The following is a 144,179-nucleotide window of genomic DNA, read 5'->3' on the forward strand; positions in this document are numbered from 1 at the left end:
TTGATCATTCTTATAGCTGTCGCCGTGATACTCAAACTCTGACCTAGCTAACCCGCATGTTGCTGGGACAAGCTGACGTGCTCCATATTGTCTAAGTGCTAATAGCGGAGCATACCCGACTGCTCCCCAAAGTCCAAGTAAGGTCACAGTGTCGGAGTCACCACATCGAAAAAGAACATCACTGAGGAATAACCAAGGGGCTCTCCAAACAATATCTCGGTCTTGAAGATGCGTAAAGACCTTCATCCATTTTTCTTTCGAGGCGCCTTCATGCCATTTTAAGGTAATAAATTCACCTAGAGGTGAATAGGTGGTGCTGAAACGGCGGTAGGCAACCCCGTCAGTCTTCCAGAAGTGGCTGTGAATCCAGACTTGAAGGAGCTGAATGCACCCGGTGAATCTTCCTCCGCCAGTTCTTCGGCAATGATTGAGAGATCGAAAGGTCTCAGCCAAGATGGCTGGTGCTGGATTGACTCTTCTCGAGAGTTGTTCGAATAGCTCCACTACGGTGGCATCGATGTATCCCAAGGTCTTTGGGAATAAAATTAGACCATACAGACCTAATGCAAACAGGTCTATTGTCTTCCACTCGTCAGGGTGGTGTTTCATTAGTTGTTTGATATGAAGCCAAGCGATTCCTTCCACTACCCTTACATCGAGCTCGGTCAGTTACCCATTTTTCATCAACTCTGGCAACCTTAGCTAGTGCATTTTTGAAAAGTTGACTTTTAATGTGCTTAAGGTAGGCACGCTCGAGTTTGATGTTTTCACAATGCAGCAGTGTAGTGTATTCTTCTATGGTAGGCACCATGTCTTCCCGGTTAAAGGTGAAGCAACTGTATCCCGGGTTCCAGAATTGAACCAAGGCTCTAATTAAGGGCTCATCAATCTTAACATGAAGCAGAAGTGCAACATCACCGTATCGTTGGCTGATCTTCTGTTTCACCTCATTCTTCCAACTGTCCCAGATGTCCCGGAGCTCTTGTATGTCATTATGCTTTAGGCTGATCGAGGCGTAGCTAACCAGCTCTGACACATAGCTGTCTTGAAGACTGTCTCCCTTTTCCTTCTGAGTCTTCTCGGACCATAGTCGTACCTCAGGGTTTTTAATCTCTTGTATTACAACACCTTTATCCATTAATTCAGATTATTTTGTGCATAATGAACGTCTTTTTAGGGATCAATGGCCTCTTGTTATGATGCAAATGCTAAAAACAAACACAAAGGCAAATGGTTAGTAAAATAAAAATAAATGGAAATAAATAAAATAACAAGAAATAAATGGCAATAAAAACATAAGAAAAAACAAATGGTTAGGAAAAAATTGTCCTAAGTTTTGGAATGTGGTTTTGGGGTAGGCTCTATTTCTTCGAAGTCTCCTGGTTTAGGTTCTAAAAACGGTACCCGAGTTCTCCTTGCTGGTGCCCCCTTGGGCTTACCAGACCCTTAGTCCTAAACCCATCACAGGCTTGTGTGGACTAAGTTAAACTCGAGGGGACACATTCCCTTATGTCTATGCGGAGAATAAATTCACACGAAGACATAAGGTATATGAATCCCGAAGGCTACTTGCTAGGCATATGCGGTGAATAAATTCACACGAATGCGTCGCTTTCACCCCCACTTAAAGGGTTCGGAGCTCGGGTATAGAGCCTTTGGATGAAAAAGTTTGGAAGACTGAAATCATTAGAAAACGGTTAGTCCAACTATTTACACGAAAAAATATAACCAAAAGTAAGTAATAAGGATCGAAATGTTACCTTAACGTTCAAACTTACCCTTTTCATTAGAAAGACAACTGGAAATTACCTTAGCCTGACTCACATACCTGTGTCCCCAGCGGAGTCGCCAAGCTGTCGCAACCGTCTTTCCGGTTGGGCCCCGGAATTGGGCTTCGACTTGAAAAATGTGGATTGGAGTCGCCACCGATCATTTATTTAAAAATAAATGGGTTGATCGGATACCCTATTTCTTACCTGATCTGCGTCTTACCAGAGATGTGTCGGATTCGGGAGTCGGTTACAGTCAAGGAAGGGCTAGCACCCTTGAACTGCCCTTTCGGTACTGTGTAATTTCCAGTCTTTAATTAAGAAAATTGAAAGTTAAATTAAAAGGTAAAATATTGATCCAAATTGCTTACCACTGATTCGATTTAAAAGTATACCCTTAAAAAGTCTGAGAAGCGTTAACAAATGGTGGTGAAAATAAATCAAAAATAAAGATAGTGCAATAAAGAACAAAATAGACAAAAATAAATAATAAACATAATTAACATAAAGGTAGAGAACATGAATGAAACAAAAATAAGGACAAGCATAAAAACGTAAGGTAAAATAGAGAAGGAAAAAAAATATGGCATATAAATAAGACATTAGAAAAATAATAATAAAAATTACATAAAGTATACATAATATATATACATATATAAATATATAAAATATTAGAGGAAATACAATAAAAATAAAATAGAAGATAAGTAAACAAATGATAAATAAGAATAACGGTGATAATGATAAAGATATAAATAATGGGAAAAATAAAAAGATATATATAATAGTAATAAATAAATAAAAACTAAAAAAACTAAAATAAATAAATAACTATAATCAAATATGTACGTATAAAATAAAAAGGAATAATGAAAATAAACTAAAAAATATAAAGTAGAATAAAATGAAAATGATAATGATGTTAAAAAACACGAAAACTATATAAATAAACAAATATATTAAATAAAACAAATGAATAGAAATAAATATACAGATAATAATAAAAGGAAAAAAAATATGTGTTTATATACGCTATCAATGATACTTAAAATAATAAAAATAACGATGATTATATGTATATATATGTATAATAAAATAAAATAAAAATATACAATAATATATATATATATATAAATAAAGGAATAAAATATAATAATGAAAATATAGTATATAATAATAGTAGGGACTAAATTGAAAACGAAATAAACTCGAGGGTCAATTTACAAGGATTTCGTGTTCAATAATCGATTCAGAGGACCAAATTAAATGTTTTTGAAACTGGAGAACCAAAACGCAAATCTCTCGCTTCTTGAAAAAACACGCGGGTTCGAGGTTCATCGGGTCGGGCATAAGCTGGAACGGGTTAATATATGACTCAAACATATTTTTTCTGTTTCATTTCTCTCCTCACAATCAAAAGCTCCCCTCCCCTCTCTGAAGTTTCTCTCGTTTATTCAACCGTGTTCTTCATTTGAAGAACACGGCCACCGCTGAAATCCAGAAATCGACCAAGGGCCACCCCGCGCCGCCTCGCCGGCCGCCGTTAAACGGTGTCGGCTGTCGTTCATCGGCGGTAAACCCTAAAATTTTATTTTTTCGAAAGCCCTTCACCTCCTCGTTTCAAAAAAACCAAAATCGTTTCTTTAAAAAGTAAGCCTCGGGGCCAGATCTGGGTTCGAAAATCCCGACCTATACCCCTGTTCATCGGCTTTATTAGCGTATTTGAGGTTTGGAACGAGCACAAAACGGAAACAAAACACGAACAACTCCCACATGCAAGCGTATCAAACAAAAAAAAAGTAAGGTTTTTACCTCTGTAGCCTTCGAAGTTTTCAATAAAACTACTTGGATTGCTTTGAATATTGGTATAACTTTGCTCGAAATTTCGTATCAAAAAAAAAATCCCCCTAATACTGTTGATTACATGCCTATTTATACAAAAATGCATGCCTATTTTTTGGTCTAGCTTGAGTCCTAATCAAACTCAACTACTCTTATTTGTTTGACATCCACGATCGTTGCTTGTGGCCGAGAGAACCGGGCTATGTTGAGCAGTTGGTGTCCTACACATTCACGTAAGTTGGAGGCCGAGAAAAGTGGGTTCGTTGCGTGACAAGCGGCGTGCCAAGTGGGGACTGTGGCGCTTGTGGGAGAGACGTGAGGGAGAGCTGGATGCACATGCGGCGCTGATGGAGTGAAGGCTTGCTAGGGTTTCTGGAAATCCTACGCGTTGGGCGCGTGACTTGGGTTTGGCATGTTGAACCACATGTGGATTTGTGGGCACCAATTGGGCCTGTAACCTGTAAATCAAGTGTAATTATAAAAAAAAATAATATGATATGTATACACATAAACCATATATTATAAATAATAACACAAATGCAAATGTAAATGCCATAGAGACGAAAAATATGTGTCGACAAGTTCCACAAAGGTGATAGCCGATGCAGCAACACGGGTGATGACCAGATGGAATAAACCCCCCGAAGGTTGGTTAAAGCTCAATACTGATGGCTCCAGGAAAACACACGATGGTAACGCAAATTGCGGGGGAGTGATACGCAATGAGGAAGGACGATGGATGCTCGGATTTTTAAAACACATTGGTTGATGCTCGATTCTAGAAGCGGGGCTATGGGGAGTATATGAAGGCTTACATAGGGCTTGGAATATGGGCGCTCAGAAGGTAATCCTTGAAACTGATAGCTTGGAGGTAAGGAACCTATTCCAACAAGATAACGATAGAAATAGAACTACCACTTTGCATCATCACATAGAAAGCCTATTAAAGAGAGATTGTGAGGTCAAATTCGAACACATTTATCGAGAAGGAAACAGGATAACCGATTGTATGGCAAGACTGGCCAGAGATGGAGATGGAGGAATAAAACCGTTCGTCACACCACTGGAGGCAGTCCTTGATCTGCTCCAGGAGGAAGGAGGCGTTTAGTCGTATTGTTTGATTTCTTAATTTACCAAAAAAAAAAGAATAAAAATAATTTAAATTGTATTTCAGAAAACTAGTAAATAAGTAAGTAATCTCAAATTATTCATATCATAGTTTAATTATTAATTTTTATACTTTAGACTAAATGTTTTCTTTTACATAAATTATAATTTTACTAATAAAAAATTATGTAAAATCTCAAGCCGTGTAAAGAACATATTAAAGAACAATAGCCTTTCATTTGTTTTTTTCTTTTTACATATGAATACAAGCAGTTAACTATCAAACATTTCAACTCAATCGTTCCTTTTTTCCAATTCATAGCGCTTCAATTGAGAAGTCACCGAAGTTCAAACCCGACATTCATTACCTCGGACCGGAAAGCTCCATGGCTTCCACCACGAACGAAGATTCATCCAGGAAATCGGAGTATCTTTGTAGAGGAGGGTTATCGCACGATCGGGACCTAGGTGTCTCGATCGTTTGCGAGGCCTCCCATTTGTCGACCAGACGGTCACCTTCTAGCATCCTTAATACTTCAGACATCCTCGGACGGTGCAGAGGGTTGAATTGAGTGCATAGAAGAGCAATTTGAATCGTTTCTTCTAACTCAATTCTGTCAAAGTTGCCTTTTAGATCCTTATCCACCAGCAGGCTTAGTTTACCTTCATGATGTAGCTTCTTACCTGCAAGAAAAGTTAACCAAATATGAGACTTTTGTGATGGTTACTTAAAGTGTACGTTAAAATGGAGAGAAAGAGAGAGTACCCAATCAAGCATTACGTGCTTCTCGTTCAACTCTCGTCCGAAATCCAGGGCCTTCTTACCTGTGATTAGCTCAAGGAGCAGGATCCCAAACCCAAATACGTCTGTCTTCTCAGATGACTGACCTGTTGATAATATTCGGGAGCGATGTGACCAACAGTACCACGAACCGTTGTAGTAACATGAGAATCTTGGTGATCTAAAAGCTTTGCCAATCCAAATCTCCAACAACCGCCTCGAAGTCTTCATCCAACAAAATGTTGGCAGCTTTGACATCGCGATGAATGATTTTTGGGTCACACTGTTCATGCAAATATACAAGCCCCCTAGCCGTACCTAAGGCTATCCTCTTCCGCCTTGCCCAGTCTAAAGCTGGCCTACCATGAATATGATCTAAACAAACCGCGAACTTGAAAAGTTATCCATAAGGTGTAGATGCGAAATTCGAATAAGATTTATCGCTTCAAATAGTAATTAAAGACAACTAGGATGATCATGTTGTTATATAGGAATTAAAGACCATTGAACTTCAGTAAACTAACCTTTTAATCTAGACATTACACTGCCATTCGGCATAGGGGTAGACCAGAAGCCTTTCGTTCTCGGTCGTGCAGAATCCGGAAAGCCTGAGAAGATTACGATGGACAGCTAAACTTATCGTCTCTACTTGGTCTGAAATTGGATTTCACCACCAGCTATGTTATAGTCCTTCAGCCTTTAACAGCCACCACAGTCCCATCATTCAAGCAACCTTGTACACTATTCCAAATCCACCTCTGCCAAGAACATTCTTCGAGTTGAAATGGTCGGTCGCCACCCTCAGTTCCTTAAAAGTATAACTTTTCAAATGTCCCAAGCATACTTCCGGGTCGTATTGTTCTGCCATGCAACATGTATGTGCCAGTAATTAGAGGGTACTAGGGAAAGAAAAGAAAGGAAACAAATTATGTTCCCTTTAACGTCGTCTATCGAAAACCATAGCATCATCTAGAGCTCCTAAAAACAGATGCCGTATCGATAGCGTAGCAGCAATGACAGTTTCCAGGCAGCAGTACTACATGTGAATTAGGAGCGCCCTTGCTCATAATGAGTTTTGAAATATTATAGATTCATAAAGATTTATACAATTATACTGAATCACGGATAGTACAACAAGATCAGGGAATTTTAAGAAGCTGACCATGTACATCAAAGAAAATCTGCTGGTTGTGTCTATATCGCCACCAAACAAGAAACCCGATAAACAGTACGATGAAAAAAGAGCACCAAAGCTAGCACCAAAAGCAACAGCTACAAGATGGCCTTTTGATCCAGAGTCTGATTGAGCTAAGAAATCAAGGATCCAGATATTCAGACATGAATTAAACTGTAATGCAGAAGAGACATCTCATGTGATTGACAAGAAACTGCATCTATAGCACAGTGATAGTCACCTTTTGGACCATCTGGTGGGAGAAGAAGAGGCTCCGGAAAGACGGCAGAACAGTTGTTGCCCGTTTTAGGCCCACAAATTAAAGGGTTACCTATAACTCTGAAAGGAAAAGGAAGGAAACTATGATTAATAAACCACTGTTACATACATTAACCATTTAACAGAATAAGGGAAAGAAATAGCTCACTTGAAAGTCCTTGCTGATATTTTTGGTAGGGAACCACTCAGATTATTATAAGACAGGTCCCTATAAAAACGTTTTTTCATAGGCGATGGGCGAGTGAATAACATACAGACAGAATAGTAACAAGGTAAATCTAAGGCATTAAAATTGCAAGACATCAAAATGAAACGAGTCCAGATACATACACAAGAGTAAGACCTCCAATTTTGACAAAGAATCCGGGCAGGGTCCGGTAAGACTATATTTTAACCATCTGATACGTCCAGCAAGAACAAGGAAAGGTACATGTAAGCAGATGAAGATGATGCAAAAGCAGAAAAAAATGGACACTTACAAATAGTTGAGGTTTTTCAAGTCTCCAAAGGAAGTCGGTATTTCGCCGCTGAAAGTATTGTTGGAGAAATCAAGAGTCTGCAGCTTCTCTAACTTCCCAATGGTAGGCGGAATCGGACCTGAAATATCATTATTCTGAAGCAACCTATGCATGAAAAAGGAACAAACAAGTAATCACTTATAAAAAATGTAAGGATAAATTTATATGCAACTTAGTCAACAAAGGCAATTAACTTACACTGATTGCAGCTCACTAAGATTCCCAATCAATGGGGATAAAGTCCCAGACAAGTTTTGACTAGGAAGTCCCCTGGTCAAGGTAGAAAAGCAAAGAGTTTACACAAATACTGGGTTTATTTTCCTATACCAATGTCTATTATAAATAGGCCAGATATGGAGAGGAAGAAGAGAAGTTACAAAGCAGAAACATAGCCATCTGGAGAGCAAGTAACCATCCTCCAACTACATGGATCAACAGAATTTGAATCCCAATTCTCCAGAACATTATATGGGTCGTTTAGATATGATTTAATGGTCATTAAAGCAACCACTGCTCAAAATTTCATCATACATGCACAAGGAAAATAAATGAATTAACATTCCATTCTTGAAGAAAAGACTTGGAAAAAAAAGGGCAAATATGTGTGTCACTACGTAATTATGATGGTAACTGTTCAGACAGACAGAGCATTTATCTTGAAAAAAACAAATAGAATCTATGAAGTTGGAAAGTGGAAACAATAAATACTACGAGAAGAACATACAGTGATTAACGAATTCAAAACTCTGCTGGATAAACAACAAAAACAAGCCCGAAGTTTCAAAGTTTATAAGCTTATAACTTTTGGTAGTGAATTGGATGCAGAAAGGAAAAATTTTGAGACAAAAAACTAACCTTCATAGTTTATACCAGCTGGAGAAAGAGTAGCAGAAGAAATCTCCATCATTGCCAAAAACAGTGAGCTCAGTTTAAACAACATCAAATTCTTCATTTCCACACTGCTAAAAACCAGAGTCACTCAGCTCATTCAAACTTACTTCTTTTGATCAACAAAACCACGACCAGCCATCATTCATTCATTCACATGAAGCTGAAGTGTCTATCTTTGCTTTATCCAAGCACAAGCTGTTATGTCACTTTCGTAATCAGAACCACAGAAGCTGAACCCACCATTACCCTTCAAAGCAACTTTCTTTTTTCCAACCTTTTCACTTCAAATGAAAGTTTCCCAAAACTGGTTCTTGATTAACACCCAGATTGCTAGCACTTTTCTCTGGGGAATGAGTTAAGTCCGGGAGAATACGAATCAAAGGGTAAGTAGTAGAATTAGCACCAAATGAGGTAAGACAAAGAGCTAGTGAAAAAGAGAGAATTTTCTCGAGAAACAAGCAACCATCGTTTTCCTGAATTTCTCAGATCCTAGAGATCTGAGAATACTGGTATTTGATTACTGAATATTTTGAATGATCCCCACAAATTCCATGTGGTTTTGCTCTTGGTTTCTAGTTCTCCCTTGCTCTTTACAAATGATTCCACCACCATTATCTTTCAGCAAACCCTTTTTCTATTGCTTTCACCTTTTTAATTTCTCATTAAAACTTAAAACAAAAAGTAAAATCAAAGAAAGAAAGAACCAAACAAACAGAGACCAAAACAAAAAAGGCCAAAGTTGACACATAAACAGATGCAGCAGACACCGTAGTAGAAAACACTGTCTTTTCAAGTTTCTTATTTTCCTTTCTCTTTTCTTTTCGGAACAGTAAAAATGAAAAAGTTTATTTGAACTGCAAAAAAGGTGTATGAATCTTGGTTTTCAGTAGTATTTGACAGTCGATCTAGAAAATATTAAGTTGAGTTTTATATTTTTAATTTGAATTTAATTATAATTATTTATGATATTAGAGTAAGAATTCATTGCAATTTAAATAAATATAAGATATACATATATAATTTTTATATTTTTTATAAGTTAGATTAATTTTTTTAATAAATTAAATATTATTTAAAACTATAAAATATATGTATAATATTATTTTTAAAAAATATATTTCAATGACAGCATGAAAAATATAAAAGAATCATAGAATTAACAATAAGAAATAATTTCAAAAAATTATAATCAATAATTACATTGAATAAAATATAAAAATTAAACATTTTTTAAATTTAAAGTAAAAAAGAAATTGAAGATTAGAAAATTAAGATTAAATAAAATAATTAAATTATTTATTTAAGATCAAAATAAAATAATTTCACAATTGAATATATCAATTTTTAAATATTTTATATTAATAAAATTTAAACTCAACTCAAATTTTGAAAAAAATATATCTTAATATACGGTTAAAAAAATGTTACCAATTTTATTATTGTTTAAATAATAAAATTGGTAAAAAAATGACTAGAAACATTATATGTGTTAAAATGATCGAAAATATTATTATGCTCTAAAAATTGATCGAAAATATTTAAAAAAATTATATATTAGGTAAAAATAATAATTTTATAAATAATTTTTTTATTAATTTTATTATTTAAACAATAATAAAATCGATAGCGTCTATTTTAGCGGGTTGCACCATATAACTCTCAACTGTGGTAAGAAAGCGAACCATATAACATCTATGGGCAGAAAATATATTTTATTTGCAGACAATTTTCTTGACAGGTCACGTGCTTGCCTTGTCATCCCCTTTGTTGGTTTTCGGCTTAAATTTTCAAAATTAAAATGAGGTATTTAAACCTAACTTTTTAAAAATATTCTACAAATGAATTTAATAGGTGGTTTTAATAATAAATAAGAATGCTATTTTTTAAAAGTTTTTAAGTTCGAAACAATTGTCTACGTAAAATATGTATATATTATTAATAAATTAATAGTCTATTAATTTGATGCATAAAATTTAAACTAAATGTTAGTTATGATTTTGAAAAAAATAAAGATTAAGTACTAAAATGGAACAAAAGTAAAGTTGGTATTAAATTGTAGTTTACCCTAATACTGATAATGATAATAATAGTAAGGGTTAACTATATAGATTGTCACTTATGTTTATGTTTTGTCCACTTTTGGTCACTGATTTCAAAAAACATAAGATATGATCACTCGTTTTTATTTAATTAAGATATGATCACCCCGAGTTAATTGTCGTTAACAACAGTTAAATATTTTGATATAATCACATGTTTAGTCCCTATTATTTACATATTCTCTCAATTTAATCATACTTTTAATAAATTAAAATAAATTTAATTCTTCAATCGAATGATGACACATGTCATTCACATAGGGGTGTTCAAAAATACTCGATCCGATTGACCCGACCTGTTAACCCACTGTCAATTTAAAAAATATTGGGTATTTATAATAAAAATACCCTATTTTTCGGGTCGGGTACCTGACCTGCTATTTTTTTAAGTTTTTAGGTTGGGCCTGGGTCACAAAATATTGGTTAACCGGGTAATCGTTGACCCGATACCCGATTTAATTTATATATATATATATATATATATTAAATTTTTTATCCATAATTCTCAAATTATTTCACTATAACATTCTAAAATCCTAATTTTTTAAATTTTGACACCATAATGTTCTAAATTCTTAATTTATTAAATTATTTCACAATAATGTTCTAAATTGTTTTTTAAAATATTTATTTTAACTTCAAAACATTTAAAATTTAATTATATTTATTTATTTTAATTTTTAATAAATTTTATTTCAATTATGTAGTTTGAATTTTTAAAATTTATGTGTAGATTATATGTATTATAGACTTTTAAATTTTAAATTTTTATATATAATTTTGTTAAAAACAATAATTTAAAGAAAAAATAAAAAAAATTATGAACTAGGTACCCGTGACCTGGATTATATATAATATAATTTTATATATATTAAATTAAAAATATTTATATTAAATTATTAAATATATTTTATTATGAACTTAATTAAAAACATTTTATTTTTATTTTCATCTAAAAATATATAATTTATTTTAATTTATTAAAATTATGACTAAATTGAGAGAATATATAAATACCAGGGACCAAATGTATAATTATATCAAAAATATTTAATTGTTGTTAACAACAGTTAACTCGGGTGATCAAATCTTACTTAAATAAAAATGAAATTGATCATATCTTAATTAAATAAAAATGAAAGTGACAATATCTTATATTTTTTAAATCAGTGATCAAAAGTAAACAAAATACAAACATAAGTGATCATCTATGTAGTTAACGCTAGTAGTAATGTTAACTGTTAAGAATGTGTAGATAGAGTAGGGGTGTATAACCCAGAACCCGAAAGCATTTTTGTTGTATTGGAGAATGGGCACTGAAAATAGCGAATATACTCCCAATAATTTGGCGTTTTTAAACACACCAAAGAAAAAAATCATTTATTAGACAAATAGCTCTCAAACATTATTAATTAAAAAATACTCCTTAAATTACACATGTAATATGTCAATTTAATCCGAATCCGACCCAATTCGATTTAATAGAATCGGATTTTTATATAAAAAAAAGTTTAGAATTCGTGTCTTATTGAGTCGGGTCAAGTCAGATTTTTAAGGGGGCAAGGTCGAGTCAGGTCAGGTCGAGTAGAGGGTGAAAAAACTTCGACCCGAACCGATGATATAATGTAATTTCCTTGAAAAATTATTTTTTTATTAAATCATTATTTTATATCGGGCCGAATTGGATTTATACTCTAAAAATTCAGATAGTATCGGAGTCACGTAGAGGATATACATATTTTTTTGGTTGGGTTCGAGTAGAGAATACATATTTTTAGGTCGGGTGGGTTGACCAAAAACCCGACCCGTTACCATCCTTACATGTAAGATTACCTCGTGTCCTACAATAGCATGTAAAGATTTCGCGTTCTATAGGGTGCAAGCCTCCTCCAACGTGAAAACACTTTTAAGAGAATTCAAAGTATGACTAGGTTAAACGATATCACGTCTTATAAAATATGAGGTTCACGAGAAATTGAATCGTTGTACCAATTTATCGCGTTTAAAATTTGAAATTAGATTCCGAAATCTCGCATCCTATAGAGCGCGAGATTAGAACGTGTCTTTTCAACCGACCTCGCACCTTGCATCATACGATGTCCTATTAATCTCACTTAGTAACGGGTGCGATGACTCCTAAATTGGCTCTACCCAAAATACTCACACCCAATTCTATTTGTTTATTCCTCTTAAGAAATTTATTTATTACTTTAAAAATATGATTATTTTGTTTTATGGTGGGATTACTGAGACTTGATTAAAGGTATGTGTTCGATTATTGACACAAAAATTCAGAAGTAATTTTTTATTCAATTAATTAATTTTTAAAATTTTTATTTAAATGGGTATGAATGTTCGTTGACTTGTTATATCAACCGTTTCACATCACCTCAGGATGATTTTATTCCGTATTTGCACGAACTCAATTTTGTTTACGTTAGCAGTATAATTAGTGGTACCAAGTTGCAACATTACTGATAAATGCATTTCTAGAAAGGTGGAGACATGGGACACACACGTTTTATTTTCCTTATGGGGATGCGACTATTAACCTTTAAGATATTGCATTCCATCTTGGGTTGCATGTTGACAGAACAACTATTATCGGGACTACTGATACGACTTGTGTGAAGAACTACTCAGAATTCCTCCGAACGATAGCTATTTGGATGAAGGGAAGACCAAGATTAAATTTTTTGACGACAATTTTATGCAGCTACCCCAATGTTGCTCCAGTAATTAAGGAGATAATTTTTGAAATTTATGATTAATTATTTTTATTTTTTATTTATAATTTTGAACTTTTATTTTATGTTATTATAAATTTTTACGATAATTTTTTAGTTTATGATTTTTTATTTTGCGGTGATTTGCTCATACTCATATTTTACGAGTTATTAAGGGGATCTTGATGCTGGATAAATCCCGAAACAAAGTGTATCCAATGCAGTTGTATCATCTATGCATTTTGCAGGACTCTAAAAATAAGAGTTGAAGATCGATAGTGTTGCCATTTCTATTCCGGGATCTTTGTAAAGTCATCAATCCGGACAAACAAGTTATTAGAGGGTGTCTAATGTTGTTGCAATCATGGGCTTGGTTCCGAATTTTGTTTTTATGCCCGGTTTATAAAGAATCGACCCCATTTCAATTTCAACTAATTCGGAGGTAATTTAAAATAAACTAGGTATATATATTTAGATTATTATACGTTTTTAAAGTTTTACAAAAATAATTATATTTCGTTAAATGAATAATATTTAAACTGTACACTAATTCACACTCATATACCAAAAAATATATGTGATTTTAGATCGTTGATAGATAAGATGATAGACGAAGTAATAATTGTAATTGATTTTATTTTTAATTAAATAATCATTTTTAATTCAAGATTATCTAAATTAGTTTTTAAAAAAATTATAGTTCTTGTGAATATCGTGTACAATGATGATGCTATTAAATCGTGTATTCCAGCTAAAACATGTCTTAGTTCGAACCTTTAAATGTTGACGGTCTCATTGATACTTTATGAGATAGTCGAGTGATATTTTATTGATCACATGCTACGACAATTTAACTGTGTCCAAACGATTCTGCAACCACCACCAAACTTCGATGAATTACATAATGTAATGTGATAGGGTAAGACGAATGTTAATCAGAAGATTTATCATTCGAGATGAGTGTTGTAATGGATGATAAGATTTGATAGGCAACCTGTTTGTCAACCCATGTTCGATTATAACGTTTCATATGATTAAATGATGTGGTGCAAACAATATAGGAAGCTGCATATACTGACCAAAGAGGAACGAACAAAAGAAATTTATATGCCCCCCAAATCACTCGCTGATGCAATGTCTGCCAATGCAACATGGTGCTAGAGGTGGAGGGAATCAAGCTAGACAAGAAAAAACATATTCCATGCTCGTCATCGGGAATGACACCAGTGCCGACACAATCAAAAGTAGAGCATCAGACACCGGTGTCTTCACCTATACTCATCTACTCGACTCAGTCAATATTTAAGCGTATATCGATGTAACGTGGTGCTAGAGGTGGAGGGAATCAAGACAGATAAGAAGAAACACACTTCAAGCTCGTCATCGGGAATAACACTGTCGTCTGCACAGTCAACTGTAGAGCATCAGACACCAGTGCCACTACCTGCATTTACTCACTTGACTCAGTCAACATTTTAGCATATGTTGTCTACGGAGGAAGGTTTTTTCACTGTCACATTTTGTCCCTATACATCAATTGACCCTTCATATTATCTTCTTGTCCCAATTCAAGCACATTATTCGATATTGTCGTCTACATCTGTTCCACCATTGGTATTTCAAATTTCCACTATTGGAAATAGACTTTGCATCCGATAATGTTAAGCAAACACTGCCACATAGCATATTCTACACCGTTCTCGGTCCCAATGCTAGTGGTGGTACTGCACATGCAGATTGCGATGATGACGATGATGAAGGTGATGACAATGGTGGTGATAATGATGGTGATGGTGATGGTGATAATGATGAAAAAGATTGATTCGTAGGAATAAGTGTCAGGCTCGTTGTCCATCATGGTGTGGTACAAGTGAACATAGGTATCATTAGTTACTTTTTTTAATCCGAAAAATTATGTAATGTTTTAAAAATTTATTGTAATATTTTTTTGAGTTAATCAAACTCCAGCTCCATATTTAGTTAATCAAACTTTAAAAAATATATTTAGTTAATTTGTCATGTCATAGATTTTTTAAGCGTCGTTGAAATCAAATCATATAACTCATTTTTATTGATCTTGACATTGAAAGAAGTGTAGAAATAAGTTTTGGATGGAACACCGCTACAAAAAATCTTACCATGAAATATTTTTTAAGAAGTTATCCATTCACATGGTTATCGTTTGTATTTATATATAATTTTTTTCGAATCTTGTACCTTACAGAAATTGAGGCCTCTTGATATGTCTAATCAAATACGTAAGCTGAGGGTTTTTCCATGTTAAGAATCTCTACAGATCTCACGTTATGTAAAACGTGAGGTCCCTGCCAAGTCAAGAATCTCAATGGAAGTCGTGTTTGCAAACTTTGTGGTTTATGCCTATATAAGCATTGTCTTCTGGTAAATTGAACCATTGTCATCTCAATTTTCAACACGAGGTCTCTACTTATAAGGGACTCCTCTTTTGGTGGCACAACATGACATGAAACTTAGAGAACCTTATGTCAATATCAGTGCTATAAGTTATGCCACCAAAAGTGGATGTCTTTTATAAGGACATCGTATGAAGAATGTCTCTTGCAAGGTCATGGGAAAACCTTATTCAATATGAATGATATGGCATTGTCGAGAAATTTCTCGTTTCTAAAAATACATCCTCTTCTGGTGGCATTAATAATGGTTACTAATTCGAACAAAAATGTTATTAGAGGTTGTTTATGGTTGTTGCAGTCGTGGGCGTAGTTCCAAATTATGTTTTTATAAAAAAATCAAACTCGCCTTTTGTATGAACCTTCTTCAACATGAGTAACTTGACATTCTCAATAAACTTATCGTTTCTAAAAAGGCATCCTCTTCGCATCGCTCGTGACGCTGATATGACAAATGACATACCTCCCTTCGTAACTTAGGGTTTTTTTCGATCGATTAAGATGTGTTTTTTCGTTGTACTACTTTTTTCATTTTTTTTGTTTTGAACCATTTTTAACGCGGTTTTTACACTGTTTAGAATGTCTTGTATGTGTCGATACTAGCTTCAATTGAAACATAAGTATTAATACTAAGCCTCTAATCTTATAAATTACAAAAAAACCATATTAACTTCCCGAAATTACTCCCCAAACATGTCTATCAAGTCATGCTAGTTTCTTCTTCATGCACAAAACCATGGTTTGGCATTTTGAAAGTGATTTTTTGTAATGCCCTGAATCCCAGGTTAGAAGTATTGGGCTAACCTGAGATGGAACTTGGTTTAATTCCTTAGCTTGTAGGAAGTCTTGATCCAATTTGAAGAGGATTTGGGCTTCAAGTAAGCCCAATAGTGAATAAAATGGTGTTTTGAATCTGTAGTCAAAATTAGAGGGACCAAGGAAGCAATTTTACCCTTGTTCAAATTAAAACTAAAAATTATTAAAATTGGGGGATATCACCGTCTGATAAAAGCTTCATCTTTTTCTTCACTTCCTTGTCTTCTTCATATCTTATTCTTCTCATTTTTCTCCTCCCTTGCAAGGTAAAGGTGTGAACTTTATCATTTTTCAGTCCCTAACCTGTGTTCTAAAGGTAAAATCATAACACATGCATTTCAAGCTTTGGTTTAATCTCTCAAACCACCCATGTCACCATAGTTTTCAAGAATGGGTTTTAGAAGGGTTTAAGAAACTAGATGGTTTCAACCCATTTTTCATATATTTCTAGTCTTAGGAAGTGTTTTAAAACCCTCCCCAATCCCTAGCAACAGTAATAACCCTTGCATTGGTTTTGTTTAGTGCAAGAGGTTGGAGAAGGCTCTAAAGCTAAGGGGAAAGAAAAATCTACTTTAGGCTGAGTCTTTGACGTTTCCAACAGTATAACATCAAAGGTAACTCTTTCTTGACTCAACTATACCTTATGTAAGTCATTCAGATGAAATGTTACAGTTAAGCTTGAAGCATTTCCATGGTATATTTCATGTTTTAGAGTTACAAACATGTTTAAGGCCCTATTTATGCTCATTAGTATCTTCATAAAACATTAATAATGTTTGAAAACCTCACTAAGGTCTTTGGGATATTAGAATAAGAGTTTTTGCACTTATTTTATACTATCTGCATGTTGAGTTTCGATACTAGAGGGAAAATATTGAAACTTGTTCTTCTTATTAGGCAAACTCGTGAGTTTCTGGGAAAGAGTATCGATACTCTTTCAAGAGTATAGATACTTTGAGTCATAGTTTTGAAACTCCCAGAAAATTTCGTAACTAGCCAGAACAGAATGTTTAAAAGTATCAGTACTTATATAAAGTATCGGAACTTTTGCAGGAGTATCGATAATCTTGGGATAATATTGATACTTTCATTTTGTTTTAGACAAAATGCTAGTTTTAAAGGGAATTAGACTCGATGTACCCCAAAACTTTAATATATCATCAAATAAGACTTCAAGCGAGAAAAATATTTAATATAAGAACAATAGAAACATAAATAGCTAGGGTTACATAAAATTAGCCTTGGTTGACGCTCGAAAAATAATCAGGACACCCTAGTTTCCTTTTAGAAAAAATATGATAGTCAGTGGATCCAAGTTAGTGCCACAACACTACAACAACCGACTGGGTGCAGATGCCCTAAGACTCGACAGAGTAAGTCGGTGGGTGTCAGTTCTGATGCAGAATTTCAGATCTCACCCAAGAGTACCCGATGGTGCTTCGACAGTACTAGAGGGGTACGTGAACTCTGAGATACAGAATTCCTCAGCCGCACCATGATGCCATCAACATATTAACAATTTAGTAGTTGTATACTCAGACCTGTGCCACTTTCCATTTCATTTAGTGAAGACATATAGTATAGTACAAATTTTAGTGAGACACCAAGCTCGTAAGCTTAACGTTCGAAATGTGTTTCTGTGCACAGGTTCTTAAGGGCAGATTGTGGGGAGCTATCTTTATCAGATATTCCAGTGCAGCAGAGTAAATTTTCGGAGATGACTTAAGTCATCTTTAGAGGACATATACTGTTATGGACCTTGTTATGTAATCAGTCGTAACCCTTTTGAAACTCAGTATTCTGTATTATTTTACCGATGTATTTTGGGAGCTCCTCATTATTTGTAAACCCAATTTATTATCATGTTTTTATAATACATTATGAATGTCTAAATTTTAGATATTTACAAGCAATTTTAAAAGAAAATTTTGGTCACCATTTCAGTAGTCCTGTATAACATTATAATCCATGAATATTCGTGTCTAACTGGATTAGGGTGTTACATTTTGACCATACTTACAATGTCTCATATGTGTAGATATTATCTCGAATTGAAAGATAAGTTACAATACAATGTTCATAATCTTATAAATTACGAAAATTTTCGTATTAGCTATCTGAAAAAAACCCCTCGAATATGCCTATAAAATCATTTTAGTTTTTTTCTTCATGCACAAAACAAGCTTTGGAACCTTTTTCAATGTGATTTTTAACTCGCTTACAATATCTTTTATGTGTTGATATAGATCTCAACTGAAAGATAAATTTCAATAATACGCCTCTAATCTTATGAATTACGAAATTTTTTAAATTAACTACTCGAAAATACCCCTCAAGCACGCATATAAACACTTGCAATACGAGTTGGAAAAATATATCTCGTCTTCTGTATAACGCGAGGTTTGTAAAACTACCCGTGATAGTTTTTTTTGTAGAATACGATAATTGGTGCAACAATTTAGTTTTTCATTGGCATCGCTTTTATATATCGCAAGGTGTTAAATCTAATATTAATTTATATTCTCCGAAAAATGTTTTCACGTTGGAGGAGATTCATGTCCTATATAATGTGAGATCTTTACACGAGTGTTGTAAGATGGGATAGTCCTAAGTGTGCAGTTTGATATTTTTTCAATTAATATTGTTTGAAATTATTTGTCTAATAAATGATTTTTTGGTTTTTCTTTTTTTATTATAATTTGGTTTTAGTAAATTAGGAAGAGAAAGGGATTCCCACTTACTATTCTCGAGACGCCAAACCCAACTACTTATTGTATTTATAAGACTTTATTATAAAGTAAGTGCTATAATTATATCATATTTCACTTTAAGTACCTAACTTTTATTTCTTAAGATAAATATTTAACGTTTTGTTCTATAATTATTTTCAGATTATTCATTAATTTTCTCTCTCTAATAAATATGTTACATGTGGCCTTCGTTTATATTTTCATTTCTTTCAATTGATTTGATAAGGAAACAAACAAAAAATCAAAAGGTAAATTTGAAAATTGGTTCATTTTGGAGAAATTAAATAATTCCATATCTCAATAGAGTTGTACACATCAGAAAGCCGTCTAATATTTAACATCTCAATGGATTGCATGTAATAATCGATTAGTTAAATGACTAGTTTATAAGTTTTTTAAAAGTAAACGACTCATTAAAAATTTATTAATAATGAATGATCTGTAATGTATTTTACCCGTAGTTATTTTGCTCATTTAAAGCAAACCAGAGATGTGATTGAAGAGAAAAGAAGAAGACATAAAGTGGCATGGGCCCGAACCGAACACCAAACCCCATGACTCATGAAGATTAGGGTTCATTTGACGTTGATGAATAAAAGAAATAGGAAAAAGAAAAGTGTAATGTACTCCATTGTCAATTTCATAAGATGTTTGCCCTACCTATTGCCATCCTTCTTTCCTACCTTTATCTTTTTTCTTATTTAAAAATGATAGAAAAAAAAAAACAATTCGATTTCAAAGCCGGCAAGGGTAAGTGGTAGGATGGTTAGAAATTTTAAAATTATTTTATAATTTTTTTGTAATAAATATTGAGTAAAATTTTATGTTAAATGATGAAATTATATTTCTCATCATTAGAGATATGTAAATTATATGAAAATGTAAAATTTTTAGAATTGTCGATATCAATCCATCTCGATTCTTCCTTTTTTTTTATGGTGTTCAGTAATTTTTTTATAAAAATAAAAAAGAAATTTATAAATAACATGTAATACAAAGAAAAAAATGATAAGATTTAGTTTAACATTTTTTAGATATGCATTTTTTAACCGTCTAATGTGAATATGAAGTAATATTTGTTTATAATCTTTCTTAATCATTAACATTGTGTACACAAGATAGATGCAAAATTTTATATTAAAGATGAATAACTTATAAAATTTTAAATGAAATTTGGGGAAGGTAAAAACATATTTTCAATAAAAACACAAAAAAAAATCTAAACATATATAGAAATTTAAAATTTCTAGGGGACCCATATCCGGCCCTGCCCTAGGTTGATACCTAGGTGGACATTCTGTAAAAATAATACGCCAATCCAAAATTTATAAAAAAATAATATTTATTTTATCATTGACATTACTGAATAAGTTATGCTGTTTGATTTTTGAAGTTTTTTTTTTTTTTGAATAAAAAGAGAAGACAAAAATACTACATGGCAGCAGTTAAAGTATCATCATGGAAGGCAGCGTTGCACTCCTCTGGAGGACCGTGGAATACAACATACTCATGTGGAAGAGTCCACGCCAGGTGAGCCAAGGTATCCACTACTCTGTTGCACTCCCTGGGGACATGACGAAGCGAAATAGACCAATCGCGTTGCAGAAATTCATGGACGCGCGGGATTAACGACGAAACACCCCTTGAAGCTTCTCTCTTGATAAGCAAAGTTATCGTATCTTTGCTGTCCGATTCCACTAAAATCCTCCGCAAACCTTTATCCCAAGCTAGACGCAGCCCCTCGTAAAGACCCAGAGTTCCGCGTCGAGAACCCCACCAACCATGAACCGGCTGAATCTCTTATAATCCTGCCACAGGAAGTGAACCCCGAGCACCATCCGTATTCAGCTTGTAAACACCATCAGGAGGCAGTTCCCAAGTCATATTCTTGTCAACACGAACACAAGATATGGGCCTTTGAATCATACAACCACACACAACTAGACATATAATCATCCTATTTGAAATTTTGTGGTCTAATAGTATTTATGGCTTTTGAAATTGTAAAAAAAAATATTTTAGTTTTTTAAACTTTAAATGTTTGCTAAATTGAACTAAATGATAAAATATAATTTTTTATTAAATTAATATCATTTAGTTTATTATTTTGTTAATATTGATATCAATTAGTTTATCTTTTATTTAAAACTAAAAATTTAAAAATATATTTAAAATGATAAAAATATTAAAATGTATACGTATATGAAATGGTTATGTGAAAAATAAGAAAAGAAAATATGTTTATAAAATGATGAATATTTTAGGAATCATTAAAATTTTTAGAACCGCCACTGAAACTTAACGTTTATATAATTTTGTATACAAATTATAAGTTTTGATGTTTGTGACGGGACAACATCGTTGTAAGAGTGATAGTGAAACTATTCAAATACAATAAATGATTACTTAAGCGACCGTATAAAATTTAAAATTTATCCGATTCAACTTTATAAATGTTTATTCGTATATTTGATTTAAAAAATAAATAAGCTATAGTTTTTTTTTATAGAAATTGTTTTAAATTGAGATATCTTTGTTTATATTATTTTAAATTTTTGAATTATTTTGATAATCGATTTTTGTGATCGAATGTGGCCTTTGCAAATCTAGATCAGACTGAGGAGAACAACCGAAGCGAGGATGCGGATTGGAAACAAAACATTTGATACCACGTTAAAACTACGGTGGCCGGAGAACTGAAATCACGGAAGAAGATGAACGGAATAGCAAGAGAATAAAGAGAAATGTGCCACCTGATGAAAATCTCATTAACAAACAAATTGGATTCAATAGTTGTTTGGCACCAGGCCCAGTACAATGTTTCATATCCCAAATACTGATAACTAACCAACAAAACCAAAACAACCCACCAACAAATTGTAACTAACCACTAACAGATTCCTAACAAGAACCCAACGGCTTCACAAATCTCAGCCTTCTATTTACTCTTAACATATGTGAGTCCTGAGAGCGGACAATGAGCCAGGGTTTAAGGATATGTATCTTGTGTATTTACCATGTCGACAATGGTTTCTATACAAACTCGATTATGTTTTCGGTATAAATTGTTACCGGCTTCGTGATAATGGACGGCGTCCCCGGGTTTCGACCACCGATCCCTCTTTTCACGTCCTTTTCCGAAACGATTCGGGGGATGTCCACCACATAGCAAAATCCTTGAGTTTAATCATCAAAGCAAAGATGCCATAGCATGGGATGTGCATCAGTCCTACTCCCATATACCTGTTTCAATCGTACATAGCAACGGATATGGTAGCACGTTAGCGGGACGTACGAACGAGTTAAATGCAGTACCAAGATGATCGAATGCGTACCATAAAGGAGCATATGACGACGATAAGTCAAGGAATGGATATGGCCACCTGCAAAGAGATGGGTGCCACAATGTGAGAACAGAGCCTTTCACAAAAGAGAGCTAAACGGTGAGATGGTAATATGAGATTACCAGAGGTTAATACAAGCATGGATGATCCATTGGAAGACGACGAATGTGCCTGTCCATAAAACAAAGTATCCGATTCGGAAGAACGGGAACGGCTGCAAGTAAACGCTGAAATCAGCTTTGTAAATGATCAGAAGATACTGTAAATGAGATGCTACGTAGATGATCAGCAAAAGGAAACTTTACCATGCAATTCAATATTGTGTCACCAACAAGAAAAACGACATTGACCGAGTGCATACAGACGAGCAGCTGCAGTTGACATTGTGTACATAAATCCCAGATACAAGGATGTCATACAAATAAAGGAAGAAACATCTCAGGGAAACTAGAGTTCGCAGTCTCGTACTTACGAAATTCAGACTGTAATCTTTGGCCGTCAGGAGCGGAAAAAGAATGAGCCAAAACACCGAATCAGTGAGTATTACAGCACCTGCAGAAGTCTATCGGTTGACACCGAAATGACGAAAAATCAGGAGAAAGTCACAGAAGAGCATTATTCAAGGTAAAACAATAATCATACAGTCAATCCACCCAGAATTTCAAAAACTCTGCTTGACCAGGGCATCATATTCATTAGGCCAATCACAATGACTTCATCTATGTATCTAAACTATATAATAATTACTACAGAAGCAATTCTAGGAGGACATACCTGATACATGATTTGAAAGGCATAAGTCCATGCACCTGCTCTGGGAGGATAATAAGGTGATCGGTACGTATCAAAATGTTTGGACCGGTTGGACGCAATTGCGGTTTCTCCAACAATGGGAGGCGTGTAGGTGCCTTCAAAATCTGAACTTATATGATCAGTCCTATCACCACCGACATTTCCTAAGTGCTTTTGACATCCATAAATGGAAATTGCAGATCCAAACTACAATTGTAGCGCATACATCAACAAGTTATTAAAGGACATTCTTGCAACTTGAAATCGAGGGAGCATCATACTTCGAAACGATCAATAGAGATGATGAAAACGGAACAAGAGACATACCCCAAAGTATATTGTGACCAAAGTAAATGTCCACCTGTTCAGGAACAAAAACACATCTGTTATACTGAAAAAGAATCGGCAACAACAATGATCAACGAGAAAGCTCATGATAAGGTGTAGAGATTCATTACTCACTGAGTATAAAAGTAAAATATGCCGGTTCCATCGACGGCGACATTGGCTAGAAGCAAGGCCAAGAGCATGAAGAAAGCAAACAGTCTAAAACAAAGTAGCCAAGCAGGGTTAATGCTTCTGAGACATGTATTCCAAGCTTCATCTTCATATAAAATCCCAGGAGCTTCTTTATTATTATCTCCATCTTCTGATCTTTTCCTACCTTCAAATTTCCAGATTATAACAGCTGACACAACCATAGTGGTGAAGATGAACAATGCACAAAGTGTGAACCTCCAATTCAACCAGTAACTCACGGTGGCCGTATCGGCCGCCATGACCGGCTGCCAAGTATGTGTCGATGATCCTGATAAGAAACTCAAGAGATTAATCTTACTCGCTCCATTGGTTATCATAGTTTCTTTATGAACAAATGAAAATCAACTTAACTAAACACAACATGAAAGCTCAAAAAAGGGTAATCCTAAAAAATCAAATAACAATATCTTCAAGAACGAAAAAGCAAAGAAAATTCAGGAAAATGTGAAAGGAAAACTGTAGGCAGAGGCAGAGGAAGGAATACTAAAACTAAAAACAACATGAAAAATGAAAGAAAATAAAGGAAAACAGAGAAGAGATTCCTTACTTTAGAGGGGTTACTGCCATAAAGCTTTGATGAGATTAAAAATGGGAGAAAGAAGGTCGATATCAATGAAAAAGAAAGATGGGGTATTAAGTCGCTTACAATTTACGAATAAGAATGGTGAGGAATGAATTTATCGGACAAGTAAGTACACGTTCATATATGGGAATATGCTTTGCTTCTTCTTTGTATCGTACAGTAAGAGAGACAAAGCAAAAGTAAAGCAAAGCAAAGCACATTAGAATTTACCTTGGTGAGGAGGGACTTGCTAGTTAATGAAGATGGCAGGTAGTTGGTTGCTTGTATTTTCCTTTCTTTCTTTTTCCTGGAAAAATATTCAAATCCAAATAGATTTTTTCCCCATTTAAGAATCTTTTGATATCCTTTTATACGTTTTTAAGATTAAATTATATTTTTAATTTACTTTAATTTTTTTAACTTTTCGATCGGTGACTGATGCAAGTATTGTCTAGGATAGGTACGTGTCTATTATGAAATTCGAATTTCTTCATGTTTGTTGTCCATTTTACTAATAGTGTTCATCCTACAATTTTATTTATATCAATCTCGTACAAACAATTTATGTTATTAATATATGTGTTCAACTCTAAAAAGAATGTATATTTTTATATCTCATACAAAAAATTCATAAAACAATATAAAAACGTATCACCTTATGTATAATTATATTAAATTTAAAAAATTTATAAATTTTTTAAAAATACATATTTGATAATATGCATCGTAATTGAAAATTCAAAGATCAAATTAAATAGAAAACTCTCCAAACACCAAATTAAAAACAAGATATAATTTTGGAGACTAAAATGTCATTTATTTATTTTTATTTTGTTTAGGATTTATTTTAATTCATTTTAGTTTTATTTTCAAGGTCTTAATTAAGTCATTGTAATTTGATATTTTGTTATTCATACACCCATAACATACACCAAAATTTAGCCTCTTTGTTATTATAATTTTTTTTATATTCTATTTAACACTGATAATCTATTTTATCAAATGAAAAAACACTGATACTTTATTTTTCTTCAATAAACATGATAAAAATTTACTTATATAAAGTTATTTTACATTTTCATTATTAATTTAGGGTAAAGTATAGTAATGGTCATTGAACTTTTCTAAAGCTTTCATTTAGGTCCCCCAACTTTTAAAACTTACAATACAGTCCTCCAACATTTAGTCTATTTGCATATGGTCCCCGATGTAACCGACCGTTTGACGCCGTTACACTGCCGTTAGTACCTTTGCGATATGACCTGTATCTAACATTACACCTTGAATCTTTGATGGTCCCGATAGTCTCTTGGTCGAGTCTTCTCTCAATGGACCCTTATTCAAGTTAACACCTCCATATAATTCAAAGTTAGATTAGAATTTCCCATGTATCCCGACTGAAAAGTTACGCTAGAAATGAGAAGAGAGAAGCAAAAAAGGAAATTTGAGATCGAAAAAGAATTTGGGGTTTAAAATGAAATTGATGATTGTGTTGTAAGTTTTAAAAGTTGGGGGACCTAAATGCAAGCGCCTGAAAAGTTCAATGATCATATTGCAAACGTACTAACGACAGTGTAACGGCGTCAAACGACCGGTCATGTCGGGGACCATATTACAAACGGACTAAATGTTAGAGGACTATATTGCAAGTTTTAAAAGTTGAGGGACCTAAATGAAAGCTTTAGAAAAGTTCAATGACCATTAATATATTTTACCCTTGAATTTATTGTTCATTTAAAATATATACATTTTTTCTTCTTCTTTGGAGTATGAAATAATATAGTAATAAATAGAACAATAAACATTAGCGTTTATCATACTTTGCTTCAGAAAAAGGAAACAAAAGGCCAAAAGCGGTGATTTAATAGAACCATAAATGGCATGAATGTGTACTTTCCCCGATGTGGGAAAACAAGTAAAAATTAAGTTTTACATATTTGATGCAATTCAGACAATAAATTCTGGACATAAGTCTACAGGCTGTGCAATACTGGGAGTTTGAGAATTGAAACCAAATGAAGAGGATGACAAATACATGTCCAATTTCCCCATTCTCATTTTCAGACATCTCTTATTCTTCCCAGCCTGTAAATTGTGGTGAAAAAATAAATAAATTTTCAATTGCAGCTCAGCTGATAGAGTTAAGGTGCCTTGTCTCGTAATGGCCAGGAGAAATTTCCTTGGATTTGATTGAAATAATACAGCTGGAAATGATTATGAAAATTTTCATGGTAATCTTTGGATTCATCTTAGGCGTTCTTGTAGATTTTCTTATCAGATTTGCATCTAATTTTCTTGACAAAATTGCAGATTTGCATGAATAGAATGTATTTCATTGATTTAGTTTCATGAAACTCTGATTGCCTTCAGGATTTTGTTTCATATTGGCATAGCCGAGGCAAGAACATACATGTCTCGCCCATCGATTTCTCCGGCGAATAACACCGAAGAACCTCGGGTTTCATAGCAAAAGATTCGAAGAATCCTAACCCTGGGGTGTTTTATTTTCGATACATGTTGTACAAATTGAATCCTGGTGTTTGATAAAACTGACTATCTGGGATTCTATACACTTTCATGATAATTAGTACACAACCGAAATGAAGACACCGAGTTCTTGTACTCTTCCTGCTAGCCGTCGGTGTTAATCCGGAATTTCTATGCGGGAAATCTCCTCCTTTTTATGTGACTTTCCGGTAGGACTCAGGAAACAACCTTGACAGTGACGATTCCTTGAATTTAACAAGTAAAGCAAAGGCGCAATAGCACGGTAAGTGCATCGTTCCGACTGCAAGGTACCTGTTCGGTCCGACATAGCAATGGATACGGTTAGCAACATACACAGAGAATGTCGTGCGTATGTGTAGCATAATGAAGATTAAAACGTGTACCAAAACGGAGCATAAAACGGTGTCAAGTCGAGGAACGGATATGGCCACCTGCAAAGAGACGGATGCCACAGTATGAGAGTAAAGACTTTAACCAAATAGAAACAGTAAAATCCGTAAAACAGACGTGGAACTATACCAAAGGTTATAATAAGAATGCACAAGCCACTGGAATATAACGAAGATGCTGGTCCATAAGAAAAAATATGCAATTCGAAAAAAGGGGAACCGCTGCAGGGGAAAATAAGGTACAATTAGCTTCGTGATTTCGTCGAAAGAGGCTCGAAATGAGATGTAACCATGAGTACTAAACAGAAGCAAAACTCACAAAGCAATTCAAAACTGTGTCACAGAGTAGGAAAACAGCATTGACAGAGTGCATGCAGACAATAAGAATCTGCAGTTAAAATTGTTTCAATCATATGCACAGCAACACAAGTTCCGAATAAAATTCTAGTTTGCGGTGTTGGCTTACTTACCAAATCCACACCGTATGGTATGGACCTCAGATACGGAAAAAGAATGATCCAAAATACTAAATCAGTGAGCATTGACGCACCCACAGAAGCCTATTCAAAGACAGCAAATAATTAAAAACCAGGTGAAAAAGGCAGGCAAGACAATGTGCAGGTATTTTACACAACATTTTGGAAACTGATTAGAAGAAAACATACTTGATACATAATTTGGAAGGCATAAATCCATCCACCAGCTATTTTGCTGTCTTTCGAATGGCCGGACTCATTGGTGCCTTGCTCAGTATCTAAACTTTCACCATCGACGCTATCACGACAAGCTTGTGCCCAGTGTTTTTGACATCCGTATATGGAGATTACACATCCAAGCTACAATCAAAACAGAGAATATCAGCAATCGAAAAACGACGAAGTACCGTTGTTCGAAAGGAACATATGGAGATGATAAAAATGGTACAAGAGACATACCATAAAGTATGTTGTGACCAAAGTAAATGTCCACCTGTTCAGGAACATAAGAGAATAAATCATCAGCTAAGTCCACAATGATAGAACAAGAATCAATGCAGTTGCAGAATATATAAGCTGTATATATATATATCACTCACTGAGTATAAAAGAAGAATATGCTCATTCCGTCGATGAAGACATTGATCACGAGCAATGTTAACAGCGTAATGAAAGCGAACATTCGAAAACCGAGCAGCCAAGCAGGATGAATGCTTCTAAGACATGTATTCCAAGCTTCCTCCTCGTATACCACACCTGGAGCTACCTTACGATTATTTCGACCCCGAGGATTCGATTTTCGACCGCCTTCGAATTTCGAAATTAAAATTGCGGCCACGACCAAGTAGAACAAGATGAAAAGTGCACAAACAAAGAACCTCCAATTCAACCAGTAACTTGAGGTGGCTGTAATTTCGGACCCGGCCGTCATGATTGGCTGCCAAATATGAGTCGAAGATCCTGTCGAGAAAACTCATTAAATTTGTCCTACTTGTCATAACTTTGTCAAAGAAATTAGATAAAAAAAAATCAAACAAAACATCTTTGTCACATGTATAATATCAAACTCTAGACAAATGTTGTAGAATTTTGCAAGGAAACTGTGAAGGGATAGCAGAAAAAAGAAAAGAAAAGACCTGACAAAACGCTTATAATTTACCTTTGTCTGGAGGGAATTACTTTATCAAGTCGGCTGGGGCAGAGGGGAGGCCGCTGCAGGGCACACGATCGGTGTGCCAACGAAGGGAAGCGCCAGTAACGGCCGTCCTTGGAACTTTCAGAATTCCTTCAAATTCCGCAGAATGGCAACGATAATGATAATGAACAATGTGTCAATAACAACGATAATGGCAATAAAAATAACAATGGTAACGAACAATGACAATGATAACAGCAATGATAATAGCAATAGAAATGACAATGGTTATATATTTTGCTTTTTAATTACTATTATTTTATTTATTGTTGAATTTCAGAAGAAGGTTTTATTGTTGAGGAGCAAAGATTTTATCCGAAAAAAGCGAAGAATTGCCAACCACGAGATAAAGATGTCATCGAGAATTATCGTCTTCACTTATGATTGAATTATATATACTTTTTTGAGAAAATTACTAAAAAAAATAAACAAAATCTATAACAATCTTTTTATCATTGAAAGAAGTTTCACCATCCTTGTACAAAAAACAAACTCGCTATTATCTGATTGATTTGTTAAAATAAGACTTATATGCAAAACCATACAGAATTAGTTTAGTGTACACTGATCTCGTAATTTTGTATACATATAAGAGACCAATTATATAATTGTCGCGGTCGTCTTTCGGTTAGGCTTGAAATTGGGTTTCGACTTTAATTATTGGGTTAGAGTCGCCACCGATCATTTTAAAACGATACTTAGGTAGATCAGGCACCATCTTACATGATCTGCGTTTTACCATAAATTTGTCGGGCTCGGGAGTCGGTTACGGTCAAGGAAAGATTAGCACCCTTGAACCGCCATTTTGGTACCAATTAATTTTCCAATTGTCTTAGTTGTGAAAATTTAAAATTTAAATTTAAATTTAAAAACCCGATTCGAATTAATTACCTTTGATCGATTGGAATTACTACTGAAAAAATATGTTAGAAAAAAATAAATATGAAAAAGAAGAAAGGAAAAATGTTAATATAACAATAAAAAAATAGATAAATAAAGATAATAAAAAAGAAAAGATAAATAATAAAAATAAAACAAATAAAGAAAAAATAAAATAAAATAAAAAATAGTAAATAAAAAACGAAAAAAATGAAAAAAATAATAATAACAAAAGTTAAATTCTAAAAAAATGAAAAAAAATGTTAAAGAATCACCATGTAATTAAACACAATATCAAATGCACAAAATTAGTGATTAAAATGTAATTATTATGAAATTAAGAGACCAAAAATAAATAAAACAAAATATATTTCACTAGTGACCAAAATAAAGCATGCATAAAATTAGAAATCAAAATTGAAAATAATGAAAACAAACTGTAGTGACCAAAATATAAAGGATACAACTTACAGAGACCGAGAATGAGATTTACCAAGAATAGTTGAAGGACCATTTGAAGAATTTACTCAAGCCCAACTTCACTTGGGCTTTTCTCAAAACAAAATGAATCATGCTAAAACATGGGTCCCTTTTTACTTTTCTATTTCTCCATTCCTTCTGTCTGGTAAAGTTATTAGCCCGAGAAAGCTCCATAAAATAATCAGATAGCTTAAAAGCCTTGAGAGCCAGGACACCTTGATTAGACCTTGAAGGATCGTAGATAGTGCACACACCCCTCCTTATATTCTCCTGATAATTCATAAAGGTCTCGATGAGCTCGACTGTCTGATATGAACCCAAAATCGTTGATTGGTACCATCCAACAGTGTTGTTATCAACATTAACCTCCTTCGGGCATCGCATCATCTCGAGCTGATAATTAGCTCCATCAACTTCAATCTCCTTGTCCTCCCTGCGGACTGGGAAAAGGAAGCAGTTAGTAACTTCAAGGACACTGCCAACATCTAAACCAAGAAGCTGGTCGGTAACCAGAGCCGGTGAAAACTCCTTGCAGTGCTTGATTATTTTTAAGATAACCAGCCCTTCGATCTGAATAACTCGGAGAGGCGAAACGACCTCTTCCATGGCTGCATCTTGAAGGAAAGACCTCGTCGTCGAACCCGCTGCCATTGTTGAATATTAGCAAAAATAAACTGAGGGAAAACGACGACCTCATCAATATCAGAGAAGAGAAACCCTCCTTTTGCTTTTGTTATCCGTTTGTGCAGGTCCCCCTGGCCACACGAGCAACCATGCATCAATAGCTTTGAACCCATGCTCTAGCAAACCCCCACGCTAGAAAGTGAAAGTGGCCCCGATTGTTTCACAACGGTGGGGTTTCTTTAATCTCTCTACATGGCCGCTTGAAACCCACTCGTCGGACGGATGAATGGAGCAATATTTAGAAGTCTCGATCGCGACATATTTAGAGATATGAAGAGACTGAGAGTCTTGGGGGTTGTTGGATTCGATTCAAGGCCATCAGACCACCATGGGGAGTGGTCGAAGTGGAAGATGACCACCATGGCATGGTGGCCAACAAGCGGCCTCTTTGAGTTTGATGAAGGTGATCGCGTGGGAGAGGTTTGTAGTCTCTGTTTCTCCCTCCCTTTTTAAATTAAAAAAATGCTAAAAGTGATTTGAAAGTGGAGAGCACACTGCGAGAGTTTGAGGAGGAAGTGGTCGGCACGATGGGAGTGGGTAGTTGTTCGTGAGAAAATGTAAATGGGATAGTGGGTTGTTTGATGGAAATGAGAGACCTGCAAAAAAATGATTATAATATATAAATTAATAAATTAATAATAATAAAATAATAATAATAATATAATATAATGTCTTTGTAGACCTGGACAAAAATGGGTGTCTACAGTTGTTCCTCTTTGCACATTTTTATGTTAACAAGAATATGGCAAAGATGAAAAAGACAACAATTTTTTGTCCGGTTCTCTTTAATTTGAGACTTGATAGTGTTTGCTGTGACACTAAGTCGATCTATTGAGCACGATATCATTCATCGTGAAGTTGAAATCGTGTGTGACTTCTTCGTTGTGACTTGTGAAGTTGAGTTGAACTGTAAAATTCTGAGCATGATATCCTTCGTCGTGAAGTTGAAATCGAACTCAGAGCTTTTGGCAAGTGACTCCAGGATTGTCTTTTAGCTCAAGATACTTCATCGTGAAGGTGAAACTTGTCCAGAAGATTTCGGTGTTGCTGTGTTACAGATGATTCATTCGTCGTGAAGTTGGGTCAATCTATTGGGGTACAATACCTTTCGTTTGGAATCATATATGGCCCCTTCGTCATGAAGTTGAACCTTGGAATTGGATATCATTCGCCGTAAAGTTGAAATCCAATGTAAGTTGTTGTTTAGAGGCCAATATACTTCGCTGTGAAGTTGAAATTGACTCTGAAACTGGAAAGTGTGTTAACAGACACTCCTTATTTGAGTTGGATATCCTTCGTCGTGAAGTTGAAATCCAATCTAGAGATGGATTTTGCTTGTGTGCACGATATCCTTCGTCGTGAAGTTGAAATCGTGGATGACCCATTCGTTGTGAATTTGAGCCTTGAATTGGATATCCTTCGTCGTGAAGTTGAAATCCAATCTAAAGATGAATGTTGCTAGTGAGCACGATTCCCTTCGTCGTGAAGTTGAAACCGTGGATGGCCCATTCGTTGTGAAGTTGAGACTTGAATTAGATATCTTTCGTCGTAAAGTTGAAATCCAATCTAAAGATGAATTTTGCTTCGAGTCCAATATCCTTCGCCGTGAAGTTGAAATTGGCTCTGAATGAAACTGGGAAGCCCCTTCGCCGTGAAGTTGAGCTTTGAATTTGATATCCTTCGTCGTGAAGTTGAAATCAAATCTAGAGTTGGAACGATATCCTTCGTCGTGAAGTTGAAATCGTGGGTTTGTGAGCACGATATCCTCCGTCGTGGAGTTGAAATCTTGGATGACCCCTTCGTCGTGAAGTTGAGCCTTGACTTGAATATCCTTCGTCATGAAGTTTAAATCCAAATATTGTATGTTGCTTTGAGTTGGATATGCTTCGTCATGAAGTTGAAATCCAGTCTCAAGAAAATTGGTTTTGAGTTGGATATCATCCGTCGTGGAGTTGAAATCTTATTTCAAACAAATTGTGTCACTTCGAGTTCAATATCCTTCGCTGTGAAGTTGAAATTGACTCTGAACGAGACTCGGAATGTTATTTTGTCGTCAGACAGTCGCCCCTTCGCTGTGAGGTTGAGCAATCACCATCAACTTTTGAATGTGCTTTTGAATCGAGTATATTTCGTTTTGAAGTTGAAACTTGACTCAAAAAGCTGCAAAAAATTATGTATGCTAAAATGATCAATGTGATGCTCTTAAATATGTCTAAGATCTATGCAACATGAATTAATCTTGGACGGAGTCTTGTGCTTAGCCTGCCGACCTTGATCCTTGGAACCGATCATGCCCCATTTTCTTTTCAGGATGTTGACGATGTAACAAGTTCTATCTGGTCTCTCGAACTGATTGTTTTCAAGAGCATTGTTTGTTCTTTCTTTAATAGAGGCGAAATGAGCCTCAAAGCTTCCAAGACTTTTCACATTTGAGACTGTTCTGTTTGAAAAAGTTTTTTCCTTTCTCTTATTTAGGAAGGAAAAAAGGATATGAAAATAGAAGAAGTAAAACATTGCCCCTTAATTCAGGATCACAATCAAATCGAATCAAATCATAAACATGAGTTCAAAGAATATCAAAGGAATCAATAGCTCTTTTAATGCTTTCAGAATTATAACTCTTTGACAAATATTCAAGTGGATGAGTTGGCTTTAGGTTGACCTAAGGTTTCAGCCATAAAAAATGTCATTTTTTACGATTGTTGCAACATGTTTTTTATTTGACTTGATATTTTAATTGGATGCGGACAAAATGACGCAACTAACATTATCAATTACTAGACCTTCTATTTCGGTTCTCTAAAATCTTTCATTTGTTCAAGTTTTGTAAGCTCCTCTAACAAAGGTAGTGCAGAAATATCGGTCTAAAAATGACATTCTTGAGTGCTCGTGTGAATTTGACTATAACAGGTGTTCCTTAACTCCTTTAGTCCATTTTTACCCAAACTCCTTATTTAAATAAATTTAATTCGCCATTGTCTGGCTAGCTGAATCCATAAAGACGGGGCGTTTAACCAATTACTCTAGAGGGATAACTCAATATGTAAACACCTTTATCAGGTTAGTTGAATCTTATCCATAAAGCTGGGGCGTTTAACCAATTGCCTTAGAGGGACAACTCAAGCTTTATCGTATAGTATAATCACCTTTATCAGGCTAGCTGAATATTATCCATAAAGCCGGGGCGTTTAACCAATTGCTCTAAAGGGACAACTCAAGCTTTATTGTATATATATAATTATAATTTAGGTATACGGATTCAACTTCTTAAGTTTGTCAAGAAGAACCTGTTATAGTCTAGGTGTTTTTGAAAGTCAAGGAATCTCATGTTTAGAGTTCAATTTCCAAGCAACTGACCTAAACTAGATTCACCTACTCGACTATTCCATCTGTGAAGATTATTATCATCACTAAACGTCCTAAACAAAAAGTATAGTAATGTCATATGCAAAAGATGCCCCATGTTGTCCGCACCTATGCATACCTAAATGCCAAGCCTCTTATTTATACCCTGATGAGATGAGAAGGCTATATCGGTTCTTGTAAGAGAAGTATATGGTGTTCGAGTGTATATTCTGGGTAAGGTCAAAGTCCTTTGGTTTATTGGCTTTTAATTGTGTTACTTTGTCAAAGATATGTAACTATAAATCATTTACAGAGTTTTTTAATTCAGTTGATATTCAAAGAATTTCAAGTTGTAAATTCGAATCAATTCTCAGTGTAAATTCATTGAAATATCCTCATAAAAAGAAATATGTCAAAGTTCAAAAATAGGTTTCAAAAAGAAATATGAGAAAGTTCAGAAAAACAAGTCCAAACAGGATGTTGCAAAATGGAATAAAACCTCATTAGGATGCCCCAGAATGTCGAGGATCAGGGCCTTCATCTACACTTGCTCCCCATTTTTCAACCGTTTCACTTGTCGGGGCTCCTTTTGATGTACTCTAAGATGAACAGATTTCTACTTCGGAAGTGTCATTGCTTTCATCGTAGAATTCTTGCTCATTTCTATTTGAACGAGTGTTTTGTGGATGTGGTGTGTCCAACTCTTGTTAGCTAATGTAAATGTAAAGAAATGAAAATAACAAAATGACATATATGTTTAAATGCATAATGCATGCAATGTTCGAGGCATTGATCCAAAAAATGTGTCTGTTATTATAAATAATTCTTATTGGGGACAAAAGTGTTATGTCTGAAGAGACAAAAAACATTTTGATGGTATAGATCTCGAACAACCTCTGAAAAGTTTATTCGTCTTCCATATTTTCTGTCACCTGTTGAATACCCTATCGAGTTGTTTCAGCTCCTTTGGCTAAGCTGCGCAAGTGACGAGCTGCTTGCCCCAAAAAGTCTCGAATGACAGCATCTTCAGTTTTTACTCTATGTTGACCCTGTTCCTAACATAAGCACCATTGGAGCCCTCCATCGATAGGAACTATCTAAAGCTTGCTCCTTGAATTTGTCAAAAATGACATGTTGTCTTTGAAGGGAGCTCTCCAGGTCAATAACATTTTCTCGTCTTGCCCCTGCAACCTTTGCCAGCTCAAAAAGTCGACTTTTGGTGTGCATAGTGTAAATCTCGGACCCTTTTGAACGGGACTTATGCATTTTTCACCCCTTGTATTATAACCTCTTTGTCTATTAATACAGATTATTTACGTTTAACGAACACGTTTTTGGTGGATCAACACCTCTTTTGAATAAGTGATGCAAAAAATGAAAAATAAAATAAAAGAGAACAAAAATGAAAAACGTTAGTGAGGTAAAGATAAAAAACAATCATGAAAATAAAAATCATACCCTACATGCTTTAATTCCTACCCAGACATGATCTCTATCCCACAAGTTGATTTTGAACAAGTCCTAACCGCATAAATTTCTAGTTCACATGCTTTGAACATGAAATAAAGCAGAAAATAATCTCAAAGCAGCCTAATGTTTGAAATGAGGTTTTGGGGTAGGCTCTAATTCTCCATAGTCTCCCGGTTCAGGTTCTAAAAAGGGTACCCAAGTTCTCCTTGCTGGTGCCCCCTTGGGCTTGCCAAACCCTTAGTCCTAAGCCCATTACAAGCTTGTGTGAACTAAGTTAAACTCGTGAGAAAACATTCCCTTATGCCCATACGGAGAATAAATTCCCACGAAAGCATAAGGTATATGAATCTCGAAGGTTACTTGCTAGGCCCATACGGAGAATAAATTCTTACGAGAGCATCGTTTTCACCCCCACTTAAAACGAGTTTGGAGCTCGGGTACAGAGCCAAAGATATAAACTTTTAAAAATTTGAAATCATTGAGAAAAAATGTCAGTACAACTATTTATTTGAAAAATAATCAAAGGTAAATAATTAGAATCGAATAAATAAATAAATTAAAATTTACTATTTTCGCATAAAAAGACAACCAAAAAATAATTCTGGCCTGACTTACTTATTTGTCCCCAGTGGAGTCGCCAAGCTGTCGCGACCGTCTTTCGGTTGGGCCCGGAATTGGGTTTTGACTTGAATTATTGGGTTAGAGTCGCCACCGATCATTTTAAAACGATACTTAGGTAGATCAGACACAATCTTACCTGATCTGCGTTTTACCAGAAATGTGTCGGGCTCGGGAGTCGGTTACGGTCAAGGAAGAATTAACACCCTTGAACCGCCCTTTCGGTACCAATTAATTTTCTGGTTGTCTTAGTTGCGAAAATTTAAATTTAAAAATCCGATTCGAATTAATTACCTTTGATTGATTAAAATTACTACTGAAAAATATGTTAGAAAAAAATAAATATGAAAAAAGAAGAAAGGAAAAATGTTAATATAACAATAAAAAATAGATACATAAATATAATAAAAAAGAAAAGAAAATTAATAAAAATAAAACAAATAAAGAAAAACAAAATAAAATAAAAAATAGTAAATAAAAAATGAAAAAAATGAAAAGAAAAAAAATAATAACAAAAGTTAAATTCTAAAAAAATGAAAAAAATATTAAAGAACCACCTGGTAATTAAACACAATATCAAATGCACAAAATTAATGATTAAAATGTAATTATTATGAAATTAAGAGACTGAAAATAAATAAAACAAAATAAATTTCACTAGTGACCAAAATAAAACATGCATAAAATTGAAAATCAAAATTGAAAATAATGAAAACAAACTGAAGTGACCAAAATATAAAGTGTACAACTTACAGAGACCAAGGAGGAGATTTAACCAGAATAGTTGAAGGACCATTTAAAGAATTTACGCAAGACCAACTTCACGTGGGCTTTTCTCAAAACAAAATGAATCATGCTAAAACATGGGTCCCTTTTTTACTTTTATATTTCTCCATTCCTTCTGTCTGGTAAAGTTATTAGCCCGAGAAAGCTCCATAAAAGAATCAGATAGCTTAAAAGCCTTGAGAGCCAGGACACCTTGATTAGACCTTGAAGGATCGTAGATAGTGCACACACCCCTCCTTATATTCTCCTGATAATTCATAAAGGTCTCGATGAGCTCGACTGTCTGATATGAACCCAAAATCGTTGATTGGTACCATCCAACAGTGTTGTTATCAACATTAACCTCCTTCAGGCATCGCATCATCTCGAGCTGATAATTAGCTCCATCAACTTCAATCTCCTTGTCCTCCCTGCGGACTGGGAAAAGGAAGCAGTTAGTAACTTCAAGGACACTGCCAACATCTAAACCAAGAAGCTGGTCGGTAACCAGAGCCGGTGAAAACTCCTTGCAGTGCTTGATTATTTTTAAGATAACCAGCCCTTCGATCTGAATAACTCGGAGAGGCGAAACGACCTCTTCCATGGCTGCATCTTGAAGGAAAGACCTCGTCGTCGAACCCGCTGCCATTGTTGAATATTAGCAAAAATAAACTGAGGGAAAACGACGACCTCAGCAATATCAGAGAAGAGAAACCCTCCTTTTGCTTTTGTTATCCGTTTGTGCAGGTCCCCCTGGCCACACGAGCAACCATGCATCAATAGCTTTGAACCCATGCTCCAGTAAACCCCCACGCTAGAAAGTGAAGGTGGTCCCGATTGTTTCACAACGGTGGGGTTTCTTTAATCTTTCTCCATGGCCGCTTGAAACCCACTCGTCGGACGGATGAATGGAGCAATATTTAGAAGTCTCGATCGCGACATATTTAGAGATATGAAGAGACTGAGAGTCTTGGGGGTTGTTGGATTCGATTCAAGGCTATAGGACCGCCATGGGGAGTGGTCGAAGTAGAAGATGACCACCATGGCATGATGGCCAAAAAGCGGGCTCTTTGAGTTTGGTGAAGGTGATCGCGTAGGAGAGAGGTTTGGAGTCTCTGTTTCTCTCTCCCTTTTTAAATTAAAAAAATGCTAAAAGTGATTTGAAAGTGGAGAGCACACTGCGTGAGTTTGAGGGGAAGTGGGTGGCACGATGGGAGTGGATAGTTGTTCGTGAGAAAATGTAAATGGGATAGTGGGTTGTTTGATGAAAACGAGAGATCTGCAAAAAAAATGATTATAATATATAGATTAATAAATTAATAATAATAATATAATGTTTTTATAGATCCGGATAAAAACGGATGTCAACAATAATATAAAGAAGATTAGTTTCAAAAATATTATTAGCATTTATCTAAGATATATATTTTCATTATGGATTTTATATGAATATTATTTTTTAAATTTTTAGAATATTTTTTTTAAATATACATAGTATCATTCAGTACATTATCGACAATACAATCAGCTCAGGGGCTTAAAATTGAATACTGAGGACTATTTGCATATTTTGCCCTTTTTATAGGGTTTATTTTGGAATCAAGTCTTCTTCCATCTAGAAAAGCTCTGTGGACTTTTATTCGCAGCGGCACTTGTCGGATCTACATCTTCCTTATTGCGTGTAGAACGGGTAGATCACGGTTCAGTTCGGTTTTAAGCAACTATGGCGGTAAGTTCCTCTACCACTCGCTCCCAATTTTCTAGTGTAGAGAAAAATAGAAGATAGGAGTAATAATATATATTCTTTACCTTTTCTTGAAGGATTCTTCGGGGACGACGCTCATGGATCTAATATCGGCAGATCCGTCGCCAGTTCCGGCGACAGCATCCTCATCGTCGTCATCGACGGCAGCGGCGACGGAGTCTCCATCCGCCGCTCAACAGCCACATCATGTGTCGACCAAGACCACGTTGGGGGAGAAGAAGTCCAAGAGAGCGGCGCTGATGCAGATCCAAAACGACACCATTTCCGTCGCTAAGGCAGCTTTCAACCCCGTCCGTGCGAACATTATTTCTCACCAGAAGCAGAAGAAGAAGAAGCCTGTATCATACGTACAACTGGCGAGAAGTATTCACGAGCTATCCGCTATGTCTGATCAAAAGAGTTCTCAGAGGCAACTGTTGCATCACGTTTTTCCCAAACTTGCTGTTTACAATTCCGTTGATCCTTCTTTGGCACCATCTCTTCTCATGCTGGATCAACAATGTGAGGATCGGATGGTCCTGCGTTATGTCTATTATTACTTGGCGAGAATTTTAGCAGATACCGGTTCCCAGGGTCTAAATCCAGGTGGTGGGATCCCTACACCCAATTGGGATGCTTTGGCTGACATTGATGCAGGTGGAGGAGTAACGAGGGCCGATGTTGTGCCGCTGATTGTTAATCAGCTTACAAAAGAGGCCACAAACACTGATGTTGAATTCCATGCCAGAAAATTACAAGCTTTGAAGGCACTTACTTTTGCCCCACCAAGCAACAATGAGATTTTGTCCAGATTGTATGAAATTGTGTTTGACATTCTTGCTAAGGTTGGTGATGCCCCACAAAAGCGGAAGAAAGGCATTTTTGGTGCTAAAGGCGGCGATAAAGAGGCTATCATCCGAAGTAATCTGCAATATGCTGCTCTAAGTGCTTTGAGGAGACTTCCTTTAGATCCTGGAAATCCAGCATTTTTGCATCATGCTGCACAGGGGATTTTGTTTGCCGATCCTGTTGCTGTTCGGCACTCTTTGGAAATCATCTCTGAATTAGCCGGAAGAGACCCTTATGCAGTTGCAATGGCTTTAGGAAAGCTTGTTGCTCCAGGAGGGGCATTGCATGATGTACTCCATTTGCATGATGTGCTTGCTAGAGTTTCTCTGGCCAAGTTGTGCCATACGATATCAACGGCTCGATCGTTAGATGAGAGGCCTGACATTAAATCTCAGTTCAACTCTGTGCTCTATCAACTCCTGCTCGACCCTAGTGAAAGAGTCTGTTTCGAGGCAATTCTATGTATATTGGGTAAACATGATAGCACCGAAAGGACAGAAGAGCGAGCTGCAGGGTGGTACCGTTTAACCAGGGAGATCCTAAAGTTACCAGAAGCACCATCAAATTCCAAGGACAAATCTCAAAAGACAAGGCGCCCACAAGCTCTCATTGAACTTGTAATGAGAAGGTTGGAGAGTTCTTTCCGTAGTTTCTCTAGACCAGTACTCCATGCTGCTGCTAGAGTTGTCCTGGAGATGGGCAAAAGCAGAGCTGCGGCACATGCTTTAGGCTTACAAGATCTTGATGAAGGAGCTTATAGGAATAAATATGAGACTGTGGATTCATTTGATTCAGATATGAATGACAGCTCTCATCCTGAAGGTATCCGAAGAGCCACTGGTGTATCCAATGCAGCTGGTGGCAATGGTACAATTGCAGGTATGCTAGCTTCGCTAATGGAAGTAGTTAGAACAACTGTGGCATGTGAGTGTGTTTATGTTCGGGCAATGGTGATCAAGGGATTGATTTGGATGCAAAGTCCACATGAATCATTTGATGAACTAAAATCCATTATTGCATCTGAGCTTTCTGACCCAGCTTGGCCAGCAACGCTTTTGAATGATGTTTTGCTGACATTGCATGCCCGTTTTAAGGCGACGCCAGATATGGCCGTTACTCTTCTTGAACTTGCAAGGATTTTTGCTACTAAAGCTCCAGGGAAAATCGATGCTGATGTTTTACAACTTCTTTGGAAAACTTGTCTTGTTGGAGCTGGTCCTAATGGGAAACACACCGCCTTGGAAGCAGTCACTATTGTTCTAGACCTCCCACCCCCACAGCCTGGATCAATGTCCGGATTTACATCAGTAGACAGGGTATCTGCATCCGATCCGAAGTCGGCTATAGCATTACAGAGATTGGTCCAAGCAGCTGTGTGGTTCCTTGGGGAAAATGCTAACTATGCTGCTTCAGAATATGCTTGGGAGTCTGCAACACCTCCTGGCACTGCATTGATGATGTTAGATGCAGATAAAATGGTTGCTGCTGCCGGCTCCCGTAATCCCACACTAGCAGGTGCATTGACTCGACTCCAGAGGTGTGCTTTCAACGGTAGCTGGGAGGTTCGCATTATTGCTGCTCAAGCTCTTACAACTGTAGCCATTCGGTCAGGTGAGCCATTTAGGATACAGATCTATGAATTTTTACATGCCTTGGCACAGGGTGGTGTGCAATCTCAGTTATCTGAAATGCATCTTAGTAATGGAGAAGATCAAGGAGCCAGTGGTACAGGACTGGGAGTTCTAATAACTACTATGATTAAAGTTCTCGATGAAATGTATAGTGCACAAGATGACCTTATCAAGGAAATTCGCAATCACGATAATGCAAATAAAGAATGGAAAGATGAAGAGCTTAAGAAATTGTATGAAACCCATGAGCGGTTGCTGGATCTTGTTTCACTGTTTTGTTACGTGCCACGAGCAAAGTATCTCCCCTTGGGGCCAATAAGTTCGAAACTCATCGATATATATCGCACACGACATAATATTAGTGCATCAGCCGGTTTGAATGACCCAGCTGTTGCCACTGGGATTTCTGATCTTGTTTATGAATCGAAACCGGCTGCTACCGAATCCGATACACTCGATGATGAGCTAGTAAATGCCTGGGCAGTCAACCTTGGTGATGTCCCAGCAGTGAACAGGGTCAATGAATTTCTCGCTGGTGCCGGAACCGACGCACCAGATGTCGATGAGAACATCGTCTCTAGACATTCTGTTAGTTACGACGACATGTGGGCCAAGACACTTTTGGAGACTACAGAAATGGATGAAGATGATGCGAGGTCATCAGGGTCGTCTTCTCCGGAGTCAACAGGATCGGTTGAAACTTCCATATCATCTCACTTTGGTGGAATGAACTATCCTTCATTGTTCAGTTCTCGACCAACTACTTATAGTAGTACAACGATTAGAGAAGAACCTCCACCATATACATCACCTGAACGACATGATTCATTCGAAAACCCCTTAGCTGGCCGCAGTTTTGATTCCCAGGATGATGATCACATGTCTTCAGGAAATCCACAATTTGGGACCGCATTGTATGATTTTAGTGCAGGTGGAGATGATGAGCTGAGCTTAACAACTGGAGAAGAGGTTGAGATCCAGTATGAAGTTGATGGATGGTTTTACGTGAAGAAAAAGCGTCCAGGGAGGGATGGTAAAATGGCTGGGTTGGTCCCTGTTCTTTATGTCAGCCAAAGCTAGGAAACCTCTTAATGGAAGCTTCCGTCTTTCAGCTCGTCTCGGGACAGCTCGGGTAACTCAAATTCCCTCCATTTGTTAAAATCGATTATGTTTACCAAAACATTTCCCAGCATATATGATACTGGATAGGATGAACATGACAGAATAATCTGCTGTTATATTGATGCTTTGCTGATGTATATGCTTCTGTTTTTTTTTTTCTGGTTTTATTGAACTGTGGAACCACCTAGTTGCCACTTTTGGTGTGCTTGTTCTGGTTTTGTAGAGAGGTAGAGGATAAATATGTCTGCACATTTGAGTTTGAATTTGAGAACATGCAGGGAGTCTGGAATTGAATTTCAATAAATAAATCGATGAATTTGCCTCGATATTTTTCGAGCGATTACTAAAAATCATTTTACATAGGTATACCAGTCTGTAACTAAAAGAGAAAAGTAAAAATACATATAATTTTTCAATGATTACACAAACGTCTTTCAATGTAAAAAGCCTAACATAACATGTTGAGACTTAAGAGTACAGCTCCGTTAGCCTTCATACGCAAATGCATGGGTAAGAACATTTTCTTCTCCTGAAAATTTACAAAATAGTTACTATTGAAAAAACAAAACGAGATATTAACACTCATGAGAATAAATAATACCAAATAAGTTAACAAAGAAAGAATCAAGTAAATTATTAAATTGACCACTTTTCTTTTATGCTTGATGAATTACAAATAGGAATGCCTAGTTAAGATACATTGTCTAACATAGAGGGCAATTAGACACTGATATGTATGTGTAATCACATATCTGTAGTTAGGTATCCTGATTGCTTTTGATCTTTAGTGCATTAAATTCTCATTTTAGACTCATCTAACCATCATAGATCATTTCCAATCTCCTTTGATCGATTTAGACACCGAATTAGACTTTAATAACATTAGGTATCAATACCAAAGAAATGTATTAATACTCATCCTTAGGGTATCGGCACTCTTGGACGGTACCAAAACAAAACATGTTGGAATCTAACTTTTGATCTCGACAACGATATTTCAAGTCTAGTATCGATATCGAAAAGTCAATATTGATGTCTTTTTTATAGGTATTGATGCTTCTTGAATGGGAAACCATACTAATTGAACACTTTACCTAGATTTTTACTCTAATTTTATACGATATTGATACCATATGAAAAATATCGATACTAAAACCCAAAAATAACTATTTCAAGCTCGAAAATCTCTTCCAGTGCCCATATAAACATTCAGTCTAAGGTCTTTGTATATTATTAAGACTTATAGGGGTAGCATAAGGACACATAACGTCATTTTTATGCATGTTTTTCAATACATTCATCAATTTGATCATAGAACCTGTTTGACGCTCAAAACACTCGATAAACATCATACCAACAAACAAAGCATCATATTTATGAAGTTCAAAAAACATTTCAAAGATAAGGATGATGATAATGGAAAAAGCATTCCAAAAAGCATTTCATATGTATGTATATCTCCAAGCCCGAAAGGAATGTGAGAGAGGGTGAAAAGCTGTCATATTTTCCCCTTGATTCCAACGTTGGATGAGAGAAAATTATGGAAAAATCTAACTTGATTTTCCTCAATGGCCAAATAAGACCAATTTCTTCTAACGAGTTAAGCTATACTCTCAAATAGAACTACATACATCTCAGGTCCACTCTCATAATTTAGAAGAAAAAAACCCTTCAAAATTTGAAACCAAAGTACATTTTATAGTAGGACTACTCAACGCATTTTCTCATGGCTGCAATTTGATACTATCCATTGAGTATCTATACTCATGAGCCAATATCGATACCTGATCATATAATTGTGGTTCTTCAAGCCAAATTAGAGAATTTCATACTTATGAAGTCAAAAGTCAGCTTCAATCATCACCAAATGACTTAATCATATGCTTCAGTCACATCTCAAGAACGTTTCATATATTAAAACACAACTGCATATAGAATTTTACATACAAAAAACACACTGAATACATTGAAATATCAAAATTTTACTCCAGTAAGTCACTAAATGACTTAATCATGTCACAATTCTTGCTTGCATAAATGCCTAAACTCAACAATCATGACATATCATATAGCATTTGTGTACATTGATTATCAAAATAACATCCATTAGGGCAAAAATTTTAAAATCTTAGTGAGAGAAGCTCACTAAAAAAAAGGTGTTTTCTCCACCGTCTGTTGCCCGTGTCTGCTGCCGCCGTCCGCCGTATGCCGCCGCCGTCAGCCGTTCCCGCCATACTTACAAAACTTGAATTCTGGTCGGTTACTTGTTATGCTATTATTTCAGATGATATGTTCTTGAATCTGATATACAATTATCGAGTTACACAAACAGAAAATGAATAGACTTAAAATCTTAAAAACTATTCACTAAGAGGAGGTATAAGAACCGAGCTGAGGAGGGCAAAGAACAAGTTTGCGCTATGTAATTATCATTAACATGATCAAAGGCACTTTTCAGCCCACATGAACCAAGGTAAACCTCAGCCTGCTTTGACAAATCATATCGTTTATATACCTATTTAGAAAACTCAGAACACCTTTTTAACTTTAGCCAACAGGTTACAGGTAAAGTCAGATAAATTAATTAGGAAAGCCCGCAAAAAGTAACAGTAAGAACAATAAAATCTAACATTCGAATGCAATGTCGTGTTTGGTTATTTCATCAAGGTAAAGAAACCTCAAAAAAGAGAGAAAAAACACCACTAAAAAATATAAACATCTCAAAAGCCCACCATTCAAGTCCGTTATTCGTTTCCGGACAAAAACATGAAAATGAAGAGTGATGAATGAACCCAAGGAAAAGCCAAAATAAGTAATGACCATTGCACATACTTACATTTGCATTTGCATTTGCATTTGCATGTCTAAATACGCATACGTATATTCGTGTTAAATTGAAGGGAAGAATTAGTTACCAAAATATTACTGTACGAGGAATTCTAAAGTGAAACAACTCTTTGACATTGTTGAAAACATATTATGGGGTGAGAATAAGGGTGTAAACGAGCCGAGTCGAGCTCGAATATTGCTGAGTTCGACTCGACTCGAAAATTCGCGAGCTTAAAATTTTTAAGCTCGACTCGAACTCGAAATCCTGAATTAAAGCTCGTGAGCATCTCGAAAAGGCTCGAAATGAAGAAAAAAAATCTTAAACTTAACTAGATTGAAGCCTCAAACTCAAACTCGAACCTGAATCTTAAATACATAAAAGTCTTACTCTATTTTTTAAAAAAATCAACACATAAATGTTAATATTATTAATAATTTATTTAAAAAAAATAAAATCTTAGGATGCGTTTGGTTCACGGAATGTAAGATTACCAGTGGGAATAAAAGATTACCAGGGAATAGATTACTGGGAATGTTGTATTTTGTGTTTGGTTGGTTTAGCAAGAATGTAAGATTACCGTATTTGGTTAAAGGAATAAAAGATTATTGGAATGTATATTTGACCAATTTATCCTTATTATATATTTGTATAATATTACAAATTGTAAAATATTTATATATTTTCTTTAAAAAATTAAATTCATAATATTTATATAATTTTTTTACAAAATTAAAAATATAAAAAAGGTTTAATGAAAGGGTAAAAAAAAATTTAACCCCTGAATTTCAAATAAAATTTTAATTATAGATTTTTTTTTGTAAATTTAAAATAATTTAAGGATAAATTTGTAATTTAACCTTCGTAGAATTTTTATTATTCAATGACAGAAGAATGATATTTTTGAAAAAAATAAAAATTTAAGGGCATTTTAGTCCAAAACGCCGGTAATGTTACAATACCTAAGAGAAGAGAGGTAATGACATTCCCGGTAATATACCCAAAAAATCTACTATTGGTAATAAAACATTACCGGGAATGAGATTCCCGGCCAACCAAACATGGGGATGTGGGATTCCCATCCCATGGGAATCCCACAATACTTGAACCAAACATCCCCTTAATATATTATATTTTCGAGCTGCTCACGAGCTTTTCGAGTTGAGTATTAAGTAGCTCCTTTCGGCTCGTTAAGAATTCGAGTCGAATTCATTCGATCCGAGTATTTATCGAGCTTTGACCTAGTCGATTTCGAGTAGCTCATGATCTGTCTCGTCTCATTTACAACCCTAGGTGGGAATATTGGTTAAAAGAAGAAGTAAACCCGGAAAGATTTTTTAAATGAAAAGAAATAAAAAGAGAAATTGACTAACAAAACCAAACAAATTCATGAATATATTGAAAGACAAATCATCATCAAAGAGAAAAAATTCATGAATATTCATGAAAATTATGCTTGATTTTTTTATATTCTTTAAGTTTCAAAAAAGAACCTCTTCAACTATTTGTCGCTGTAGTCTCATTGGTGAAGCATCCCAGTTGGTTGCGTCTCTTCCGAGAAAAGTTGATTCCAGAAACTAAATTTACATTTTTAATGAGGATTCTCCAGTTATGGCACAAGTTATGCCAGTTAGGTAAAAATAACATAACATTTCAATGATTTATACAAGTACTTAACATAGAAGATACATACATGATTATTTCACTTGCAAATATTTTTTACTAAAACTCTGCAATTATACAATCACATTCAAGAATTACATTGGAGTCCACCTATTCATATGACCAAATAACATCTTCAACACTAGCACAAATACGACACTGGTCATAGCAAATGAAACAAATTCTTCAGGGGGTAAGGAACAAAATTTTCACGAGTTAATATCATCAACATCAAAGGCACTTTTGGAATAGGCAGCACATTTCGACCCACATGAACCCAGGAAAACCTCAACCTGCTTGATAAACAAAATCCTTTATGTTAAGACAAATTAGAAAACCTTTTAGAGTACTACAAGCACCCGTATGTGGATCTTTAGTCAACAGTTAAAGTCAAACAAACTAGCAAAACCGGCAAAAAGATAACAGGAACCAAGAACTATTAAGAACAATAAATTCTAACATTTGAATGGAACGAAGAATCGATTATTTCATCAAAGTATAGTGAACCAAAATTTGAAAAACGGGTCATAAAAGAAAAAAAATACCCACTTTGCATTTGCCTTAAAACGACAAAATTCCTGATAATAATATAGAAATCTCAAATGACCACCGTTCAAGTGTTTCTAAGCAAAAATGAATATGATAGGAAAAGCCAAAATCAGTAATGACCATTAATACACATACATACATGTTGGGTGCGAGTGTGTATTCATGTTACCAAAGCCAAAATTTAACTTTTTTCCAACAACATAATTCGGTACCAAACTTTGGGCGTAATAGGGTGTTGCAACATTCTTTCCTCGTAATTCACTATCAAATTCAATTATAATTTTAGTGTTGAGACATATTAATTATAATGATTTTTAATCGTACTCAATTTAAAACGATCAATAACGACTTTAAATTTGACAAAGGTCCAATAACGATCGAACCACCTAAAAATGATTTTGACAATAGCCAAATAACAATGTGAACACCAACATTAAGGGTAGGACCCAAGGTATTATCATAAACTTCAAAGGTACTAATGAAATAGCAGCACTTTTTAGCCAACGTAAACCAAGGTAAACCTCAGCCTGCTTTGACAAACCTTGTACATTATATACCTGTTAAAAATAATACATTTTTAAAAATATTCTAAACCTATATTTTTTGATTAACTAGGATAAGTACAAGATATATCTATTCAAAGATAACTCTCAATCATTTGACATTGAACGCTCACACCCCTGACATTTTGGTATTTGAACTGAAACCTTAAAAAATAACAACAATCCCTTTACACCGAAATCGCTTGATTCGTGCCAAGTCCCATTATTTGTGTCTGATATTGACTATGCACATAGTTTTAGAAGATATATTTGACCAAATTATCCTTACAAGGTGATTGATAGATTTGACAGATTTGTTTTGATATATATAACATAGTGAGATATAAGGGTAAAAAGAAAATACTCCCTTCGTCCCATAATTTGTGTCTGATATTGACTAAGCACATAGTTTTAGCGTTATATTTGACCAAGGAAATGACAAAATTATCCTAAAAGGTGATTAATAGATTTGACAGATTTGTTTTGGTAAGAGTAAAAGAGTGTGACATATAAGGGAAAAAAAGAAATATAAATGTTGTTGTTTGTTGACTTTCTATGAATGAGTCAATTTTAAAAACCAAAAGAAGCACATTTAGTGGGACGGAAAGAGTATAAATGTTATTGTTTGTTGACTTTTATAATAGGACACTTTGAATGAAATATTCTAAAAATCAAAAGAGATATTTTAATAGGACGGAGGGAGTATAACTTTTAAATGCAATGAAATATTGAATATTTCATCAAAGGTAAAACAAACCCATAATTGAAAAATGAATAAAAAAATATAATTTATCATTTTATAGTCTGTGATGCAATTTTAAATTTTTGTAAGTAGTTTTTTTAATATTTCTAAAGTAAAATAATGAAGGTCGACTGGTATGTGAAGTCCTCAAACATTTTTTTTTTGGAAAAAAAATTAATATGACTTTTAAATTCTTTTGCACTCAATATAATTTTTAAATTGTGAAAAAAATAATTTGATCATTTGACCAATGAAATCGTACGTTTATTATTATGATGTTAATGTGACAGTTTATAGTATTATATGATGGTCCACGACGTTGATGTAGTGATCCATGATGAATGATAATGTGACAAAAAGACTAAATTGGCTTTTTTGGTTGAATTTGAGAGACAAATTCAATTTTTAAAATATGAGTGTTTATTTATTTTTTAAAAATAAATTCAAAATATAAACATAATAAAGTATTAAAAATTAAATATTAAAAATATTGTAAATAAAAATTAAATTACAAAAAAATGCTAAAAATACTATTAGATTTTTAAAAATAAAAATATACCACAAGCTATAAATTAAAAAATTATAAATTATTAAAAAATTAAAATGTTTAAAAATATATATTATACATAAAATACACATATAACTTAATCATATTCATATTGTCTAGTTAACAAAGTTAATATGCATTTATTTTGATATACATATTAATCATCACTATAGATTCATACACTTTTATATTATACATATACACAAACTCAACAAGATTTCATTATCATAAAGTTATATCATCAGCATTTATACAAATTATTTTTATTAAATTAGTTGAAGCTTACAAATTTGTATCAAAATATAATTAAGAAACATCGAAAACTACTCACATTAATAAACAAATCTAATCATATTTTGAATAATTCTGAGAACTACTCGCAAAATCTTATATATTATATACTGAATTAATTTCGAGTTGACTCATAACATCAATTCAATACAAAATTTAAGTTAATATAGATTATAGTGTTTAGTAGGTTAATGTTATTGAAGTTGAGGGCTACTGCCATACCGTTGGATTTCTTTAATGTTTAGTGCGATAACAATTAATTCATACTGTATCTATTAGAGATATTATAAAAGAATAAAATTAAATTATATCAAATTAAATAATCAGTTTTCAAATTTCATTATAATTGAGTGACTAAACCAAAATTAGACCTATGTTAAAAAGCAAAAGAAAACATAACATGTACGTATAAACTTGATTCTAATATAATGGGCCGATGGACCTAATGTGTGGCCCATCTGGCTACAAAATGGGTTCAACCTTTAATTGAACCAGCATTTGACTGCCACGTGGAACCCAACGACACGTCGGTGGCTTATGAAACACGGAATTGGAAAAAGAATAGAATCGTCGACTGATGAGTTGACGGACCATACAGAGAAAAAACTGTTCTCTGTTGCGTCTATATCTACCTCTGACTTCAACACTAATCTTTGAATTAGGAAAAACGAAAGCTCGTGGAAATCGCCAGCTTGATCATCTGTTCCAGGTAAATTTTTACGTTCGATTTTTTTTGTTTATCTTTTGATAGTTATCCATAGAACTTTTGATAATCTGTTCTGGGTTTTTTTTGTGTCATGCAAGATTTTGTATCTGATTGTGATGGTTTATTCTTGTGTTAGGAATTCCGATAGCGTTTACTGAAAATCGGGAAGGCAAGGAGATGGGATCTGAACAACGAAAGGCTGTGACTATTAATGTAACCGGATTTAAGAAATTTCAAGGGGTTGACGAAAATCCGACGGAAACTATAGTTACTAATCTGAGGAGCTTCGTTCAAAGCAAAGGGTTGTTGCCTGCCGGTGTTACTTTAGGGAGTTGCACGTTCTCGAACGGCTGGTGATGGTGCTCTTCCCGTGCTTTACAAGGTCCTGGAATCAGGCACCACAAAAATGAACGTGTTGTTTGGGTCAGTTTTATATTGTTCAGCTTTTATGTCTTGCTCCTTTAGCTGTTTAGATGTGGAATTTGTCTGAAATTCACGTTTTAGAATTGTTTAGTGGTGTTGATACAACCGGCAGCTTGACAATTTTCGGTTTAACCTTTCGAACTTAAATTCGACTTGGGGCGATGGGTAAAACTGTAACAGGATATGTTCGGTTGTCTCCAGTTATCCTTTTTCCATCTTATTTTGCTCTGAGTGCCCTCTGCAGTTAATCAAGATGGTTTATCATCCATACCCAATAACTCTTGGTCACAGAGGAGATATGCCGAGTACATGCTATTGTTCTTTGAAACAACATCTGATGATCTAACAGACCTTAATTATATTGTTTCTTTAGCTTCACTTGGGGGTTGACGGTGGAGCGGAGAAATTCGCCCTTGAACGGCAGGCTGTAAACGAGGCTACTTTCTTTTGTCCCGATGAACTAGGATGGCAACCTATGGTGAATGCACTTCTTTTAATCTTAGCAAGCTTTTCTCTACTATTCCATTAGTGTATAAATACATGTGTTTATTCTTTCTGATCGGTGTTTCCAGCAACAACCCATTGTTGCCGAAGATGGAGAAATTCCCCGGAAACGAGAGGTACTTTGCTATCTTCCTCTACGTATCAAAGAATTTAATCGTTTGGTTTTGATTGCAGCCGAATGTTTAGCACCATTGATGCATATCCGGAAGTAGTCATGCATCCCTACATATCATTTAGTTTGCTGCATTTCTTTCTTTTTCATGTGTTAGATATCGGCTATCCCCTTTCCCTTTCAGAAACTGTGATTAACATATTTGAGTCTTTTGGTTCTTGAAGACGACTTGTTCGATTGAAGCAATTCTCAAGTTCTTAAAGGACAAGGGCTATGATGCGAGGATATCGAACGATGCGGGCCTTTTCGTATGCAATTATGTGTACTATCACTCCCTCCGGTTCGCGGAACAGAAGGGTCACAAGTCATTATTTGTTCATGTTCCCCTCTTCTCGACAATCAATGAAGAGAAAGAGATGCAATTTGTAGCTTCTCTTTTGGAGGCCATTGCATCAACCTGCTAGTATAAAAACCAGTTATGGTGTACGCCTACCCTGATTTTCGACGAGGCGAAATAATATGATTATGCTTATATCTTAAAGTAAACAAATTATAAGACTTTGGAAACATTGCTTCACCTTTGAATTTTCTTTCTTGAATTGTATCTGATATGTGGGGTTTTGTGCAACGAAAATAGTAACATTTGAACTTCAAAGATTGGAAAAGTATACGATGTTATAATCGGCAAGTAGGCATTTTCATCTTGACATTTTGTTATTTTGGTCGGTCGATTGATGTTAATGTTTTTAGACCTTAATTAGTCAAAGAGCGAAAGTCGATTAAGTATCAAATAATAATCTTATCTATAGAAATATAGTGAAAATAATTTAGAAGAATTTCCCCCTTCTATTTAAGGGTCTGACTGTAGTGACTTGTTTGTAGGATGGTATATATTATGGTTTAAGGTTTAGAGTTTAGAAACGGTTTATGGTTTAAGATTTAAGTTTAGAAACGGCCTATGGTTTAAGGTTCAGGTTCAGAGTTTAAGAACGGGCAAAAATGGAGGATCTTAGATCAGTATATATATTGATTGGATCGAGTTCCGAAGTTAAATGGGTTGCCACAATTCATATATTCTGATTCTTATTTTGTTGGTAGTTGTTAAAGTGCAATAGTAATCTTTTAGAAAAGGTCTGCCTAGTAACTTTTAACTTTTGTTACACGAGAATCCTAACGAATTTAGTGGTTAAGAGATTATTTTTATTTCTTGAGGTTTTGAATTCGAGCACGCATCTGTAGAGGTGTATAAACGTTCATTGTCAAATGATTGAGAATCTTTCGAATAGATATTATCTTGTATTCACCCAAACTAATAAAAAAATTAATTATTATACGAGTATATTTTCTTTATGAATTTCTCCTGCTATTGTTTTCTTCCAGAGTTTCAACACTTTCGCCATTTTCAGGTTTGTCATCTCCTTAGTCCTTGCTAAGGGTATACAATACCATGTTATGCCTGTCTGAATGTGGGAAAATACACCAGAAAACAAGATGTGGCTGTGAAGAGATCGGTTTTAGTGCTTGAAATAGATGAAAATGCAAGGACCACTGACACAGATTCATTAATGGTTCATATATAAAATATTAACTCGGAATCATAACCCAAAATTCCAAATATGTATAATATATTAATATTATTTTATTTCAAATCGAATTAAATGCAGACATTAACAAAAAGGGAAGAAGAAAATGGAAAGTTGGTTTGCTTGAAGAACCACAAACTTGTAAGAAAAAGTTTGGGTTTCAGCTGCCCTGTTCGGCTATGTGACAAAGTACGTGACCTGTGGTTTAATAATATAAAAATAAAAACAAATGTCATCCATTCATTTAACTCCATGGGATCAGCCATGTTTGCGTGGTGGTTTTTATCACAACATGTCGATGCTTACAAGACAAAATAAAAACAGATCATATGAACTGGTTTTATGAATCTGTCATCATTCGAATATTTATCGAAATCGAATAACATTACCGAGATTCGAATTTCCTACCTATTGATCGAGTTGAATTCCCAAATGAATTCCGAGATCAGTTATCCATTAAATGATGTTATATTTTTGGATTGAGGGTATGAATAAATCATAAATGCAGAAAAAGAGTTTGGATTCTGCATCTGACATTTTAATATTCTCAGAATTTATGAGCTCAGAGATTAAAAGCATTCCACAGGGTTCTGGTTAGTCACGAGAGGGCTGCTCTACGAACACATTATAATGATAATATGATCCCCACACTTTCCTTCTCCTTTCACCCTTAAACTTAAGGTCACGCATGGAAGCGTGATGTGATGACTTATTTTAAGCTCACATTTACAGATCATGGTGATTCATGTGCATTTTCAGCTCTTAAAATATCTTGGTTCAATTTTTTTAGGTACAAAGGATACTACAATATAAGAACAAATGATTGTACAAGTTAATAATGTATCTTTCGGATTATTATTATTATTATTATTATTATTATTATTATTATTATTATTATTATTATTACATGTGAAAGTAGAGCTTAAAATTGGATAAAATGATAAGAAATTTGATGTTCTTTAAATAAATTTCAATTTTGATGATAGAGAAAATCAGTGTTGAGAGAATTTTCTCCTATTTGATGTTTGTCTTAAGCCAACTCTGAAACAATAGAACTTAAAGTGACTTTTTGATACCGAGAGACTTTAAATTCAATATAAGAGGGATGGAGGGTGCTGGTAAAAATGGTAGCAAGTCAAGTTGAGTCGGATATTTGGTCAACTCGATTAGAGAAATATGTACATTCCATTTGAACTTGACCCAAGAAACATATTCCCTTTAGCTAAACTCACCCAACCCAAATTTTGAGATAAAAAATTGCATCCAACATAACCTGATCCGATATAAATATATAAAAAAATTATGTTTTTTTAGTGAAATAAGAACTTAATTAAAAAGTTATCTGAGTGGAGTATTATAACAATTATCCCTACATTTTTAGAAGAGAATTATATTATACTCCATGTAAGAATTTTTTTTACTCTAAACTTAAATCTGACCCAACTCGATCTCACCCTTTATAAAAAAAAATCCGACCTTATCAAATTAAATCAGGTTAAAATTCTTCAAAATCAACTTGAACTAAACTATCTTAGTTGTTAAAAGGATTGTTATCCCTAGAAGTCTCATGTTTGGGCACATGAATGCTACATTATAATTTCACCTCAGTCTAATAAAAGAGTTATTCAAATTCAGATTAAATTATCATCCTTAGGTGTATGGTCCAAATGTGGACAATAGAGAACATTGAACTTGCAAAACCTAATTTACACGTGTACTCACAGTGTAAAGACATAATAACATAATTTGTGGTACTCTCACTTGTATTAGATACATATCAGACTTGGGAGAATCATGTGGGATTGCTTCAACTCTTCATTTTCTTTAAATTACTGGTTCCTAACATCTATAGCTCCAACACGAGTATAAAACGTCATTTAGGGAATGGAAGATATTGTAGGACCGTGACATGGTTGGGCATGAATTTAGGGGTTTTGTAATACCAACAAAGGGTGAAGACAAAATTGGCTTTTGTCTTTCTAAATGTAAGAATCACCCCCATCTCCCATGTACAACAACATTATTGATTTTTTTTAATTTATTTAGATTCTCGACAATTTAATTTTAATAATCTAATGTGATTACAAGATAATATATGTTCATAATCTTTCTTAGTCATTAACAGCGCAAACACAGTCTACAGACACAACGATTGTTCAAACCCGAAACCTCTAAATAGAACAACTCTCATTCCCACCATTGAGATCATTCAATGGACTTAGATTCTTCACAAATTAACATACAAAAACTCAACTTAAAACAATATTAAATTTATATGATGCTTTGTATGTTTTTATAACTTTCTAATTAGCTTATGATTGTTTTTGCGTGGTTAATATCATTAGGATCGATGTCGTGAAATTCTAGAATGATCTACTCGTGATTCTTATGTGAATATCACTTTTGTACTTGGTAATAAAGTACTTTCTGATTGGCACTTGGACAATCGGAGGGGCTTCACGAATTGATAGAGCTCCAAATGACGAGAAACTCATAAAATGTTTAATTTTTGATTTTTTTTTTCAATTTTCTTATTTATTCATTTAATTTTGAATTAAATTGAATCGTATTTTCTCTTTTTTAAACCTTACTCTTCAATTTATCAAATATTCTTTAATTTTTAGTCTTCTTCATTTTCAATCTAACAATAAAATAATATTCAATTCTTTTTATTTATTTATTATTCAAAATCAAGCTATGTATCATACGTGCATTCAATTTTTTTTATATTTATTATCTTTTAGTTGTATTTAAGGTTGTTTCTTAATAAAATAATAAAAATAATATATTTTCACAAAATTTAATCATTTTCTATGATTTATTTATGTAATATTAAATTAATTGTTGAAAGTAATGAAAATTTATATTCTATTTTATAAAGGCATATTTTTTAATTTTCGCTCATGGTTCCTATAAATATCTGGGACGACACTGCGGCTGATTAAAGATTCACGAGTGGAACAAAGTTCACGAGCACTACAATTAATTAGGTTAATGACATGCATACACTAAACGACGGGTTGGAAGGCCAAAGTTCTTCCTTCCCTAACTCATTATTTGCTGTTGCCTTGTCTTACGCCACTTCATTATGATGTTAAATCAAACTCGTCTCTTTTTTTTTTAATGAAACCAAGTGGTCTATTTGGACTATACGTAATTATTTAATCATTCATTTATTTATAACTAAAAGGCTGGATTATATATGTGTGTCCCTTAGCTATTATGCCTTCAATGGGTACGATAACCTAATATACGGTTAAAGAAATACGCAACTGGAAATGTTAATATATTTTTTAACATTCACAGTAAATTACTATCTAAAAAATTATTTTCCTGTAGAAAAATCGGTAGAAAAAAATAACATTTTAGGTAGCGCCCAATATTAGCATTTCCGGTAAAAAAATAATGTTTTAGGTAGCGTTTTATCAGAAATATTAAAAAAACATTAACATTTCCGGTAGCGTATTTCCTTAACCGTATATTAATTCTGTCGTACCTTAGACATCCTGCCCTCAATTCCAAGACGTTACACCATTCACTCAGAAAGAAAATATAGATAATAAAAATATATATTTATCATATTATTTATGGCTTAAGATCCAATTTATATATCCAAATTATTTTCAATTTTTTTACTTAGGTATCTAATTTTGTTATTCACTTTAACATTAAGATTTAAAATCTCTTAAATATTATAATAAAAATAATAATTGAACTAATACCCAAACTTCTAAAAAAAAATGAAAAGCGATTGAATGGTGGTATGTATGGCGTAAGACCAAAGGAAGGGGCAAATGAAACGACAAAGCCTCAATAAAGGCATTATAGTTATCATTGCAATTATTATTGGTAGATGAAAATGAGGTCTGGTTGGTTCCAAGCACCCTTACCTAAGCTTACTTTAAAATTTATTTAAATATAAAATAATGCATATGATTATTAAGTTAAATTTAAACACTATATATTCACATTCTATCCCCACTCCGAATTTTCTTTTATAATTTCACCAATTTAATAAGTCGTTGAACTCTTGCTTCATGTCTGGTTTTGAAGTATTCTTTTAAAGAGTATAAAAGATCTGTGAAGATCATTAATAAAAGTAAAATATCACACTCCAACAATTCTTCCATTGTTGATCATTTTAATGTCATTTCTTTCCTTCAAATAATTAAACATGTGACTCTGTATAAAGCTTTCTTTATTTTATAAAATTATGTATTATATATAAATATATATTTTCCAAGATTGATGGTATATGTCTAGGCAAAACAATGGGCGCATGGGGTTTCTTTTAATAATTTTTGTCAAGTTCTAGTTCAACTTGGATTTAGGGTTTATTGAAAAAATATAATAATTTATATATATTAAAAATTCAAATAAAACAAAACAAAACTCGTCAGGTGAGACCATCAGACAGTTAGATGCAGTTGAGAGAAAATATATTTATGTTTTTAACCTGTTCATTGTCACACTTGGTGACACCTTTTTTTCTTTAAAATAATATTATTTTATTTAAACCTAAACGTACATATTAAATACGATTATTTCAATTTTCTAAAAAAAACATACAATTAAATAAAAAAAATATTAATGTTCACGTTTATCAAATATATTTTAATAAATTGGAATTTAATTACCGTATCATAAAAATTTTAATAGTAAAAAAAACAAAATAAAAGACGGAAATATAAAATTAAAGAATTTCTATTTTTTTAAAAGAAAAGAAAGAGGAATGAGAAAAGTGAAGCCCGTGAACGTTGCATGTGATAATGAAGAGCTGTCAAAATCAGTCCTCACATACAAATAGACCCGCTCACGTGTCCCCTTTTGGCCTTCTTTTACATTAAAAAAATATTCTTACGTACATATTAAATTATTAAGTTCTTTTAATTAAGTTCTTTTACATTAAAAAATTCGCAATTCGATCTCAAATTCGTAATGCGAACTCTAATTTCGCAACTCAGTTTCTAATTTCGCAATGCGAATCTGTAAATCGTAACGCGAATTTGTAAATCGTAACACATAAGTCAAATTCGCAACGCGGCATTTCAAATTCGCAACTGAATTTCAAATTCGCAACTAGATTTTCGAATTCGCAACAGGTTTTAATTTCGCAACACAAATATTTTAGGTATATAACAACGCAGCAGCAACAACTCATACCTAAATCCCTAAATCGCAACTCATTCCATCTCCATCTATCACTCTCTCCGGCGACATCCGTTCCTATATCCAACTATCAACTTAATAAAGGTATGTTTTCTCTAAGTTAGTGATGATATCTAGTTTATAGCTCGTTTGTTTAGTAAATTAATTTATAATTTGTAGAATGAAATCATCTAATGTTGATCATGTTTGGATAGATTTGTGTTTTGGAGGGTCATGGGAGAATGTTCATGGTGTTTTACAATATGTCCCTTTACCCATGAATCTTCAACTAAAATTTTCATTAAAAAAGTTAACTTATGAAACTCTAATGTTATGTGTTGCAAAAAAATTGAATTTAGAGCCTCTAAGTGGATTTTGGCTATCTTAGCAGAGAAAATGTAAAGTTTATTTGTTAACCGATAATGAAGATGTTGAACGATTCATTGCTTACATTAGTGTTTCGCAAGAAGATGATGTTACATTGTATGTTGTTGAACCTAGAAGTAGTGAAGTTGGGTCAGTAGCGAGTAGTAATCAACTAAGTTCTTCAACCCCAGTTTATGGTGCTCACAATGTACAACATTGTTATCAACCTCAAAATTTAATGGTTCCACCACAATTTAATCACCAAGAAATTTTTTTTCACCACATTTCCAATACCAAACACAATATTAAACACAATATCAAAACCCACAACCTTTTCCTAATCCAAATCCCAATCAACTTTCAGCACCAAATTCCGGTTTTCGTATTGACCAGTTAGACGATTATGAGCCAGTAGAAAAAATTGTGAGTACTAGTCAGTATTCGAAATTTGATCTTGGTCAATACTCAAATTTTGATGATGTGATGGAAGAAGAAACAGACCCTGCATGTAATGATTTTGATATTGGTCAATACCCAAATTTTGATTATGAAACAGCCGCTGCCGAGAAAGATGTTGTTGATGATAATGATGAGGAAGTTACGACTGTGAATGAACATGTTGAACATCAATTTTGTAATTCATATAACCCTGAAGAAGAAAAAGAAGAAGAAGAATTCATCGAAGAAAAGAAAAAGAAGAAAATGACACGGGAGTATAACTGGAATATGCCAGAATTACTTCAGATACCAGAAGAAGAGTTGGTAAAGATAGCATTTGATTGTTACACAAAAGTTATTCGTATCAAGAAAGATGATTGTTTTGATACAAAGGAAGACTTGAAGATAGCTTTGTATACGAAATGTGTGGAAGATGACTATCAACTAAAAGTTAACAAATCAAGCAAAGATCGTTTCGAAACAAAGTATATGATTGACAAAAACTATACGTGGCGTATGATTGCAAAGAGGATAAAAGATTGTGAAATGTTTCAAGTTAGGACTTTTTGATAAACATACATGTTCAAGAACCCAAGTTTTTCCTCACCATAGACAGGCAAACAAAAAGGTGTTGGGTGGTTTTCTGGCTGAGTTAATGTTTTTGAATGGAATGGTATATCGGGGACATGAAATTATGACTAACATGAATGCTCGGTTCAAGATTAGTATCTCATATTCTCAAACTTGGAGAGCCAAATGTTATGCCTTGGAATTGTTGAGGGGGTCGCCAGAAGCATCATTTGCCCAACTGCCGGCTTATTGTCACAATTTAAAGTTGAAAAATCCTGGGTCGGTAACTCATATCAAAACATATATAGATGGACACTTTGAGTTGCTGTTTATCGCCATTGGTTCTGCGGTTAGTAAATAATTATAGAACTGTTGACTCATTTTTGTTAGTTGCATGCATTTCACATTTAAATGATTATATTTCTTGTGTATATGATTTTGTAGATTCGTTCGTTTATTACTTGCATGCGCCCAGTTATTATAGTTGACGGAGCACATTTGAAAGGTCGATACCTTGGAGTAAACTTATTAGCAGTAGCCATGGATGCTAACAATGGGATACTGCCAATAGCTTACGGGGTTGGCAAATATGAAACCTCTGATTCATGGACATGGTTTATAGGGCATCTTAGGGATTACATAGGTCCTATTAGCAATCTGATAATCATATCCGATAGGGCAAACTCAATTGACAACGCTGTTAGAAGGTGTTTTCCAGATGCTTTTCATGGACTTTGTAGTGTTCATTTGTACAGAAATCTAAAATCAATGTCTGCTGGTATAAAAAATCACAAATGGACATACTGGAATGCTGTAAAAGCTTATCAGGAAGTGGATTTTAATAAGCATATAAATTGTTTAAAACGTGTTTTGCCTCAATGTGCTCAAACACTAGAAGATGTCGGGTTTGAAAGATGGTCAAGAGTACATTAACTTGGAGCAATATATGGTTTCATGACGTCTAATAGTGCAGAATCAATCAAAGCTCTAAGTCGTCATTCCCGGAAATTACCCATTACTATGTTAATGGAGTTTTTCGAGCCTCTATTCAACCGTAGTACTACAAGAAAAGAAACCATGCAGGTATTATTTCTTTAAATTCGTAACTTATCATATATTTTACTAAGTATTATTTATTTAAATTTACAGGAACATTGGAACGTCGTGTTACACCATGGACTGAAAAAAAGATAACGAAACGTGTTGTGAAGTTAACGTCATGGAGAGTTGAACCATGTTCAAACACTTTGTTTGAAGTATTGGATAATAACTTAAATGGGCTTGTCGATCTAAATGCAAAGACGTGTAGTTGTAAGAAATGGAAAACATCTGGTTATCCGTGTGACCATGTTATAAAAGTTGCTCTTCATTTAAACCAAGATGATTCAACGTATACGCTATGGATTGCTACACTACAGAAGTACATCGACAGAATTATGCCGAGATTGTCTACCCATGTCCACATCCTTCTGAGTGAGACATACCAGATGACTTACAAACAGTTTTGCCACCAGTCATGGACAGCAGGCTACCTGGCCGACAAAAAAATCACGATCGTATACCGTCTGAGGGTGAAGAGAAGAGGATATCGACATGTAGTCGGTGTAAGGAATAATACAAGGTTGACCTGTGGATCACCGGGGCCATCATAATCATCTTTTCCTCTACCAAAAAATGGATCCTCATCAAAATTCAAAGCTCATATGGTGCCAAGCAAAAGGAAATCAAAATCACAATCAAAATCAAAATCCCAATCACAACCGGCTTTACCTTTTAGGACTTATTAACTTAGGAGATTTTTAAATGCAAACGTTGTATTATGTGTATTTTATGTGTGAATGCATACATTTTCTGTTAGACATTCATTAGTAACTCGAGTTTGAACATTGCTATGATCTGTTCAGTTGTTATCATGTTGGGATGTTCTCTTGTGTTTGATTGCTTGGATATTTGTTCTCTTGCTTCTTCAAGTGTCCTTAGCTTGTATTTATAGCTTGGAATGTGTTTGATGTTGTATATAACTTGATGTTGTATGTTGCGATTAACGCGAAAGTCAAATTCGCAACGCGAAATCACAAACCGAAAATCGTAACGCGAATTTGACTTTCGTGTTACGAATTTGACTATCGTAACGCTTATTTCGCGTTGCGAATTTGTACCTTCAACAGGTCTTTTTTGCCTTCAACATAATGCAGATTAAATTTAAAACAACAAATCAACTTTTACAAATTAATTAAACAAGCAAAAAAATAATTCTTATTTACACATCAAATTAAACAAATCAACTTTTACAAATCAATTAAACAAAAAAAATAATTCTTATTTCCTCATCAGTTAAATAAATCAACTTTCAATGTAAAATTCAATTAAACAAGCAAAAAAAGTGTACCACAGACTGTTGTTTATGCACAAATACATCAATTTCACGCAGCTCACGTCAGGAATAACCTGCAGAAACCAAACATTTGCTCAAACAAAACTTTCCACACATCTAAAACCAACAAACAACAAATTATTGAATTCTAGGTACTTAACCAAACATTTTCAAACCAACAAAGAGTATATATGTTAACAACACTTGCTCAAACTTACCAATTGTTTATGTAAACTTTTAGCACGCGGATACAGATAGGCAACATCTTGTATATCGCTCGAGCCATAAAATGCCGAAACCATAAGACTACTGCACCTCTATCTCTATCTGTGGGAGGTAGAAGGTGTTTACTTTCTGTCGTCAAACGCTCCAAGCACATGCATACAAGAGGACCACAATCCCCTCTGGCTCCCTCCGTTTGTTGTGGCGCAGTATCATCTCTGATCATTGTAACTTTGAACTTTTTTGGCTTCTTGTTTCCAGAATTAGTCCAATAATCAATCGCGTCCAAGTATTTCGCCAAATGAGCGCTCCATCCCTTACAAATAATATCTCTCAAATCAGACAATGGTATGTAATTCAACATGCTGTCATATACCATTGTCTTCAGAGATGGGAGCTGAAGCTCGACGAGAAACCAATGACGACGTTCCAAAACAGGGATAAACACCTGCAATCATAAATAATTGCGCACATCAAATAAAATTTATGAAAACCTTTAAAATATTCAAAAAATAAATACTAACCTTATCGACCTCCCACCACGCAGGATAAAGTTTAGCTTTTCCATTACCCAACGTATATGAAGCATCTCTCAGATCCTTCAAGTGAGCTACGTGAAAAGACGTCGACATAATAGTCCATCGAGTATTTCTTATTTTCTTCAATTTCCTTATTATTAGAAGACGTGACACCCATGCATCAATATGCTATTTTATAAATAAAATACATATATTAGTGAATTTATTAATAATTTAAAAAAATAATCAAAATGTAATATAAGAAGAATATAAGACTTATCACCCCTTCGAGATAACCATTATCTTCAACCCCTAATAAAATACCCCACCAAGACCGATCAAGAAACAAATGAATAACATCTTCGAGTTGGCATAGGTCAGAATAACACCCCTTGCTCCGCTCATGTAGATAAAAATCAATTGCGGTCTTAGCCCAAAGGGTATTATCCGTAATTGTGTCCGGTAGTATTTCTCTCTCCTGCTGAGGAATGGTACTGACCAGTAACACATACGAAAGCCAATTCGCATCCATCATATCGGGCATGAGAGGGGGTTTATCAATATGTCGACATTGACGTCATGTGAATCGGGCTCTTGAACGGCGGACGGGACCTCTTGAACGATGACAGGGGCCTCTTGAACGGTGGAAGGGGCTTTTTCGATGATAAGAGGGGCCTCTTGAACGATAGGAGACGCCTCTTGAATGATGATAGGTGCATCGGGCTTCTTCTTACGGAGTATTGGCACGATAGGTGCATCGGGCTTCTTTTACGGAGTCTTGGCACTAGTGGGGTGAGCGGAGACGTAATGGCACGTACACGACGTCTGATACGTGAACCCTGTCGTACAAGAAAAACTCGACGTAAAGCATCTACCTTATCGGGCTGTTAAAAATAAATTAATACATAAATCAGTAAATAAATAAATAAATAATGTCGAAAAAAGGTTATTTGCATTTTTAGTATAATATTAAACAAATTTACCTCATTGCGTAGAGTATTAACCTCATTCTACAACGATGAAACAATCTCGCATAGAGCGACAACCTCATCACGTAAAGTAGATACCTCACCACGTAGCGCACCATTTTCATCGCGTAAAAAATCCACCTCATCACGTAAAGACCGAACCTCATCACGCCATGCATCATTATCTTAACGTAAAGCACCGACCTCATAACGCAAAGCACCGACCTCATCACGTAACTCCCTTAACTCAACCCGTGGAGGTGGAGAACATAGAAATAAATGTCGTAGCCTCTTTTCCGGTCGCCTATCATGAGGTGATGGTGGAGAAGATGATCGATGATGTGATGGAATAGGTGATGGTGGAGGTGGAGAAGAGGCTCGATCAGGTGGTGGCTCTGGGTGTCGAGCTGTAGAATCGGCCCGATCAGGTGATGGCTCTCGAAGTGGAGGGTGCTCATCATCCGTCCCATCAAAAAACTGCTTACTAGCTTGCCATCAATCAGTGGCAAGCTCAGCCTCTGTGGGTGTCAGCCTCTGTAATGGATAGTTAGCCTCCTAATAATATAAAAGCTCAAACAAAATTAAACTTGTACTAGTAATAAATTGTTTATATATGGTATTATTTGTGTTTTAACTTACATCATTCATCGTCGTATATGGGAGTAACTCTTCCCAATCCAACATGCGAATCCTCTTCCAGGTAATAGCCTTAGGAATATCATTTGATCTTTTTATCGCATATGTCTGCATGCTGGGGAAAGCCTCAAATATCCAAATCTACAAACAATATAATACACAAACATTAGTAATTGTTAAATAATTAATTATAATTTTGGAAACATTATATAGAAATTATTACCTTAAAGGCCCAAGTAAAGTCTGTCGAAGTGTATTTAGAACCATCGCCCCGTAAACTTTTTCAGTCCTCAAAGGCATACGACAACTTCTTCCAGGTAGCTTTCCATATATGAACCTCACGGAAACAGGTTCCATGCATTTAGGTCCTCTACCAATAATATTAGGTCCTCAGAGATAGGTTGTCTTCCCTCTTTGCCTAAAAGCCGGCATGCAAAAGTAATAAATGACATAATCGAACAACATCAAGGTCATCCATCCGAGTAAAACCATCTTTAACAAATAATCTCTTCAAGTCGTCGACGTGTAAACTCGGTTTCGACTTTTCCAGCTCAGGAAAAACTCGAGATAACCATAATGGGCGGGAGATATGACTAGTGTATCGGGTTACTTCATCGTGTCCGAAGCGTAGACCAGTGATTAAGCAAAACTCCTCCCGCCCAAAACAAGTATACGCCGGTGTCGGAGGAAAATGAAACCATATCTCTTTATCACCACGTTGTATCCTCTCGGGTAGATCGTTAGTCATGGTCTGAAGAAACAAATGTGTCAACATAGCATCTCCACCAGTATGTTGTACTTTCAGCTATGGCCCGAAGCAAGTATCCTCAAACAATTTTCTTTGTAGAGGTGTAAGCGTAGACGTAATTTTAGTGGCTAGGCTTAATTTATTCCTTAAGGTCAATGCAGCCGAAAAAAATTTCTACAAAAACAATAAACATACCAAGTTAGATATACCAAAAACTACAAATTATACACTATAAACAGACATGATATTAAACAGTGAAAACAAAGCCAAATATGTTTTAAACTAGCACGATATTCACATGCTGTCATTATTCCATCATAGTTCACAAAATACATCAAATAACATTCCAGAAGTAAGCACTTATATAAACATTTAAAAGGACAACATATAGGTTTAGTGCAGGTTCAATGACAACATAAATAGTAGTAGTTTATTCTTAAAACTTAAATTAGCAACACTGTGAAGTTAGTATTTGTCTTTGTTTTGTCTTTTTGTTGAAGTAATACAATTCATTCAAGTTTCAATTTGCAGAATAAGAGTAGTTTCTGAAACTTAAATTCGCAAAGCGAAAATGAAAATCGCAACGTGAAACTAAAATCGCGTTGCGATTTTCATTTTCGTATTGAGAATTTAAGTTTCAAAAACTATTCTTCTGCAAATTGAAACTTGAATGAATTGCATTTCTTTAACAAAAAGACAAAACAAAGACAAATACTAACTTCACAGGGTTAAAGACTAAACAGTTTAGTAATATTGGCAGCAACTGAATGAATTTACTAAGCAATCTCAGTGAAATGGTTAATCTTTATATATATTGAAATTACCAGTAAATTTATCATCAAAATAAGAAAAATCTAATAATAATACAAAAATTTCAAAATAAAAATAAGAGATTAAAAAACTAACCATCGGTGGTTGATTTTCCATTTCTGACCGTGAATGGTTGTGAGGGTTGCTCTGAGAGATGGAGCTAGACAGATTTCGCCAGAGATGGAGACAGATGTCGCCGTAGAGAGTGAGAGATGGAGATGAGATTGAGTTGTGATTTAGGGTTTTAGATTATAATTTACGATAATACTGTTTACATTTGTGTTGCGAAATTAATATTGTGTTTCGTGTTACGAATTTGACTATCGCGTTGCGAATTTGACTATCGTGTTGCGAATTTGGCTATCGCATTGCGAATTTGACTTTTGTGTTGCGATTTATAAATTCGCGTTGCGAATTTGACTTTTGTGTTACGATTTAAAAATTCGCGTTGCGATTTACATATTCGCGTTGCGAAATTAGAAACTGGGTTGCGAAATTGGAGTTCGCGTTACGAATTTGTTGGTCATTTTGGCAAATCCAAAAAAAATTGATTAAAATTATATATTATAAGGCATTTTCGGTTACTGAGATTATTTTCTCTTTCAAATTTAACAATTCTGGATGTATGGTATTATTAGTATATATGAAACTCAAAATCTATAAAATGCATAATTGATTTACCAAAATTTATATAAATAATATAACGACTATTAGAAATAACTTAAAAAAAATTGATGTAAAAATAATGAAACAATCGAATATTAACCAACCAATCACCATTTTGCAAGATATAGCAGAAAGGTTGAAACGAAATAAGAAAAAATCCAAGAGAAAGAATGGACCAAGGCATATATCTGTCACTAGTCACATCAGCAATGGTTAATTTTTTAAAGCAACATGAACTTTTCTAAATTTAATTAAACGGATAAAAATGAAACCGGGAAGTGTACACTTCTGTTAATAGTCACATCTCATAAGCTATTTTCTCAGCAACCAAAAAAGAAAATATCAAATAGGCAAAGGATAAACAATTTGTATTATATAAACTTTAATATACTTGTATTGTATTCAAGTTATTTTTAGAAGAAGGAATGAAGCATAAATATAAAGGATTACCAAAGCATTTTCTTTTGAAATTTTTATTTGTCGGGAATAGTCCTCGTTGCTTTGGAATCCTCTCCTATTTAAACACCAACCATATTTTGGCTCTCAAAGCATAAGTCTCCTATTTCTCTTTCTCTGTTTCTCACGAAAAGCGGGAAATAAAAGAAAACCATGGGTGGAATTAGCTTCAGAAGCCTCACATTCATGGTTTTAATTGCATTACTCGTATGGTTTTCTAGTATTGAAACTTGCATTGCAAGAAGAGGCAAGCATTGGAGGCAGAGCAGGTATGCTACTGCATCACTGTCTAAGAAGAAAGGATCGAGTCATGGTCACGGACATCACAATTACCACAACGGAGGATCAAAGTCTAAGCCTCCTCCTCAGTCCCACAAAGCTATCCCGACACCTCTTCCGTATCCTAAGCCTAAAGAAGAAGTCACCCCTTCAGTCCCTCCGCCTCACAAAGGTTACAGCTATGGACAGCAGTCTAGCATATTCAACGTCCTCAATTTTGGCGCTAAAGGCGATGGTGAAACTGATGATACTAAGGTCAGGATGTCAACTTCTTCTCATTTACAATGCTCAATACGAATGTTCAATGTGTGGCTTAAGACTAAGAATTTGAAATTACTTTAGGAATATGGCCAAAGAACCATTTATTCCCCAACTAAATCAAACAAAAATAAGGTCTGTGTTGATTAATGATTTAATTCACCACTTTGATATGAAGGGGAAGCCATTCCGAACTTCTCAAACTATTTATTTTCTATTCATTGTTTTGGCCATGAAAGTATGATTTAAGGCAAGTTAATATATTTCAAAATGCACCTCATGCACTTGCATATAAATAAATAAAAAAGTGTTCAAAAATAACTAGAAGTGTGTAGGCCAAAAAATAAAGCGTTTTAATTTTTTTAGAAAAAATAAAGGGGATAATACCATGGAAAGTTTTTTTTCTAAAAAGTTGGCAAAGCAGAACTGATTGGTTAAAATATGGTCATATGAAATGCACAAAAAGTTTATGTGGAAACAAAGAAAAGCAGGTAAAATATGTGGTAGAAAGAAGAGAGGAAAACTTACTCTAGTGGGGCCACACCAAAATAAAGAATGATTCTCTTTAGGTAGTTTAGCCGCTGTTGGTGTGCAATAATCACCCTAGCATACAGTTAACCAACACTCAACTGTAATTCAATGCCTTTAGTTATTATCATGTTAGCTGCCGAGCTGACTTACTATGGTGCAAAGCAGGCATTTCAAGATGCATGGGAAGCTGCATGTAAGGTGGAGGCATCAACTGTTGTCGTTCCATCTGAATCCGTGTTCCTTGTAGGACCCATTTCATTTTCTGGTCCATACTGTCAAGCAAACATTGTATTTCAGGTAAAACCATGTGAGATCTTCATTTCTCTAGCTATGTTGGACAACCGAGTCAATGATATGTAGATAGCACTTTCAAATAAAATTGGGACGATTAATAATAATAGCAGCTTGATGTCAACTGCCAAATGAAATGAAGTACCTGCTACAGCTTGTGATTGTCATAGTAGTAAACAATTGATGCTTGATCAAGCCTGATGCTGAATTTTTTTTCTCAGCTAGATGGTACAATTATTGCTCCAACTGACTCTCGACCCTGGGGCAAAGGCATTTTACAGTGGTTTGAGTTCTCAAAGCTAAAAGGTATAACGATTCAAGGAAAAGGTATAATTGATGGAAGAGGCTCTGGGTGGTGGCAAGATGCCCCATATGAAGATCCATACGATGATGAATGGAAACTCGTAATTCCATTAAACAGTACAGTTCAAGAAAGGCCACCGATGCCGGTAGTTACCTAATTCAGTTTCCACTTGCACCTGAAATTTTATGTTGATTGCTGTAGACTAATCAATTTTCTCCCATATATTGGATTACAGGTCAGAAATGAACTCAGTGGGAAAATGCCGAGCATCAAACCAACCGTAAGGAGCATTTGGAACTATGAAAAAACCAATCATATTCCATGACTATGCAGTCCTGACATTTTTCTTGCCTTCGGTTGTACAGGCACTAAGGTTTTACGGGAGTTTTAATGCAACAGTCACAGGCATAACAATTCAAAACAGTCCTCAATGCATCTCAAGTTTGATAACTGCATGGGAGTTGTGGTGCATGATATTACCGTCTCGTCTCCTGGGGACAGTCCTAACACAGATGGCATCCACCTACAAAACTCCAATGATGTGCTAATTCACAGCAGTGATCTTGCCTGCGGTAATTATTTCAATTATCTTGCTAGTATATAATTATTGTTTCCATACCACATTCAGTTAAACCACAGAGATCACAGTCACGCTCCAACCATAAGAAAAAAAAGGAGTAAGACCTGTGAGTCAACAATGAGGATTAAGACTTAAGATAAACCATTGTGAACAACTGACAGCATCATAGAAAAGGCGCTGAATTGAGGTATCTCTGATGGGATCCTGAAAGAAACATATCACAAATCTTATCTGCTCACAATTTTATTCCACACTTCTTCATCACCAATAATAATTTGGCTAGTGGATGCCAGCAATATCCAAACTTCAAGAGTTACAGTCACAGGTCGCTTGACTTGTGTCATATTCAGAAGAATGGAGTGGCGTCCACCACCCAAAATAGGATTCGGGTTGAACCAGAGACAGAATACATAATTTTTTTATTCACTCAAGTTTTCCATGTCTTGTCTTCACTAACAGCTAGAACATTTTGTTTTGATCCCCCAGCATCTGTCTACTTCTGCTTAAAAGCAGGCTCTCATTAATTAATAAGATAATAAGTGTCCCTCACAGATCTAATGCTTCAATAAATGCTTAACTGAATTAGCTCTGAAACAGAGCAAATGACAAAGAACATGAAAGGTATCTATTTGTATTTACACTAACCTGAGCTCTAAAAATCTCTTAATGTTGCAGGGGATGACTGTGTTTCCATACAAACAGGATGCTCAAATGTTATATTCACAATGTGAACTGTGGACCAGGGCATGGAATCAGCATTGGAAGCTTAGGAAAGGATAATACCAAAGCCTGTGTCTCAAACATCACTGGCGAGATATCGTCATGCATAACACAATGAATGGTGTCAGAATAAAGACATGGCAGGTAACAAATACAAACTTCACCCCTCCCCCCAAATATTAAAAACCCATCAAGTATAAATGTAGCCATCAGAACAAAATGCACCTAAACTTGTAATTTAACCATTTAACAACAAGACTGGCTTCAGAGATATATTACAACAATGTAAACTCAAATTCATGTGCGATGAAAAAGCATACATACATGCAAACATGTGCTCTTTTGCTGATATGATCTTCACTAACCCAATAATAAAAGGCGACTTATTCCTTATATTTTAAAAAAATTTCATCCAAACAATTATGCTTATTTCTGGGGGTTTTTTATACACAGTATTACTCTTTGAATTTCACTTTCATTCTCAATACATTTCAGTTTTCCAGGAAATTTAGTATACTGAATCTGAGTTTTCCTTGTACCTTTATTCTTATTCTTTTCTATGATAGGTCTGAAAAATCTATGTATTACCACTTGCTAGTGCTAAAAAGCCATTCGTGCGAGTTCTAACACTCCAAGATCTTTTTACTTTTTACAACTCTAGGTTGCAAGTAACTTTCTTACTTATAACCTCAAATCGCATCTGCAGGGTGGATCTGGTTCTGTTCAGGGGATTCTGTTCTCAAACATTCAAGTTTCTGAGGTCCAACTTCCGATTGTGATAGATCAATTCTACTGTGACAAAAGGACATGTTCAAATGAAACAGCTGCAGTCGCTCTATCAGGAATCACCTATGAAAAAATAAGAGGAACATACACAGTAAAACCATCACTTGGCCTGCAGCGATAGCCTTCCATGTGTAGGTGTAACCTAACTGCCATTGAACTAAAGCCCAGCAGGAACGTTACCACCTACGATCCATTCTGTTGGCAAACTTTTGGAGAGCTGACCACCCTACTGTCCTCCAATCGGTTGTTTACAGATCGGAAAGCCAGCAAATAATAGAGTCCAATCTGATCATGCGCGTGCTGAACTTTTAGTCTTCGATAATTCATCTGGTGTATTCACTTGTGTGGTCGGTATGGTTCTCCTGACCCCTCACACATTCGTTTTTAATTATAGTGTGTATATTTAGGCCTCCTAGTTATAGGCATTCTTCTTAGATGGGACACACTAGTTCCCAGTTCCCCCTATGAAAGATTATACAAGCATGTTATCATTCAGAGTCCAATACTGTAGTACAGACTGTCTTGTTCATTAAGGCATGTTATTGATTGTGAGATATTTACACAAATGCATTATCCAATGATGTTCAGTTCATCAATAAATCAATACAATTAATATAGAGACGTATTGCTTTTGTTCTTTGGGGCGGATTTAAGACTTAACATTCACTTGAAAGATTAGAGGGCACAATCATAACGTTAAACTAAACGGAATATGCAAAAAATCTGTATCAATAAATCATCTAATAAAGCAAACAAATGTGGTCAGGCATTGACAAAGAATCACACAGTAAGCAAGTATGAAGATCAATTAGCATATAATCTTTTAAGAAGCAGATATTTAACAAAAGCAACAAGCAATTACAAATAACTATCAATATAAACCGAAGATGGCAACCATGAAGTGTCATCATAGATGAAGAGAGGTAGCGAGCGGGGATTGGCAACCAGCTCTTTCATTATGACATGATTGGCAACCAATTCGTGTATAACTTAAGCGGGCAAGCTAACAAAATAATCAATCAACGGAATAAACAAACAAGTGTAGTAATTAGGGTGCCGATAGATGGAGATAGGAAGATCGAGCGTCGTCTCTCACCTTTTCTTTCTCTTCAATTTCCTTCGAATCCACCGATCCTTATCCATTTTTCTCGCCAGTTTCTTCAAATAAACGTATTAGTAGAAGATTTCGGACGACAGCGTGTGACATCAAAGAAGGCGACTAAAAGACTTTTCTACCAGAGGGCTTAAATCGGACAGATCAATAAGATATGGGATCACGCGCATTTAAATTTTTAAAAGAAATTATTCACATAGTTACTTGAAAAAATATAAATTTTAACTATAATTTAAGAATTTTAACTTTTTTGTAATAAAATATATGATGATTTTTCAATTATAAGATATTACTTTATTAAATTCATTAATTACTTAAAGTTTTAAAATATCTTGACTATAATTCATTGTTTTATTGAATTCATCGACTATTAAAATTACACAATAGTTATCTGACTATTTAAATATTTTAAACTCATTATTTTTCATTAAAAAAAATGTGGCTGTCAAAGTTGAACATTAATCTTCTCATTGAAATATGATAAAATCTAATGTCAAAATTGTTAAGTGTATTTATGGATGAGTGTCTACTTATATTATGTCATCAAATCAATGTTTGAAAGCAACGACTGTACCAGTAAACATGATTAAAATATGATTTTATATATCATTTAACATGTTAATGTTCAACTCAGACGACAGTAATTTTTTTTTTTTTAAAATTTAAGTTTGAGACATGAATATTGAGTGATAATTTTATAATTTTTTAATAGTCATAAGACTTAACAAAGTAACGTCCTAATCAAAGATTATTTATAACTTTCATATTTAAAAATCAACAAACAATAATATAATCGAATATTTGTTATCTTATCATATCTTTTCTAAAAAGATTATTTTTTTAAAACAAAAAAATTTAAAAATATAGTATGTGTTAACACTAATATGTGAATAAGTAGATAACAATAAATGATTAATTAATTTGAATATAATATTTTTTAATTAAATTAAAAAAAGGGTAAACGGGCCTTAATCTTTGTTGAGAGCATGAGCGGCGCGTTTCAATAAACTCCCGCCAATCCCCAAAAACGCAGCGTCTTGTAGCGACCAACGTTCGTAACTAACTCTTATCATCTTATCTTATCTGATTTGTTAACAAAGCGTATGAAATCTCAATCACATCGCTACGGTCGCCACTCGCCAATGCCATCCTCCCCGATCTCACTTCTGCCTACTCTCCACCAACCCAATACAATAAAAAAAAAATCTAAAACCACCCTGCATTCAAAGTCCACTCCCTCACTTCAACAATTCTTTTTTTTTCAATTACACCAACACAGATCTTCCAATCCAAAACTCAGCTTACAATGGCCAAGATTTCAGACAATGAACTCAGCGCCGTAACCAGGAGGATTGCAACCGTCTCCAACCATCTCCTGTTGCCGGTCTTCAGGCTCGAATTCCGGTTCGAGTCGTGGTTCCATCGGGCTGTGCTACGCTTCCATGTATGATAGCTATCATAGAATCCATGGTGAAGTCGCAAGCCATGAGGTTGAGTGGAAAACCGCTTGCGATGAGTATGACAAAGAATTCACCGATATATTTATGAAAAGGCTGTCGGTGAAGGCATTGCAAAGGTCAATCAAGTTCACCTTCATTGATAACTTAATGCGTATTGCTGATTCTGGAAACAATAAGAAGCTTAATTTATTTCGTTGCTTTTGGTTATTCTTTTTATTTTTTCAGATTACATAAATAGACCGGAGAGAAGAAATGCTTTCCGTCCGCTGACGATTAAGGAGCTTATACGCGCGTTTAATGATGCCAGGGATGATAGTTCAATTGGAGTCATAATTCTCACTGGGGAAAGTAATACACTAATAACCAAATTTCAATTTTCCATAAATTATTGGGTTTTTATTTTATTTTATGTTGACCATAATTCATAATCTGTTGCTAAAGGGAACCAAGGCTTTTTGTAGCGGTGGTGACCAGAATTTGCGAAAAGCTGATGGTTATGCTGATTTGAAAATTTTGGCCGCCTTAATGTCTTAGACTTCAGGTACAATTTCACATGTATTTGATCTGAATTTGCACTGAGCTGACTTTCATGGTTCAACTCCAAAGGGCAAATGCTTTGATGGGTTGTGCCAATCAGTGGGAAACTCTCAAATGTATATTTAGTTGCAGTAGCAGTTTGTAAATTTCTAAGAGCTCGAATCATGTTATCTTCTATCCTATGAATAATCAGGCAATACCTTTCATTTTTCCTCCATGTTGTACTAGTTTTAGCTCCTTTATCTTTCTTGATATTTGTCTAATTGCAGATTCAAATTAGGCGACTTCCGAAGCCAGTGATCGCGATGGTAATCTCTTTCTTCCTTACTGCATCGTGCTTTTCAATTGGTTTCAGTCTTTAAATTGCTGTCAATCTTATAAACAGGTTGCTGGTTATGCTGTTGGAGGAGGACATGTGTTTATGGTTTGTGATCTGATATTGCTGGCGACAATGCCATTTTCGGTCAGACTGGTCCCAAGGTGCTTTATCATATGTTTTGTTATTTAATTTTAAAAAGGGTTCTTAAGGAAGACCCTTTCTGTTGCCCCAACTTAGGTTGATTAATCTTTATTTTTCTTGAAGTACCTGTGTTTGTTTGATTCATGGATATGAGGGTAATGCCTCCAAGGATTCTTTAAATACGGAGAAACTTAGAAAACTGATCATACATGTATCGATACATATGTATCCGACACTTACTCATGTCCTACTAACATAGGTCGATTTTTGTGATTTCTTTGGATGATAGTGCTGGTGCTGATCCCGTCTCTTTGTTATATTGTTTCCCTGTTAATGTTTACCTGATTGCATATGCAGGTGGGAAGTTTGATGCTGGTTACGGAAGTTCGATAATGTCTCGTTTGGTAAGCTCTAAGAAAGATGTTAGCTTTTGTTTGGCATCATAATTCTTCTGTCTACATTATGTTGCTCAGATTCTTCATTTTGCCTGAAGTATACATGTTTGGCTCTTATGACTGGAACATATTTAAACGCTATATGAGATATGACCTTTTAAGGATTCTCAAAATACATGAAAAAACCGGAGAAATATTGAACACAACCATGCCGGCTACATGTATTACACGAGTCTGGTAACAGTGTGTTTTATCTGGATATGATTAACAGGTTGGACCTAAGAAGGCACGCGAAATGTGGTTTCTTGCAAGGTTTTACACTGCCTCCGAGGCAGAGAAAATGGGGCTTGTGAATGCCGTTGTGCCGGTGAGTTGTTTGGCCCTCACCCTTTTTCGATCTACTCACCAGACTCCTCATTTTGTACTTTGAAGTTTGATCCATCGTCCATTGTCTCAAACGGATAAAGGTTAATTGTCATGACATTTGATCCAGCTAGAGAAACTAGAGCAAGAAACAATTAAATGGTGCAGGAGATCCTAAGAATAGTCCAACAGCATCCGAGTGCTCATCATCTCTTAATGCAGTTGACGACGGCCATGCTGGACTTCAGGTACCGGATCGAATCATAAACACCCTGTTTTTAACTGTTCAACCCGAAAATCGTTTATTTCCTCCATTAATTTTCTCCAGAACTTGGTGGAAATGCCACACTGATCTTTTATGGAACTGAAGAAGGGAACGAGGGGAAGACCGCCTATGTGCAACGTAGACGTCCAGATTTTTCGAAGTTCCCAAGGCGACCCTAAAGTTGGATTGAATGGTTTGCAATTTGGAATCTACCACTTTTTTTTTATCTATTTATGATCGAGTCTCCTCCGGAGAACATGTTTGCTCTTTGATGCAATGTATGATTGTTTATTGCCTGTAAAATAATCTCATGAACTGGCTTCAATTAATCAAATTTTGCTTCATTAACTTTAGGCTTTTAACAAAATCAAAAATTTTGTTCTAATGATCTATTAAAAAACAATATTTTTAATCACAAATCAGTTTAATTGTGCTCTTTGTAGATGTTGTACTCAAATATCAAGAGATATCAACAATCTATTTAAAATTATCATTAAAATCAGTTTAATTGTGCTCTTTAACCGTTAATCGAATCAAACTTTTTTTAAAGTATTAATCGCGTAACAAAGTTCAGTTATTTGATCGGTTAACCGAATCAACCGATTTTTTATAATTTTTCTAATTAGATTAATTTATATAATAGATGTATATTTTTTATTTGAGTTAAAAATTAATTATGTATTGATAATTTAATGAGTTTAGTGTGATTAAAAAAAATGAGTATATTTTTAATGTTTGAGCTTAAAATATGTTCATAAGATATATAATATTTAATAATTTCGGTTAATTAACCGATTTTAAACCGAATTAACCGTTAACTGAATATTGAAAAAAATATTAACCATTCTGAAGTAATTCGTTGGCTAGTGAACACCCCTATATGTATGAACTTATTTATAATCGTTAATGCTCATAATCAATGACCAAAAAGTCCCTTATAAAATTATATGGCAACGACTCTTGAAATTAAAAAGATATTTAGACTTAAATTCTTTTTTCAAATTTAATCAATTGGGCATGAGAGAGCCACCTTCCAATTTACACCTAAAATATAAAGGGCTTTGATCTTGCTCACCTTCACCGCCATCTAACAATCTAATTAATATAAAATTATAAAATTTTACTCTATACAATTAGATTCTCTTTTTATAAACTCTCTCACCAGACTTTTCAAAGAAAAAAAACATAAAAGTCAACAAAAGCAAAATAATTTGAGTTTCATTTAGAGTTATTTGAGCATGCATTTATCCCACTTGTGCTTCTATTTAAATACAACATTTTACTCTATACAATTAGATTCTATCATTATATTATATACTCTCTCACCAGACTTTTCAAAGAAAATAAGAACATAAAAGTCGACAAAAAGCAATAAAATGAGAATAATAACAACGATTATAATAATAATTTGAGTTTCATTTTGAGTTAATTTGAGCATTTATTTATCCCACTTGTTGCTTCTATTTAAAAAGGCCAATGGTTACCAACAATCAGTTAGTTTAGTGGGATGAGCTACTAGATCTCTTAAGTAAGTCTAGGAGTTCGAATCTTGGCAATTGCGAATGGAGCAAAATGGGTTAGGAGGATCGTTCTTGCCTCTGCAATACCCGATCCGGATTAGTCGATCGAATAGATCACATACTGGTGGTTATAAAAAAAGGCCAAGGGATGGTGGGATTAGCCAAGGGATTGCGCAAGGTTAAGAGTTTGTATCCTCTCGTCGTCGCGGTTTTGCCCGACGTCCCCGAGGAGCACCAAGAGATTATGCGATCTTAAGGTTGCATTGTTCGGGAAATCGAACCTATTTATCCGCCGGAGAACCAAGTTCAGTTTGCCATGGCTCATTTTGTCATCAATTACTCCAAGCTTCACATTTGGAACGTAAGTTGAATCAAACCACATCCTCCATATCATCATAAACCGACGATATATCAATTAATTTTTAAAATTATATCATCAATTAGTTTTCATAAAATTTTGTGTTTTGTCCGTGAATAAAGCTGCCATGTTATTTATAGTTCAGTTCGAAGAATTCGAGAAGATGGTGTGGACTGCCCGACGTCACTTGTATGCTGTAATGGACTGCTACCGTGAGAAGGTGTGGAGCTACTCTATCCACTACTCCATCGGTTACTGTCAGCAGTGTCCCGATAAAGTGACGTGGCCGGCGGATATGGGATCTCCTCCGCTGTTGTACTTCAACGCCGGCATGTTCGTGTTCCAGCCTTGCCGTTTCACTTACGAAAGACTCCTTGAGACTCTTCGCATCACCCCACCAACACCTTGTACAGAGCAAGTACTGTGTTATCTCTTCTATTTCCCCTTTTTCTTATTACATTTTCATAATTCTAAACTTTCAATACAAATATTAGTATATACCAAATGAGTTTTACACAATTTTTTATGATTAATATTTTAATAATTTAATCATTAAACTTAGCAATGTTATTGTATGCCTTGGGCATATAAATTTTAAAATGAATTCGATATCTTTATCATATGGATTAAAAGTAGTGACTTTATTAATATATATTAAATGGTTGAATAATTTTTATACAAAATAAATAGTTAAATATTTTTAATTTAGCCAAAACATGACATACATGATCTACCTACGTGAATAGAATATGAAATTCAACGGTTAAATTGTTAAAATATCAATCGTAAAAAATTTATTAAGGTGTGTGCCTGGAGGTACACAGGCATGGGAAACATATAGAGAGGACATAAAGATGCTAGTGGCCAAATGGTGGGATATTTACTACGATCCGTCTCTCGATTTCGACGCTGGAAACCTGGTTTCGGATGCGGAACAAACAATGTTTCCTAAGCTGTCGATCATGGTGGCTTCAATGCCTGATCAGCCTGAAGTTCCTTATGTTCCAGCCCCTACTGCTGCTTAATTAACACTTGAAAGCAATGTTGTGCGTAAAACCAAGGCAGCTTAGTTCTGCCAAAATGTTAGTGTTTTTGTTTATTTACATTAAGCAAAGTTCTTAAAATCTAGCTCCCGGTGTCTACACAGTGCCAAGATCCTAGGGTAGCAACCTCCAATTAAAACATTTTTATGTTGTTTAACCAGTACCTTCCCCACTCACCATCGCTTCTCGATGGCTTCCGGTTGTCCTTCATCGTCCCCCTAGATTAATGCTCGTAATTATCGTTCTCTAGACATACTTTTCCTTGTGTCTGATGGTGCGAACTTTTTGCTTAAGGTGGGATTCTAGTACTATATAAACATGTTGGAACGTACAAATTGGTAACTATTAGATTCCTATGGTATAAACAGCCTTTTGTGTGAGTGAGACAATGGAAAGATATCAACACCTACGCACCCGTAAGATGATAGGAACACATTCGATTCAGAAAATTATTCAAATCCTAAACTAGTGAGAACAGGAACTGCAAAGTGTGCAACTTGAATTTCCAGAAATCTAGTGATCACCTCATACTATTCAATATATATTATATATAACAATTGCACATCACAGGTGAATAATACGATAAAATCAGAGCATAATTCGGAAGGAAAAAAAAAGGGGGGATTGACCCAATAAAGATAATATCTTTCACCACTGCATAATCTCAATACCATTGCTATATTCAACACATTTTATTATATAGCAAACATATGATCATAGAAGCATCAGCAGGAACAACTATTGTTTCATATATATCTATATAATGGACATAATTCATGAAGCTCTAGTGCAGACCTCCCCATCACAGACCCAACCTTCCTTTGTATTTCCTTCCTCCACATCACCTTTGGTTTCTTTATCTTTTTCCAGGGCACACTTAGGATGCAGATCGAAGTCGCATTCTCCACAGTAGAACGACCAGATTTCTCCTGTTTTTTCACATCCGTCGCACACGTAAGAACCTCGACGTGTGAGCTCCAGCTCGTGCTCCTCGTGCAGTTTGTGTTTCAGTTTCTGCGGCCACCCCTTTGCCATCTCCTCATACTGTGCCTCAATCTCCTTCAACCGCTCCTCTGTGAAAGGATAAGCATCCGCCCCATGGGCCTTGACCAGACCCCTCGCGTCTGTCGTAATGGTTTTTCCAGTCGTTCCAATGGCTACAAGCTTAGGGATGCCTTGGACCTTGAATTTGCGACTCAATGATGACTTCCGAGCATCACCAAATGGAAGAGCCAGCCAAGGCATTTCGGAATAATATTCCTCAAAGGAGGTTTGGTCCCTGTCACTAGAAATAAATATCACTTCGAAAGCTTCATCCTTTTCCTTTATCTTCTTGTACACTTCAACAAGATTGGGCGTGAAAGCACGGCATGGCGGGCACCAATGAGCCGAGAAATACAGAAGAACGGTCTTTCCCACCAAGTCGGTCACCTTAACCTGAAATAGTATATTGATTTATCACTCATCAGAAATACGAAAGCTCAGGTTATAGCACTGCTGCTAAATAGTGATTATATACAACCGACAGTTCGAACGAACAGAAAATATGCTGAAAAACTCCAAATCAGCGAAAGGTTTAATCATTTAAGACACAATTTCAGGTTAACATGGTATTGTAATTGCCCACATCCAAGGACAAAAATTCATACCTTAGTCCCATCCTTCCCAATGACATGATCCAGATCCCCTGAAATCAGAACCGATTCGAGGGTTTGTGCAGCCTCTTTTGCCTTCTCTATCTCTTTAAGCTCTGCAAACTTTTCGGGGGTGAAGGGGTAGGCCTCAATCCCATGTTCATCAATAGCATCGGCAGCGTTGGGATGGAGAGTTTTTCCGTCTGGCCCGATAATAACAACAGTTGGAAGGGTCGAGAGCTCAAAGTACCTAGCCAATTTCTCACAGCTCTTGTCTTTGAAAGGCAATGCCAACCAAGGTGCCCCAAAGCTTTCCTTAAAGGATTCCTCTTCGTCCTCGAGTGATATCATAACAACCTCAAAATCCTCCCCCTTTTCTTTCAATTTCTTATAGACTTCAGCGAGTTTTAGAGTAAAATCAGCACATGGCTTGAACGAAAACGCCGAGAAATATAGACCTACAGTCTTTCCCTCAAGATCAGAAACGGTACCTAGAATGCAAATTAAGATCAGATTTCAGATTACGGTAGTACTAATGTATTAAACAATCAATTCAGTGATCAAAGTTACCTATTTCCATCATGTAACAACAAAGTCACGAGATCGGGAAACCAAGATTGTTTGATAGACTGTTCCTTCCTGGCCTTTTCTTCCAAATCTTTCAATTCTTGGATCTTTTCAGAGGTGAAAGGGTACCCTTCCTCTCCGTACTCTCGAATAATCTCAACCCCCTCATCGGTCAAGACTTCACCATTTTCATCCAAGAGCACGAGATGAGGTATTCCCATCACCTTGAACGACTCGTCCAAGCGCTTGCGGGTCGTGGAATCGGAGAAGGGATCGCAAGCCATGGCATCTTAGAGAAGTAACCATTGAATGACTCCTCTCTTCATCCGCCGAGACGAAAATAACTTCAAAATCGCCTTTCGAAGAGAGCGCGGAGTACACCTCGATCAAATTCGGGGTGAATCTTCGACATGGACCGCACCATGATGCTGAGAAATACAGCCCAAGCTTCTTCCCCTTCAAGCTATCGATTTTAACCTGTAGAATCGAAATTTCAGGATCCAATTATCAAACAAAATAGTCCCAAAAATCTAACATTAACAGTTTCCCTAATCCCAATAAATTAAAGGTATAACCCAACAAACAGCAAGTTCATATCATATTATCAGTATAAATTCCAACCCAGTTCAGAAAACATCCTAATGACTATATCAAACAGCAAAATGGACGATCCTAAAAAACAGTAAAATAGACCGACAAAAAATCATCATTAAAAAGTCGATAAAAACAACCAAAAAGACAAGAAAGATTGATTTAAGGGAGCAAATTACCTGATCGGCGTTGTTGCGTACGAGGAAATCCCGGTCCGAATAAGAGAAGGACTTAAAATCGTGACAACCGCCGTTGATCGTCTCGACAACGTTGTCTGCTGCCTCTGCCATGCTGAAACTGCAAAATGTTTCTTTTTTTTTCTTTTCTTTTGGGCTTCTGTTTTGGGATGCCAAGCTTGCGCCCACTGCAGAGTATTTATAGCATAGTGAAAGACGATTCTGGAAATTTTCCATTCATTTCATGCTCAAATGTCGTCGATCCTACGTGGAGCAATGGCGTCAACAATGTCGCGTCATGGACATGATTTTTCTTTTCGTAAGAGACTGCTATTTCCTTGAGGTTTGCTTCGAGACTTTAATTAAGGTAGGCATACGCTGAGCACGTTGCTTTTTATTTCGGTCTAATTACAAACTTCATCCTTGTGTTTTATAGAATATAAGAAACTAATTTGTTTATCTATGAGATATGAAAAAAGAGTATACAGGATAGAAGTAGAATCCAATATTAATCAAAATTGAAATAATATATTTCTTAGTACACTTCATATTTAATGACAACTAATTTATTTTAATTTAGTTTATTGAAACTTATTTTCTGTATCTTATAAATCAGTGAAGTTATTTTAATTAACTAATATTAGTAATTTTTATTTCTAAAAATAATAAAATGTTATTTTTATTTCTTTTAATTATGAACCCTGATCTAATAGCCATTTAGACATACTTTAATAATTTTATTGATAATTGATTTAATTTAAAATATAAATTTCTTTTGATTGATAATATATTTATAATTAAATTAAAATTGAATAATATGTCAAATAGTTTGAATTTATAAAATAAATATCTTCAAAATTCAAAGCATGGTAATCAAGTCTATTGAGCTGTATAGGCCCGCCCTTCAATAAAAGTAGTTAGACACGTTTCCTTTTTGTCCTCTCTGTATAGGGTGTATTCGGTTCGATTCGGTTCGGTTTGATTTTTTATCAAAAATTAAATCGAACCGAAATAAAATTTTTAATATTAAATCGAAACCGAATAGTTAAAAAACCAAAAAAACTTAAATCGATTTTTTCGGTTCGGTTCAATTTTTTAACGGTTCGGGTTTTTCGGTTCGGTTTTTCGATAAAAAATCACTTGAAATTATAATTTTTTTTTACAAAAATTGCATATTCGGTTCAATATGGAACAAATGGGTTCTATATGGAAAATCCGAACCGAACTGAATCAAAAAAATAAAACCTTTAAACCGAATCGAAAACTAAACCGTTTAAAGTTAAATCAAATCGAACTGAATCATTTTACTTGATTCATATCGATTTTTTGATTTTCTGAATTTCGTTGCTTAACATATCTATGTGTACTCCTTGATGAAGGAAAGAATAAAAAGCATAAACTAACGAAAATTTTATTCATTTTTATTTTTGCACTTTTTACCTTTTTTTTGGATAAGTAAATATATATTTTTTGTTACAAAGTAAATAAGTTATTTATATATGTCTATTAAATTATTTTATTATGACATTTTATTTTAATACATTAATTAGAAATGATAATTTATGGCTATCATATCTAAAAAATAGCAGATTAATTAAATTTAAAAATTATCTATAATACTTTTAATAAATAAATTACATGTAATTATTACAATAAATTCAGTTTTTGAATAGAAACTCTATTATTAAAAAGTGAAAATGTCCAAAATTACAATAAGAGTTTACAATTATAATCATAAATTAAATACATAAATTGGACTTTTCTTATAACATTAAAACTAGTCACTTTAGATCATATAAAGACCATACATTGAAAATGTTAAAAACCTAACCAAGAGACTTGAAATAAAAATAGATACGAATAAATCTGATTGCATCGACTAACGAATCACAAAAGTAAATTAAGCTATTGAAAGACCACCGAGAACTGCATATTAGAGTCGTGCGTCGTGAGAAACTATCCACAAACGCATAATCACACATCCAAATTCAATTCAAAGATCCATAGCAGGGAAGATCAAAAGATTTCAAATAAGCGACATCTTGATCAGTCGTTGTGTCGTCAAATCCAACCCTAAGAAAACATTAATAAAATACGGACAAGCGACCGAAAAAAATAAAAAAATGCCACAAAGACAGAGATAAACGTACAACACAAACAAAGATAAACGTGCAACACATAGAGATAACGTCTAACACAAACAAAATTATTCTTATTAAAAAATAAAAGAAAAAACAAATAGAAAATTATAGAAGAATAAAAAGTTGATTTGATATGAAAAATGATACAAATTCAAAGAAAAAGGAAAAGGAAAAAAAAGGGAAAACAAAGGAGAGAGCGGCGACTATTAGAATAAATCTAGTTTTTTTTTTAATATAAAGGAAAACTCCTAAACATACAAAGCTATTGGCTTCTCCCTGTTATAGGCCTCCAATGCTTCTGCTGGCGGCTCCATGAACACGTAACGGGACCATGCATGCTCCAGGCCAGGCGCGCTAATCCATCAGCAAGTCTGTTACCTTCACGTGGAGTATAGCTGAACTGCAAGCACCAATCTCATTGCACCAACTCATGGATATGCGGAACCATAGGCGATATGCCATCAACTTCCGGTTGCCAATGAAGAACAGCAATGGCATCTTTATTATCCGACTCGACAATAATTCTACTTATATTTCTTTCCAATGCAATATGCAGCCCCATGTAAAGCCCCCATAACTCCGCATCAATAACCGAACATACTTCAATGCTTCGTGAGAAACCCACAACCCATTCAGCTCGTTGATTGCGAATCACTCTACCTTAAGCGGCCAAGCCAGAACACGTCCGATGAGCACCATCCGTATTCAGTTTCATTCATCCGTCCCGGGGGGTGACTAAATAACGCTTCTGTTTTACTCAGTGGCATGTTCTCTTCCATAATCGCTCATGTCGTTGAGCAAAGATAACTTTAGCGAGCATCCGATTGCTTTGCTGCACCACACTTTCAGAAATCACTGTCTCCGAGTCAAAAATTAATTTATTTCGTCGAGTCCAAAAGGCACCAAACCATCGAGCCGAAGAAGATATCTCAATCGGTAGCCACCCTCGGAAAATAGTCAGGTTGCCGGAGATTCATGTCGATCCAAGTTACCATATCAGCAGCCAAAAATTCCTGCAATCTATGAGGTTTAATTAAACCCGACCAAGCCGTGCATGCATCAGACAGTCCAGCAAAATGTTTCCACTACTTCCACTGCTGCACCACAGATTGAGCAACTAGAATCAGTCATTAAATGTCTCCTCACCCGCTCTTCATTAGATAGGACTTACGAGACCCTTTGCATATGTTCCAAAGCAACATCTTCACTTGAGGTAAACCCCGATAGCTTTCAAACAAATCCCAAGGCCTTTTAGAATCAACAGAAATCATCTGGGTCCGAACTTAATAAGCGTTGGCAACAGAGAAAGTTCCTTTGCTATCATTTTTCCAGCCAACGATATCTGGGTCTACCTCAGATATGGGTGGTCGCACGACTGATAAAGACAGCCGAACTAGCTCTGGAACACGGTCTTGTAATAATCTCCAGTCTTATTCACCGCCCGCATCCACCATGGAGCAACTCCTTGTGCCTCGAGCTGGTAACGTATTCTGAGGAGAGTAATAGTGATAACGGTCCTAAAGCACCAAGCCATCATCATACCAAAGTCGATCAATGTGCCATCCTTCAACGACCATATAACATTCTTACGTGTATCATTCCAAACAACCGAGATTCTTTTCCAAAGGCGAGAGCGAGCACTACGGTCAATATTCTCCGGCACTAATTCCTTCAACTTATACTTTGAACGCAACAGCCTTACCCAAAGTTGCGAAGCACCCGTCATCAGATTATACGCCACCTTCATGAGAAAAGCTTTATTTTGCGTATGAACTTTTTTAAGTCCAGTTCCTCCTTTTCCAAGGGGTTTACAAAGTTCCTCCCCCTTTACCAATGTATCGAGTGTGCTCCTTCCGAACCACCCCAGAAAAAGTTCCTTATCAAACGTTCAATATCCCCACAAATGTGTTTAGGAGGTATCTAGTTTGCATCGTGTAAGTCGGAACAGCTGCAAGAACAGCCTTTGCTAACGTAATTCGCCCGGCAAATGAGAGATGCCGCGACCTCCATCCGCTAGCCGATCTCAAAATTTTTAAAGTAGATACTCATAGGTTGCAGCCGACACTATTATGAAGCAGAGGTACCCTATTTCCCCAAATCATCCACTCGAGTGAATTGAAACCCCACACTGATATCGCGCTTATCCTGCTCAGCCACATTCTTGGAGAAACGCATGTTGGTCTTTGCTATGCTAACTTGATGACCGGATGCTGCACAAAAGTCAGAAAGGATCAGTTGAATTACTTCTAATTGAGAGACCGAAGCTCCAGCAAATAAGATTATATCATCTGCAAAGAAAATGAAACAATTTCGGGCAACCTCTAGATAAACAATCGGCTTCCACGCTCCGCCATCAACGGCTTTCCTGATGGCCTGTGCGAGTCGCTCCATGCACAAAACAATCAAGTACGGGATAGTGGATCCCCTTGTCGGCTTAAAACTATCAGCTTTCCCGTTCCCCAACACCTGAGTAGTGGCCGATGTCACGCAGTTCATAATCAATCGACATAAGTCAATAGGAATACCGAGATCAATCAGGGTATCGTCTATGAATTGCCACTCAATCCCGTCATACGCCTTTTTTAAATCAATCTTAATCACTATCCAACCCTTCCACCCTTGCGTCTTCTTGGACGAATGGATAACCTCTGCGTTATGATAATATTATCCGAGATGCTACGACCTGGAACAAAGTTGGTTTGTGTCTCCATAACCCAAGCTGGAAGAAGCAGTTTGAGCCGGGAAACAATAATCTTCGTGACCGCCTTGAGAGAACCGTGCACAAGCTTATTGGGCGGAATTGAGTAAAATTCTCCGGGGTTGTCACCTTTGGTATAAGGACAAGGAGTGTCCGATTCACTTCAGCAGGAACCTCTCCTTTCACAATCCCGAACAAACGCACATATTCTAGAACCAACAATTTCCCAGTTTTTCTGATAAAAAGATGCATGGAATCTAGCAATCTCAGGGGCCTTATCAGGGTGCATGGCGAAAATTGCTTGCCTAATCCTCTCATCCAAGGGAACCTCACATAGCGCTGTTAGAACTGTGGCAGAGAATTTGAAGAAGTTATCCTTTGTTGCATACAAGGGTCTCACGTCCACCTCCAAGTTGAATAAGTTCCGGTAGAAAACAATCGCCCCTTGGCGGAGTAAGGTTTGATCAAAACACCAATCTCCACCATACATCTTCAAAGATAAAATTGTGCTCCGTCTACGGCAATTTTTTGCACAAGCATGATAGAATTTCGTATTCCGATCGCCTTGAAGAATCCAATTACATCGGGCTTTCTGTCTCCATAAACACTCCTCATGTTCCAAATTGACTCAAGCTCATCACGCACCTTACTTTCAATTTCCACCAAATAGCTTGAATCTCGACGTGCACAGGCGTTATCAATGCCCCTAAGACGTGCTATCAGTTTCTTCTTCCGCTTACCTATCTCCTCAAAAAGGTTCAGATTCCAATCACAGAGAGTTACCTGTAACTGATCAAGGTTCTAACTAATGCTCCTGCTATCAACCCAATTAGTTCGAAGCACCGATTTAGTTATTCAACTTTAACACGTCTCAGTTAAAAAAAATTAGGGATTTCAGCCTTGATTTTTTTTGGTAGTTTGTCTTTTTTTCCTTTCTTTTAATCGGTAGTAATATTAGTTTTATTGTTGATTACCGATTATGGTATTTTTTACTTTTTTCTATACTTTTTTCTATACTTTATTATATAGTATTTATAGTATTTTTATTTGTTTATATTTTTTAATTTTACTAATCTTACATTCCTGGTAAGAACCAAACACAAAATACAACATTCTCAGTAATCTTATTCCCGCTGGTAATCCTATTATCACTAGTAATCTTACATTCCGTGAACCAAACGCACCCTAAAGGTAAACACATTACGTAGTCCAAGTAAAGAGGAATAAGTCTAAACATACAATAACATCAACAAAAATATCATAATAATCATCATCAGCCTATGAGTTAGATGATAAAATTTCATTCATTTACCGATTTTACCCAATCACAATTATCATTGGGTTTACAGTCTCATATATAAGTAAATAATACTAATATTTGATATTAGTAATGGATTTAGAAATGTTTTTTAAGGAATATATTTGTATATAATTTTTATATGAGATGAATACAAATAAAATTTTAAAGCGGTCGGAATTGATAAAAACAGAAATGCCTCTTTGATAAAACAATATTTGACCCACTTGGAAACTCTTTCATCACCACTCCTAATTTACAAAAATCATGGAAGCCTTTAAAAACAACAGCCATAGCTTTAGGGGGAATAGGGTTCCCCATAATATTCCAAAGACAGACAATTGAAAACAACCTCTGGGAGTCCAGAGTGGAATTGTGCCAACCTGTTAATTATGATTAGATTACATGATTTGTTTCTAAACTATAATCTATGAATTCCAAAACAACACATATCAAGCTCTGAAGAATCTCACCAGTGGTTTAATTTTAGTCAAGATTATTACTTTCTGAATAAAAATCGTTAGTTAATTATCAATCAACGTATTTTATTGACGGAAACGATTCATGTATGATAGCATGATAACATGATATTTCCACGTGAGATGAAGTAATGATATGACTGTTTGAAAAATATATTATAAAATATTATTAAATTAATCTCAACCAATCAGGTGAGGATGATATATAGACATGCCATGTACAAAAGATCTTAAACCTAGGAGTAAGATTCACTATTTAACCATTAGTCCAAGTAAAATGTGTGGTTATTTGTTGACAAGATTTAGTATATAACTCATGCTTGATTATTATTTCCAATGTTCCTCGCATATAGAAATGTTTCATCAAATTTCATTTTATGTGAATAATTTAAGTTAGTTATACGTATTGATCGTTAGTTAATTAGTGATTTTCATCTAAAAAAATATTGTTTTAATTTAAAATAAAATATTGAGGGCTAAATTACTTCAAAAACATAAGAACTAAATTGATTATTTTTACTGACATTAAGGATGAATTTTAGTATTATGATTTTACAAAAGCAAATGCTATGCAACTTCCTCTTCTTAACTCAGCACCATATTATTAAAAGAACAAAGAGAATATATGCCTTTAGTTGTCTCTTTAATAAAGCAAGTTCTTCCTTCCGCATTGAAATGAGAGAAAAAAATAACCCAATAGTACAAGTTTCATCAACCCATACAGATCCATACATAACCCTCTTGTCACACGCAAATATTGTTCTTCCTTTGAAGACTGTTTTTCCCCAAAAGCCTCCCTTTGTCAAAAATCAAAAATGTCCACTCAAACACAACAGCAGCAGCAACCGGGTGTAGTCTACCCGAGCAGTGTGACATACCAAGCGCCGCCGACGTCTCGTTCGAATCCCTCCGGGGGATCTTTCGTGGCAGTTTTCATAGTGGTGGCGGTAATCATAGCTGCATCGGCCATATCATGCTTCCTAGGAAGATTTTGTAGTCGACACATGAATAAAAAGAAACCCTCCAGGGGTAAGCAAAGGCATATCGATTTACGTCCCGGAGAAGGCGATATCGAGTTCGGGTTTAATCCGACCACGGTGAAAGCAACAAAGGGTTGGATTTCAAAATGCCTGCAAATGGAGATCCAAGGGAGTTCAGAGTAAGTGAGCACGGTGAGCCTGCTGAATTTAGGATTCCTGGGAATGGATATCCAGAGTTGAGAACACCTGAAAATGGGGATTATGTACGATTTCGAATGCCGGGTAATGATGATCCCATCGGGTTCAGAATGCCAGGGCATGGAGAATTTAACGGTGAAAATAAACCTATTGATGATGGTAGTGGAGCTCTAAAGGCCGGTGCATGATGTGGCTAAAAATAAAATTCCTTGGCTTGTGGTAATTTCATTTTGATTTACTAAATTTTCAGCCTTTTGTAGTTTCTTATGATGATCTTGCACATCACATGTATTTATTTGCTTATAGGCCCTTGAATTACATTTACTGCAAAATATTGTCAAAGGATTGTGATTCGGTTATCTTAAAATTTGTTTGACTTTGCCTGCATATAATTCCCAATGAGATGAATCCATTGAGCAACTCAAGCTTTGTATAAAGCTACTAACCTTTTAAACCATGCGAATCATACTGTAATCACCATTTTTTTAACTATTATTATTATTATTAAATCAAAGCCCAACTAAAACTAAAACTAAAACCCAACCTAAAACCCAACAAGCCCCAACCAAAGCCCAACCTAAATATCCAAAACAGGATCCAACCCAGAGCTAAAACCAGGACCCGACCCAGGGCCCAAACTAAACCCAACTCGGGCCTAGGGCAGCCCCCCAATCCGCCAATCAGCAGTCACCGTTTTCTACCCCAATACCAGAAGAATACTCCATGCACGCCACCACCACCCAAGCTCCACACTCCACGCCACTGCATCAGAAATAACCAGCAACAAAAAAAAATCATTTGATTTCTTTGTAAATGGGTATAAAACCACAAGCATTAAACACTGTAAAGGCTCTCTGGTTTTTTCGTTTTTCCAAGCAATAAACTGAAAGATTCAAGGTTATTTTTTCTATCTTTTTTAAATTTCGAGTAGTAGTATTTTTTTTCTTTTTTTCTTTAAGTTTCGAATCTAGTAGGAAAAAAACTTTTTTAGTTTTCGAAATAAACAACAACAACGTTTTAGTTTCGAAAAAATAGCAGTAAACACACAAAGAAAAAGAAGCCTTTTCTCAGTCAAAAATAAAATAATATCCAAGCTTTTTCGTAGTAAAAAAATAAAAAATAAATAAAAAAGGTTAGATCTGAGTTTACCTGAGTCGGGGAGGCTTCGTCGGAGGTTACCGGAGTCCGGGGAAACCGAAAGGTCTAGGGGTATTTTTGAGGGGTTTAAGAGTATTTTTTTTGTAGTTTTAGCCCTAAATAAGGGTCTAGACTAGTAGATCTAGATTTTTTTTTGATCTTTTTGGTTTGTTTTAGGAGTTCTGACCTCCGCATGTGGCGACCGGAACAATGATCGGACGACGGTCGGAGAGGGTTGCAAGGCAACCGATAATGGGCCGCCCGAGGTAGAGAGGGGAGAGCATTTTTTTCGGTTTTAGGCTTAAATGAAAAAAAAGAAAAGAAAAAGAAAATAGTATATATAGACATAGTTTAGGGGGAAATCACGCCTAGGTCCCCCTACTTTAGGCGTATTTTTACAAAATAGTTATCTATAGGGTTTAAAACTATTATTTTCCTTTTTCTTTGCATGCTTTATAATTTTTGGGTTATTCACCGTTTAATCCCTCTAACTTTAGTGCATTTTTGCATTATGGTCACCTGTAGGGTTTAAACTGTTATTTTCCCTTTTATTTGAATACTTTGTAATTTTTGGGTTATTCACTATTTGGTCCCTCTAAGTTTAGCGTGTTTTTACACTTTGGTCATGTGTAGTGACTTTTTAAATTTTGTTTTAATTTGTGTGGACTAATTTTGTAATTTTTTATTTTAGTTTAATAGGTTATTTTAGGCTTAAATAAAACTGATAATTATCTTTTAGTCCCTGTAACTTATACATGTTTGTGCATTTTAGTCCCTAAACTATTTTTTATTTTATTTAGATTTAGCCATTAAATTTTAATTTGTTTTAATTTAGTTCTCATCATATGTCTAATTTATATTTTTTTAGATTGGTAATTTGATATTCATGTAATTTGATCCTGATATTTATGTTTATGTTTATTTTAAATTTTTATGTTGTGTTTTCTATTTTTTATTTATTTAATTAGTTTTATTAGTTGATTCAATATTTCATAGTTTTAGCCTTTTTGGATTTCGTTCTTAGATTAGGTTAATAAATCAAACCGGACCTAGAAATTAGGATGGTACCCTAGGTATTAATTAGGGAGCAATTCAAGTCAAGTTTTCGCATAAGATGTCCGATTACTCAAGTCAATTGCTCAACTTTTAAAATTTGTTAATCATCCATATTTTCTTTAAAAAAACACCAATTGCTCAACTTTTAAAATTTGTTAATCATCCATATTTTCTTTAAAAAAACACTCTTTTAATTTAATCCCCTTTTATAGGTTAATTTAGGCCATTCTTAAGATTTTGGTTTATTAATTAGTTTGTAAACTTTAGGAATTATTGGTTTAGTTCCTTAAACTTCTAGTCTCTTAGAACTCGGTATTTTAGATCTTTGACCCTTTAGTCCTTGGACTTCAATTAGACCTTTAAGATTAACATAATCAAATAGGTTAAATAGAGTCTCCACTTTTAGCTAGATTTCAATATAGTCATCTTGATTTAGGGAATAATTTGAGTCAGCCCTCGCCTAAATGCTCAAGGGATCATCTTGATTATTCGATTCGATAATTGGTTTAAAAATCAAATAGGGTTAATATTAGAACCTACATTTCTAGGTTTGTGCCTTTAGATTCTTTAATTCTCATAATTTGACACTTTATGATATAGAGAGACTTATTTTACCCTTAGCTTAATCAGGATGAATAAAAATTTGTTTAGTTGCATTTTATTTTTAAAAGGCAATGTTCATTTATTAGGGAATTAATAGTATATCTCCCGCAAGTATGCTCAGGGGGTTACTACTGGTGATTCCCGAAATAAGTCGATATCCTTTTCAAAACTGTGTCATGATTTCTAAAATATCGAGCCAATACTCAGTTATTGGTCACAATAACTCTATAGGCATTAATAAACGAATATCATTTTCAGCTTTGCATCCATAATGATTTTTAAATTAAATAAATTTGAACTCAAAATTTCCAATTCTAAATATAGGGTAATCAATTAGGTACCAATTTTTGGGCACTTGTGGGGGTGTTAATCTTTCCTCATGCGTAATTGACTCTCGAACCTGATTTCTGGATTTTCGGAAACCTTAAAACTTGGTAATTTGATAAAAAAATAATTGTTTTATTAAAATCACCCGGTTTTTATGGTGTCCCAATCGCACCTTAAATGATTGGTGACGACTCCTCACATTTCAAAATTCTTTTCAAAGAAAAACCCACAAAGTTAATAATAATCTTTCCCTGCCCCGACGAAAAACGGTGTCGACATATACAAAACTACTGACTTTTACTTTGTTCATAAACGACACCTCTTTCTTTCTGATGCTCACACCAATATGTATAATGATTTTATTTTTTATAATCGATTAACTGAACGATTCTTTTGCAAATCTTTTATAATCTTACTGGTAATTAGGTGACATGTTGCATTATAACCAAGTGACAAAAAAAAAAAAAGAACTTCGTTTGAACTATTAATGTTGACCTCACGAAACACGGTGTTGAATTTTCACATATTGTCCCTATTGTGATTTTTTTGAATGAGCAATTTATGATCTATTGAATGTTTTAATTACTAATAAAATTGACGGTCGTCTGATCTGGATGTTAACATATTAATTGTGATATAATAGTATTTTGAGATTCTAGGATCATGTTTTATCATATCTCAATTAACATGTTAACATCTAGATTTGACTATAATCACTCTTTTAACATAAAATAATAGAATTTGAAATATATGAATAGTCGGATAACTATTTTATAATTTTTAATAGTCAAGGGGTTTGACAAAATAACGCTCTATAATCAGATGATTATTTTATAACTTTTAATTGTTAAAAGACTCAACAATTGTGTATTTTACCCTTTAATTTATCATAATTTGATATTCATTTTTTATGAAAATTTAAAATTAAGGATATGTTTAGTTCAAGAAAATATAGGCTATTTTCATTTTTATTTTCTTAGAAAAAAGAAAACATTGAAGAAAACGTGTTTGGCGGTAAAATTAAAAAATGATTTCTAAAAAATAAAAATAAAAAAGTGAAAATATGAAAATATGAAAACATAAAAAATATGTTTTCAGTATTTTCATTAAAACTGTTTTGGAAATTTAAAAAATATAAAAATAAAAAATTTATATTTTAAACTTAACTTATGCATGTTCAAATTCTTCTAACAATAATTTTTTGATTTAATGGTATCTAAAACCTTCAAACTTTAAAAAAAATCAATATGGTATTTAAATTGTTTTTACACTCAATGTGGTGCTTAACTACTTTTTTAATAATTTAATTTTTTAGCATTTTTATATTTAATATATTTAATATCTTAATAATTATTTGTATTTTAAATTTAAATAATACCTTAATTTTTTTAATTTAAATAAGACCTTACACTTTATAAAATATTAATTAATCCCTCAAACTTAGTAAAAAATCAATTAAACTCATTTACCACATCATTATCCATCGTGTACTGCCACAACAACATAATGAACTGTCACATTAGCATTGTAGATTATCATGTAAACTTTGTGAACTGTCATGTAATCGTCTTGACAGTTTGATTCAGTTGATCAAAAAATTAAATAGATTTTTTGTGTTATGAAATTTCTTATCAATTTTATTATTTTTGCATAACTCACATGTTAAACTTATGAAATTAAAGTTCTTAATAATTATATTTAATTTAATTATTTAATAATTATTTTTTTCATTTCTATTTAAAAATTTTGATACCAAATATAATTTTACAGTTTTCATTTATATTAACCAAACATATTTTCTAATTTCCAAAACACTGAAAATGAAAACTATTTTCTAAAAATAAAAACAAAAATTGGGGGTTTCAATACGACATATATGTATTTATAAATTGTTTTACATGTTTTAAAATATAATTTATATTAGATCTAAACTAATTGATCAGTAAATAAAAAGATTTAATTCATATCATATCGCTCTTTTGGTGACTTGATTAAAATTTATAAAGTTTTAAGAACAAATTTCAATATGGACAACAATAAGGGCGCATATGATAAAATTAACCCAAAACTAATTTCAGATTTAATTCATCCGTTCATTTATTTACTTTTATTATTAATTTATGGCGCTTAAAAGTGATAATATATGGTCTATAGGCTCTCAATAATTTGGTAATATACGCTCAAATGCTCTATAATATATAATACTCGAATCTAGAATATCTAAAAATAATAAGCATTCGTTTAACTATTAAAATAACTTAATTCGTGCACCTATTCGTTTAATTATATTTTAAGTTTATAAAATTGATATATTAATTTATTTTGTTTGGGTTAACGAAGTTAAAAAAAATGTCCTACTTGGATGTGTGCCCACCTTGACCTTGACTTGTAAGATTTGTTTTATTACAAGCAGCCTAACTTCAACATCGAACGTTCCAAAATCAATTGACCTCGTCAAGCTGTTTTCTTGATTATGTTTACAACCCCATCACTTCTTCCAGATTAGCTCCAACCTTATCCAATAATTCTATCATAATAAAAAAGTATCATTAATTTTTTGGGATAATTCTAATCTGCCCTTACATTGTTTAATAATTGCTTCACTGTCGTCACTTCAAACATCTTCTAGAAAGATAATTGTTTTTTTTTTTAAAGAAGAAGAAGATAATTCATAGTTTTCAAACATCGTCTAGAAGAGTGATGGGAATACAATTCATAGTTTCCAAACAACAAATTATTAGAATATAAATATTTAAGAAAAATAATATACAAGCTGCTAATGAAAAAAAATGGTGTGGAAAGTTCTTTTAAAAATAATCCAGTATTATCATTAATTTTTCAACGATCAGTGATTGAAATAGAAAAATACATGATGTTAATGAATATTTGTAAAAGAAAATAATTCGATGACCAAAATGAAAATAAATAATAAGTTGTGGACTAATAGTATAATTTATCCTAAATTTTACAAATTTGACTTTTTTATCAATTAAGTTAAATGTACCTGGCCCACTCAAGTCATTTCTTATCTATATAAAACATATATATAAATAAAGATATGTATTAATAGTATATTAATTAATTTATAATTTAATTTGTTTTAAATTAATCACTGATATCTTATCTATTGATCGATTAATTCAGATCGAGTACTGCACAGGTGAAAGTGACATTTCCAACCCAGTTTACTCCATTCGCAAATGTCAAGATTTGAACTATGATCTTACTTAAGAGACCTAGTACATCATTCTACTAAACTAAATGGTCGGTGATTTTCGGCTATTAATAGGAAATTAACTAATTATTATAATATAAATATTTAAGAAGCGTCCATTCAATATAAAAGATGAAATATACAAAAGTAATGCAGACAACTGCTTTTTTACGATTTACATTATAAACTTGAAAAAAATATATTTCTCCACATGAGTGGATTGACTTTTGAAAAGTCTATTTCTAGAACTCTACTTAGTAAAAAGGGGGAAGAAATACACTTGTTGCTCAAGGCAAGTACCCCATCACATCCTTACCATGTATAATGAACTAATTTTTATTGATTTAATAATATCTTTGCACATGCATCATGCCAACTTTTACTTTTTCCACATCATCATTATTTAATTAATTTTCCAAATTATTTTTTTGTTAATGATATATTTTCTAGATTCATTAGAATTGAAAAATCTCTGCCCGAAGGAGCAGCATTTATATTTTTACCATAATAACACTAATAGCCTTATGCCACGTGTTAATTGTCTATCAACCACCTACTTATCATCTAAAAACATTAGTTTATTGAAATTATTAACACAAAAAATCCTAATTTAAATATACTTAATCGCATATTATGTTTTGATTTATAAATAAAAAAGATATGATTTTTAATGAAAATAATATAAAAAGGTAATTTTCTCAAAAGGGAAAAAGTAATTATTTTACTTAATATTAAATATTTCCGCGTTTCGTAATTAACATTATTATTTTTAATTAATTAGAAATGATCATCCAGCTAAGTTGGTAGAGCACAAAGTTTTTAATATTGAGGTCGTGAGATCGAGTCCCATGAAAGACATTTCATAATTTGAAAGTCTCATACGGAAGCTGCTTTCAACTTAGTGTTGAGAGCAACCTACTATCTTACCTCCCCTTATCTAATTACATATGAAACAAAGAACAATCATTTTTAATTAATTAAAAAATACGTGGGAAGTTTGGACCCTACAACAACCATCACCTCTGTTTAAAACCCGACAAACTCAAACTGACTTCTTAAATTTATTTGCTCCTTTATGTACTTATCTGCCGCAATACCATACATAATCTAAGGCTTTCGTTCTTGAGGTTTTTCTTCTTTTATGTTTTACGATGCAAGTCATGAGTTCTTCACCGTCGTTGTCTCCCGCCTTTAATAACTTCTCTGGCGCCGGAAAGTTCAGTTACGAATTCGGACTTAAACTGCGGCTCAAGGACGAAGAGCCTGACAAGGAGGAAGAAGAAGAAGAAGAAGAAGAAGAAGAAGAAGAGAAATTGAACAGTCAGCCAGAATTTAAAGATGAAGATGAAAAGGAGGAAAAGCAAAGCCAAGAGGAAGAGTTTTCATTTGTTTGTTTAAGTCCTGATGGATCCCCGATTTCTGCGGACGATTTGTTCCAAGACGGTCAGATCCGTCCCATTTTTCCGTTATTCAACCAAGATCTCCTCTTCCCCGACGAACACGGCACCGTTATGAGGACCGAAGAGGGTGACGTCGCTCTACCGCCTCAGGTGAGAAAGGTTTTCGTGGAAGATTCAACGGACACGACGTCATCGGAGCCGGCGGGACCGTACTGCGAGTGGAGAGGTGCAAAAACCGTGGAGGAAGCCTCGCCGAACACGTGTAGAAAGAGTAATTCCACGGGATTCTCCAAGCTTTGGAGGTTCAGAGATTTGAAGCTTCGATGTAATAGCGACGGCAAAACCGCGTTCGTCTTCTTAAGCCATCCTCCGCCATCTTCTTCTTCTTCATCGTCGTCGGTAAAAATCGAGAAGAAAAACGAAAAACAAGAAAAGAAAACAACATTGAGAGCAATCTTAGAGAAACCAAAAGTGAAGAAGACAGAGAAGAGTAATAAAACGGCGTCGCCTTCAGCTCACGAAAAGCTTTATGTTAAAAACAGAGCACAAAAGGATTACCGGCGGTCGTATTTGCCGTATAAGCAGGTCGGATTTTTCACAAACGTCAGCGGCTTGAGCAGAAATGTTCATCCATATTAGGTTTCTACTAAAAATTAAAATTAAAATAATTTTAATTTTATTAGTATTTTTTGTTGTTGCAAATATTGGGAGTACAGTATTTTATATTATTGTAATTCGTTTATATATTATATAAACATAACTTATTGGAGCAGCCCAACACTGGGTTATGATAATTTATTATCCGTCTTTTATTTAAATTTTTATGACATGGTTCACAACTTTTTATATATGTTTTATGATTCAAATCACTTACAGATTTTTTTAAGTATTATAATCATAATTATAATAATTAAAATTACACAATTTTTCAAATAAATAACTAACTACGCATGATTTTGTGAAGAGATTTGATTTCGATATTTCAAAATAGTATAAGTCTTTGATACATTACATTAATCAAGTTTAAAATCTGGTTGACAATTAAGTTTAGAATTTAATCAAATTATTTTACATTCCTTTTTGGTACAAGGTCTAATTTTGAAGGGAAAAAAAATTAGATACACGCGTGGGTTTGTAATAATCTTTTTTTGAACTCAAAAGCCGGTTGTCATATTATTAAATAAAACCTGAAGAAAGGGGGTGCTAAACAGCTAGCAGCAACCGTGACTGAATCTGGGGCTTCGTCGACCCTGAAGCGATCCTCACTCCCAGCTGACAAGTCTTTCGCAAGAAGGTGAGCCGCCGTATTCCCTGATCTTGCTACAAACTGAAAAGTTGCAACATGCAAGGTTGAAGCTAAACGATTTCCATCTGAAACCCAGGTTCGCACCTCCGAACATTCACAAATATCACTCCCCAGCTTCAAAGGACCAAAGACCCCCTGTACTTCAAAAAAAAAAAAAACAATGTGAAATTTGTGTTATATTTATCGGAATGTAACCATCTAAATAAAAAAATAAACTCAATGTAATTTTTTAATCAAAGTTTTTCGTCGTTGATTGTTATATTACTGGCGTGATAGTTTATAATGTTAACATAACAGTTTATAATATTGACATAACAATCTATGATAACTGATGATATGGTAGACGATATGACAAATGAGATAAATTAGTTTATTAGTTTTGTTGGAGGATCAAGTTGATTTTTTTTAGTACAACGACCTATTTAATTTTTTTATTAAATTATAGGTAAAATTTTATTCAATTATTCAAAAAATAAATATAAAAAATACTAAAAAAATAAATTACTAAAAATTGAATATATTTATTAAAATTATTATAATTTTTTTAAAAAATAATATATATATATAATATGTTATAAAATAATTACTTATAAATTATTAAAAAATTAAAAAATATTTAAAAAAATATATATTATGTATAATATATATACATGTAACATATATGCATATCATCAACAATTATACAAAGTATTCTTACTAGATTAATCAAGAATTACAAAATTTAAATTAGTTGAGGCTTATAATTTTTAAATTAGTCCAAATTTATTATGTTTTCCAATTATCTTTTTGTACGTCTCATATAATTTAAAAGACAATTATATAATAAGGTTCGACAAAAGTTATAATTAGAAAATACAATAAGTTTCGATTAATCCAAAACTTGTAAGTATCTATTAATTTAAATTTTCTAAGTCTCGATTAATTCAGTAAGAATATTTTGTATAAGTGTTGATGATATGCCTATATATTACATGTATGTATTGTGTATAATACATCTTTTTATATTTTTAATAATTTATAAGTTATCATTTTATAATTTACGATATATATTACAAATATATTTTTTATAATACGTTTAGTATTTTTAATATGTATATTCAATTTTTTAGTAATTTTATTTTATTTTTAGTAATTTTATAATTATTTTTTGAATATTTAAATTTTAAAATAACTTTTACTTTTTTAAAAAATAAATAAGTCTTTGAACTTAAAAAAACCTAATTTCATATTCGAACAAAAAAAATCAATTTAGTCCATATGTCATATCATCTACCACGTCATCAGCTATCGTGAACTGTCAAATTATGTTGGGCTCGAAATGATCAACCGAAAACCGCCAAGAGGGGGTGAATTGACCTTTAAAAATCTTTGGTGTGAAAGCAATAAAAGATAATACTAAGATGCAATATTTATATTGATTCAACTTTCTCAACTAAAGTTTACATCTACTACCTTAACTCCACAATAAGGATTTCAACAAATTCACTAATTTGTTCTTTCTTTTTCTAGGCTCAAGAGTAACATTTACAATTATCTAGTTTTTCAAGGTTAAACTATAATCATTTCCCTTTTACAAAGGATAAAAAATGTAAACAAAAAATCTCACAAGGTAGGTGTTTACAAATATTTAAGCTAACAATAATAAAAACAAAAGATATCCAATTAAGATCTATACACTTATGTACATGAGAAAAATGAAGGAAATATTAAGCTTGGATAGGTGTAGTCACATTCTTCAAGTGTCCTTGGAGTGTTTTATTGTGTGAAATGAGTTGCTAGCCGTTTATGACCGTTGGGGATGAGTTATAGCCATTGGAAAACTTTAAAAACATATAATACAAGCCACCTGCACATGCAGTTTCGAAACTTTCATCAAAGTTTCGAAACTCTTACTTGAAAATATGACCGTTGAAGAAAATCGGATCGTTAAAACAGTTTCTATGTGCAAAGTTTCCAAACTATAAATAGTACCCGTGTATGAACAGTGTCAAATAGTGACTTAATAATGTTTTTCGTATTTAAAAAGATTTAAACACATTTTAAATCCTTTAAACATATTTTAATTAACTTAAAAATATTTCATATATATATAAAGCAATTAATAATACATGTTTTTCAAGTTATTTTGGACTTTGAATTATTTTTGAAATATTTGACTAAGTCCAAAATCAATTATTCAATATTTGTTATATCAAAATATAAGTTAAATACATTAGCATCATGAACTACCGCGTCAACATTGTAAATTAACACATCATAACCATAACGGTCAATGACAAAAATTTGATAAACCATATTAGATTTGTTTATGATTTGGAAGGTTACATTAGTTTTTTTTTAAAAGTGCGGAGGACTCTTTTACGTTTTTGCTATTTTTTTTTATAAATTTTCATTTAACAATTTAAATATAGATTAATTTGATTAAATCAAATAAAATTATAAAAAGTTAAAACTCTCTTATTAAATATTTAATATTGACACAATTAAATTATCTCATTACGAAATTTTAATTTGTAATCATATTTAATTGAAGAAAATATAAAGGCCACAGAATAAGTTCTTGTCGGCATCTATCAAGTAATGATTTTCACATATTTGAATTGTTTTTTTTTTTTCATTTTATGAAAATTGCATCCACACAACATTTCTGTAGATTTTGTTATCAAACTTCAAACCAAACATGACCATTGCACCAGGCAACTAGGCCAACATAACAAAGTATACAGTCTTCTTATGCATATCTTCTGAATCATGAATTCCATACTTCTCAAAACAATTCAAATATGTGAAAATCATTACTTGATAGATGCCGACAAGAACTTATTCTGTGGCCTTTATATTTTCTTCAATTAAATATACATGATACTGAGAAACAAACAAGCAATTTTCTCCGTGTCGAATTCATATGACAACATTAGAATTGGGATGTTCAAGTAATGCCTCGGTGAAATATGACAACATTACGGATTTCAAGCAGTATATGAGCCTTGTCGATTTACCATCCGACTGGGGAAGTTTTTGGGGTAATCTCCGTGTACGAATGACGACTTTGACAGATTGCTATCAAGTCCTGATTATTTCAAAGAGGCAAGAAAAAAAAATCAAGACAAATTCAAAACATTGTTACATTGCCTAAGAGGAGAACATATGAGACAGCATGAATGGTAATCGAGCATTTACAACTTGTTTGCGATGATGAAGCAAAAGGAAATGATTGAGAGTCATGTAAACAAAGAATATATATTTGCATAATTAAACAATGCAGCCTACCATTCTGTGATGTACGCTGACCGTACTGATCCGTGTTTTTGTAGGAAGCATACCTAGCACTCTCCAGTCTCTGTACCTTTGTACTCATTGACCTCAGTTCTGCTATATGGATGCCTAAACGTCTTAACAGAACATCGAAGTGTCTCCCCTCTAGCAAAGGATAAAATCAGTGCCATTAACTGTTAGAGATTAACAGCTTAAAAGTAGAAACGTGACATTAAAGGGGCGTGGGAGATGATAAGAGACTCTTGCAAATATATAAATCGAGCATGTTATGTAAGTTGCTACAAGAACATGGCCGAAACATCCTTTGGATAAAACTCACCTTCTTCATTTGACAGCAACATTTGCAGACTAGCTTTTGCAGCAACGACGGAAGCCACTGCGGCTGCCTTGGCAGCTTTGATCGCTTCTTTAGACAAACTTTGTTTCTAGTTTCTTCATCATCATCCTCTTCCAAAACAACCTTACGGATCCAAGACTTCAACCTGGGCAAAAAGAATTTCTAAACAGGCAATAGGACATCAAACGAGGGAACCATACTAACATTTTGGGAATCTTTTACACCAAGCTGCTAATGCAAACTTGTTTTAATTACCTTTAGGAGATTGGAAGTCCCGGCACCAGATAAAATAAGTAGCACTACAGAAACAATTGCGTATGACCAGGAAAACTGGGATGGTTGAGAAACCGTGAGCATCGATTCCGCCAGAGGTTGGGAGGACTGCGGTGTGCCTTGTAGTTGAACGCTAGCAAATGGCTTTGACTGCACATCTGTTTTTAATAAACGATAGGCATCATCCAGCAAAATGTGCTTGTGATCACACTTTAGGGTATACGGTTAGTAAGTACATTGCCGGAACTAACAATCTTTGTTAAAAGCTTAAACTTATTACCTTGACTCGAGTTAATGTCTTGTCGATATGGTACACTTGAAGTAACATCCTTCAATTTGCACAACAGTAAGAAAATGTCATCACGATATAAAAGCAAAAGGAAGAAATTGCATAGACTCAAGTATGAAAGCAAAAAGAACAATGTGCTCACAGGAACACGGCGAAAGGCTTCATCGATCTCGTCAGTCATAAGTCCTCTATTCTCGAGAAACGAACGCCTCTGGCTAACCGGACTTCTTTGGATAGTCGGATGTAATAGAAACTTAATAGCCATCTCCACTAGTTCCTCCCTCATTGGTTCAGAGCTTAGAGATACACAACTCTTCTGAAGTTTCTTTTTCTTTTCCCTTCCCACCTATAAAAGTGAATCAAATCGAAGTTGTAAACTTTAATGCTATAGTCCATAGATTGCAATTCTCCGAGTCAAATCAATAACTAACTCAATCTCAATTGGGTTTCTCAACTCTAATCAACATACTTCATTTATTTTTAGCCGACAAAGCTAAAATAACAACATTGCAGGAGCACATGCAAATATCTAAATCTCCACAATTTCAATCTACAATGGCAACGTATTAAATCAAACATACAAAAAAATAGGGAAACGTATTAAATTTCTTTCCGTTCCTTGTAGAGAACAGGATTCTTGAATTGCCTTTTATACATCCACAACTTAAAGTGATTACTGTGTCCGATGAACTAAATATTTACAGATGATCACACGAAGGGGGAAGAGGAAGATCATAGATACAGAACAGGGAAAAACATTTGATCAGACATGTGGGAAGAGACAAATATTTTATTTGTTTAATGTTTGTATGAATGAGAAACTTGCGCTGAATTTTGATGAACCGAGCTTGAAATTAAACTGGTCTATTCCATCTGGGTCATAGTTCCCAACTGGTCTCATTGTCAGGACTCAGGTGATCGCACCCATTGGATAATTTGTCTCAACCTAGAATTCTACCACCATATTTAATTCCCTGACAACTTAATTATGAGTTTGATTCTTAGTTGTTTTGATATTTTAATTATATTAAACAAATTTTTTAATTTTTTACGTATTATTATTGTTATTATTATTATTATTGTTATTATGAGTAACCTTTCGATTATGATAATCCAACTTTCAAAAGTATTTTTTTATTTTACAAATACTTTCACCGTATTGTACCCACGCCCAATATTTAGTACTAGTAGAGGATAGATTATATCTCTTTTCGCAAACGAAATTCTAAAATACAACTAATTAATATAATGTTAAAAATGATAAAAGCGGTTAGTTTTATTAGAAATATAAAATATCGAAAATTATAATAGATATTTACGAACAAAACTATTCACGAATTATACAAGAGATAAAATTACTGAAAGGTCACAGAAAACCCACAAATCAGAAGCAAGTGAAACATGAAAAAAAAAACTATTCACTAATGCAAATCACGTATCCAAATCCAATCTAGGAGTCTAAAATAAGAAAGATTAGCATGAGAACGAATAAATGTCATCTTAATCAGTTGTGAAGATGTAACATTCAACCATGAAAAAAAAATTAAAATAACTGTCAAATGACCGAAAATGTATGATAAAGATAGAGATAAACTCATCATAAATACATAATTATTGAAAATTAAAAAAACAAAAGAAAAATAAAGATGTGATATAAGAAATTAAAGGGAAAATGGTAGAAACGGTTGCAACCGAAAATCTTATCAAGAGTGTAATATTTTTAGATTGGACAGAATAATATCTTAAGTTGAAATAAAAAAAATGTTACATTCTTCGTGACATTTTCGGTTGCAATCGAAAACGTTACAAATTTATATAAATTTTTCAGTCGAAGTTTTGAATTCCCATAAATAAAATTTTTCGATTGTAATAGAAGATGGTTTCGAAAGGAGACTTTGATCTTGAATGGCCAGTTTCACAACTCAAACGCCATTATAGTTTATGTGAGACGACCAAAAGGTGACCCATTGTTGTTGTTGTTGACCACAGCCTCTTTACCCTCTTCATCCTACATGTCTATTTATGTTTTGGAAAGAGACGGTCGGTGTACATGTATTTATACTTCGATGATTCCTTCCAACTTCCTTAAATTGACCCCAAAAGAAAATACAAAAGTAAAGGGGAAGATGACTCAAAATAAATGGGTAAATTACATCAAAGGTCACTCATTTATGAAAAAGTGATCGTTTTAATGACTGAACTTTCAATACTTACAAAACGGATCAAATTGAATATTAAAGTTAAATTCAAGTTTTAAAAATGTTTGCTTACACTCACATATATACTTACTAGGATATAATGAAACGACCTTTTGAACACTTAAATTAAATCTTACTTTTAATTATTGATCCGACATTTAAATAAAAATGTAAAATAACTTTTTAATCATCTATTTTCGTATTTTTTATAAATTTGATCTTAAGTCTTTTAAGATAAATTATCATAAACTAAATAACATATATTTTTAATTATACATTTTTACAACTTTTCAAGAATAAAATTTATAGAAATAGTACATATAAAGTTAGAATATCATTTACCTCTTTATGCCTGTCAAGTAAATAAATTTTAAAGAAAGTTGATATTTTTAAATAAAATATAATACAAGATACAATTTTATAAAAATAAATATAATTAATAATTTTAAATATCTTTTTTAAATTAAAATAATTATGAAATAATATATTTACAATTTTTAAAATAATTAAACTTTTTTTGGAAAAAACATGATTCCTAGCCTAAACTATAGTTCCATTGTTTATAAATTATAATCCAATAAGTTTCAGATCATATAAAATTCAATTTCAATACCCAAATCATCTTCGGTCACATTTCACGCTTAATTTTTTAAATTTAATAATTTAGTCTATTCATTAAACTAAACTAAGCCTAAACTATAATGACAGTAATAATTTTATATTCAATAAAATAATCTAAATCTTCCATTGAATGGGAGAAGTTGGACTACACATGCTTGAAGATATTCGTTAAAACTAGGATAAACTACCTTTCTGTCACTCAAGTTTGTTTGTATTTATGTTTTAACAACTCGACTATAAAAATTTTCAATCTCATCATTAACCTCTTTAATTTCATTAGTTCTAATCATTCAACTGTTAGATCTCTAATGACGGAACCAAAATACAACATTGAGGTTTTTCTTTTAATATTACCAGCCATTGTCGCTACGCAATTAAGGATGAACAAAATACACAAATTCGATGGGTTGAGTTAAACCTTGTCAATTTTGAGTTGGGGTCAAGTCGAACGAAATTCAAATCAACAAAATGCTCTAGTGTATTTTCTCTTTCTTTTTCTCAATTTATTTTTCTCGAAATCAACAAAATTCAAATCAAAACTTCAATTCATTTTTGGTCGGATCAACAACCTCCATAATATAATCGATATAAAATCAATATATATTACTTTTTCCCTCCTTCTTGATCTCTCCATTGTTTAGATTTAAAAGAAAATACTCTAACATCGATGTATAAAAGGGAATTAAAAAATATATGATTGAGAAGAAAAGTTAAGATTTTTTTTACAAAAATTATTTAAAATTTTTAAATGGTTCTAAAGATTTAGCGATTGAGTAATTAAGATGAGTAAAATCAAAAAAGAAATAGTGATGATTTTTTTTTAAAGTGGAGTGAACAAAACAAAACTATGAGTAAAGTTGAATGATAAAAAATAATTTATCTTAAAAATTATTATATAATAGTATGAATGCTTATCTGATAAATAGTTGTGGAATTATTTTTTTCACAAGTGATATTTATTTTTAATTTATTTCAGAAAATAAAATATAAATAGGTCATCATAATTTTTTATTAATTTGGGATACATATAACATTTATGATACTCAAACCTAAAATCTCAATGATTAACCATAATTCATTTATTATTAATATTTAATAATAATTTAAATTACATTTTATTTAATTCTTTAAAACTATTATTGATAATATGTCAAACCTTTAAAATTGTTTCTCAAAGAAACTATTATAGGAAAAAAGGGTAACTTACATTGATGGATTTAATAAATTCAGAGTCTTTTTAGATATTGTAAACTAAAATATATGGTTAATCATTTAAATTTAAAAGATATTATTATATATTTAAATTTAGATATTAAAAGAGATTTAGTTGGAGAAAAACTCTCTCAAAATTCTCCTATAAGTACTGAGCAAATCTCTTATTTTTTCACAATTCAAGAAGTTTTCTTCTTTTGAAAATATTTTCTCTCATTCTTAGAAAATATTCTTTTTTTCCCTTAGTTTTTCTGTGATAGTCGAACGCAAGGAAAGTTTGTGATCTCTACTGTTGTGCTACTATAGATAATCATCTAGTTGTTGTATCTTGAGAGACAGACGATCAAAGAATCTCAAGCACCAAGGAGTGGTCGAAAATCTGTCTGAAGGAAACTGTGTAGCGATAGGCCTCATCTGATTCTGATCTCAGGATCAAAATAGAGAGTATTTTATCTCATGTAATTCTCTTTTTTTTTAAATAATATGATTCTTTCTTTTACTTTTCTCAGGTTCCAATTTAGACTCGGATTGTTACTATCGGATAACAATCTTAAGACAGATTTTTCTTATTCTACCTTTCTGGATCTAAGATAATTTAGAATTGTGGGGAAAACGAAACACTAGATAGTAAACAAATTTATTTCGGGATTTATTCTGTCATCTTAACGGGTTTACTAGAATCTCAAGTGGACAAATCTGTATAACAGAAATTGTCATAAAAGTAATTGTGGTTACTGATTTTGTTTCAGAATTTTGATTATGTTTGATAACAAAATCTAAATAAACGAGAATTAATTTTCTTTTTATTGGAATTATTTGTAATTTCGGTTAAGTTTATTTTACAGAAAAATAGAGACAATAGACTCTATTGATTTACCCAACATGAATGTTGAGATGGTAGTATCGGTTCAGAATCCAAATCTAAATGTGAGTCAATCGACAGTGGCAGTTAACCATAACAAAAAGCCGACAAAATTCTGCGGAGAGAATTTCAAGATGTGGCAACAGAATATGTCTTTTTATTTGACCACAGGAAACCTTTCAAGGTTCTTGAAGGAAGATCCTCATGTTTTAAAGATGAAGAAGATTTTTATTGCTTTCAACATTGTTGAAGATTGAAAGAATTCATATTATATATGTCGAAATATAATACTGAATTGTCTTCAAGATTCATTATATCCGATATATGTGGGTTATGAAACATCAAAGAAATTGTGGGAAGCATTGGACCACAAGTACAGGGATGAAGATGCTGGAACTAAAAAGTTTTTAGTTACCAAGTTCTTTTATTTTACTATGGTTGACTTTAAACCAGTAGTAAAACAAGTGGATGAATTCTAACTATTGATCAATAGAATCCTTATCGAGAGAATGGTCATAAGTGAATCCTTTCAGGTAGCCGCCACAATTGAGAAATTACCTCATGGATAGAGTGACTTCAAGAATTATCTGAAGCATTACTATAAAGAAGATCAACAAAGAAGAGACTAAGACAAACGTGATGGAAGCCAAAGACTCCAAGAAGGGAAAACAACCTAAGAATAGGTCAAAATTGGACCTAAATGTGAAATTTCCAAGAAAGAGAAATTCCAAGAGAAGTATTTTAACTGTGGAAAGATGGGGCACAAATCCTCTAAGTGTAGACATCCAAAGAAAGTCAAATCTCACGAGGATAATGATGTGGAAAGAATGACTAAGGATGTGGAGGATATAGATCTATGTGTTGTGATCTCTGAAGTCAACATGGTTGAATATAATCCAAGATAATGGTGGCTTAATACTGGTGTCACACGCCATATTTATTGCGACAAAGAATCTTTCTCTAAACTGCACCTTGAAACAATTGGAAAAACTCTACATGGGAAATGTTGCGACTTCCGAAATTAAGGGAAAGGGTACTGTAGTCTTGAATATGACTTTTGGAAAAGAACTCAAGCTGCAGAATGTATTGTATGTACCTAACATATGAAAAAACCTTGATTCTGGAACACTCCTAAGTATTCACGGCTTTAGAATGGTGTTTAAATCCCAAAAGTTGATTTTGTCCAAATGGGATATTTGTGGGCAGAGGATATGTATTGAATGACATCTGGAAACTCAATGTTATCTCTGTAAAAGCCAAAAGCATGAATAAGAATAAAGTTTATTCTTCTGTTTATATGCTTAGTCATTTAATTTATGGCATGGTAGGCTTTGACATGTTAATTATGATGCTTTGTGGAGATTAATTAACTTAGAACACATTCCATCATTTCATATAAATTATAATCAAGAATGTGAAACATGTATTGAGGTAAAATTAACAAGGTCATCTTTTCAAACTGTTGAAAGAAATACCGAACCACTTGATTTAATTCACAGTGAAGTTTGTGATTTGAAATTTGTCCAAACGAGAGGAAGGGATAAATACTTTATTACCTTCATTGTCAATAACACAAAGTATTGTTATGTATATTTGCTTAAGAGAAAAGATTAAACTATAGAGAAATTTAAATTGTATAAGTATGAAGTCGAAAACCAACTTAATAAAAAGATTAAGATGGTAAGAAGTGTTCATGGTGGTGAATATGTTGAATCATTCGATGAATTTTGTTCACATCATGGTATTATTCACGAAGTAACACCACCTTATTCTCCTCAATCAAATGGAGTTACCGAGCGAAAAAATCGGACTTTAAAAGAAATGATGAATTCCTTGTTAGGCAGTTTTGGGTTATCACAGAACATGTGAGGGAAATTATCCTTTAAGCTAATTACCTTTTAAATGAGGTACCCCGAAAAGAAAAAGACAAGACACCATACGAATTATGGAAATGTCGGAAATATTCCTACAAACATTTGAAAATATAAGGGTGTCTTGCCAAGATAATGGCCCTATTACCAAAGCAAAAGAAAATAAGTCCTAAAACTATAGATTGTATTTTCATTAGCTATGCAGAATATAGCAATGTGTATCGATTTTTTGTGTATGAATCTAAGATCCTAAGATTCACAAGAATACGATAATAGAATTAAAAAAAAGGTTTTATTCTTTGAAAATATTTTCCCTTATAAATCTAAGTAGATTGATCAAAGTTCAATGAAACAAACCTTAAAGACTAATAATAAGGATAATCCATATGATCAACAAGAGATTAAAATTGAGATAAAGCCAAGAATGAGTAAACGATCAAGGGTTTAAAAATCATTTGGGCCAGACTTCTTAACCTTTAAGTTGGAAGCTAAACCTCAAACATATATTAAAGTTCTATGATCCTCTGAAGGCACCTTATAGAAGGAAGCCATTAAGAGTGAAATATATTCCATTATACATAACCATACGTAGAAATTAGTGGATCTTCCTCTGGAAATTAAACCAATAAGTTCTAAATGGATTTTCAAGCGAAAAATGAAAGCATATGGAACAATTGATAAGTACAAGGCCATATTGGTAATAAAAGGATACAGACAAAAAAATGACCTAGACTATTTTGATACATACTTTCATGTATCAAGAATAACATCCATAAGCGATTACCGCTTTGCGAAATCTAGAAGTAAATCAAATGGATGTTAAAACAGCTTTCCTGAATGGGGATCTTGACAAAGAAATTTACATAGAACAACCTGTAGGTTGGTGAAATCTTTGTATGGACTTAAACAAGCACCCAAACAATGGCATGAAAAGTTGGATAGTGCCATGATGACAAACGACTTCAAAATAAATGAGTGTGAAAAGTGTGTATATGTCAAAACAACAAGCATATGATTTGTTATTTTATGCTTATATATTGATGACATACTCATTGTTGGAAGTAACAATGAGATAGTAAAACATACCAAAAACATGTTAAATTCAAGATTTGACATGAAATATATGGGATTGGCAGATATGATTCTTGAAATCCAAATTAAAAGGTCATCTAAAGACCTTGTATTAACATAACCACACTATGTGGACAAGATCCTTGAAAATTTTTAAAAAGGGTGATAATGGTATAGCCATAACTAAACTAGAATCTTCTTCATATTTATCTAAGAACCCAGGTGAAAGTGTTCACCAGTTGGAATATGCAACGGTCATAGGTAACCTAATGTATCTCATGAGTTGTACAAGACTAGACATCGCTATTACTATGAGCAGTTTAAGCAAATTCACGAGCAATCCAAGTGAAAATCACTAGAAAGTGATAACAAGGATATTGAGATACCTTAGATATATTCGTGATTACGGTTTGTATTATTCCAGAGATTATGTTCTCTTCGAATGATACTTCGATGCCAACTGGATATATGATATTCAAGATACCAAAGGTACAAGTGGATACATATTCACTTTAGGAGGAGGAGTTGTGTTTTGGAAATCCTCAAGACAAACGTTAATAACTAGATCCATAATGGAATATGAGTTTGTAGCCTTAGACAAATATGGAGAAGAAGCATAATGGTTTTGTAACTTTCTTGAGGATATTCCAGAATGACCGAAACCTATGCCCACAGTATGGATATATTGTGACAACCAAGCTACAATTGCTAGAGCATAAAATTTCATGTATAATGGTAAACCGAGACATATGCATCGTTGGTACAATACCCTTAGACAACTGATCTCAAATGGAGTTATCTCTATTGATTTTGTAAAATCAAATGATAACATTGCGGATCTGCTAACCAAAGGGTTAAACCGAGATCAAGTTGAGAAGACATCTAAAGGAATGGAACTAAAGCCCATGAAATTTAAAGGTGTTATGTAAAGAAAAAGCATACCTTGTTGGCTGGAGATCCCAAGTCCGTTCATATGATGTAAACAGTGATCAAAGTGGTATAGACTAAGCTAGGCTTTTAATTACCATTGAGTGCAACAGTGAGCCGAGCAACATAAGTCACCTATGTGAGAGTGAAGTGAGACCGCTTCATGGAGACTATTGGGGTATAATTCTCTCAAACTCTTGTAGAACCTGGCGATGTCCATGGCTTTAACGACATACCTATGAGAACTAAATTATTGTTAGAGAGGTAGTTATGTGAAGTATGTCATCGTTTACACAAACGACAGAACAATTCAAGGACATCACGTCTACTGTTTAACCAGTAAAGTAAATATACTGTCACAAGGGAAAGTTTAAAGGAGGTTACCTACCTATCCTATGCAATTATCAATCATAGAGGTTATCACTACATCGTGTCAAAATGTTTTTTTATTAAATCATCAATTTCATTCATATGGAGAATTGTTGTAAAAAAGTGTGAATCACATTGATGGATTTAATATTTATGTTAAATTCTTTTAGACATTGCAAATTAAAAGATATGGTTTAATTTGAATATCAGTAGGATAATTACTCTTTTAATATGTCAATTTAAAATTGCATGTGTTACAATTTTAACTTTGAATATTAAAAGATAATTATATATTTCTGTGTATTTCAAATTAAAATAATATTTTTTTAATTTGAATAATAAAATGAGTATATATTTGTTTAATATTTTAATTTTAAAATATATTATTATCTATTTAAATTTATATATTAAAAGATATCTGGTTGGAGTAAATCTCTCAGGTTTAATATTTTAAATTTAAAAGATATTATTATCTGTTTAAATTTAGTTATTAAAAGAGATTTAGTTGGAGAAAAACTCTCTCGAAATTTCCCTATAAATACTTAGCAAATCTCTTAGTTTTTTCACAACTCAGAATTCAAGAAGTTTTCTTTTCTTGAAAATATTTTCTCTCATTCTCAGAAAATATCTCTTTTCCCTTAGTTTTCCAGTAATAGTCGAACAAAAGGAAAGTTCGTGATCTCTACTATTGTGCTACTGTAGCTGGTCATCTAGTTGTTGTATCTTGGGAGACAAACGACCAAAGAATCTCGAGCACCAACGAGTGGCCGAAAATCTGTCTCAAGAAAACTGTGTAACTATAGGCCTAATTCTGATCTCAGGATCAAAATACATAGTATTTTATTTCCAGTAATTCTCTTTTATTTTTTAAAAGAATTTGATTCTTTCTTTTACTTTTCTCAATTTCCAATTTAGTCTTTGATTGTTACTCTCGGATAACAACTATCATGAATGTATTTTGTTAGCAAACTTCATAACTAGATCAATCAATCTCATTGTTATCATGCTGGAAATCCCACCACGTGGCAGCATTATGATGTCTTCATATTTAACCTTGGTGTTAGAATCCGGAAACTTTAGAAATAACAATAATTAAACAAAAAACAATTCATTTATCATTTAGATCGCTCGATTAATTATAAGAATAAACTGCAAATTTCATTACTCAAAAGTGTCTATACTCCTATTTTGTCATTTAAATTTGATTATTTAATTTTAATATTTTTATAACAACTGTAAAATTATAGCAAATGCTAGGATGATATTGTAAAATATGATGTCATTTTATATTTTATATTTTATAAATTAAATTTACATCAAAACATCTTTTTAAATTCATATAAAAATTATTATTGGTCTTTAGTTTTCTTTCTACTCTTCTTTCTTTTATTTTTTTCTTCTTTTCCTTTGTTTGAACCAGTCATTAATTTCGACCATCGATCATCAAGATTGATGAGTCCCGTAAAATTTTATCAATTTTTTTTTCTTAAACGCAAATTCAATACTTATTTAACCATAAAACATTTAAATATCTATAGATCTAAAATTAAACCCTTCAACGTTTTATTTGTTAATCTTCAGTGTTGATCATTGAATAAAACCTGATAATAAACCACGTAAAAAAACCCATATTATTATATCGTAAAAAATAAATCATAATATTATATCGTTCATGATTTAATGATTGATGGGCAAAATCGAAACAGTATAAAAGTTAAATAATCAAATTGGCAAAGTATAGTAACCAAAAAGTTAAATAATCATAATAAAGACTTAACTTTCACGCTTTGTTTTGAAAACCGGACCGGCCGGTTCAACCGAAAATTATTGTCTAGTCCGATTCAAATTAAACCGGTTGAACCGTTATTAGTGAACCGGCCAGAACCGTCGAACCGTTCGAATCGGACCGGCTGAAAATCAGAAAAAACCAGAAAAAACTGCCAATTTTGTTTTTTTTAAATTAAACCAAACGACGTTGTTTGTTAAACGAGCCAAGTCGAACTCGAGTATTGCTGAGCTCGACTCAAACTTTAAAAGTAAGCTCAACTCGACTCAAACTCACGAACTAAAAATTATCAAGTTCAACTCGAACTCGAAATATAATATTGAAACTTGAACTCGAAAAGGCTTGAACTCAAAAAAAATTTAGAAGCTCGATTGAAGCCTAAAATTCAAGCTTGATTGAAGTGAAAGAATAGTTCACTCTATGCTCACCAAAAGGCTCCATGATTTTGAATGTCAAATTACCTCTATTATTTATAGAAATTAGTTAGGATGCTCTTCTATGTTTCTTAGCCATGTGAATTGTTTTGATTTCATATTTTTACTCTTTAGACTTTTTGGATGTTCTTCTATGTTTCTTAGCCATGTGAGATTGTTTTTTTAAAAAAATTAAACCAAACAATATCATTTTGTTATGATTTTTTTAGTCCCAAATTTATTTTTTAATTATAATTATATAATTATATTTATTATTTAATATGTTTTATCTTAAATATTATGTTGTAGTTAATTTGAATCATTTTGTTTCACTTGATTTTATGGTTTTTAACTCATATATGTTATGATTTGCTTTGAATATGACTTGTGATATACAAAATTATTTTTTATTAAATATTTTTGGTATTTTTATTTAATTTTTTAAATAATTATGACGTCGTCCGGTTATTCCGACCGGTCGAACCGGTTCGACCGATTAAACCAGTGAACCGATAGCATGACCGGTTCGCTGATCGGTCCGATTCTGAAAATCATGCTTTCACGTAAAAAATAAATCATAATATTATTATATCGTTCATGATTTAATGATTGAGGGACAAAATCAAAACAGTATAAAAGTTAAATAATCAAATTGGCAAAGTATAGTAACCAAAAAGTTAAATAATCATAATAAAGACTTAATTTTTACGTAAAAAATAAATCATAATATTATTATATCGTTCATGATTTAATGATTGAGGGACAAAATCGAAACAGTATAAAAGTTAAATAATCAAATTGGCAAAGTATAGTAACCAAAAAGTTAAATAATCATAATAAAGACTTAATTTTTACGTAACACCGTACCACTTCTCCATGTGGACCGCCAAATTTTGCTTGCCATAGACAAACACGAGAGAACCGCGTCCACATATATTGTATGATGTAATGGAACCAAACCTCCATTTCTTCAAAATGTAAATCATTTCCTCTTCTTTTTTTTAACTTTAACCGTCCTTTGATTTAATCTTAGGTTAATTTTCATTTACCGTGGTCAATAATAATCCAGTATAAATAAAGACCTTAATCTGTAGCAGAAGCTATCATAAGAGCTGATATCTCCAAAAAAAAAAGGTTGATTATCAGGTCAACTTGTCTGGCTCAAGAAAAAAATCTCTTCTGCCTTTTATATCAAATTCTGAACCAGACACAGAGTTTGTCCGATTCAAATCACCTTTTTGATTTTCCTTTTAAACTTGTTCTTCGTATTTCGGTTTCATCGTGTTCTGTTGATTAATATTCTTAATTTTGAGGGGTTTTTTTTAGGTATGTTGGTAATGCTTAATCTCATATAGTATTGGAAATACTATTAAGAATGATATTTAAGGTTTGACTTTCTTACTTCCTTGTTGAGTGATAGAGAACAAGGGGGACTCTCGCGCACCGCCGCCGTTCGTCTCGGCTCGTAGTCGTAGTCGTGGTCGTGGTCATACGTGTCTTCGACACGTCCGCGCGAATATTATCTTTTTAGAGAATAAGCTGCTGAGGACTTGATTTATGAGAGTTATCAGAAATTAAACAGCTTTATAAAGAGGAGACAAACTGTTAATATCAGGAGTTATTTGATTTAATTCTTTAATTCCAAGGGTTACATGATATAATTTCAAGAGTTATAACAGCTGAATAATGATGCAATGAACATGGACTATTTTTTTAGTCAGGTTCATCTAGATGTTTTAGCTATTACAAAATAAGAGATTTAATCTTGAAATTTTATGGACGATATTAACCCTATTTCTAGCCTATAAATAGAGAATTATATTCAGCTTCTTAACTCACTCTCAAACATTCACAATTCACTTACAAAAGTGTTTTATACAGTTCTTTATGTGAGTTTTCTCTGTGAGTTTTCTCTGAGTGTTTTTCAATCAGAAGAGCAATACCACCAGCAGTCCACTCCGATTTCAGGTGTACGGAATTTGGAGCGACCATGTTAACCTCGGGGGACGGTCCGCCTACTACAGCGATTACACACATCGGGACGAATTCGTTTCTAAGGCAGTGATTTTTGCCACGACATGGTTTACGAATTTATTCCTTTTAATTACTGTTTATATTTCCAGTCAGTGCTAACGGTATAGTTTTGCAATTCATATATCTAACAAGGTAAACAGAAAGAAGACAACATGGGCAGTGAATCATACGAGGAAGCCATTGCAGCTTTGTCGAAGCTTCTCAGGTATTATTATTATTATTATTATTACAGTGCTGTACTTTCCGATAACTCAATTTGCCGTCCTTATACGTCGTTTTGACTGTTTTATCGAACACGGAAAACCGTGTTGTTTTTTTCTGGAAGTGGGGTCCAGCCTCGGACCATTACCTATATTTCTGTTCCCACTGAAAACTCCGTAACGGTTTTTAATTTATCGGCGTACGTCATCCTTGGTTACAGTGACAAAGCTGATCTCGGGAGCGTCGCCGCCGCAAAGATCAAGCGGATAACGACCGAGCTAGAGGCGGCTGTCGCCGACCAGACTAAGTTCGATCCGGTGAAGCGGATCGAAACCGGTTTCCTTCACTTCAAGAAAGAAAAATACGAGTATGCTACTAACTGCTTTCCCATTTTTCTGTGTGTCTTTCCAATTTGACAAAGCGTCAGTAATGGCTTTCCTAAAAAAGATTAAAAGTCGGATGATTGTCGCTATCATTTTTGTTTTTATAGTATAATAATTAATAAAGAAAGTTGATTTTTAAAAGGCAACAGCGCATGAAAATTATCAGTTGCAAAGAAAATATATAATATGTGGTTGAATTTTGATGCTGGATGGCTTTAGATTCCAATTCATTTACACAAGCTTCTTCTTTCCATTCAATATTCCCAGGAAAAATCCTGATCTGTACGGTGCTCTTGCCAAAGGGCAAAGCCCCAAGGTTCGCTCTTATCTTATCATACTTGGTCAACTTTTCTTCTTCTTCTTCTTCTATATATTTACCTATTAATATTAATTTCAGAGGATTTATTTCACATGGTAAGTTGGGAGAGGTTTGTTGCTTTGTTAATGGAGTTGGTCCCAAAGTATCAAATTTGAACCAAGAATATACTAATACCTCAACAAATTAAACTCACTGTGACCTTTAAAATTGCATGCTTTGGTTGACTAAATGAGACGTGTATGACCATTATTTCCACCACTTTCCCCCTTTGAAATGGTGGGGATGAGGAGAAGAATGAATGGATACGCACTAAAAAAAGATAAACTACGGATTTAGTCTTTTATTTATTCTTATACCTAATGTTATAATGTTGTCAGCGATCGTTAAAAGATTAACAATGTTATTGATATATTACCATAAGAGAATGTCATAATCATTGGAAAACGAAAAAAAAGTATAATGTTTAAAATTATTTTGAAAAGAAAATGGTTAAATGATCAAAATAGAATTGTAGGAATAAGCGGGTGGTTTGAATAGTTTACCCAAAAAATATACTAACATTTTGAGATCTAAACTCGTTTCTTTTATTACTTAACATTGATGTTTCTGTATGGTTCTTGGTGTTTGCATGTTCGGATTCTCGAGTCTGCCCTTCCCACATCCTGGATTTCCAACCAGGGGAGGCTTTTATTGTCCGAAACATTGCCAATATGGTCCCGCCCTACGACAAGGTTAGCCTCATGTTTGCGTTCACCGGCACCGCCCCCGTTGTGATTTCTTTCTTTTCGATGTATTTTATGTTTTTGTTCGCTGCAGACAAAATACTCTGGAGTTGGTGCGGCCATTGAATATGCAGTCGTGCATCTCAAGGTGAACCACTACTGTAATATTTGGTTCAGCCTTTTGATTTTGTAATAAGAAATGATGAGATACTCATCTGTTAGTGCCGTGAAGAGTTCTATTGCTTTCTCAACTTTATGCTTTTCCAGGTGGAGAATATTGTGGTTATTGGACACAGTTGTTGTGGAGGGATCAAAGGGCTCATGTCCATCCCGGACGACGGGACTACCTCTAGGTAACACGACGACATTTTTAATTGCGGCATATAATAATAAAAACCATATTTATATTCGAACATTTATGTTTGACTTGTTGGAAGCGTAGGTGGGCTCTTGGTAATTTATAAAACTCAAAATATTATTAATACGAGGTAAAATACGTTACAATGACGTTACCCCAATATTATGACACTGTAATACTAGCTGCGGCTAGTTTACAAATACAACCTTGTTATTCTAAACTTTGCTAAGCTCTCTCAAATTCTCTCTAGCTTTTCTAAGCTTTCAATCACATTTTATCGCATTTGTATTACATATTCCATATTAAGCTAAATACCCATATATATAGATATGTAATAAACCGTCTAAGACTTGCCGCCTTATAATTCCTTAATAATTAAGTATTATAGTTGTTGCCTTTTCAATCCTTCACGTGGACATGTTTATATCAAAGCAAACTTTGCTTGCCTTGTCAAAACTCTTTTCCTTAATTGTCAAGCTTGCCAATTCATCCATATTTTGACTTTTCAACTATGCTACAACATTCTGCCGCCTTGAACTTTGCTTAATAATTAAGCATATTGTAACTTGCAATTTTATAATATTTGTGTGGGATCCCCTTAATAACTTTTCAATATTTAGAAATCAAGTTTCATTTCTAACACTCTCCCTCAAACTTAATTTTTCATTCCAAGTTTTTCTCCACTTGTCTTCTCCAATTGATTCTTCATTTGTTATGAGATCACTCTTTGCAAAGAGACTGAATAGTGAATCATTATTTAATTCATAATCGTTGTACCTTTCTGGCATTCTTCTCTCTTTTTGGATCTTCAAACTTCTGTGGGAGGTGCTTCAGAATCTTCTATTATGTTGTTGGCATCGCTGTTGCTGCTTGACGACGATGGTACATTTTGTTGAGGACCTTGATCATCAACTTGTTCATCTTGATTGATAAGATTGTCATCTTTAAAAAATAATCCTTCAACTTTCTTTTCCTCTTTGCTCCATCTCCAATAGTCTGCTTCATCTAACTCGACATCTCTTGAAATTATTACTTTCTTGGTAAGAGGATTATATAATCTATAAGCTTTGCTTCTTTCATCATAACTAATGAAAATACATTTTCCTCCTCTGTCATCAAGCTTCTTTCTGGTCTGTTCAGGAACGTGGGCATATGTTATGCATCCAAAAATCTTGAGGTGTCCAACTCCTGGTTTCTGTCCACTCCATACTTTGTTTGGCGTCATATACTTCACACTTTTTGTTTGACATCGGTTCAATAGGTAAACTGCACATCGAACTGCTTCAGCCTAGAAATTTCTCGGTAGTTGTTTACCTTTTATCATGCTTCTTGCCATGTCCAGGATTGTGCGGTTCTTTCTTTCTGCAACTCCATTTTGTTGTGGTGTGTATCTAACTGTCAACTGATGGATGATACCTTGCTCTTTACATAATTCTTCAAATAACTTCGATATTTATTCGCCTCCTCTATCTGATCTGAGTATCTTCAAATATTGACTGCTTTGCTTTTCTGCCATTACTTTAATTTCTTTCAATTTTTCCAGCGCTTCTGACTTTTCTGTTACCGTCAAGCGATGGTATATCAAAAGAACCGGTTATATCTGAATGTACTATCTCCAGCGATCTTCGGGCACGCCAGGACCTACCAACTTCAAAAGCTTTGTCTATTTTGCTTTCTTTTGATGCAAGCCTCACATAATTGATTTGGAGAGTTGATCTCTGGTAGTCCTTTCACCATACTTGTTTTTTTATAACAACTTCAAACCAAAAAATCCAAGATGTCCATATCTTAGATGCCATAGCCATGAATCATCTTTGATCGCGGTCTTCATGCACTTGACTTCTCCCGACTCGATATCAATTGTAAAGAGACGATTTCGAGTCATATCAACTTGGGCTATCAATTCTCCTTCTTTATTTTTGATGGCAAGCGAGTGATTCTTCATCTGCACTTCATATCATTTTTCAGGAGTTGAACAAGACTGATGATATTGCTTTTCAAAGTAGGTACATAATAAACATCTGAAATGTATTTCTTTTCTTCATTTCTCTGAGTAATCATGACTTCGCCTTTTCCTTTTAGTTCTGTATGCGAGTCATCTCCGAAAGTTACTCGCCCATGGATTATTTCATCTAATTTCACAAACAGTTCCTTTTGTCCACACATATGGTTACTGGCACAATTATCAAGATACCAAATATTTTTCTTGAATTCTTCATTTCCTTTATAAGTGAGGAATACATGAGATTTTTCAATTTTTTCTTCTTCAGCTGCTGCTACGTTATTTCTTTCTTCTAGTTTAGGAGCATGTCTACACTCATAACTATAATGACCATACTTATTGCAATTATAACATTGTACCTGAGATTTATTTCCTTGTTGATATCTGCCTCTACCTCGGCCTCTGAATCCTCTTCCATGACATGATATTGGATTGTTTTCACTTATTTGATCAGTGTCATATGATCAACCACCACGTCCACGAGTTCCTCGTCCTTCGCTTTATCTTCCACGATAACCACCACGATTTTCTCAGCCTCGTGTGTAGCTGCTACTAGCTTCTCCTTCGTTGACATTCATCTTGCTTTGTAGAACTTGCTCCAAATTTTCAGAATCTTCATTTTGTTTCATTTTCTACTCATGGGCTTGAAGTGAACCCACAAGCTCATCGATCGATATTTGAGATAAATCTTTCGATTCTTCGATTGTCACAACGACGTAATCGAATTTTCTTGTTAATGACCGCAAAATTTTTTCCATCACTCTAACCTCGTCGAGTGATTCGCAATTTCTTTTCATTTCATTTACGACCGCTTTCACACGGCTAATATAATCATCGATGGTTTCTGTATTTTTCATTTTTAACTTCTCAAACTCAGCTTGTAACACCCCCAACCCGTATCCGACCCGGATACGAGTCCGAAGTGTCACATTGACTTTTCAAACATTTATTCGTATAAAATAGTGAGTAATTTAAAAACTTTGATAACATTTAAATTATTTCAAAACGTTTACAACAGATATCAGAGTTCATACCATTTATATCTTTAGACTACATGCCAACTACACTCTGTAAACAGTACATACATTTTCTGATCTGACATTTGGTAAGGAGAACTGACCTGTCTTGCTCCACATTACTCTTTATTCTTCTCGAAACCTACGTGTGAAACAATCACACGCTAAGTCGTTGACTTAGTGAGGCAATAATTAAACATATAACAATAAATTCATGAACGTGCATTCATACCATTGAATCATGACATTTCAATATGCATGTATCTATTGCATGATAACAATATATATAATCATGTCATACACACACGCAACATATCTTCTTGTATTACTTTCACTTTTCGTTTGTCTTCCAATTGCATTGCCCATGTATATTATTATCTTTATCAACATCATTATAATTCAAGCAACACATGACATATCACCATAAGTATATACATCACATATATCTTATACATTACATTCCATGTTATCTCTTATTAGCCCATGTGCACTTGTGAGAACTGTAGATATGCGAGTCTATTGAGGTTGTGCACCACTATACTGTCACCACAGCTCATATAAATGTCCCGAAGGACCTATCCAGAGGTCACAAAGACCCCGGTAACTATCCAGAGGTCATAAAGATCCTCGGTAACTGTCCAGAGGTCATAAAGATCCTCGGTAACTGTCCAGAGGTCATAAAGATCCTCGGTAAACTGTCCATATGTCTCGAAAGACATAGGTAAACCCTCGACTCTTGGCATGCCAACTATACCTATAGCTCTCGTATCATATAACATGGGCATTATATTCATATCACTTCACATATTCACATGTACATTTCACTTTCACATATCACGTATCACATAGCTTCTTTTCATATTATCACATAGTCACGTAGTTCACTTACACGTAGATCATTTCCATATAATTCACATGTCACATATGTCATGTTTTCATATAATTTCTATCATTTCTCACCCAATCACCTTTATTCATGTAAACATACTTATCATATCTTGTTCACATAAGATCATATACTTCATGTAATATATAAAAACACCTAGAACACTTTCACGTAGCTTATAGTCATAGGTCTTATCTCATAACATATACTTGTTTTCACATATATATTTCATATCATTTCTTATACCATCACATAATTCATTTAACATACATAACATATTATGTAACATTATAATAGAAATATCTATAAGTCATATCACTTAGAGCACATATATACTTATAGTCACATTGCTTATATCTTAATCTTATGCCTTCTCTTAGACATATATATATATATATTCTCAAGATTTATCCTAATATAAATCATATAGCACTCTTATAATTCATATTCATATTCATCTATGTCAGACTTATAAACACATCTCACTTCTATTATTTCTTTATATATATATAATCTATTCTGTTTACTTAATTCAATTTCATATCACTTGTTATTTCTTTTCTATCACATACCACATGTATGTGTAACCATATATCTCATATCACATGTATCACAAGTGCATGTATTCACGTAGATCGTTTCATATGACTTATACCATTTCTCATTTGTTCATGTAACTTGCATGTCATATCATGTAACATATAACACATAGTCATATAGGCTTACGGTTTTATCACCTATCATGTTATTTCACTTATACACTTTTATATCACAAAAACTCATATATATAGATCATGTCACATAACTTATCTCATAACTTATTTGATATTCCTATATATTCTCATCTTATAACTTATATTACCTATGCATATAACCTTATGAGCTATTCTTATATTACCCTATATCAACCATACTTTGTTTATCTCACTTTTCATATCATTCATTCAAAAGCATGTTAACACATATAATCATGCATACATATAATTTATGTCATGCATATACATATAATCATATATTCATGCATTAAACATAGGAAATAGACTTGTCACAAGTCTTGTTTCCATTTAGCACCATAAATGAATTAATATGCACTCACCTGGCCTCACTAGTCCATTTCAATCTCTTATCTTCCCTTTTTATCGATCTTACTTGTCAATGATTCCGGAACTCGTTTAGGCTCTGAATCTACATAATTATACATTTTAAGACAATTATTAGATACCTACACCTTTTAATTGGATACTAGCAACTTAAACGAACTTATTAAACCAATATTAACATTTTCCTTTAGGGGGGAATCGGTTCCCTACTATGGGGGTATCGATTCCCTACAGACATTCTGGAAATGTTGTTCGTTTGAAGGGGTATCGGTTCCCCTTGAATGGGTACCGATTCCCTTTGCCCAGAAATCATATTTTCAACCCGAAAATTACTTCATTTCCACTCAAACACTTCATATATCATCCCCTTTTCATTCTTAACTCTAGTACACATACTTAAACCAATCTATATTCATTTATTTCATCTTAAACCTCAAAATCCTATCTTCCATATGAGATTCAAAAATCATACCAAATTTTCAATGTGTTCTAATTCCAATTCTAACACTTCATACTTCTTAATTAGATTGATGACAAGTCAAATTCATCCCTAAAACTTCAACAACCATACCATATCAAAATTTCATCTTAAAACTCATATTGCAAATTCCTTCATAATTCTTTTATCTTATTGTTTAAATCCCATATAAGCTTTCCTTAAGCTTATTTAATACCCAAAGAATCAAAACTAAGCTTAAAACTTAAGAATTAACCAACTGAAATTAAACTTACCTTTGCCTTGCTCTCCCACGTATGAAGAAGAAGAAAGGAGCAGAGAACTCTGGATGCTTCTCAAATGTCCCACGTTTATATTACCTTAAAAAAAATTATAAAAATCTTTCTGGTCAAATGACCATAATACCCTTAATTTCCTTTAATAATTACCAAATAACCTTCAATATATATATTCAAATAATCATTGAATTCTTTCATTCTTCTACTTTAGTCACCAAATTCTAAAACTTTACAATTTGGTCACTAACCCGGCATTGCGGATGTTACACAGCTCTAAGAGTTTGTAAACGTACCTTCTTTGCTTTTTCGGTACCTTGTAGAGATTTTTGCAAAATCTCCAATGTTTGTTTTGCGGTCTTCACATCAGAAATTTTTTCAAAGTTATATTCGTCTACTCCTTGAAAAATAAAGAACAACGCTCTTTTATCTTTTTTCGGGATTCATTCAATACCTTCTTTTCTTCATTGGCCAGGGCTGCTTCTGCTGCTGCATTTTCAGGCTCGGTATAACTATCCTCGATAATATTCCAACAATCTTGGGAGTCTAGTAACACCTTCATTTGAATGCTCCAATTGTCATAATTCGTCTTTGTCAATCTCGGGATTTATTGTTGAATCATATTGGTCATCTTCTCAACCACGTTAAATTCGAACCAAGCTCTGATACCACTTTTTGGAAGCGTAGGTGAGCTCTTGGTAATTTATAAAACTCGAAATTACTATTGATACGAGGTAAAATACGTTACATTGACATTACCCTAATATTACAACACTGCAATACTAGCTGCGGCTAGTTTACAAACACAACCTTGCTATTCTAAGCTTTGCTAAACTCTCTCAAATTCTCTCTAGCTTTTTTAAGCTTTCAACCATATTTTATCTCATTTGTATTACATATTCCATATTAAGCTAAATACCCATATATATATAGATATGTAATAAACCGCCTAAGACTTGAACTCCTTAATAATTAAGTATTATAGATGCCGCCTTTTTAATCCTTCACGTGAACATGTTTATATCAAAACAAACTTTGCTTGTCTTGCCAAAACTCTTTTCCTTAATTGCCAAGCTTGCCAATTCATCCATATTTTGACTTTTCAACTATGCTACAACATTCTGCCGCCTTGAACTTTGCTTAATAATTAAGTATATTGTAACTTGCAATTTTATAATATTTGTGTGGGATCACCTTAATAACTTTTCAATATTTAGAAATCAAGTTTGATTTCTAACATGAATTACGGAAAATGCAGCGATTTCATAGAAAATTGGGTTAGCATCTGTGCACCAGCAAAGACCAAAGTGAAATCAGAAAGTAACGAGCTGAGTTTCTCCGAGCAATGCAACAATTGCGAGAAGGTAATAATAATGACGAATTATATAATTTTCTGTTTCTAAACTAAAACGTTGAATGTGTGATATTAAACCTAAAATGCAGGAGGCAGTGAATGTATCCCTGGGGAACCTATTGACATATCCATTCGTGAGAGAAGCAGTGGTGAACAAATCTGTGGCCTTGAAAGGTGCACATTACGATTTCGTCGATGGGAAATTTAGTCTCTGGAATCTGGATTTCCAGATTTCCAGATTTCACCCACTTTAGCAGCAGAATGAGCAGTTTCACCATGTGTTTTTTTACTAATCAAAAGCTCTATTAGAGAATAATAGAAGTTCGTATCTGTGTCGTTTCGGTTCATTTTGGATAATTTTCTGTGTAAAAAAAGTGGCGTTTGATGTGTGCTCCTTGAAAGGGAATCTTAAGCATAATGGAGCAGTGTTTTCTCCAGTTTGTGTTGATTAAATATCTGAGAACAGGGCAAGGGAACAAGCTTTTGCACTATTCTCATCCCACTATTGGCATTCAGCCCGCAAGAAGCCCAAGTGCCACGGACCTAACACCATATCCACAAGTGCACATCGCTCACGAACCCAAGGCATTACTCAGTAGAATCACGCCACCCAATAAAGCCGCTCATTGGCCACACTCGACAGCCTACTCAACACCAGCTTCAAGGCATTACTCTAGTGCATTGTACCATCTTTGGAATGCTCGCACGATATGCCACACAACTACTAGAGACGAATAGAGGATTTTATGTTAGAGAATCAACTTATAGAATTTTAAATAAAAGAGAATTTATAAAATGTTAAAAGGGATAAAACATATTTTTAGTAGAAATATCTAAAATATATATGAATTTAAAATTTTTAAGGAGGCGATCGTCCCCAACCACCCCTCTCTAACCTCTTGGTTACATCCCTGCACAAGACTAATCCAACAATCGTTTTTGAGTGTTCCTTTTACACAAGCATAATCTCACAATCCTAAAAGCAGCATAATAGATTTTGAGTATCGTATCTTATAAGAATTGATAAAAGTTAGAGCTCAATCCCTCATGTCAATTACGTATGATATAGGATTTGTTAATCCCGACCATCCCCAAATATCCTCTTAAAATATTATCGACTTAATGTTATACTTAGACACTTAAACACAATGACAGATTTAGAATATTTAGAGGATGAACACTATATATTAGTAACACATTTTTTTTTGTAAAAGAATAAATACAAATAAAATTTTAGTAGACATCATCAATAAAATAAACAATTAATATAAAAAACAAATTTAAAGAAAGAATGAGTCCGCCCAGGGCAACACCTACATCCCCCGCTGCTTAGACACCATGTGAGGGATTAACTCACTTACACCAAGGAAGTCTCACCAAAGTGAGTGGTGGTGATGAGCTTAAATTGAACCCTTCTTCCTGAAAGAGCTAAATAAATTCCGTATCTCTACTTTTATTTAGGATTGAAATTGGTTCAATCATATTTTTAAACCATCCACAATAATTCGATAATATATCAATGGACAGGCGACAGCACCTGAAGTATTGGAGATAGTCCATACAAGGCAAGGACAGGTGGTAGCTATTGCCTGAACGTGGAAGGATCACATCACACGCATTTGCATTGCATGGCTCTATAAAAAACAAAAGCAAAAACGCATCTCTCTTGTTTTAATCTTTTGTTTCCACACATTTGTTGGACTACCAAGCTACCACCGGCAACAATGGACCAAGCTACCACCGGCAACAATGGACCCATTTTCCTCATTATAGGGTTTATCTTTACACGAACCAAATTATCTTAGTAGTTAAAAAGATATATGTTACTTTTAGAAGTGTTAGATTAGAGTACTAGACACAAATTACTGAAAATCTTTAGAATAATATTACTTTATAATTACTATAGATTAATAAAAAAATTATATCCTTGTCATTTGACGATTTCACAGAATCACCTATTCATCCCTTCACTATCGTTCATCAATAATGCATAAATTTATTGCATTTCATAACATAAAATAAGTTAAGGGTATATAAAATTATGGGTATATAAGTGCTGATAGGAGAAATATAGTTATGGCGTTTTCAACTATTTATCCCTTTCGATTTAATAAAAAAATTACGCTAGATGCTTCTATGAAAAAAATAAAAACTAATGTAAAGAAGATGATGAATCTCTTCCATTTCACATGGGAGTTTATATATCCTCTCTTAATTATAGTGTCAGCTTTTCATATTAGCATCAACTTAGAATGATAGTAGTTATTTATAGATCAATAAGGTAAATAAACCTGATCGTCATACATAAATATAATTGACGAAAAAATTGACACGAACATGTTTAAAGACCGACAGTATGAAGAACAAGGGACGTCGGTGATTGGTAAAAACTCAAAGAGGGTCTCATTGGAGATACGATTAACGTAAATTGCACAGCTTTGACATCGTTACCTGGACTAGAACATTTCATGCTTTAATCATTACGAGAAATCTGCCGAACACCAACGAAAACATACGAAAAGCAGCTGGCAAAATCTCATTACAAATTCGTAGTATTCATGGACTTACATTGGTTCTAAACTATTAAGAGGAATCGCAGCTTGCACTAGAAAATGGCTGTTTCCCTTCCTCTGTTTTGTTTATGGAATCGGGTATATAACTACCTTTCCGGTCGCTCGGTTTGTTTCTATGTATGAGAAAGCCTCGGCGACTTGAGGGAATGGGAATGGCCCCTTGGGGTCAACAACAGGCTTCACTTTCCCACTCTCTATATACGTATTCAGTTTCTTGAGAACCTCCCCATTAGAAGTAACAACGAATCTAAAACCGGGCGGCATGACAGTGCCGGTTAGGGCCACGACGCTACCGCCTTCTTTTACTGCCTTTACTGCCTTATCACATTGTCCTGTAACCAAGATGAAACAATCAAATATGCAAACTACTGCCACCAAAATGCACTGAAGTAATCATGTATATACTCGTTATATTTACAAAGGCCCCCAAATAACTGAAGATAATGACCATACATATTTAGGAAGAACATTACTATCTTACCAACGGCATCAAAGACTACATCGAATTTTTCTGGCAAATCTTCGAAGTTCTCCTTTGTGTAATCGATAGCCAAGTCGGCACCTAAGCTCTTTAGCAACTCCAGTTTTCCGGTACTCGAAGTTGCTGCAACTTTCGAAGCACCGAATACTTGTTTTGCTAACTGCACAAATGGGAAGAGAAATATGTCAAAACGCTAGAATGCACAGGCATAATGTAAGAAGCTAGTAACTTAAAAGCATAATTCAAAACTTTCAAGGCAAGTATCAAATTTATTGCAGAAGAGGCAAGTTTCAAACGAAATCGGGATGCCATACCTGAATCACTAAGCTTCCAACACCACCAGCACCATTCAGAACAAGAATGGATTTACCGGCAGAAAAGCCGGTCCTCTCGAGACCCTCGTAGGCAGTTTCGATAGCAAGAGGGAGGCCAGCAGCTTGGGCAAAATCGAGATTTTTGGGCTTTAATGCCAGCAGCTTCTCTTCAACTGCAGTGTACTCAGCAAGGGAACCAAACTGTTTAGGCCCTTCTAATGCATTCTCATTTATGTCTCCGTACACTTCATCTCCTTCCTTCAGCTCCTTCACTTGACTCCCAACCTTTACCACCACACCAGCAACATCATAGCCTGGAACAGTCTATAGCAAAACCAAGTCAAAAAGGGATTCACATCCATAAAATTTGCTTTCATTGAGAGTCGAACTCAAGATTACTATCAACTGAACTACGAAAGCCACGGAACACAACTGGCTTTAAATCATATCTCTGTCATTGTAATAAGATTACTATCAAAGTTGGAGAAATTTTACAAAAAAATCTTGGTCGTTTCAATGGAAAACCAGTAAGCAGAAAACTTCAATCCAAACGGAAACTTGCACGCAAAACTGAAGTTAAAAAAAATTACCGGAAGAGGAGAATCGGTAGCCTGAAACTTGCCCTGCCTTCTCTTGGCATCAACAGGGTTAAGAGCAGCAGCGACCACTTTAATCAACACCTGATCTTCCTTCACTTCTGGAACGGCCACTTTCTCATCAAACTTCAAAACATCGACACCACCGTATTCCCCGTACACCCAAGCCTTCATTTCGCTGGCCACGGCCGTCGTTTTGGCTGATTCAGTTGCAGAAGCGGCTTGAGAACTCGCACTGACCCTTAGTGGAAATCGAGCGAAAGAAGGCGATGAAGTGCCCTTTGGGAATAAGGTGGTGCTCGGTGATTTCCTTTTGGTTTCCGGGAAAGCTAATGAGGGTTTGAAAGAAAGTGGCGGAGGAGAAAGGAAGGACTGGGGATTTAGTGTCGGAAGTGTGGCTCTCATCTTCTTTCTTTCTTTCTTTCTTTCTTTCTTTCTTTCTTTCCCAAATCCCCTCGAGGGTCGGACACAATGGCTTATCTCCTTTTCCCGATATCTCTTACAAATAAATGTTCCTCTTTTTTTGCCTTGAAAATGAGAACCACAATAATTTTTTAAAATCCGAAAGCAGTACAAAAACTTAGAAAGTGCTAGAGTTTTCTCATCAATCAACACCGGTCACGATGATTGATTGATCCGTAATTGAGATTTTATTGTGTTGATAACACTGTAATATTTAAAAAACTGAGTACTCAAATGTAATTTAAAATTTTAAAAATTAAGAAAACTCTGGGTATTTGTATAGGAAAATTTTATATCGCTCAAAATAAATATTATTAATGTTGATCATTAATTTAATATACAAAAATTTAAATTTTAAAAGATTTGTATATAATTATAAATTAATCAAAAATTTAAAGATAAATTATTTAAAATAAATGGTAAAAAATAACAGTTACCACCTAACTATTGTCTCTTTCATTTTGACTAATATTTTTGAAATATTGTCAATAAGATCACTCAATTATTTAAATGCATTTAGTTAAGTTACTTGCTGTTAATATTTAACGGATAAGCTGATGTGGTAGTTAAAATATTTGATATAATTACACATTTGATCATTGTTACTTATATATTATATCAATTTGGTCATACTTTTTATAAATTAAAATAAATTAAACCCTCAAATCGAATGATATCATGTGTAATGATCCAAAATTCAACTTTTTATTTTAATTTATTTTAATTGTAAAAGTTACGACATATTCTATATTTATAACAAAACAAAATTTATAACAAAACCTTTTTTCTAAAAAAATTGAATAACTCAAGCAATAATTTATTATATTAAATTTAAAGCAAACTAATTTATCAGCCTTTTAATATAAGTTAATATCTTAGTGCAAAATTTTTCATGCTAAATCCACTGAGAATCTTATCGGTATAAACTTTTAGTAAAGATTAACATAAAAGTTTATGGCATGAGATGAATTTTTAAGATTTTGAAGGAATATTGGATGCTTCTGAGAACCATAAATGAAATTTCTAGTAAAAATTTTGTTTTGTTATAAATATAGAATATGTCGTAATTTTTAAAATCTTTTAAAATAAAAGATTTAAGGGTTAAGTTTATTTTAATTAATTAAAATTAATATCAAATTGATAGAATATATAAGTGACAGTGACTAAATATGTAATTATATTAAATATTTTAACTGTCACATTAGTTTACTACAAGTGGCTTAATTGAATGCATTTAAATAATTGAGTGACATGATTGAAAAAATTTCAAAAATATTGGTCAAAATGTAAAGAGACAGTAGTTAAGTGGTCACTGGTACATTTAACATTTATTTTAAATAATTTATCTTTAAATTTTAACTAATTTATAATTATATATTAAATATTTTAGAATTTAAATTTTTATAAATTAAATTAATGATATTCATCGTTAGTAATGTTTATTACTATTCATCAAACGTAAAAGAATCATCCAATATAAAACAGTAACATCAAATCGATCGATAAATCATTAATTTTTTTTGTGAAAAAAGATTTAAGTAAACTATCCCAACTGCTTAAACTTTTCCTTCCTCGTTATATTAATAAAAATAACTAAACGATATTTTTTTATTTACGAGGTCATTCACCTTATTCTAACATGAATCAAGCATTCAATAGTTAAATGACTTGTTATTATGTTTAAAGATTTCAAATTTGATCATATTGATTAAAATTTTTTAAACAAATATTATCTTATATTTATTCTAGATTTATAACACAAATATTATCTTATCATTAATTTTTTCTTTTTCTTTTTTTCTAAAATATAATTTATAAGTTTAATACAAAAATATTTAAATTATATTTTTTTCTTAGCTAAGTATCTAAAGTACTTTTGATTAATTTAGGTGTCCAACATTATAAATGTTATCATTTTAATTGTCTTGACTATAACGACTGTTAAAATTTTTCGTTCAATAACAATGTCGTATAATTTTAAAAATGTAATTTAAAAAAATCAAAAAATTATTATATTTAAAAAACTTTAATTTCACTAAAGTTGCTAAAAAAATCCAAATTCCTAAAAGTATCTCTTAAACCATCTCCAAATCCCTAACTCTAACCCTAATTTTTCCTTCCTGGCCACGACCATCAGCGTTGATGTCATTCTTGCCATCTCTCTTGTCAGTCGTTGTCGCTCTTGTCACAGTGGCTATCGTCAAGTCGCTTCAATTTTGCAATTTTGAGATTATTGTTCATCATTTGAGGGTTCTTCAGACGGTTATGTAGTCGGATGCCTATGTCATCAGTGGAACTTTGATTGAGTGTAGGTTTGATCGACGACGATGGTGACAATGACATCGGATACCATGGGTACATAGATTGAAATTAAGATTTTGAAAGTTTTTGGGATTTTTTTTTATAGATTTTCAAAATTTTGAGGATTTTATAAAAAAATATTTTTTATTTTTTATTTAAAATAAAATTTTCAAATTTATATAACTATGACATGTGTCACTTAACAAAGTTTTTTAATTACCATTATGGTCAAGAAACTTAGAATGGTAACATTTATAATGTTGGGTACCTAAATTGAAAGAAAAATATTTTATACATCAAAAATGAGAAAAATGATATATTTTAGGTATTTTTTTATTAATCATAAGTTATATTATTCACTCTAAAATTTATTTATTTTTTGTTTGTTATCTTTTTACTATTTATGTATTCTAAAATTTTATTTTTCAATCCATTACTAGCACTAATTTAACTTCCTACCTCTCTTGTCTGATTATACCACAAAACCTTTCCACTGTGGGTATTATATTTTAGGGTTAACATGTAACAAACAACCAGTAAAACAACACGAGGAAACACGACAGCCAGCCAGTAAAACCTCTTCAAGCCATTGTGACCAAAACATACGTTTTGAAACATTAATGACCAATATAAAAATTCATCTAGAATTTAGTACCATGGTTGTAGTTTATCCTAGACTTTAGTGAACTTGTAGCCGACTTTGATTGTGTAAACTGCTAAGTGCCGTTTCCCACACCAGATCTCTCTCGCTCTTTCTCTCTAATCACTCTCTCGAATCCCTATTATCTTTCGCTCTCCTAATCGGTAACTTCGAAAACCCTAATTCCTTTAATTCTCGAACTATTCTTTTTAATTTGTTCTCTTTTTTTTAGCCAAATTGCAAATTGTTGTTTTCTTTCGTTTTTTATTTCATTTGAAAGTTTTATCACTCGTTTCGATATTGTTAAATTATCATAGATGAGAACCAAAGTACTCCAGTTCGTTATATTTGATTGATTATATTCTCTGATCTGTCTGTTTTCTATCGAATCTGTAATTTTAGGGTAAAGTTAGGGATATTACTGGTCTATCTGTATTTTTTTTAATATGATTAAGCTAATATTTTATTATTGTTGGAAGTTAAAGTTGATTAGATCAAAACCTTTGGAAGCTAAAATTGACTGCCTTTTTATTTATTGAGGAACTGCTTGGGTCTTGAATTTTGTTAAAAAACCAATTGAAGTTTCAAATCATTTCGTTTCACCATTTGATTTTTTTTAAATGTGGAAAGTAGCGAATCATCTGCACTGATTCTGCACAGCTTTTTCAAAGCTGGTTCATCTTGTCGATTTGCTGATGGTAAATATCTCTGTACTTGTTTTTGAAGGTATTGAAATGGCGGAATCAAGGTCATTGAGGAAACCTGTTTTCACTAAGGTGGACCAACTTTGCCCTGGCACTAGTGGTCACACCCTTACTGTCAAGGTTGTCAGTACAAAGATGGTATTGCAGAAGGGTCGTGCAGATGGCCCTCAGGTTCGCCAAATGCGAATTGCTGAATGCTTGGTAGGAGATGAAACCGGAATGATTATCTTTACAGCTAGAAATGAACAAGGTATATTCTTATAATTTGTGTAATATTTGTACTTTTGTTGTTACTAGAGGTTTCACCTGTCATGCATCTTACAATGTCGCATTTAGTTTCTTTCTTTCTTTCTTTTTTTTTTTGGCATTTTGGTGTGAAATTTTTCGTCTCTGGTCATTTTTTGTATTGTATTCCCTTCTCTTTTAGACAAATAATGCAGGCATTGGTTAGATGCTTTGTATTTTATGTAAAAACGTATTTTTTTCATTGCCTTGTTGAAGGATAGAAGTAAAGATTGAGTGTGGCCAAATTCCTTCAATAAAATTAATCTGTGATTATGGTTGTTTATAGTTTCTGGTAATGGAATGAATGCTAGTTGTTGCTTTTGAAATGACAAGGACATATATCTTCATAGACACTTGAGTACCCATGCCAAATTGGGTTCTCCTAGCAAGCAATGTTTGATGGACATGTTTTCTAATCACCCATATGTCATCTCCAAGTATCTCCGTTCTTCAATGTAGATAAGTTGCATTCATCACATGCTATTGCTTACAGATTTAACGTAGGCTAGTCTTTGATCATTGTTGATGCTTTGTTTCCACAATTCAATGTTTATGAATGTTAACAGCTTTAATTCATAAGGATCCCATAATTGTAACCTATTACAATTCCTTGCAAAGCCATTGTCTCATCAGCTCATCCAATTAGTGGCACATGACACTTGACAATCGGTAATGCCACTAACATAAAGGAAAGACTTGATCACTTCAGTTAGCGATTAGATTGCATTATTAATATAATATGCCATATCCAATATGATTGGCTCTAGGGCCTATTTTCCAACAGTTTTGAGTATTTGCACTTGGCTGGGGCTTCTATGCTGTTTATATTTTGTAGCATGTAATAAGTTTTAGTGTTAAATTTCCGTCTACTTCTAACGATTCCAAATATTGCATGGCATCTATTATATTATTATTGTGTATTGTTGATCTCAAAGAGATAATGTTATAGGTGTTCAAGTGCATTCTGCTGCTTATAGCTGATGACTGAATTCATTAATTTTGTGTTTCGTACTGATGCAAAACCCTTATTTCTAGATTAATTTGAAGTGAGATGGATTTTTTTTTGTGCTTGAATTTTATTTTGATATCCAAAGAAGGCAGAATAATCTGTTGCAAAGTTATACAAGCTGGTCATTCACCCAGAAACAGTTACTAAAGCTCTTAACTTGGCTGAATATATCTGCTACGAAAGTTATACAAGCTGGACATTCACCCAGAAACAGCTACTAAAACTCTTAACATTGCTGAATATATCCCATCTTGTCCACATGTCATAAGAATAGGAGACGGAGAACGAACAATAAATCAAATAGCTACTACAATATGTAGGAATGTAGTTCCTGGAGACTTTGATTTTCCAGATTGTCTTCTAGAGTTGCCTTGCTTCTGAATATGATACACCGGTTCAAGGTAACCTAAGTAAGACTGGACATCCCTCTGAAATTGTTGATCCTCCAACTAAGTTCATTTGACCAGTTGCCAGGTGCTGTTGCAATATTACAGGTCTGTAAAATGCTCTGTCTTACTGCCTTTGAAGGACTGAAACTACTAAGCTCATTTAAACACATGCACGGGGAACCAAATTAACCATACTGGGAGTGAAATTTCTTCTATGATATCTTACTTGATATTGGTTATGAATTTGTTTCCTTGATCATTTCAGTATTTCCTTGATAGTGGTTATGAATTTGTTTCCTAAATCAGATGGGGAAAGTAACGATCATGCTTTTCTTTGTTGGAATGTCATAGTTTTATTTACAACTAACATTGTCTTTTTCGTTTTTTTTTTGGCAGTGGACTTGATGAAAGAGGGGACTACCATAACTCTTCGCAATGCAAAAATCGACATGTTTAAAGGATCAATGAGGCTTTCTGTGGACAAGTGGGGTCGTGTTGAGGTTGCTGAACCTGCTAATTTCACTGTGAAGGAAGATAACAATCTTTCACTCATTGAGTATGAATTGGTTAATGTTGTTGAAGAGTAACCTCTCTGGATGGTCTTTGTGTTGCGTTCATATCGTGACCCAAAATAAAACCAACTCCATTATATGTGTTACCCCGATCTATGCAAACATCCCATCTTCAAAAGGCTTATGGAAGTTCTCTTTTAGGAAGGAAAAAATCTGGAAGCTAGTGTAGTACTCGAAGTTTCTTTTTGCCGTTGCAGCAACAAATCCAGCAGAACCTTTTGGTTGCACCTCCAAACAGATGGTGATGGCTTTAAGCTTTAGTGTTGTGAACAGCTAGCTTTTAGAACTTGCTTTCATTTCTTTACTCATCCGTTGTCTCTGGGTTGTGAACTGTTTTGTATTTCTCCTCCAGATTATGCTTAAGAAGCTTTAACGTTATAAAATGTATGTCTACAGATGACTCAACTTTTCCCTTCCTAATCTAATGTTTTTTTCTTGTTAATCTTTCAATGATTTGAGAAGGGAGTTCAGAACCAAGATTTTCGAGTAGCGGAATACATGCAGGTATGGTTGGGCGATTCTTTTATCCAATCTGTTTAGGATTGTGGAGTTGAGAATTCCAGGTCTTAATTTCTTATAGTAAGAAGAAGGTTCGGACCATACAGGCTTCAGTTCCAGGTCATTGGAAAGCTATTCTTTATGGTGGTATGCGGGTGAGCCAAAAAGTACATGGGACAAAACTGAAAGCTCCCCCTTATTTTTACCCTGGTTGAAAATTGCTATTCTCTTTAATGAATTGGCAGTACTATTTTAACATTCCCTCAATTAAACATAACTGAAAGTAGACAAGAAAGGAATCGAAAGAATATGTTTGTATTCAGAGTTGGGCAAGTTTTAAATGGGGATATGTATTGGGTGAATAATATTCATTTTGATCAACAACAGATGGAGGAATTGTCGTTAGCATAGTCTGGTATGTCCTTATTAACCCATTTCCCATAATATTATTTTAGTTGTGATCAACAAAATTGGAGTTTGGTTCGAACTTTACATGTATGCATAAAGTATTTTGAATAAGATACAAATTACAAAAAAAAAAAAACTTATTTATAAATATATTTATTCTTATAATGACATGCGGCCTATTGGAAATGAACAAAGTGATACGTGTGATGTGGACATCAAGGATCATAAAGTTCTGATGACGTGTCTCCTGTTGCTGCATCCACGCGTGCGTGCATGCAAGCATTCCCTAATATATAATTTCTTGGTAAGTCTGATTTTTGTATGAAGAAGCTACTTAAAATTGTCCACTGATTTGAGGTTTTTGTGTTTGGTTTTTGATCAGCGATGTTTATCTTGATCATGAATAAATTACTACACCAATAACTATGATAAACTCATATCTCACATAAAGAAAGATCTACACCGATAGACAGTCTTATCCGAATCCAATAATTGTTCATACACGATTAAGTGTAGAAGTTCATAAATCTATAAAGGTCAAATAATATTTTTGACTATCAAGTTGAATCAATTGTAATATTTTTAATAAGTTGAATATATTTCAGTCACTTTTATTCTAATTAAATTTTTAAAAGGATTCTTTAAATAATAAATATTGAGAAGTTTTGGGTCAATTTTATTTCAAGACATAGTTTAAATATATTCTTTTTGATAGAAGCAACTAATTTTATTCAAAATATGAAATATCTCAAATTACAATAAAGATTTATAATTATAATCGTAAATTAAACACATGATTAGGAAAATTTCATATAATCATTGAAACAAAACTAATAACTTAAGATCACATAAGGATTACATAAGGAAAGAAGAAATCTAATCAAGAAACTCGAACAAAGATAGATACAAACAGATTTGATCGCATCGGCAAACGAATCACAAAAGATGATCAACCTATTGAAAGACCACCAACAAACTGCAAATCAGACTTGAGCAACGTGAAAAGCCACAAATCGGGTCCAATTCGAGGGTCCAAAGCAGGGAAGATCAAAAGATATTAGATAAGTGTTATCTTGATCAGTTGTGGCGATCTAAAATCAACACTTAGAAAAAAGATAAATAAAAACGACCAAAGAACCGAAAAATACTAAAAAACATAAGAAAATGTGCCATAAAGATAAACGAAAACATGCAATACAGGCAGACTTATTGAAAAGAAAAAACCAAAAGAAAATAAAGATATAATATAAAAATAAAAAACAAAATAAAGAACACCGGTTGTCGACAACTAACATTAAAATTAGTGTTGCCGTCATTTAACAAAAAGAAAAAAGAAAAGAGACGAGTGATACATCATTGAGAGAAAACTAGGTTTTCAGGATTTTTCAAGATGTAAGGTGACATAGTCTAAATATATTAATCTAGAGTTTAAGATGCGTTGCACATATAATAATTTATTTTAAAATTTAAATCCAAGAAAGATAATTTGATATATCGTGTTCTATTTTAAAATTTAATTCTTTAAAAAATGTTCTTGATCAATCACGCTTTTATGTAATCCAATGTATTTTTAGGGTAAAGTATAATAATGGTCACTGAACTTTTCTAAAATTTTCATTTAGGTCCTTCAACTTTTAAAACTTGCAATATAATCCTTTAACATTTAATCCGTTTGCAATATGGTCCCGACGTAACCGGCCGTTACACTCCCGTTAGTACGTTTGCAATATGGTCACTAAACTTTTCAGGCGCTTGCATTTAGGTCCCCCAACTTTTAAAACTTGCAACATAGTCCTCAATTTCCAAAACATGTAAAAAAATCCAATTCGTTCACGATATATCAGTCCCATAATCAACATGAACTTATTAAAAAGAATACGAGCTCACAGGACGTCGAAAATAGTAGGTCGGATCAATACAATTTCCAGTAAACTAGTACCAGTAGTCTCTTGGATTCAGCCTGGAGATTTCACTATGTCGATACTCACAACCAATTCCCTGATTTAAAGAAAACCCAAACAAGAATATCAAAAAAATTTAGCCTAGGACTCTCTTTCACTTCTATTCTGATGGACTGAATATCTTTCATAAAGAGTACTAAAAGTTTTTATTAAGAAAAAAAATTAGATGGTTTTGGTTTAAAACTAACACTGAATATTCAGATCGTTGACATGCAGTTCCAGAAACATAAAAATTTCAACAAAAAACAATGCGAACTGAAAATGGGAAAGTGTGAAAGAGGAAAAGATTATTTCCGGATAGCCCAAAAGAGAAAATAAATACCTTCTTGCAAGTGAGGGGAGAGACTAAGAAATAAATGCAATCGGTGTTGCGTTCCAACAATTCTTCTTCCATTTTTTCTTTGTAAATAAAAAGCTGAAAGACAGAGCACTACTTGGGTTTACAATTTTACATGGCAGAAAATTGAAGAACAAAAACCAAACGAGAGTACATGTGAGCGAAAGATACTGAGAGGTGAATGTGTTGTTTGAGATTTCATTATATTTGATCATCTGTTGGAAAATCTTTAACCACAAGGATTAAGCGAAGAAATTATTATATGCCATTTATACAAAATAATTGCAGCTTTGTTGGTGACTTTCAACAATGATACTTAGTTCATCTTAGTAGTATTTGTCAACTCTGCATTTCTAACCCCATTTTTTTCTCACAAGCATTTAATCGAACATCTATGCTTCACTTGAGATGACCTGTATCTAACATTACACCTTAAATATTTGATGGTCCCGATAGTCCCTTGGTCAGGTCTTCTCTCAACGGACCCTTATTGAAGTCAACACCTCCACATAATTCAAAGTTATATTAGAATTTCTCATGCATCCCCGACTGAAAAGTTACGCTGGAAATGAGAAGAGGGAAGCGAAAAAGGAAATTTTAGATCGAAAAGGAATTTGGGGTTTAGAATGAAATTGAGGATTGTGTTGCAAGTTTTAAAAGTTAGGGGACCTAAATGCAAGCGCCTGAAAAGTTCAGTGAACATATTGCAAATGTACTAACGAAAATGTAACGGCGTCAAACAGCCGGTTACGTCGGGGACCTTATTGCAAACAGACTAAATATTGGAGGACTGTATTACAAGTTTTAAAAGTTGGGGGACCTAAATGAAAACTTTAAAAAAGTTCAGTGACCATTACTATACTTTGCCCTATTTTTTATTACATGCTGGTTAATCATGTATTTATCTTATATAACATTGAAAATGATATTTTGATTTATTAACAAAAAAAAATGTGTTGTTTGTTTTGATATTTAATTTTTTTGCAAGTTACTCACAACTTTCGTCCATTTTTCTTTTCTTTTCTTTTTTCTTTTAAGGATAACACTAGATTCACTCCATCACAGTGATAAATGGATATGATTTTAGTGAAATTTTAAAAAGTTTAATCTCTCTGTTCCTCTTTATTTGTTTTCCCTTTGTTAGTTTGCTTCATTCGCTGCCCGCTTCTTCGTTTCATTCTTCTTTTCACTGGGTTTTCTGTTTTGGGAAGTACTAATTTGTGTTTGGGATTTTTTTGTAAATTTCATCTTTTGTGTGTTTCAGATCTGTTTACAAACCCTTTCCTTTTCTTTATATTTTCTGCTAGCTGGTAGATCATAATTTTCTCTTTCTCTATCATTTGATTTTTCAGTTTCATTTTCAGTTATCAATTTTCGAAAATTGTTGAAATAACAGTTCAATTTCTCTGATTCAAATCTTTTATGTTTTTGTTTTCTAGTTTATCATTGGGGTTTATCTTCTCCTTGTTCTGCTGATCTCACTTAAGCTTTAGCTCGAAACCTTAGCTTCACAAACAACCCTTCACTGTCGGTTCCCAGAAAACCAGAATTTTGCTACTCATCTCCTCCTATTTTTTGCTTCTATTTCTCTTTGGGCGAGCTTATTGTTTGCAGAAATAGCGTTAAAGAAACACAATTTCCAAAACCCAGATTTTCCATTTTAGCTTCTTTTACTCTTCGATTCACTTGAAGTCCTGGACTCCTTTGCTGCTATCCTTGGAGTTGAGCTTTCTCTTCTCACCGGATCCAGGCTTGCTCTTCTCCTTAGTCTCTTTTTAAATATATTTATTTTAGGGCCTATTTTTTAGTTTTATGATTTAGTTATGTAGGGATATTTGTTCGATCTGAACTATATTTAGTTTTGTGAAGCTGTTAATTTGTGAAAATCGGTAAATTTTTCTGCTTAAATTGAGTTGAGTTGGTTTTAGTTGCGATTATTACTGGAAAAAGAGTGTGAAAATTACTTTTGTTTTATATGAAATTGAATCCTGAGCACTTTTTGAACTTATGATCTGTTCTCTTCTAGTAATATTTACTTAAAAGTTAAATTTTTGTATGATAGATTTTCTATTAGATTTAAATCAAATCATTGATTTCTAGCTGTTGGCCTAAAGTTTAGGTAAGATAGTGTTAATTTTGTCTAAAAATCCTATTAAGTAACCAAATAGGCTTTTTAGTACTCCTCAATTCTCTAGCGTTTTATTTGTGCATCTTCAGTCTTTTTTGGATTCCTTTTTCATAGTTCCTCATAGCTTCGGTTATAGATGATCACTTGGGGTCATGTCCTTCTCTTAGATCACATGGGTCGTATAGGGGGAGGGCTCGACAGAGTGGTGACAAGGAGACTAGACTTAGAGTTTGCTCGTTGAATGTTGGCTCATTAAATGCTAGGCTGCTGGAGCTGACCGACGTACTTAATAATAGAAAAATAGATTTTTGTGTATAAAGGAGACTAGGTGGAAAGGGCTCGCGCCAAAGAGTGTAATGGGTACAAGTTATGGTATTCAAGCATAGAGAACGCTAGAAATGGGGTGGGTATCTTGGTATCCTCTAGGCTCAAGGAAAATGTAGTTGAAGTTTGTAGATACCGGGATAGGATCATGATGATTAAGGTTATTATAGAAGCGGAAGTGGTGAATGTCCTTTCAGTGTACGCCCCACACGTTGGCCTAGGGGAGGGGAGAAACGTTGCTTCTGGGATCAGTTAGATGATGTACTTAGGAGCATTCCGGAGGACTAAAGAGTTTTCATAGGGGGAGACTTCAATGGCCATATAGGTAATGCAACCGACGGGTATGATGGTGTTCATGGGGGTTTTAGTTATGGTAGCAGGAACGATGAGGGGCGTACGTTGCTTGAATTTGCTGTTGCACACAATTTGGTGGTCACTAACTCTTTTTTAATAAGAGAGATGCGAACTTGATTATGTTTCATAGCGGGGGACATTGTACCCAAATCGGCTACATCCTGGTTCGAAATCGGGATCAATGGGCTTGCATTGACTGTAAGGTGTTCCCTGAAGAGGCATGTGCATCACAACACAAATTGTTGGTTTTGGTGTTCCGCATACCCCACGGGCGGAGCACTCATAGGAGGGCTAAACTGGGTAAACCTAGGATCCTTTGGAAGAACTTACATGAAGCGACAGCTGATGAATTTAGGAGTAAGGTTTTGTCTAATACAGGTTTTGGAACTACAAACTCAAATAATGCAGATTTGTTATGGAAAAATATGGCAAATTTCATCAGAGAGGTGGACAAAAACACCCTAGGGTTGTCGATAGGGAAGCCCAAGGAATATAAAGAATCGTGGTGGTGGAACGACGAAGTCCAAACTAAGGTGAAGACAAAGCAAACTTGCTTCATGGAGTTTCTACAATGCAATGACGACGCATAAAGGTCGACAGCTAAACAAAGATACAAGGAGGCAAAGCGGGAAACTAAGAAAACGGTGGCTAAAGCAAATGATAAGACATACGAGGAAATGTACAAGAGATTAGACACCAAGGAATGACAAAACGACATCTTCAGGCTTGCAAAATCTAGGGAGAATAGGAAAAAGGATCTAGGTAGCATTAGGTTTATTAAGGACAACAATGGTGTTCTTTTAGCGAAAGATCATGATATTAAGAGGGTTTAGGGTAGTTACTTCTTTGGCTTATTTAATGACAGTGCCTCTCCCTGTAGAGATAGTACCGTGGATGGGTCAGTCGACCATCATACTACGGCCAATGACTGCCCTACAAGTAGGATTGGGTTTGAGGAAGTCAAAATGGCTCTTAGAAAGATGGGAATGGACAAATCTGTCGGTCCTGATGAGTTAAGTGGTTGACCAACATATTTAATATTATTTTAGAGACTTCCAAGATGCCAGAGGAGTGGAGAGAGTCTACGGTGATACCAATCTATAAGAATAAAGGAGATCCCCGACGTTGTGGTAACTACAGAGGTATTAAACTACTCAGCCATACCATGAAGCTATGGGAAAGGGTGATAGAGGCAAGGTTGAGACAAGTTACTAGGGTTTCGAAAAACCAATGTGGCTTTATGCCAGGCAGGTCTACCACAGAGGCGATTCATCTACTTCGACGGCTTATGGAGAAATATAGGGAAAATTCTAGAGATCTTCACATGGCGTTCATTGACCTTGAGAAGGCTTATGATAGTGTTCCCCGCGATACGATCTGGAAGACTTTGGAAACGAGACGGATCCCAACTGCTTATATCCGGGAGATTCGTGATATGTATTGTAGATCTACTACATTCTTCAGGACTACAGTTGGCGACACAGAGGCATTTCCGGTGGAAATCGGACTCCACCAGAGGTCAGCCCTTAGCCCTTACATCTTCGCCTTGATTATGGACGACATCTTTTGTGCGACACCAGCCGGTGTACCATGGTGTATGCTTTTCGCTGACGACATTGTCCTAGTTGCTGAAACAAAATCTGAGTTGAATAGTAGACTGGCTACCTGGAAGACTACTTTGGAAGAAAAAGGTCTAAGGATCAATATTGAAAAGACAGAGTATTTATGTTCAAACTTTAGTGGGAACCAAAACGATGAAGAAGTCTGCATAGAAGGACACGTTCTCCCCTCAAAGGATTGTTTCAAGTACCTAGGGTCTATGATACATAAAGATAGGGGTGTAGATGATGACGTTACACACCATATAAAGGCGGGATGGCTAAAGTGGAGGGCCGCTACTGGAGTTTTGTGTGACAAGAAGGTGCCTCTAAAACTCAAGGGAAAATTTTATAGAATGACCATAAGACCAGCGCTGTTGTATGGATCAGAATGTTGGGCAATCAAGAAGAATCACGTAAGGAGGATAGAGGCCGCAGAAATGAGAATGCTTCGATGGATATGTGGTAGGACTCTGGGGATATGACAACAAACTCTGCTATTAGGATGTCCTTGGGGTGGTGCCTATTTCCAAAAAATTGAGGGAGGGAAGACTACGGTGGTTTGGGCATGTCCTTAGGCGACTACCGTCGGATGCGGTCAGGAGGGTAGAGTCGATTACAGTCGACGGTGCCAGAAGGAGAGGACGACCAAGGCGGAAGTGGGAAGACTGCTTGAGATCTGATTTGATGGATTTAGCCCTTACCAAGGACATGACCTCTGATAGGAAATTATGGAGACTTAAGACTAGGGTAGTCGAGTAGTGTGGGTCACATCATTAGGGTGTATCATCTCTGTCTTCTTTTAATGCCTTTGTAGTAATTTCCATGACTTCTACTTTTATACGTTTGTTATTGGTATTTATGAAGGCTTAGAACTGGGCTTGCTATCGTTGGCTTCTATGTATCATTCTCTTTATGTTTCCTCTTTTAAATTTAGTCGGGTCTAACGTTACTGTCTATATGCAGAGATTTGTTCTCAGGGTTTTATTTGCAGGGATTACTTCCCATTAAAGACGCGCATAGGATATTAATGACTACATATGAATATTGTTCAACTATGTATTTGTATTTTTTATACATGCATTGCATTTTTATCTATATTTTTGATTTTCTGACTGCCGGAGGTCTTCCACAGAAGCTACTCTCAACCTGGCGTTGGGGGCAACCTACTACCCTACCTCCCCTTACCCCATTGCATATGGGAATTGGGTTTTGTTGTTGTTGTTGAACCAATAATCTACTCTATGTAGTTTCCCATAGTCACCCAATTGCATGTGGGAGCACGTGAAGGCCAGTATATAGAAACTTTGAGATCAACATCCTTCCATAGTCAAATGTCTAACTCATTTTATTATTATTATTATTTCAGAAATGGGAATATTAACTTTAACACTAAATCCAACAACAACAACAACACATTGAGAGAATGTTTGTTGTTTCACGCGAACAAATTAACATATTCTATCGTCTTCTTGTTCTTTACAGTGTTCTTAACCACAACTCAGCTTCATTTTATTTATTAATTTTGGAGGATCTGAAAATCTGCACTTAGTGCATGCATGCATACATACACATACATACAT

General features: G+C 33.9%; 9 protein-coding genes and 7 pseudogenes across 20 annotated transcripts; 7 read left to right on the top strand and 9 right to left on the bottom strand.

Annotated features, from left to right (window-relative positions):
* Positions 1 to 5,086: 5,086 nt before the first annotated feature.
* Positions 5,087 to 8,447, bottom strand: LOC120125285 (annotated as a pseudogene).
* Positions 8,448 to 20,612: 12,165 nt separating this feature from the next.
* On the bottom strand, positions 20,613 to 21,065 carry LOC120125286. Its single transcript, XM_039143757.1, has 2 exons — positions 21,041 to 21,065; positions 20,613 to 20,980 (listed from the first exon to the last, which is right to left on the bottom strand). Exons 1-2 carry the CDS (start codon positions 21,063 to 21,065, stop codon positions 20,613 to 20,615), a joined length of 393 nt encoding a protein of 130 aa, XP_038999688.1.
* Positions 21,066 to 21,944: 879 nt separating this feature from the next.
* On the bottom strand, positions 21,945 to 24,583 carry LOC120125222. 4 transcript variants are annotated; one of them, XM_039143702.1, is made up of 9 exons: positions 24,405 to 24,583; positions 23,780 to 24,125; positions 23,645 to 23,678; positions 23,300 to 23,524; positions 22,998 to 23,087; positions 22,831 to 22,896; positions 22,648 to 22,739; positions 22,517 to 22,564; positions 21,945 to 22,424 (listed from the first exon to the last, which is right to left on the bottom strand). In XM_039143702.1, the coding sequence occupies exons 2-9, from the start codon at positions 24,094 to 24,096 to the stop codon at positions 22,307 to 22,309; spliced, it is 990 nt and encodes a 329-aa protein (XP_038999633.1). In that variant the 5' UTR covers positions 24,097 to 24,125; positions 24,405 to 24,583; the 3' UTR covers positions 21,945 to 22,306. The 4 variants fall into 4 exon arrangements, with proteins under 4 accessions (XP_038999633.1, XP_038999632.1, XP_038999634.1 ...); XM_039143701.1 differs by lacking the exon at positions 24,405 to 24,583 and having other exon boundaries at positions 23,780 to 24,204; XM_039143703.1 differs by lacking the exons at positions 22,998 to 23,087; positions 24,405 to 24,583 and having other exon boundaries at positions 23,780 to 24,206.
* A 2,714-nt stretch (positions 24,584 to 27,297) lies between these two features.
* Positions 27,298 to 28,723, bottom strand: LOC120125287. The gene is made up of 7 exons (XM_039143758.1): positions 28,392 to 28,723; positions 28,252 to 28,285; positions 27,982 to 28,152; positions 27,787 to 27,876; positions 27,636 to 27,704; positions 27,447 to 27,538; positions 27,298 to 27,358 (listed from the first exon to the last, which is right to left on the bottom strand). The coding sequence occupies exons 1-7, from the start codon at positions 28,721 to 28,723 to the stop codon at positions 27,298 to 27,300; spliced, it is 849 nt and encodes a 282-aa protein (XP_038999689.1).
* Positions 28,724 to 30,355: 1,632 nt separating this feature from the next.
* Positions 30,356 to 30,997, bottom strand: LOC120125289 (eukaryotic translation initiation factor 3 subunit H-like). The gene has a single exon (XM_039143759.1). The coding sequence runs from the start codon at positions 30,995 to 30,997 to the stop codon at positions 30,356 to 30,358; it is 642 nt and encodes a 213-aa protein (XP_038999690.1).
* Positions 30,998 to 37,319: 6,322 nt separating this feature from the next.
* LOC120125290 (eukaryotic translation initiation factor 3 subunit H-like) lies at positions 37,320 to 37,877 on the bottom strand. The gene has a single exon (XM_039143760.1). It carries the CDS (start codon positions 37,875 to 37,877, stop codon positions 37,320 to 37,322), a length of 558 nt encoding a protein of 185 aa, XP_038999691.1.
* Positions 37,878 to 38,866: 989 nt separating this feature from the next.
* Positions 38,867 to 42,606, top strand: LOC120125377. The gene is made up of 2 exons (XM_039143803.1): positions 38,867 to 38,957; positions 39,050 to 42,606. Exons 1-2 carry the CDS (start codon positions 38,952 to 38,954, stop codon positions 42,530 to 42,532), a joined length of 3,489 nt encoding a protein of 1,162 aa, XP_038999734.1. The 5' UTR covers positions 38,867 to 38,951; the 3' UTR covers positions 42,533 to 42,606.
* A 7,729-nt stretch (positions 42,607 to 50,335) lies between these two features.
* Positions 50,336 to 52,088, top strand: LOC120125213 (annotated as a pseudogene).
* A 4,494-nt stretch (positions 52,089 to 56,582) lies between these two features.
* LOC120125291 lies at positions 56,583 to 71,138 on the top strand (annotated as a pseudogene).
* On the bottom strand, positions 59,884 to 81,396 carry LOC120125378 (annotated as a pseudogene).
* On the top strand, positions 74,024 to 75,605 carry LOC120125292 (annotated as a pseudogene).
* On the top strand, positions 76,898 to 78,228 carry LOC120125293 (annotated as a pseudogene).
* A 15,023-nt stretch (positions 81,397 to 96,419) lies between the features above and the next one.
* LOC120125380 (carbonic anhydrase 2-like) lies at positions 96,420 to 125,107 on the top strand. 8 transcript variants are annotated; one of them, XM_039143806.1, is made up of 9 exons: positions 96,435 to 96,652; positions 115,731 to 115,794; positions 116,011 to 116,157; positions 116,441 to 116,489; positions 117,107 to 117,223; positions 117,309 to 117,362; positions 117,482 to 117,567; positions 124,567 to 124,672; positions 124,752 to 125,107. In XM_039143806.1, the coding sequence occupies exons 1-9, from the start codon at positions 96,496 to 96,498 to the stop codon at positions 124,914 to 124,916; spliced, it is 945 nt and encodes a 314-aa protein (XP_038999737.1). In that variant the 5' UTR covers positions 96,435 to 96,495; the 3' UTR covers positions 124,917 to 125,107. The 8 variants fall into 8 exon arrangements, with proteins under 8 accessions (XP_038999744.1, XP_038999737.1, XP_038999738.1 ...); XM_039143807.1 differs by having other exon boundaries at positions 96,435 to 96,649; XM_039143809.1 differs by having other exon boundaries at positions 96,435 to 96,643.
* Positions 100,971 to 102,511, bottom strand: LOC120125381 (annotated as a pseudogene).
* A 2,070-nt stretch (positions 125,108 to 127,177) lies between the features above and the next one.
* On the bottom strand, positions 127,178 to 129,070 carry LOC120125379 (NADPH-dependent alkenal/one oxidoreductase, chloroplastic-like). The gene is made up of 4 exons (XM_039143804.1): positions 128,621 to 129,070; positions 128,031 to 128,354; positions 127,717 to 127,876; positions 127,178 to 127,567 (listed from the first exon to the last, which is right to left on the bottom strand). Exons 1-4 carry the CDS (start codon positions 129,029 to 129,031, stop codon positions 127,302 to 127,304), a joined length of 1,161 nt encoding a protein of 386 aa, XP_038999735.1. The 5' UTR covers positions 129,032 to 129,070; the 3' UTR covers positions 127,178 to 127,301.
* Positions 129,071 to 132,070: 3,000 nt separating this feature from the next.
* On the top strand, positions 132,071 to 135,405 carry LOC120125382 (uncharacterized protein At4g28440-like). 2 transcript variants are annotated; one of them, XM_039143816.1, is made up of 3 exons: positions 132,071 to 132,193; positions 132,756 to 132,983; positions 134,813 to 135,405. In XM_039143816.1, the coding sequence occupies exons 2-3, from the start codon at positions 132,764 to 132,766 to the stop codon at positions 135,001 to 135,003; spliced, it is 411 nt and encodes a 136-aa protein (XP_038999747.1). In that variant the 5' UTR covers positions 132,071 to 132,193; positions 132,756 to 132,763; the 3' UTR covers positions 135,004 to 135,405. The 2 variants fall into 2 exon arrangements, with proteins under 2 accessions (XP_038999747.1, XP_038999746.1); XM_039143815.1 differs by lacking the exon at positions 132,071 to 132,193 and having other exon boundaries at positions 132,711 to 132,983.
* The last annotated feature ends 8,774 nt before the right edge of the window (positions 135,406 to 144,179 follow it).

Source organism: Hibiscus syriacus, unplaced genomic scaffold (assembly GCF_006381635.1).
Source record: "Hibiscus syriacus cultivar Baekdansim isolate YM2019G1 unplaced genomic scaffold, ASM638163v2 tig00110430_pilon, whole genome shotgun sequence".
NCBI lineage: Eukaryota > Viridiplantae > Streptophyta > Magnoliopsida > Malvales > Malvaceae > Hibiscus > Hibiscus syriacus.

Coding starts and splice junctions, on each gene's coding strand:
- LOC120125286 (XM_039143757.1), bottom strand. CDS start 21,065: ATGACTTGGGAACTGCCTCCTGATG. Junction 20,981..21,040: donor TTGGGAACTGCCTCCTGATG/GTGTTTACAAGC, acceptor CAGGATTATAAG/AGATTCAGCCGGTTCATGGT.
- LOC120125222 (XM_039143701.1), bottom strand. CDS start 24,174: ATGATAACCAATGGAGCGAGTAAGATTAATCTCTTGAGTTTCTTATCA. Junction 22,740..22,830: donor ACACAATATTGAATTGCATG/GTAAAGTTTCCT, acceptor GTTTACTTGCAG/CCGTTCCCGTTCTTCCGAAT. Junction 22,565..22,647: donor CATGCTTGTATTAACCTCTG/GTAATCTCATAT, acceptor ATCTCTTTGCAG/GTGGCCATATCCATTCCTTG.
- LOC120125287 (XM_039143758.1), bottom strand. CDS start 28,723: ATGACGGCCGGGTCCGAAATTACAGCCACCTCAAGTTACTGGTTGAAT. Junction 27,705..27,786: donor TACCATACGGTGTGGATTTG/GTAAGTAAGCCA, acceptor TTTTAACTGCAG/ATTCTTATTGTCTGCATGCA. Junction 27,539..27,635: donor ACACAGTTTTGAATTGCTTT/GTGAGTTTTGCT, acceptor TTTCCCCTGCAG/CGGTTCCCCTTTTTTCGAAT.
- LOC120125289 (XM_039143759.1), bottom strand. CDS start 30,997: ATGGCAGCGGGTTCGACGACGAGGTCTTTCCTTCAAGATGCAGCCATG.
- LOC120125290 (XM_039143760.1), bottom strand. CDS start 37,877: ATGGCAGCGGGTTCGACGACGAGGTCTTTCCTTCAAGATGCAGCCATG.
- LOC120125380 (XM_039143806.1), top strand. CDS start 96,496: ATGCAAGTCATGAGTTCTTCACCGTCGTTGTCTCCCGCCTTTAATAAC. Junction 96,653..115,730: donor AGAAGAAGAAGAAGAAGAAG/AGAAATTGAACA, acceptor AAGGTAAACAGA/AAGAAGACAACATGGGCAGT. Junction 117,224..117,308: donor TGGTCCCGCCCTACGACAAG/GTTAGCCTCATG, acceptor TGTTCGCTGCAG/ACAAAATACTCTGGAGTTGG.
- LOC120125379 (XM_039143804.1), bottom strand. CDS start 129,031: ATGAGAGCCACACTTCCGACACTAAATCCCCAGTCCTTCCTTTCTCCT. Junction 128,355..128,620: donor CTACCGATTCTCCTCTTCCG/GTAATTTTTTTT, acceptor GTTTTGCTATAG/ACTGTTCCAGGCTATGATGT. Junction 127,568..127,716: donor TGTAGTCTTTGATGCCGTTG/GTAAGATAGTAA, acceptor TCTTGGTTACAG/GACAATGTGATAAGGCAGTA.
- LOC120125382 (XM_039143815.1), top strand. CDS start 132,725: ATGGTAAATATCTCTGTACTTGTTTTTGAAGGTATTGAAATGGCGGAA. Junction 132,984..134,812: donor TACAGCTAGAAATGAACAAG/GTATATTCTTAT, acceptor TTTTTTTGGCAG/TGGACTTGATGAAAGAGGGG.